This window comes from Loxodonta africana, chromosome 3 (assembly GCF_030014295.1).
Source record: "Loxodonta africana isolate mLoxAfr1 chromosome 3, mLoxAfr1.hap2, whole genome shotgun sequence".
Taxonomy (NCBI): Eukaryota; Metazoa; Chordata; class Mammalia; order Proboscidea; family Elephantidae; genus Loxodonta; species Loxodonta africana.
In genome coordinates, this window is record NC_087344.1 from 166,426,308 (window position 1) to 166,569,036 (window position 142,729).

At 49.9% G+C, this 142,729-nt stretch overlaps 2 protein-coding genes and 1 pseudogene across 4 annotated transcripts; all 3 read right to left on the minus strand.

Annotated features, from left to right (window-relative positions):
* Positions 1 to 15,627: 15,627 nt before the first annotated feature.
* On the minus strand, positions 15,628 to 40,601 carry KCNC4 (potassium voltage-gated channel subfamily C member 4). 3 transcript variants are annotated; one of them, XM_003409563.4, is made up of 4 exons: positions 39,368 to 40,601; positions 25,285 to 26,221; positions 23,038 to 23,241; positions 15,628 to 15,809 (listed from the first exon to the last, which is right to left on the minus strand). In XM_003409563.4, the coding sequence occupies exons 1-4, from the start codon at positions 40,043 to 40,045 to the stop codon at positions 15,748 to 15,750; spliced, it is 1,881 nt and encodes a 626-aa protein (XP_003409611.2). In that variant the 5' UTR covers positions 40,046 to 40,601; the 3' UTR covers positions 15,628 to 15,747. The 3 variants fall into 3 exon arrangements, with proteins under 3 accessions (XP_003409611.2, XP_010587861.2, XP_010587860.3); XM_010589559.3 differs by having other exon boundaries at positions 15,693 to 15,871; XM_010589558.3 differs by having other exon boundaries at positions 15,693 to 20,552.
* Positions 40,602 to 53,310: 12,709 nt separating this feature from the next.
* LOC135230780 (uncharacterized) lies at positions 53,311 to 55,703 on the minus strand (annotated as a pseudogene).
* A 1,311-nt stretch (positions 55,704 to 57,014) lies between these two features.
* Positions 57,015 to 108,367, minus strand: SLC6A17 (solute carrier family 6 member 17). Its single transcript, XM_064282427.1, has 12 exons — positions 108,249 to 108,367; positions 86,815 to 87,187; positions 81,040 to 81,197; positions 78,835 to 78,961; positions 77,901 to 78,082; positions 76,148 to 76,258; positions 63,802 to 64,043; positions 63,337 to 63,529; positions 61,329 to 61,521; positions 60,372 to 60,531; positions 58,092 to 58,254; positions 57,015 to 57,397 (listed from the first exon to the last, which is right to left on the minus strand). The coding sequence occupies exons 2-12, from the start codon at positions 87,098 to 87,100 to the stop codon at positions 57,029 to 57,031; spliced, it is 2,184 nt and encodes a 727-aa protein (XP_064138497.1). The 5' UTR covers positions 87,101 to 87,187; positions 108,249 to 108,367; the 3' UTR covers positions 57,015 to 57,028.
* Between the last annotated feature and the right edge of the window lie 34,362 nt (positions 108,368 to 142,729).

Genomic DNA, 142,729 nt, shown 5'->3' on the forward strand with positions numbered 1-142,729 from the left:
GATGAAGGGGACAAGGTAGCTTCTGAGGCCAGGATGGAATAAAGATTCTTTCCTGATCTGAGAAGGCTGGGGCTTCACAGGCTGCCAGATAATTTTTATGGATTGGGGATTTAGTAGCTGATGCCCTGGTAGCCTTCGGGGCCAGGTTAGTTTGAGGCAAGAGAAATCCCAGTCTAGCATTAGCTCAGCCACTGGACAAGTGAGGCAAAAAAAGCAGGAGCCTGGCTGGGACTGTTTTTATCCCCATGATCTGGATGGAGATAACGGTGGCTTTGATTTCTCTCGCCCTTTACATCTGGGAAGCTCAGAGTACCTTACTGGCAGGGTTGCGATGCTGGTCTCTAACTCCAGCAAGAGGCAGTTCAGACAAAGGCAGGTAAAGGTGGGACAGGAACAAGGAGGAACTCCCTAATTCTCCAAAACATCCCGCTCGATCCCCACCTCATTAATGTCAGAGAAAAGGAGCCTGATTTGCTTTACTTCTAGGTCTACCTGAAGACAAAATAAGCCCTTTTTTTTTAGGCTGGGACCAAAAGGAAGGGGAGAAGCAGTTTGGGGAGAGAGATTGCAGGATGGCTCTGTAATCAAGCCTTCTCTCTTAATGGTGTGTGCAGTGGGGGCAGGCCCGAGGGGTCTTAAATCAGCTTCTTCTGGCTGATTTGTTTCTAAGTGGCCAGTCTGGGAAGAAGGTAAACTCTAGGGTCCTATTTCCGCTTGGAGTTATGTAATCACCACATGCAGGACTAACCATCCTGTCAAAAAAGGAAAATTCAGATCTAATCTCCTTGGAGATAAGACTTCCCCTCCCTTCTGACACTTTTTGCCATGAACTGATCACCAGCTGGGACTTTGTGTGAATGCTTTCTGATGATAGGGAGTGGAGAAATGGGAACACTGAAGCCTACAGCAGCAGTGGGAACTGGGTTGGAACTTGGGGAATGGACCCAGACCTGCCAACTCTCAGCCCCATGCTTACGAATGGGCTCTACAAAATGTCAGGCATTTGGTTAAAGAGAAAACCCAATGTGATATCCAGCTGTGTCCCAAATATCAGATATGGGTTTAGTTGAGACCTGATTACTCTCCACCAGACCTAATTGGTCTGCCCCAGCCCCCTCATGCAGAGGCTGTGAAATGTGTATGTTCTTTCTCTCCTCTGGGTCAGCCCCAGCCCCCTCATGCAGAGGCTGTGAAATGTGTATGTTCTTTCTCTCCTCTGATTTAGGTTGCCTTGAAGGTCTTTTCCCTGGGTGGTACAAATGGTTAACATGCTTGGCTGCTAACCAAATGTCAGATGTTTGAGTGTACCCAGAGATGCCTCGGAAGAAAGACCTGGTGATCTACTGAAAAATCAGCCATTGAAAACCCTGTGGAGCACAGTTCATGGGGTCACCGTGAATTGGAATCAACTAGACAGCAAATGGATGGTTGGCACCTATTAAATTTGGAAGGGGTCCTAGAATTCATCCAGGACAGAAGAAAGAGAGGAAGGAAGGAAATCAGGCTTTATGAAATGTCAGTTACTGAACTAAGTAGTGTAGTAGGGACACAGTGATCTCATCTGAGCCTGGTAAGAACTAGCTAAGGTGAGAGGCATTGCCCCCAATTTTACAAATGACGAACTGCAGCTCAGCTGAGTTAAGCTGCTAAAGAGTGCACAGCTGGTGGCAGAAGCAAGGTTAGAACTCAAACCCACTGCCGTCAAGTCCATTCCAACTCACAAAGATCCTGTAGGACAGGGTAGAACTGCCCCATCAGATTTCCAAGGCTATCAATCTTTACGGAAGCAGACTACCACATCTTTCTCCAGCAGAGAGGGTGGTGGGTTTGAACTGCCCACCTTTTAATTAGCAGCTGAGCACTTCAACCACTGTGCCACCAGGGCTCGGTTAGAGCTTAGGCCCCCTAGTTCTGTCCACATTTAGTCTAAGTTGAGCTGACCTGGACTCTGAAGGTATCGGTGATGGGGCAAAAGCCCCAAAGTGAGAAGGACTCTTGGCCAAACTTAAAAACAGCCACCAGGGACCACCTAGCTCCAGTCACCTTCACAGCCTGACCCCTAGACCAGCAGTTCTTCAGTTTTTGGGTGGCAGTACAAACACCTCGGAGAATCTGATGAAAGCTTTGGCTCCTTCTTCCAGAAAACTCACACACATGTACATTCAATCTTGCCTGAGACTTCAGGGGCCCAGGAGTGGTGGTTCAGTGGTGAAATTCTTGCCTTCTATGCAGGAGAGCGGGGTTTGATTTCTGGCTGATGTACCTCACGCAAAGCCACCACCCGTCTGTCAGTGGGGCCTTGCCTGCTGCTATGATGCTGAAGAGATTTCAGCGGAGCTTCCAGGCTAAGAAGAACTACAAGGAAAGGCCTGACGATCTACTTCCGAAAATCAACCATTGAAAACTCCGTGGATCCCAATGGTCCCATTGGCAATAGATCATGGGGATGGCACAGGACTGGGCAGCAGTTGGTTCTGTTGTACATTGTGCATGGGGTCACCATGAGTCGACCCTGAGAGTCAGCAAATTCTTGTTGAAGCTCAGCAGTCTCCATGGGGGGCTCCGTGAGGAAAGAGAGCATGGGTTTGGGAGAGTAGAGGAAGGTAGAAACGAAGTTCCATGGGAGGGGAGGGAAAGAAGAAAAGAGGTAGAGTTGCTGGAGGTCAGAGACAGGAGCCCGCACGTGGCAGAGCCTCCAGTGACCCTGGCACCTCCCAAGGTGATGTTTGCTCACCTCAGGTGAAGTCCTCAAAAAGGGTGGTGGAGTTCAGAGGAGCTGGGAGGCAGGTTCCCCCAGGCCAGTCCTGACCCAGCCCGGAACTGGGTTTTATTTTAATAAGCGAAGGGTATTCAGTTACACAGCTCAGGGATTCCTGAAATCTCCATTCGGAAAGTGGATTAAGATCCTTTCCCCTAAAACCAGCAGCATCCATAGTTAGAATAAAAACCCAGAGTGGTCTTGGTCTCAAAGTAACCTAAATCTTTTACTTGCCAAGGATGGGGTGGCGCCAGGCTAACCCAGCCACCCAGCCGACCTGTTAAAAATAATGATTATGTAAAGAAAGCTCCCCAGAAAAAGAACCCTGACTAATCCATGCTGAACTGGAAAAAACGCTGCCTGTCCTGACCTACCTCTGAGGGGAAATGATCCGGTTCTTCCTTGAATTGCTCCCCCGTTCTGTTCATTCACGTGCTTGCTCAGCAGACACCCAAACAGAGCCTATTGGGTTTGCCCAGCTGTTCTATTTCCAGCCTGTTCAGTTCATCTCAGGCCCCACAGCCTCTGCCTGCAAGGGGACCTGGTCCCTCCTCCCTCCCCTCCTCCTTCCCTCCCCTTCCCCTCCCATCCCCCTTCCCCTCCCCCATATCTGTCTTCCACTCTTCCCCCTCCCTCCTCCTTTCCTTTCTTCCCCCTCCCTCCTCCCTTCCTTTCTTCCTCCTCCCTTCCTTTCTTCCCCCTCCCTCCTCCCTTCCTTTCTTCCCCCTCCTCTCCTTGTCTTCTCTGCCTTCTCTTTCTTCTCCCTTCTGTTGCCCCCCGCCCCCCCCCCCGCCTTTTTCCTCTTCCTCTGAGATACCCCCTCCATCTCTGTCTCCTGCACGTCTCACCTCACTGCCTCCTTGGCTCCCATTCCACGGCTCATGGGTGTGTGTGTGGCAAAGACTTGGTAGCAGCTCCCTACCCCTGGACCTTGGGGATAGAAAAGGATGGAAGGTGGTGGCCTAGGGAGCAGTTTCGTGAGCTTCTCTCTCACTCCTCACAGCTTTGGGAAGCAAGCCCGCAGGCATTACTACTTCCAGGTTACCCTAGGGAAATGGCCACACCAGTGAGTCACCTCAAGAGCATTAATGCCCTAGGCCCTGCCTCAAGCTGGACATGGCCTCCATCCCACAGACAGTGGCCCTAGCATGGGATTTCTGGAAGAGTTTCTAGTGCTTTCTGTTGAGGAAGTCAGGCCTGCCACTCCACCCCCACTCCCCTACTCCCCACCCCAGACTGTTCTCTAATTATAAATGCTGAGGGACACCTATTCAGCACCATTCACCTGCCTGGGTCTGGTTAGCTGTTTCCTGTACTCACCACCTCCATTCACTCCTCTCAGCAAAACCTGCAGGAGATGTATTCTTACCCTCATTTCATGGACGAGGAACCATGCTCAGAGAGGTTAAGTTATTTGCCCCAAATCCCACAGCTCATAAACAGTGAAGCCAGCGGCAGCCAGGGTGGCAGCCAGAAAGCTAACTAGATGTGGGCAGTCATGGTGCGGGTGCTAGGGACCCAGCTCTGCCGATGGCTATACCTGGCCGGAGAAGGAGTGGTCAGGAAAACAGGAGTCAGTGTATTCGGGTCAAAATCGGACTGTGAGATTTGCTGTCTTTGAGATCTGTCAAATTACTCTCCGTGCCTTGCTTTCCTCATCTGTAAAATGGGAGTTATAAAAAGAGCCCTTACCTTCTGGGGTTTTTCTGAGGATTAATCCACCACGTAGAGGGCTTAGTGTTTGATCCATTGTTTGTACTTGGCTATTATTATTTCCAGAGTTAACCGCTCTTTGCCTTCCACACATTTTTTTGTTTAATCTTCCTACCACCCTTGGACAAGGACAGGGAAGGTTTTACTCCCATTTCACAGAGGTGGAACCTGAAGTGCAGCGACACTAAGGGACTGGCTTAAGCACCAATGGAAACAGCCCACATATGCAGCAGGGATTTTGCCCCAGAGCACAAACCCGAATGACCAGACTAGTACCTGGTGAGCTGGGGAGGGCAGGAGGCTCAGAAAAGAACTTTTTTTTTTTTTTTTAAATTTTACTGTGCTTTAATTTTTTTTTTTAGGTGAAAGTTTACAGCTCAGGTTGGTTTCTTATTCAAAGTTTTATACCCATAATATTTTGTGACATTGGTTGCAATCCCTACAATGTAACAGCCCTCTCCCCCTTGCCACCTCAGGTTCCCTGTATCCATTTGTCCAGTTTCTGTCCCTTCCTGCCTTCTGGTCTTGCCTTTGGGCAGGAGTTGCCCATTTGATCTCGTAACTAGGCACAGTCCTCACATGTGTTATGGTTATTGTTTGTTTTATAGGCCTGTCTAATCTTTGTCTATGGAGACCTGCTGGTGCAGTGGGTAAGCATTCAGCTGCTAATCAAAAGGTCAGCAGTTGGAATCCACCATTCGTTCCTTGGAAAACCTATGGGGCAGTTCTACTCTGTCCTATAGGATCACCATGAGTCAGAATCCACTTGCCGGCAACTGGTTTGCTTTTTCGGTTTAATCTTTGAAAAGCGGGCTTCGAGAGTGGTTTCAGTTCTGAGTTAGCAGAGTGTCCGGCGGCCATAGTCTCAGGGTTTCCTCAAGTTTCTATCAGACCAGTAAGTCTGATCTTTTTTGTGAATTTGAATTTTGTTCTACATTTTTCTCCTGCTCTGTCTGGGATTCTCTGTGTGATCCCTGTCAGAGCAGTTGTTGGTTGTAACTGGGCAGTATCTAGTTCTTCTGGGCTCAGGCTGGCGGAGGCTCTGGTTCATGTGGTCCTTTAGTCCTTTGGGCTGATATTTTCCTTGTGTCTTTGGTTTTCTTCATTCTCCTTTGCTCTGGAGAGGATGGGACCAATAGATGTATCACAGATGGCCACCTGCCAGCTTTTAAGATTCCAGATGCTACTCACCAAAGTAGGATGTAGAACATTTTCCATATGAACTGTGTTATGCCAATTGATCTAAACATCCCCCAAGACTATGGTCCCCAGCCCTCAGCCCCAGCAACTCAGTCAATCAAGGTGTTTGGATGTGTCTAGAAAACTTTATGACTTTGCCTTGGTCAAGTTGTCCTGACTTCCCCTATATCGTGTGTGGTCTTTCCCTTCACCAAAGATGACACTTGTCTACTATCTAGTTAGTGATTTCCCCTCTCCTTCCCTCCCTTGTAACCATCAAAGAATTTTTTTTTCTGTGTGTAAACCTTTTCTAGAATTCTTATAATAATGGTATCATGCAATATTTGTCCTTTTGTGATTGACTTATTTCACACAGCGTAATGTCCTACAGATTCATCCATGTTGTGAGATGTTCCATGGATTCATCTTTGTTCTTTACTGTTGCATAATATTCCATTGTGTGTATGTACCATAATTTTTTTAATCCATTCATCTGTTGATGGACATTTAGGTTGTTTCCGTCTTTTTGCTGTTGTGAATAGTGCTGCAATGAACATGGGTATGTATATGTTTATTCATGCGATGGCCCTTATTTCTCTAGGATATATTCCTAGAAGTAGAATTGCTGGATCACAGAGTATTTCTATTTCTAGCTTTTTAAGGAGGCACATCGTATTGTTTTCCATAGTGGTTGTACCATTTTACATTCCCGCCAGCAGCACATAAGAGTTCCAGTCCCCACAACCTCTCCAACATTTGTTATTTTCTTGATCAGTGCCAGTATTGTGGGGTGAGATGGTATCTCATTGTGGTTTTGATTTGCATTTCTCTAATGGCTAATAATCGTGAACATTTCCTCATGTCTGTTAGCCACCTGAATGTCTTTTTTGGTGAAGTGTCTGTTCATAACCTTTGCCCATTTTTTAACTGAATTATTTGTCTTCTTGTTGTTGAGGTGCAGAAAAGAATATTGTTATTGAAAACAGATAAGAAGAAAATGGAGAAGAAGGAAAAGAAAAAACCAGCACACGAGCCTTTCCTGGTTGCTCTGAGTGAACTCTGAAGCAAATCTGCTGCCACTAACACCAGGAAAGAAATATCCCAGCTGGTTGGGGAGCTGGGAAGATGGGGGTGGCTGTGGATGGGAGCACTGATGGCACAGGGATAGGGTGGGGTGAGAAGTAGGGGGATTATGGCTGCCGCACAGTGATGGGGGTCGTAGAGTGAGAGGTCCAGCACCCTAGGGAATCGTTTTGGACAAATTCTGAGACCCAGATACATTGGCTGGAATGACAGTGAACCACAGAAGTCAGCAGTGGGCAGCCAACTGATCACTATCCATTCATTCCTTCATTCATTTGTTCTCTACTGAGCTTCTGATCACTAAACAGAGGCTGGAGATAAAAGTAGTAATAAGTGAAGCAACCGTAAATGCATAAACAAGCAACAAACAATCACTGTGTCAAGTGCTATAACGGAAGGGCGTACAAGACCCTGTGAGCACACAAAGGAAGAACAGAGGAATTCCATCTGGAAGAGTCCAGGAAAGGTTCTCGAAAGAGGTGCCAGCTGAATGGGCCTTGAGGGATGAGTAAGAGGTTGCCAGACAGAGGCTTTAATACTGGAATGTGAGATGGGAGGGCAAAAGAGAAAGTGAAGCCTCTTCCAGACAGAGGCAATTCCTGCTGCATTTCATTTCTAAAAATTTCCCATTTGTGCTCTATTTTCTTTTTTGTTAATCAGAGCCAGACCAGAATTCCTTGTATGACCCTGGCCTCTAATTGGAGCCACACAAGGAAGCTCCTGCTTTCTTCCTCCTTTGGTTAAAAGAAAAAAAAAATTATCCACCTTTGGAACCCATTGTCGTTAAGTTGACTCCAACTCATAGTGACACTATAACAGAGTAGAACTGCCTCACAGGCTTTCTAAGGAGCGGCTGGTAGATTCGAACTGCAGGCCTTTTGATTAGCAGCCATAGGGTCACTATGAGTTGGAATCGACTCGATGGCACATAACAACAATCCTTGGGAAAAAGAGTGTTTCCTACAACAAGAAAAAAAAAAAATTAGCTACCGTGCTTGGAGGTCTCTAATGCTAGGATTTCCTGTAACAGAGAACAAGCCCTCACTCCATAAGTTGAGAAAAGTTCTAACAATTCTATCTCCTGGGAAATAAAATATACAGGGATTCCAATTCATGCTAAAATGTGAATGACTGATGTAAAACAATTTCTTATGCATAGAATAGAAAAAGTCACCTCTTCTGAGATTTCCTGGGTGAATGGGGCAGAAGGACACTGAAAATATGTGTGTAGGTCTAGGTGGCAGCAAAGAGTTGGTAGTAAGAGCTCCCTGGCAGTGATGAGAAAGAGCCCAGGAAGAGAGATGGAGGGTACAAGAGACCAACTTCTCAGTTCTCTCCAGGGCACTCCGGCTTGTCACACACAGTCCATCACTGAGGGAGAGTAGTAACATTGGAGCCTTCTTACCTGCCTCCGACTCTCACCACCCTGCCCCCAGGCTCTCTGGGAGCTGGCTGGCATCTCTAGCAGGGGCGTGAGAGAATGATGTCCCTAATCAACTTGCCAGGAGTACAAACAGAACTGTACCCTCAGCAGAGGAAGAAGTCCTGGGGCTTGAGGCTGGTTGGAGCTGGAGTGTTGGGAAGGGGTCTGGTTCTGGCTACTGATCCATGGTTCATGGCTGCCTGGTGCACTGAGAGGACAGCACAGACTAGCCCCCCAGGCTGACTGACAGTAGCCTAGAGAGAGTTAAGGACCCAGGAGCAGCTTTTTTGCAGTGACAGTGGTTGTGGTTGTGGTGGCATTGGCACTGATGGCACTCCATAGCAACTCAGGAGCCACCACCCCAGGGAGGGTGATCACCATGGCAACAACTCCTCTGGGAACAGCCCTTTTGGGCCTCCCAGCCTCCTGGGCTGGCCCTCTGATCTTCCCTAGGGGTGGCTGGCCCAGGCTGGGCTGCAAGGAGCAGCAGACGCCTCCTCTCTGAGCCTCACCTCTGGGGCCAAGGGCTGAGGACAAGGACGAGAGTCTGTCTGTTTTTGTTTACTTGCTCTGAGTATTTGGTTACTGATATTGAATTTGAAGTTAATTGTCCTTGGACTTGGGCCTAAATACAAGGAATTGAAGGGAGGGGCGTTCCAGGGGGACTCTCTAGGGCTATCAGGAATGGAGGTGTGCTGCAGGGTAAGGGATCCCCGGGCTTTGGTCCCTGCAGAGGTCTCCTTAGGGGCTGTCCCACGCCGGGGGTCGGGGGAGCCGAGGTCTGTGAGCAGAGGAGAATTCAGGATGCCATTGGTGTCAGTGGCTGTAGGATCAGAAGCCTCAGCGTTCAGGAAAGTACGGGGTGGCGGGGGGAGGGCTGGCTTGGTGTTGAGGTCCACGCTGCTCAAGCTTCTTCGCCTTTTCCCAATCCCCAACCCCACTTGCATCCCCCTTTCTCCTACCTGTCTTCACTACCCCCTTCATCCGGCCCTCTTCTTCCTCTTCTGTACTATTCCTTATTTCTTCTTTTTCCATCACTTTCTTCATTCATCTCACAAACATTTCTCGAAGCCCCTACTGTGCACAGAGCCCTGAGCTAGGCCCTCAGAGGGGAGCCAGGGTGAATCATCACCTTGAGTAGCTTGCAGTGGGGGAGGGGGACCCTTACAAGTACCAGACAATACCAGGCAGAAAATGGGTAACTTCCTAAAGGAACGCTTCTTTCAGTCTCTCTCGCTTCCAGCCTTCCTCATTATTCTGACAGTTTCTCAGGCAGGAAATGCATAATGTAAAGAGAAGAGCTTTCAGATTTTTTTCCCCAAGGACTCCCAGGAATGCCCTCGAAGTGAGGTGCAAAGCCAGCTGGAGGCGGCTTGGGACGGTTAAGAGAGGACAGAGTTCAGCAGCTACCCCATCCAGGCCCATTTCTTGCTCATTCATTCATCCACAAAATATTTATGGAGACCCTAGCACTGTGCTGCCCTAGGAACTTACCTTTGAGTCAGGGAGGCAGGCAATAACAAGTAAAGAAATATATAATAACAAAGAGTGCTAACTATCACAAAGAAAAGGATGCACTGGCTGATGGAAAATAACAGCGGCTGGAGGATGAGGCCAGGCCTGAGGGTTGAGAATTCAGTCAAGTGAAGGAGTGGGGAGTAGGATGAGGGTGGGGTAAAATCATCCCTTGGAGGGAAGCTTATGTGCAAAAACACTGAAGGTGAAAGAGGTGTCATGGGAACTCCATTGGTATCCAACAGCCCTCAGCATATGCTTGCTGACCACTGCCCTTCCCAGGGATTGATTCCTGGAGAAGCTGACAAACACAGGGGCCTGAGACCTATAGCTCCGCGGGGAAAGAAGGGAAAGGCTTCCAGCACTACCCTCAAAAGGCCACTGACCCTCGACCAGGAGCCACAGCACTCCTCCTGGTTCCTTCTTCTCAGCCTGTGATGCTTTGGTCAGGCCCCTGAGGTTGTCCAGGGGAGAGACAAGTTCCCTAGCAGCCTTACATGGCTTCTAGAAAATGCATGCTGTTGGGGTCATGTGTGTGGTCACCACAGCCCAAGGTGACTGAGCCAGCTCAGGTGCCACCTGCTGTGTGGGTACCAGAGTGTACACACACAAGGGCTCGGAGCTGGGAAATGAAGGGACATGCTCACTGCAGTCATGCCTTAGGGTCCCAAGGAGGGCGAGAGCTGGATACACACAGTCAGTCGAAGCCCAGGGCCTCACTGCACCTCTCCAGACTAGAGATACCACATATGCCGGTCTCTGCCCCAGAGCACACCCCATGGAAGAAGGAATTCCTGTTGTGTTGTGGTTGTGTGCCATCGAGTCCAGTTGATTCCATTCCGACTCATAGTGACCCCGTGTGACAGAGTGGAGCTGCCCCCGTACAGCTTTCTAGGCTATAATCATTACAGGAGCAGATCACCAGGTCTTTTCTCCTGAAGAGCCACTGGGTGGGTTCTAACCGACAGTCTTTCAGTTAGCGTGGTGCCCTTACTTAGTTGAACCACCAGGGCTCCTAGGGAATTCCTAGAGTTAGAGAATTTGAGGACAATGATGCTGGGGAAAGAGCTCATCTCTGAGCCCTGTTCAGAAGACCTGGCTTCTGAGCCGGCTCCACCTCTAACTAGCCGTGTGGCCCCAAGTTTGAGCCAGAAAGACTTAGAAATGGAGGAGATCTCCTAGTTCAACCTTCCACACTGAGCAGAAATTCTTCCTACAAGCGCCCCAGCCCATGACCATCCTGTATCTCTCCTAACACTTCCAGGATGGGACGGAAGCTTCACTGCTCCATAGTGTAGCCTGCTCCTCCCTGGTAGTTTTGCTAGAAAGTTTAGTTTTCAGAAGGCCTGGAAAGACCCCACCAGACAGTGGTACCTCTAGGGAGGAGAGTGGCAGTGAGGGGAGCCTGACCAGGGCTTTCCTTGTCGATTTGGCAGGGGATGCTTTCTAATACCTTGTGCTAAATTTGTAATATCAAGGAAAACAACAAAAAAGTAAGGCTTTTCTTTATTCAAACACAGCTTGCCTTTCCAAAATTTCCACCCATTCCACCTAGTCTTAGCTCTGCTCTCTGGAATCAGATGTCTTTCAAATATCTGAAGGTGGGGATCACATTTTCACCAAGTCTGCTTGAGGCTCAACTGTTCCTCCTGTAACCTGATTTCCAGACCAGTCCCCATCCCAGCCACCCCCTTGGACGTGACCCCCTTCTGCGTATCGGAGCATAAAACTCCACAGGGATCACAGAGGGAGGAACCAATCACTTCGTGAGCTGGTGCTGGTGCTGGCTGTCTTGGAGTTGATTCTCACTCATGGTGACCCGATGTCGACAGAGTAGAAGTGCTCCACAGGGTTTTCAAGGCTGTGACCTTTCAGAAGTACGTTGCCAGGCCTGTCTTCTGAGCTGCCTCTAGGTGGGGTCAAACCTCCAATCTTTCTGCTAGTACTCAAGCACTTCACTGTTTTTTGCCATTCACCTCCTGTGACTTAATTGATGAACCTGAGAAGAGATTCCTCCAGTTTTTATGTGTGTGTGTGGTGGGGAGGGCAGGATTAAATCATGTACTTCCCCAAGCCTTGGTTTTTTGAATCAACTGAGATTAAAGAAATGGGAAAACACAAATCCCTGCACTGGGGTTATTACTTACAAGCTCCATGCAGTTTAGATAGCGGCGAAGTGCTGGGCAGGAGCCTTGGTGACACAATGGTTAAGTGCTTGGCTGCTAACTGAAAGGCTGGTGGTTCGAAACAGGACAAAGACCTGGCAATCTGCTCCCAGAAAGATTACTGCCTAGAAAACCCCATGGGGCAGTTCTACTCGATGTGAGTAGAAATCAACTTAATGGCGCTTCACAAGCATTGAGTTTGTGAATCAGTTGCTTAGGTTCCAATCCCAGCTTTGCCACTCATTGGCTGTGTGACCTAACAGTTCTGTGCTACAGTTTTCTCCTCTGTAAAACAGCGATAAAACCAAACCAAAAAAACCAAACCCACTGCCATCGAGTCGATCCCGACTCATAGCAACCCTATAGGACAGGGTAGAACTTCCCCATAGTTTCCAAGGAGTGCCTGGTGGATTCAAACTGCCAACTTTTTGGTTAGCAGCCATAGCACTTAACCACTACGCCACCAGGGTAATGATAGTACCAATGCTTTTTTATGAGCATTAAACGTATTACCTAGCACTCAATAACTGTTAGCTGGTTGTGTTGTCTCCAGTCTTACTCCTTCACAAGTAGACAAAGGCTTCCCTGAAATGGGGCTAATTCATGGTGCCTATTTATAAGTGAGAACATCAAACCAAACTGGTCATCTGCCATCAGGGTAGTTTTTCCCAGTATGTGTAAATAACTGGTTATGTGCTAGGCACTGTGCAGAGGGCTTTACAGCCATTGCCCAACAGCTCAATCAGGTAGATACTATTATGACTCCTATTTTACAGGCGAGGAAATACAGGCTCAGAGAGGTTAAACAACTTGCTCAAGGTCACAAAACTAGAAAGCGATGGAGCAGGAACTCAAACCCAGGTCCGACTCCAAAAGTCAGTCTCCATTACCACAGGATCCTGTTCTCCGAACCAGCTCCTTCATTTGGGCTCAACTCCAGGCTCAGGGACTAGAGGAGACCAGAGTATTTTCCTCTTTGACAGCTCTGCCTGCTGTTTCCTTAAGGTGGGGGAGGAGCGGCAGACTCAGGCTTCTCTCCCTAAACTCTCCTCCTCTTGCACACTGCCCCCTCCTCCTCCAGGAATCTGAAGGTGTCACTGGGGACCCCAGCTAGACCCCCTTAGGTCCCCTCAGGAACGCCTCCCCTCCGGGCATCTGGTACCCCTGAGCTGCGTGCTAGGTTCTCAGCCCAACCATGAAATGGTTCCACATTGATTGGCCAAAAAAAAAAAAAAACAGCCATTTGGACTTGGGCCCTGGTGCATAATATCATTATGGAGCCCGCAGTGCATCCTGCCCCATTATTGCCGGGCCAAGCTTGGCTGCAAATGGCTTTCTTCTGTCTGGGGGGGGTGGGGCCCCGAAGCCCCTATTGCCCTCCCTGGCTGGAGGAGAGATTTTATCATTAATTGACAACTGGCTGCCTGCCACAGCCTTGCCTTGCTGGCTCAGGTTTCAAGTCCAGATTTTTGTTCTTGCTTCAGGAATAGGCTTCCCCCTTGCTTCTTCCCTCCCCTCCGCCCTGCCCTCCTCACCCTGCTGCTCCTAGCTGTTCCAGACAGCTCCCCGAGTGTGCTTTTGTCTTTTCTTGGTGTGACTGGACGTGGAGATCACAAGTATCTGAGAAGACAAGTCTCAGACCTACAGGAAAAGGATGGGAGGCGACTAGCATTTATCTTGCAGCTAATGTTTATCACGTGTGCTGGCCTTGGGGCCAGGCTCTTTAGGCTGTCTCTAAATAGATGCTATCATCATCTCCATCTACAGACAAGGAAACTGAGGTTAGGCGAGTTGCCCCAAATTACCCATCTGGTGGAGCCCTGGTGGCACAGGGGTTAAGAGCTTGGCTGCTAACCAAAAGGTTGGCAGTTTGAATCTATCAGCTGTTCCTTGGAAGCCCTATGAGGCAGTTCTACTCTGTTCTCTAGGGTTGCTAAGAGTTGCAATCGACTCAACGGCACTGGCTTTTTTGGTTTTGGACCCAGCTAGTAAGTGGTAGATCAAGGCTCTGAACTCAGGCCTGGGTGACTCTAAGTTTACGCCTGGGGACAGGCAAGAGTAAGGAGACAAATATGCACCTAGGACTGGCTACATAATTTGCAGAGCCCAGTGCAAAACGGAAACGCAGGACCCCTTGTTCAAAATTAAGGATTTCAAGACAGCAACAGTTAAGCACTAAACCAAGCACGGGAGCCCTTCTAAGTGACTGTGCAGGTGGCAGGCCTGTGAAGCTGGCCTGCCCGTAGCCTATGTGAGCGTGAGGGATAACCATAGTGAGGTGTTGCCCATATCTGACTGTGACTTCCCACCACCCCTATCCTTTCAGCCCCAGGATTTGTTTATTCCCCATCCCTCCTAAGTGATCCTCGGTCCTCAGTGCATCGGCCACCCATCCAGCCACTGCCACAGCTTTGGCATCCCCAGGGCCTTGGCCCACATAGAACTGGTGCAGTTTCAGGGAGGGGGGCTGCGCAGATGAGCAGGAATAAGGTGGAATTCCTTAAACAAAGAACAGTCTTTTCTCCCATGGTACGGCGGGGGGTCAGGTGGCAGCAATAGAGTATGGGCACATTGCCTGGGAGTTGGGGGCCTGGATCATAGTCAGTTTGTGTGACCTCTGGCAAATCCCTTTCCCTCTCTGAGCAGCAGTCTCTTTAGCTCTCAGATGCAGGAGCTGGGCTGTGTCAGTGGTTCTGGGTGGGGTGGGGGTGCTCAGGACTACGCCGCACTGTTATGACTGTGTTGTGTTCCTCAGGTGTTGGGGTGGAGGCCCAGGGATGTCCTCACAGATACAGAGCCAGAAAGGAGACACAGAGGCAGTCACTCACACAGCAGGAGCGGCCAGACAGCTCCAGATGTCTTTATTGGGGCTTGAGTACAGCATGACAATCAGAGGCGTGCGGACAGGGCAGGGGACCCAGCCTGGGCATTGCCTCAGACACACACAAGGGGACAGCTTAGAAAAGGGCTGACCAACACCAGGGATGGGCAGGGACAACAGGGTGGGGTGGGGAGAGGGGCTGAGGGAGAGGCAGAGGCCAAGGCTGAAGGGGTCGCCCAGCCTCTGCTATTGCACGCATCCTCTGGCCACTGGCCAGGAAGTACAGTATTGCAACTGGTCTCCTCTCACCCGAGGCTTCCCCTTCTCAGACCCCTGAGCCAGACGGGCAGACAGACCCCATCCCTGCCCGTCTGCCCAGCAGCATCTTTGAAAACAAATGGACGAAGGAGACGGAACAAAAAATAAAAAATAAGACAATGCCCCCCAGTCAAGGACACAGGTAGGGGTGGAAAGAGGAGTGCAGGAGGCTGCAGAGCCCCTGAAAGTCCCCCACAACTGGTACATGGGGTGGGAGGTAGAACCCAATCTGGGGTGGGGAGCTAGTGAAGCACTGACCCTGGGGTGGGGTGGGGGGCAGTATGGCCTTCAACTAGCCATCTGCGGACAGGGGAAACACACCCAACAGGGAAGTCTAGCCTGGGACCACCCAGATGGACTGGTGGCCCTGGTACACATTTCCTGGGACATTTCAGACATGTTTTCAGCAGAATCAATAAGAAATTTGTGAAAGGGGACGGGATGGGAGTTTGGGGGTGGGAGATGGGCTTGGGGAGACACAGCCTAACAAAGAAGACAGACCACCAACAGCACGTGCACTACACACGAGAATACAGTATGTATGAATATAGATACTATATGTGCATATATATCTCTTCAATGTACAGTAGAACAGAACATCAGACCCAGATGGCTCCAGGCCCCGAGGGTTGCATGAGAGGTTTCCCATCAGTCCTGTGCAAACAAGGATATCTGAGTCTTTCCCAGCGAAAGATTCTTGCCTGGTTTCCAGATTTTCCCTAAGCCTTTGGCTTTCTGTCTGTCTGCCTGTCTCTCTTGCGTTGGTGCAGCTTTAAGAGAGGGTGAGAACTTCAGCCTGGGCATAGTTGGACGAGAGGGCGTCTTGGCAGGTCTCTGTGTTTAAAGAGCACAGGTGTGAGACACTGGGACGCACGCTTTCGGCTCAACATTGCCTTCTGAGGGGCAAGGAGTTCAGCAAAAGAAAGGGAGAAACAAAGAGTGAGATGTTAGAAGGAAGCCAGCTGCTGACCCACAGGATGTGGGCTAAGGAACAGGCCAGAAGCAGAGCTAGAAGGCATGGAGAACCCAAGACTAAGAGGCCAGGAAGAGCAGGGATGAGTCAGAGAATGGAGTGAGCCCTTTCGGCACCCCTCTGCTGACCCAGTTATGGGCTAAGTTGATTCATGGGTGATGTTACAGCTTGTCTCCCTATGTGCTCACGTAATAGACTCCAGGAACCACTAGCCTCAGATCTTCAAAGCTCCAATGCAGTGAGGCAAGGGGTCACAGCTCTGCAGCCTGGCATGGAGGCAGTGAGGAAGGGTCCTGCCCAACCTGAGCTCCCCACCAAATAGCTCCACCTGCCATCACCACCCCAGGCTATTCCATTGTCTAGGGGCCCCAAGAAGGCCCCTAAGTATACTACCATGCCATGCCTGGTCCACAGTCTGAAGGAACAGAGAGCACAAAGGCTCAGGTGAATGCTGAAGGGGAAGGTAAGGGAGGATGAATGTGCCCTTCTCAGGAGAGAAGGCCAGAAAACAGCATCTTGTTGAGAAACTCAACCCCTCAGGAAGCCCTAACTGCATCCCATCCTCAGCCTGGAATGTCAGTGGCTTGGGTCTTCCCTTCTCCCACTTTCCCAGTGGGAACACAAGTAGAGGCAGGTAGGGGAGCTGCTGACCCAGCTGCAGAGCTGGGTCAATAGCGCGGGTGGAGGTGGAGCCCCCTCTAGGTCAGCGCTGGGACAACCCCTGCAGCTATTAGGTTTTGTGGTCACAGGCCAGCCCTCCTGCAAAGGTGGGGTCAGCTTCAGCAACCAGACTTACAACTTCCATCCTGGGCTGCCCAGCCATGCTAAAGAGCCTCCATCACTTTACTAGGGAAAGGGTGTTCCCATCTTGGAGTGACCCTGTTTCCATCTCAGGAGGCCCTGTGCCCCGTCTTAGACTGCCCCTTGGTCCACTTGTATTCCAGGCCTCTGAGTATAATCCTAGAGAAAACCACAGAAGCCCAAGGCTGTTTACAGCTCCATTTCTGGGGGCAAGTAGAGAGCTGTGGTCTTGCCCTGTACTCCCTGCCCCAAACTTTCTACATAACTTCAGCAATACCCAGATACTCACTTAGGCCCAACTCATAGTAGCCTCTGGTCCTCCCTGTGAGCAACTGGGTCCTAAGACACACTGGTGAGAATGCCTGGGTTACCAAGGGGTCTTGGGTGGGCATGGTGCGAGACAGAAGGAGAGTCAAGGCAACCTTGTGAAGTGGTCGGGGGAGCTGGGGAGCAGATTAGCCTGTTGAGATAGTAGCCTTAGGTTGCCTTCTCCAGGGGCTTCCATGGGCTTTCCATCCTCAGGGGCCTCTGAGAGTTGGGGAGAGGCCTTCCCAGGAGTCTCGTTCTGGAATTTGTCTATTTGACTGGCCAGGGGTGAGAGCCAGGGATACCAGAGAGTGATACTATCTGGCCAGGGCAGAGAAGGCCCTCCTCTCCCAGGACGCTCTACGAAATAATGGCCCCATGAGGTGCATCCCTCAACTTCCACCCAGCCAGGGCTCTAGACCACAGGGCACCTTCCCCTCTGGTTCTACCTGGGCCGACAGAAGTGGCATCGGCTAAGGTTGTCAGTAGTTCTACGAGGGCTGCTTCCAAGCTCTACAGGAAGGCACTGAGCATCTTGTTGAGAAACCCAACTCTGCAGTGAGCTCTTACTGGCATCCCATGTTCACCTGGGATGTCAGAGGCCTGTGTCTTCCGTTCCCCCTACTTTCCCAGTGGGAACACAGGCAGGGAAGCTGCTGTCCTAGCTGCAGAACTGGGTCAAAAGTACAGGTGGGAGGTCGGCTTTAGGACAACCCCTGCAGCTATTAGGTTCTGTGGTCCAGGACCAGCTTCCTGTAAAGGTAGGGGAAGGCTTCTAACTGAAGTAGTGGGTGTATGGGTGTAGGTCCAAGTCCAGATCCAAGGAAAAGCAAACTGTACTCTCAGACTATGGATGGGAGGATAGGCCTTCTCCCAAAAAGAGCAACCCCACACCTGGGTGAGCCTGAGGCCATGCAAGCAGTCTCCTCTTCAGGTGAAACTTGGTTTATAGTAGGGGCTGTCCTTTCCCAGGACAGATCCACATTGTTCTTCCCCAGGTCCCCGGAAGGCCCAGAGGTCCTGAGAGGTGGCTGGGGGCAGGCAAGCCTGCTCTACTCTCCCTTAGCTGGGTCCTGTCTCTCCCCTTACAGAGCCAGAGAGCCAGGAGGCAAGTGTGGGGTCCATCTCCCTAAGGCACTAGGGCTCCAGCCTGGCACCACGGCACCACACTGCCCGGGGACATCTGTGCCCACCATAGGGGTGCTGTGAGCATGCCCGTCCCTGTAGGAGGGACGGGAGGGAAGAAGGCGGTGGGTGCCGTGGAAACTTGGGCTCCTGACAACTTGAGGGCTGCCACAGAAATAGTTGCCTCAGTTCCCTGAGCCAGACAGGCAAGTCAGAAGAGAAAACAGCAGTGGTACCAGCGCTAAACTGGACACCTAGCTCATCACGTCCCCATCCAGTCTGGAGCCCTGGTGCCAGGGAGCCTTGTGGGGGCAGGACTGGACCTGTCCTCATGAAGAAGAAGGAGCTGGGCTCTGAGACTCAGCTGTGAGGGGAGAGAGTACCTGGTCATCTCCATCCTGCTCCACAGGGCTTTCTTGTCCCTTAAAGGGATATCTCCTCTTCTGAAGGGCAATCGCACAGATGTCCCTATATCCTCTCTTCTCAACTCTTAGGGGGCACTTTATCCTGACAGCAAGTGGGAAGCAGGCCCCACAGACTGGAGTGGAGCTGGAGCATCCCAGGACCTGCCTTCAACAGACCTATCTGGAAGGAATCTTCTCGTGTGTGCCATAGGCTGAGAGAGGTGCTGCAATGGGGATGCTCCCAGCAGAGGCTTTGCACCACCCCCACCATGAAATAATCTGATCTTTCCTTCCCTTCCACCTTTTCGGGTAGCCCCCAGATTCCCCAGCCTCCTGCTGAGTCTCCAAGTGCAGTCTTGCCATGCCTGTCTTTGCCCACCCTGGAAGGAGCGGATATGGCCCTTACTTAGTCATTCCCTCTACAAAGTTGCATAATCTGACTCTAAAAATTGCCAGGCGCATGGCTCTGCTGTCAAGTCTAATTCCCATCAGGTGAAACAGGAAATGTCCTGGCCGAGGAGTTCCTAGGGTTGAGGAGACCTGTGACAGCCTTGCTCGGTGCCACTGCTCAGGGAGGGGGCTACACGTGGCTGGCCAGCCCAGGCCTAGCTACAGGCTCCCTGGGAGTCGCCAGGGGCTATGCAGGAGTAGGTGGGGGCAGGATGGCTCTGTCTCCGTGCTTTCCCTCAGCTGCCCCTGACCAAGGTGTACTCCTGCTCACTGGTGACTCACAAACCTGTTGTGCTCCCGGGCTCGTTAGGTAAATGAATACACTTAATTATAGAAATTAGATGAGTCTCTGGTTCTGGCAGGAATATAGAGCGCTGAAGCTGGGTGGGAGCTGCAGGTGACTCAGAGGCAGGGCTGGGAGTTTGTGGGGGGGTGGCAGAGAGAAGAAAAACTGTCGCGGAAGCAAAGGAAGCAGCGTGGAGAGAGATGCCGCAGCTCCGCAGCTCGGACTGGCGCGCAGATGAATGCCGGGCTCTGCCACTGGGTGTCACCCGCTGGATCTGGGCAGGGCCCCTGGAAAGCAGAGTATTCCTGTGCCTTGGGAGCCCCGCCCAGAGCTTGAGTCAATCCTGGGGCCCCAACTCTAGGGATCTTTGCTGGCACCTCAGGCCAGAGCAGCAAAGCACCAAGCCTCTTCTCCCAGCACCGCCCGTGGACACTACCGGTCTAAGGCGCTGCTCCTCAGAGCAGTCAGGGACTCTGGCCCCTTTCGCACCAGCAAACGATGCCCCATGTGACAGCCTTGTTCCTTGCTGGTGTGGGATGGACAGACAGACAGACAGAGTCATTCAACGGCAGGCTCTTCAGTTGCCGGTTAAAAGCCACGAGGAATGGAAACGCATTTGCTGTGATTATAAATATTAACACGGGCATGGCTCCCCAGCAAGGCCGACTGACCCCAGGTGCACATGTGGACCACCTTGTAAAAGTCTGGCCAGTGTGGTTCACTCTGGTGGGACCCCTAGAGGAAGGCAGGGCCCAGAGAGACTGATCCTGGGTGAGCTGGTACCTATGGCTCAGGAAGGGGGTGGGTAGGTTGGGGTAGATGCCCTGGGAGAAATCTCCCATCGCTCTTGAGTTCAGGGCTGAACGTTCTGGGGAGCTGGATAGTGTGGAGGAGAGGCCCAGGGGCCTGAATCCTCCTCCATCCTCATCAGCTCCCTTCACTCAAGTCTGTGGGCAGTGCTGAGCCCAAGGAGGGATGCGAGCTGGGAGGCAGGCTGGGGAGGGCATGAGAGTGCCCATGTGTGAGTTTGTGCCCAGGAAGACGAGGAGAGGGAGGATGCAGCTAGGGGGCAGTGTGCCCAGGTGGTGGGCTGGGGAGGGGATGGAAGGGGTGGGAAAGCGGGAGCTTTCTTGGAGGGTAGGGCGAGCTGTATCGAGACGCCAGCGGAGACAGCCCCAGACTGGTTCCAGCTGCTCCGGCTATGTTGTTTAGACTCCGGGACTTTTCACAGCCTTGGTGAAGAAAAGGCACATGGGTCAGGGGGGCATGGCTCCTCACCAGAGTGGGTCCAAAGGATCTGCGTTCCAGGGGACCCTGCAGGGCAGGTGCCCCAGGCTGGAGTGGAGGGGTCTAGCTCTCCTGAGGAAGGTTCTCTGACTCTCCCTGGCCTCTGCATTTACTGGGTTCTGGAGGATAGATTTCAGGGCCCCTATACCCTTTTTTTATACCCAGGTGACCTTTGCCTTGTCCTTGCCCCTAAGTAAGTTCCCCTCCAGCTGCTCCACAGCCCAGCTGCACAAAGACCCCACAGCCTCCAGCACCTGTCTTCCTCGACCCTAGGTAGCCCTAATTAGCATCTGGCACCTTCTTCCCAGAGAGTCCCACCCTAACATATGGTGGCTACAGGCTAAGACTGGGTCTGGGCTAGAGGAGGCCTCAGTCACTCCTGGTCCTAAATGCAGCCTGAGTGCAGAGAAGGGCGGCATGGTGTGGCGTGGGGAAAGTTGCCGAGTACGCACTGGGAGTTTGGCGATGCTAATTGCTACACTTGCTTAGCAGGGCCTGTTTCCCAGCAACCCACCTGTTCCCTCTCGAAGGTCACTCTAATTGGCTGAGCTACATGCTTGTTGCCAAGAAGCACTGTAGAGGCATCTTGAAAATAGAGCAGCCGGGCCCCATGGGCACCCCAGAGAGAGCTGGTTGGGGGGACACAGGCACCTCTGCCCCATGCATGAAGCCCTCTTACCCAGGTGTGACCCGTCCTCAATAACACATGGTCCCTCTGCCACCTTGCACCCTCACAGCCTCTTCCGTACCTCTCTACCTCCACTGAGCCCCTCACAGCACACGGAAGGCAGGGATGCTCAGCACTCAAGCTCTGTTTGCTCAAGTGCCTGCATGGGGGATGCCCCCGCCCACATCCTAGGCCCTCCACACTTAGCATGTTCCAGCCACAGCAAGGCTCTGGGTCTGCATGAGCACACAGTGGAAGCCACTAAGTGTTAGGGTAGGAGGTGGGAGAGAAGGGCACATTGGAGTCCAAGGATGGGACAGAGGCCAGGGGTTACCAGGCGATCCAGGCGAAGACAGGCTAGGGTTCAAGAGGTCTGATCACACTCCACCTGCAGCCATTTAGCTAGGGCCTCTGGGCCATCTCTTCCCAGGTGCCAGACCACTCTTCCTGCTTCTCCCACCCAATAGAACATGTCCAGCAAAGCAGGATACACGCCTCTCAGGGCCTGGGGATCCAGTGGGAACAGCGGCGTTGAGGGGACCATGGAAAGTGCCTGGGAACGCGCCCTGGGAAGCCGCATGGGCTGAGCAGGAGAAGGAACACCCTTAGTGGGGAGAGGGGAACAGAGGCACCCAAGGCTATTCCTGCACCAGCCACTGCCCCTGTCTCCCTCAACCCAGTCTTGTTCTGGGGATTGAGGCATCCCAACCAGCTTCGGTAAGGGGATCTGCCTGAAACATGGCTGGTTTAGAAGTGGCCAGAGAACCCAGAGAAAAGACTGTTTTGAAGAGAGATGGGGTTTGTCCTGGAACCAGGCAAGATGTTTAGGGAAGTCAGGTCACAAGGACAAGGCAACAAAAACAAAAAGATGATTGTAAACTGGGCAGAAGGAGCTCCTAGTCTTGAGACCCCTGGTTCTCCACCAACACGGGCCCTCAGCCATCCTTAAGGACTTCTGCCTTACTTTTTCAGGTCAGGAATCTCTAGCTCCAACTTCTGCTCTGCCCCTGCCATTGGCTTGGAGCCTGGTGATGGAATTTCGGCTTCCCCTGACAGGCAGAGAATGGGCTGCTCTCTTTAACTCCCCAAATCCTACACTACTCAGATGGGACCCGCTCTCCTTGGCCACCGTCTGGCTCTGCCTCAAGAGGACAGCCATATTCCAGGTGCCTGCAGAGCTGGGCCAGCCCATCCTGGCCTCCAGGACCCCCTTTGCAGGATGGGAGGATGTGGGGCCTGTGGAATTTCCGTGTGCCAGGCTGCCCTGAAGACCTCGCACAAGCAGCATCTCTTCGTTACACTGACACCCAAACACTGTTTAAACTTCCTGGGACTACTTGCTGGGGAAAGTCTTAGTTGTGTTTGTGGGAGGCCTAGGGAGGGGATGGTAGTGACCCTGTTGAGTTAGGCTTGGAAGTTGCAACACAAACCAGAGGGAGAAAATGCCAAGGAAGGCGATAAAAATGGAAGTGAGGGGTGGGGGCTCCTGAGCTAGTATCCCCCCATCCTCTAGACCTGCCTTCCAGAGCTCTTCCCATGGGGCATCTGAGGGGAGGGGAGCTGTGTACCTTTTGGGGATGCTGAGGGCCTTTCTGATCCTGGGAGATCAGGGTGCCGGACCTAAAAGGGAGGGTGCATCCAAGGCAGAGGGGATGGTGGCCATGGTCTCAGGGGAGGAGGGGACCTCAAGCTCTGTGGGGAAGGCTGGGGAGACTGATCCCACAAATGGGGGCTCGCCACCTGCCCAGCCCAGGGAGCCATACCTTTCCGGACACTGCCATCAGCACAGGCATAGTCCCCAGCGCTGAGCAGGAAGCAGGCAGCTGCCTTCTTGTTTCTGTCCCGGGTGCCGGAGCGACGCAGGGCCCGGCGTTCCTCGGGGGTGGGGGCAGAGGCCAGGGGCTGGGTGAGGCCAGCTCCCTCCTCATCTGACAGCACCGCGTTAGCGTCGCCGTTCTGCTTGGAGTCTGATGGAGCAGACAGAAAGGAGGCTGGTGAGGGGCTGTCTGGGCCTTCTCACGGGCCACTTGGGGTCTCTCATCCCAACCCAAGGAACGGGGCTTGTACTGATGTGGGAGGGAGTGTTACTGAGCCAGGGAGGAGGCCTACTCCTGGGAGAAGGATGCTATCCTTGGTCTGAAGGCTGGCTTCCCTCCCAGCCCTGGCCTAGGGTCTTTCCTGGGGGATAGGGCCACAGTCCAGATGTCCTCTAGCAGAGATCTCACCAAATGTGCTTGCTGAGGGCTGCCCCGTGAGATAAGCCCAAGGCAAGCTGTAAAAATGCTTCCTCCTTGGGCCTGGCTCAGGCTGACATTTGGATGAGTTTGCATTCCCTCGGAGAATGCCTGGCTTGTTGTGTGTGTGGAGGGGGCGGGGGCGGGTGGGGGAACTGCCAGCGTTGAGCCTATACAGTAGCTTCCCTGGCTCCCTCTCCCTGGACAACCTGAAGGCAGTTAGTCTCATTCCCCAGGCATCTGGGCCAGAGTCCAGCACCGGAAGGACTTAGAGCCCTCTGCTCTTGGGGCCCACCTATATCTGGAAGGACGCAGTGAAGAAAAGGCTCTGATTTCTATTAGTGCCAGCGCCTTGTCTGTCAGGCAGCAGCACAGGTGAAGCTGGGCCCTTCAGTCTGGAGTTTGGGGGGCGGTGCTGCTCCGTCTGAAGACATTGGCCAGTTAAGGCCAGGCTAAGGGCATGGATGACACGGCCACAGTGAAGTATACATTGATCAAGTGCATGAACTTGATAACTGACGTTAAGATTCCCTTGGAGCCCCAAATGGGCCTCAGAGTACAGCTGAAATGCCCTGGGGCACTGGGCTAGGGGACAGGAATTCAGGGATGGGAAAGGGGGTACCATTTTGGTGGAGGAAAGAGGGGAGCCTGGCGGGGGTGGTCCTCTATCGGGGTCTTTGGAAGACCTAGGCCTTTCAATGACCCCAACATGTACAATGGGCACGTGCCAGTGGGCCACATGAGAGTGTCCTGGATTAGGCACCTCCCCCTGAGGACTAGTCCAACTTCACCCCCCCAGCTCAGGAGCTCCACCCCCAGGTCCCCGTGGCCTGCACCCAAGGCTCCCACACCAGGAATCCAGCCTCCCTTGGGAGCCCCTTCCATACCTAAGACGCAGAGTGCCTTTCCCACTCTCCAACCTAACTCTGTCTTGCTGTGGGTAAAACTGGTTTCCTATCTCCATCTCCTGACTCAGGTGGAGGCTTTTTTCAGATGACCTTTCCCATTCGTTAAGGGCAAGATCAGACCCTTCCCTTCCAGGACACAGATGCCACTTTCTCCCATCTTCTGTCCCCTCCTAACACTCTCTGGGCTACTCCCTCCTCGGTTCTCTCCCATCTCATGTCAACCTCCAGCCCAGGACTCCAATCTAGTTTGTGCTGAACAGAAGGCAGCCTCCCACTGCTGTTACGTTACCACATTTATTAGGCCAAGAGACACTAGACTCCAGCGTTTGGGAAGAAGTGATTCATGTGTTGATGCACCTTGGAAGAACAGCTGCCCTGTTCTCCAGCTAATAATGACAGTGCCTGACATTTGTAAAGGGGTTGTAACTTCTCAAAGCACTTTCACGTCTGTCACTCAGTTGGGTTTCATTAAAGTTTTGGGGGTAGGGCATTGACACCCATTTCCATTTTCCAGGTGACTAAACTATGCTCAGAGAAGGCAGGTGACTGGCCTCGGGGCACAAAGCACAGTGGCCAAGATGGGATTAGAAACCAGGGCTTCTAGACTACAGTCCCATGTATTGTCTATCACAGCCTAAAATTGGTGAGCTACTCACTGCAGTGATCCCGATGTTCAGGAAGCTAGCAGAGAACCAGAGAATAGAGAAACCCAGCCTCAATACTTTGCCTGCCTAAAAGGCAGGTCTTATACTTAGGGAAGCCCAGAGCAGTAAAAGCACAACCCCAAATTCCAAGGGCTGAAGGTCATCTGAGGACTTCCTCAGCCACTGGAGGGGAGGGGGCTTTCCTATCCAGCTCCCAGTCTCACCTGCCCGTTTCCTCTCCACCATACCCTCTTCCCGGGCAGGGGGGCTGGTATCACTGTAGGTGCTGTCCCGGGGCGAGGTCTCCTCTGACTTGCAGTAAATGGGTGACTCGAGCTGGGGTGGCCGTGGCACGTGCTTCTTCCGTTTCTTGGGCAGCTTCTGCTTGGCCATGGCCAGAGAGTAGTACATGCCAAAGTTGTTGACAATCACGGGCACCGGCATGGCAATGGTGAGCACGCCAGCCAGTGCACACAGAGCCCCCACGAGCATACCCGACCATGTCTTGGGGTACATGTCCCCGTAGCCCAGCGTCGTCATGGTGACCACGGCCCACCAGAAGCCAATGGGGATGTTCTTGAAATCGGTGTGGTCGTTGCCCCTTGGGTCGGAGGGCCTGGCGCCGATGCGCTCTGCGTAGTAGATCATGGTGGCGAAGATGAGCACGCCCAGGGCCAGGAAAATGATGAGCAGAAGGAACTCATTGGTGCTGGCGCGCAGCGTGTGGCCCAGCACGCGCAGCCCCACAAAGTGGCGCGTGAGCTTGAAAATGCGCAAGATACGCACAAAGCGCACCACCCGCAGGAAGCCCAGCACATCGCGGGCTGCCTTGGACGACAGGCCGCTCAGCCCCACCTCCAAGTAGAAGGGCAGGATGGCCACAAAGTCGATTATGTTGAGCAGGTTCTTGACGAAGTCCAGCGTGTCGGGGCAGCACACGATGCGCACCAGGAACTCCAGTGTGAACCAGAGCACGCACACCCCCTCGATGTAGGTCAGAATGGGCTCTGTCTCCACCTCCCGCCGGAAGCGCACGCTGGTGGTGTTCCCCACACGGTGGATTTCCGTCACGTTGCGGTCGATGTTGAAGGCCTCGTGGGTCTCCAAGCAGAAGGTGGTAATGGAGACCAGAATGAAGAAGAGCGAGGCAAAGGCCACCACCTGTGGACGGGGGAGGAGTAAAGGCGGTAGCTGTCAGACCAGCCTTGGAGCAGCTGCGGACAAGGGCCTCCGCTTGGGGGAGGGAGGGAATGGGTCACCAGACAGTCCTTCAGAAGGTGAGAGGCGGGGTTAACGTCCAGAGTAAGAAACTGAGGGGCAAAGGAGAGGGAAGGAGCCCAGGGCTAGAATACTCTGGCCAGGGGTCACACAGCCTGGTTCTTGATGCTGGCCCTGCCACTCCACCCGGTAAATGATGCACTCTGTGCTTGTTTGCTCACTATAAAATGGGGAGTGTGCTAGTACCCACCTTGTAGTGTTATTGTTGGATTAAATGAGCATCTACACAGCAAGTGCCTGGCACACAATTAAGTGCTCAATATATGGTAGCTGTTATGGATACTACGGAGTCCAAATGGTTAAGTGCTTGGCTGTTAACTCAAAGGTTGATGGTTAAATCCATCCAGAGATGCCTCTGAAGAAAGGGCTGGCAATCTACTTCCAAAAGATCACTGCTATTGCAAACCCTATGGAGGTGGAATTCCCTCCTCAGAGGGTCTTTATCCCAACTGCTTGGCTGCTTTAAGGCAATGCGTCCCAATCTTTTTCACCATCATGGTGCACAGAAGAGGAGAGAGGCTGCTCTTGGCTGGAAGCACTGGTCAGGGAACTAGAGCTTCCCAGCGCTGCCTACCATAGCTCTGTCCACCTCCAACCCATTCGTGCTTTAAAACTTCTCAAACTGTAATGGGAATATAAATCGTCTGGAAATTTTATTAGAACGTTATTCTGAGTCAGGTGGTCTAAGGCAGGGCCTGAGAGTCTGCATTTCTAACAAGCTGTCAGGTTAGGCTGTTGGTCCACAAACTACCTGAGGAGTAACAAGGCTTTAAGGTGGTTCTCAAAGTGAGGCCCTGGACTGGCAGCATCAGCAGCATCTGGCAACTGGCTGAAAACTGTTGACATTGAGTCAGTTCTGACTCATGGAGACCCCACATGTGTCAGAGTAAAACTGGGCTCCATGGGGTTTTCAGTGGCTGATTTTTTTGTAAGTAGATCACCAGGTCTTTCTTCCAAAGTACCTCTGGGTGGACTCAAACCTCCAACCTTTCAGTTAGCAGCCTAGCCTGTTAACTGTTTGCACTACCCAGGGACTCCAACTCGTCTTGGGCCCCACCCAAACCTACTAAATAAGAAACTCTGGGGGTGGGGTCCAGTGATCTGTTTAACAAACCTTCCAGGTAATTCTGATGCACCCTAAAATTTGAAGTCCACTGCTTTAAGGGATGTGCACAGACCCAGGGGTATGACTGGGCCTCTTTCTGCCAGCTGAGCCTATCTATTATCCACAGCTCCAGCCATGACCTACCCCCTCAGGACACAAGTCCCAGCCCTGTTCTCCCGCCTCACCCCAAGATGTCCCCGATGACTGCCCCGAACAGTGAGAAGTCTCTGAAGGAAGATAACACACACCATGACAGGAAATAGGGTGGTCTGCCCAGAATAACCAGCTTCCATTTCCTGGGACACTGAGCTCCAAAGAAAAATAAACTGCACCCATCGGTTCAGAGAGTGGCAGCGCCTGATGCCGACAGCTGCTGGAATCTCAGCTGGAATGATGACAGCAGTGCTCAGCAGAGGAAGCGCGGGGTTTAAGTGTCCAATCATTATGAATGGAGATGAAATGTGTGTGTAATAACAGCAATTACGGAGCCTTCATCTGTTATTCCTGCAATGCCATTCACCGCTGTCAGGGTGTGCTCCCACACCCCGCGCTACAGCTTGTCCTGCTTGGTGGGTGGGGTGGGCTTCCTCCCTGAGCAGAGGACTTAGCCCTGAGGGAGGTCTGTGGCTCCACGACAATTTGGCAACCCCCATGCCTGCCCCACCCTGATTTCTACCTGGCTGTGGCCTTACTATGAGTCGGAATCGACTCGAAGGCACTGGGGTTTGGTGGCCTTACCCTGGCCAGCGAGGAGCCAGGCCTCCCTCTCAGAGATGCTTTTTTCACTAGGAATCTGCACCAGGAGGGGGAGGGCACGCCTTGCTTTTATTACTGCACACCACCAATGGAGACTAGAGAGGGACCTGGGGAAAACTAAGCCAGCAGCAGCACCTCCAGGGCTTCTGCAGCAGGAGCCAGTCTGAGGAGGGAACTTCGGGAATGAGTATTCATTAGCTGTCTAGTCTGAGCCTGGCACTGTTAGGCACTCTGTATGCTCCACCTCCTTCAATCTTCCCAGCAGCCCTGTGAAGGAGATCTCATCATCCCATTTTATAGAGGAACTGAAGATCACAGAGGTTAGGTACTTGCCTAAGGTCACACAGACTGGAAGGGGTGGAAACCAAATTTGAACTCCCAACTGTCTAACTTCAGAGGTTGGTTATACCTTGTCATTATGTCACACTGTCTTCACCATCTCCCCAAATCAGTTGCCAGTGAGTTGATTCCAACTCACAGCGATCCCATGTGTGTCAGACTAGAACTGCACTCCACAGGGTTTTCGATGGCTGATTTTTGGGAAGTAGATTGCCAGGCCTTTCTTCCAAAATGCCTGAGTAGACTTGAACTGTCAACCTCTCAGTTAGCAGCTGGGCATGGGCAGGGTCAATTCATAGGTCCAGGAAAGCATTCTTTGAATTATCGATGCTGCTCCCAGAGAGTTCCATGACGCCTGTTATTTCACCCTAAGGGATGTGTACTTTTGGCTAGGACGGACCTCCACCACACACTAAGACTGATCCCATTTATACTTCAGCATGGACGGGTTGATGAGAAATGGCATGGAAGGAGGTTGGGGTAGGAGAGAGGACCACAGAACACTTTCCCACCTTACAACTTTGCCTGGAGGTTCTCCTGCCTCCTTCTGCCCCATGAAGGTAAATTTCAAGTTCCTCTTCCAGCCACATAGTCCATCCTTTGAGAAATGGGCTGCCCAGACAATAGTCTGATGTGGGCATTAGACAAATGGCTCCAGCCTGTGGGCTCTCCACAGCCAGCCAGAGATGAGTTGGTGAAGGTGCCTGCCTGGTGGTGATGCTGAGGCTCCAGAGACCTGGAACCAACCACCTGCCCTTCCCCCTCCCCCAAAGCAGAGGCAACTGTGGGAGTTGGGGTCAGGGGTGGGGACAGCATATCCTAGCTCCGCCAGGAAGCATGAGAAGTGGGAGTCTTTTCTCCAAAGAAAAGTTAGCCAGGAGAGTTGGTCCACCTGGGAGCCTGAGCACGAGGGTAATTAGTGATTTGGATAAACAAGTTCAGGAAGAGCTGCCCAAGGGGCTGAGCACAGGGCAAAGTCAGGCGGGGTGGGGGGAGGCCAGCCTTGGCCACTCTGTGAAGGGCCAAGGAGCAGGCCTCAGTGCCTTCCTCAGCTGCCACCCCCCTACCCCAAGGTCGTTCTGCAGCAGGCAAGACAGCCCCCATTCAGGTACAGAGGTATAAACCACCCCTCCTGACTCCTGCAGCATTCACTCACTTTTGCTTTCTTTTTTAAAAACAGAACTGTCCATTTGTTTACTTCTCCCCCTCTCCGCCCACCTTTCAGAAAATGAAGGCAGGTAAAGGGTAGCCAAGTGTGCCCATCTGTCTGGGGAAATGGAGGCACGAGAAGCAGATGACTTGCTCAGGATCAAACTGCATTCAGGCCTCCTATCTCAGCTCCAAGCTCTTTCCCCCAACTCTTCTGACCAAACTAGTGGGGAGAACCCACTACTCCTTTGACAAAACCTTGGTGGGCCTCAGTCTCCCCTGAGATGCCTCCAGGCCTGGGCGGCAGGTACAGGGAGGCCCCAGGAAGCCCTCACTCTCTGAGGAGACAGAGCCAGGTACCTGGGTTCTGGCGTGTTGCCTCAAGTGGGTCCCGAAGTTACCAGTTCCCCTTCAGGGCCCAAATTCTTCCTTTTCCCCCTAAGTTATTCCCCAAATTGAATTATTTTGAGTGGATGACTCTGCTTGCAATCATGTCTTTCACCTGGTCTTCCCTTGGGGGCAGGGATACTGCTTTCTTTCTCACAGCTCCACTGACCTGGGGCCTCCCTGGACAGAAAGAAGCCTGGGGAGGAGGCGGCTGCAGCAACTCGTCTCTGCTTAGAGGTCAACTCCTCAAGCTTGACTCTCAGTTCAGACCCCACCGGGCCATCCTATAGAGCTGGCAGTGGGCATCTGAGCCTCCCACCCACTGGTCCCTGTACTCCCAGACACGGGGCTACTGGGCCTCATGAATCCGAGATTGAGGAGCAAAACAGCACTAAGGAGCTCAGGGCTAGACTGCCAGGGGACAGACTGCCTAGGGTCCTCATCCTGGCCCTACCACTCAGCCCGGTAAATGGCACTCTGTGCCTGTTAGCTCACTATAAAATGGGGATAGTACTAGTACCCACCTTGTAGTGTTACTGTAGAATTAAAAAGCACCTACATGCCAAGTGCCTGGCACACAATTAAGTGCCCAATAAATGGTAGCTCTTACTGATATGACGGAGCCCCTGGGTGGCACGAATGGTTAAGTGCTCAGCTGCTAACTGAAAGGTTGATGGTTCAAATCTACTCAGAGGTGCCTCAGAAGAAAGGCCTGGCCATCTAATTCCAAAAGATCACAGCCACTGAAAACCCAGTGGAACGCAATTCTACTCTTGACACACATGGCGGGGTCACCATGAGTTGGAATCAACTCAATACCAACTGATACTGACATAACAGAGTTGAGGTGGCATGAGGAGCCCCCGTGGATCCCTGTGTGCAGCTTCTGAGGTAAGTTGGATCTGGAGCCAAGAATATCACAGAATCTTGACTTTTTAGAATTGAAAGACGCCTGAGGGGGTCATCCAGTTCCACTCCCCTTCTGCTGTTTTACAGATGAAGAAACCGAGGCTCAGCGAGAAGTGACTAGCCCTGGCTCCCACGGCTAAGCTGTGAGGGCCGAAGTGGTCAGTTTTCCACTGCATGAGGACACGCATCATGGATTCTGCCATTAGTCAAAATTGCCCAAGCAGAAAACTACTTGTGTGAACTGGCTCTGCTGGTAGCAGCTCCTCTCCTGCCTGCTGGGAGGATGCAGGAGGATCTCTACCCTGGCCTGGGGGGGCCCTACCTCTGTGCAGGAGAGTGCCTCTCCTCAGCCTCCTGCTATGTCCTGCTGGGCTCTGGCTCTTTTTCGGCTACAAAAGAGTGCTTGCTGAAAAAAAAAATGTGTTTGGCTTAATTTTAGGGTTTGAGAGCCTTTCTAGAATAGTCTTACCGTAGCTGACCCACCCATTCCCAGAGGCCTAGATGTTTCAGCTGTTGACCAGCCTCCTCCACCAACCCTGCCCTAAGGCTGTCTTTGGTGGAAGTGTGAGACTTACTCTAAGACCTTAGGTAAGTTCTGAGCCTTAAAACCAAACCCTGGTGGCGTAGTGGTTAAGTGCTAAGGGTCAGCAGTTCGAATCCGCCAGGCACTCCTTGCAAACTCTGTGGGGCAGTTCTACTCTGTCCTATAGAGTCGCTATGAGTCGGAATCGACTCGACGGCACTGGGTTTGGTTTTTTGGGTTTTGAGCCTTAAAAAAGACCCGTTGCCGTTGAGTCGATTCCAATTCATAGTGACTCTACAGGACAGAGGAGAACTGCCCCATATGGTTTCCAAGGAGCGCCTGGTGAATTCAAACTGCAGACCTTTTGGTTAGCGGCCATAGCTCTTAACCACTACACCACCAGGGTTTCCCTCTGAGACTTAGGATCCTCATTCATAAGTCAAGGACTGAGCACCTAGTATGTGTCAGGCACAGTGCTGGGTGCTGGGGAACAGCAGGAAACAAAGAGACAAACATCCTTGCCCCTCGGACCTTACATTCTAGTGGGGATGGGGGGGGCGGGGACTGTCAACAAACAAACAAGTGAAATACAGAGTACGTCAGACAATATAAGCATTAGGGGGAAAACGAGGAAAAGGCGATAAGGGGTATGAGGGTGGGGGAGCATTTCAAACAGGGTGATCAAGCAAGGCCTCAATGACAAGGTGGCATCTCAGCAGAGACCTGAAGGGAGCAAGCCACATGAGGACCCAGGAGCATGTGAGAGGCCGAGGGAACAGACAGTGCAAAGGTCCTGAGGCCAGAGCATGCTTGGTGTGTTAGTAGGGTTGTTCTGAGGATTAAATGAAATCGTATTTATAAAATTCAGCACAGAGCCTATAGTGTCTCAGGACTTTGGCATGTGCCCGGTGAAGGGGAGAGGTGACAGACACCAGTTATTGGGAACTGACTTTTCAATAAGGGGAGTGCCTTGGGGTGGAGGAGCCAAGAGGAAAAAAGGCTAGGAGGACAGATGGACAGATAAACATAAGGAGACTCAGGCACAGGCATAAAAGCCCAACCTACATTAAGGATGGTGTGTAGGAGAAAGGAAAGGTGAGCGCACAGACAAAGACAATTGCAGAAGAAGAGCCGTGAGGATGGGGTGAGCCTTCCAGGGACGCAAGATCCCAGTGCCCAGACACTAGTGCTGGAAAGTGAGTAAGTGGGGGCAGCTGTGGGGAAGAAGAGCTAGGAAAGGCAAGGGATTCTGTCAGGGAAGGCATTTCTCAGCTGTTCCTGAGCTCCTGGAGGACAGCCTGTACTGAGAGGCCCAGATCCCAGCTCAGGGACACCCTCCCTGGGCTTCCCTAGGAGCAGAACCTGACCCTGGCCCCTCCCACCCTGAGCCAGGACCCTCTGGTTCCAGTGTCCAGAGCCAGCCCCTACCTATGCCTATCGATGCCCGTCCACTAGGAGCCTCTCAAAGCTGTTGGGCTGCCCAGAGCAGATGGGTCTCGGCCCCAGAAGGAATTAAGCCCAGTCAAGATCACTGGCCGAGAACTTGCTACTGTCTCACCAAATGCAGTTCCTGGTTATTGCCTAGCCATGGCCCATGTGGCCCCATCTCTGCTCGGGCTGGTCCCCTAGCCACGCAATTCCCCCCTTCCCTAACTCGGCATGGTTCAGCTCTACCCACATTGAAGGTTTATTTATTTATTTATAACGTGTCTCCTTCCCAACATTATTTAAGGGAGTTCAATCATTATCATCCTGCCAGGCCCACCCAGCTCATCTTCTATTTCCTTGCTGAAGACTCTCTATCAAAAAACCCAAACCCACTGCCATCGAGTCGATTCTGATTCATAGCGACCCCACAGGACAGAGAAGAATTGCCCCATAGGGCTTCCAAAGCTGTACATCTTTACGGACACAGGCTGTCACATCTTTCTCCCAAGGAGCGGCTGGTGGGTTCAAACTGCTGACCTTTCGGTTAGTACCCGAGCATTTTAACCACTGCTCCACCAGGGCTCCTTATACACCCCCCAAACCCCATCTGACAAAGAGCTGGGGTTTATTACTCTCACTTTCTATTCAACTTATTATTTTTTTTTTTTTTACAACTACCATGGCTCCTCTCATGATTCGTCTTGTTTTATTGTTACCGTTTCTTGTCAGCTATTTCCCCAACCGCCACCTACTCCACCTAACCTGACATTTTTTAGTCTTTGTATTTCCAGAAACCAGCATAGTACCTGTACACAGTGCTCGATAAATGTTTGCTGCATTTCAGAATGCCTACTTCCTCTCCCAGTCCCGGGGAGCGTGCCACTAGGAAAGACTGTTAGCCCCACTGACTAGGGCTAGAGATGACAAAGGTGTGCTCAGGAATAGCGCCAAGCATTGGGCCTCCAGGGGCAGTGGTGGTTCTGTGGTAGAATTCTCTCACTCTGTGCAGGAGGCCCAGCTCTGGTTTCTGGGCAGTGCACAGCCAGCACTGTTTGTCAGTGGAGGCTCGCATGTTACTCTGATGCAGAAGTTTTCAGCGGAGCTTCCAAACTAAGATGCTAGGAAGAAAGGACCGGTGATTTACTTCCTAAAATCAGCCAGTGAAAACCCTGTGGATCACAATGATCTGATCTTGTTGTGCATGGTGTCACCATGAGTCAAGGGCTGACTCAACAGTAGCTAACGACAACAACCTGGGCCTTCAGAAGTCGGCTGCTCTCCAGGGGGGCCAAACTCACTGCCTGATTGGTACCCCTGTCAGGGGCCAGACAACCACCCCTCCAGCCTGAAGAAAACCCCAGCAGGGAGCTGGGCCGGAGGTCATGGCAGGCTGGCTGTGCCCAAGGAGCAAGGATGGCACGAGTGCCCCGGCGCCCAGCATCCCAGGCCAACACTGTCCTGGGTGGAGGTGAGGGGCCCAGGGGCTCCGCATTCCCAAGGCCCATCTGCTTGACTCTGCTCTTGCCTACTCTTGCCCCCGCTTTCCAAAATAGCCCAGGTTTATTTTATTCTCCCCTTACTCCACACCCCACTCCAAATGATGACAAACAGAAACACCTCATCATCGAGAGACAAGATGTTCAGAGGCAAATGTTGGTCTGTTCAGAATGAGACAGGAAAACACAAAATAAACCCAGGAGGAAGCTAGAAGTTTGCCTCAGGGCACGGTCTGCAGGAGGCCTGCAGCCCTCAGCCTGGCACCCCTCCTGCTCCTCAGGAGGCCCAGGGGTTACCCTGGGACATCTGCCCTCCTGGGGACTGGGCAGGCAGGCCAGGGCACCAAACCTCCTGGGCTTAGGTTCCCGCCTCACCCTAGCCCAGATGGCAGAGGCTCAGTGAGCCCTGGGCCTCATTCCGAAGCTAGATATGGCCACAGCTGACTGGTCCCGAGGCTTCACAAGTCCCAGACAACGTCAGGTCCGGAGAAAAGAGGGTGGAGGCCTTCAGAAGGGGGCAGGTAGGAACAAGGCTCTGAATTTCTTTTCTAGAAGGCCTTGGTTTCATTCCTCTGCTTGTACCAGTGGAAACCAGGCCTCTACTCCTAACCAAGTCTCCTTTTTTTTCCTAAGAAAGTCCCATCATGAGAAAAAAAAGAGAGTGAAAACTCAGGCTTGAGCAATTCTAGGGAGTAAAAAGACCCGAGCTTAAGTCTATAGGGGAAAGAAATAAAGGAAGGGCAGGGAGGAGAGCAGAGAAGAGAAACATCTCCGCTTGTCCCTCACGCTGTCTGCTGAGAGGTGTCCTGCGTGCCCTCCTGTAGCCAAAGGCTCTCTCCAGTCAGAAGGCACAGGAGGCTGCTGAGGCATAGTCTTGGATTCATGAGACCTGGGTTTGAATCTTAGTCTACCGTCAGTTGTGTGACCTTGAGCAAGCCCCTCTGCGCCTCAGTTTCCTCTTCTGTAAATTGACGTTAGTAATCCTTGGGTCACATGGGCCAAACGAGGTATTAGGAGAAGGCACAGGTCATAGCTCCTGACACACTGTGGGTGCTTAACAGATGTTAAAGCTAGCTCTAGCTGCATTCCTGGAGCAATGGGGATCCTATGGGCTACTTCAGAAGGGAAACATCGTGACGAAACTCAATCCAGGAACTCACTCGGTATGACTATCATCTGTATAGGGCCACTAACTGAGATAAAGCCAGCCCAGCCCGAGACCTCTGGAGACTGGGGGCGAGGGAGGGTGTCCCAGGTCCCCATTCACCAGGCCCTCCTGTCTGCCCTCAGAAAAGGAGGAAAGCATGATTTTACAGCTGTAGACACTGCCCAAGGCCTTCCTCAAGCTGTGAAGCCTCTCTGGCAGCTGGTGAGGCTCTTATTTTGCCTGGGATGGTGAGCAGCGGGCAGGTGGGAACAGGGCCAGCCTGCCCCAGGTCAGGCCACAGCAACAGAACCACAGCAACAGCTGCCCATGGGCCAGCCACAGAGAAGGCAGCAGGAGCCAGCACCCTAGGCCGGTAGGTAGCCTGTCTTAACGGGAATGGCACCGTGGGCCAGGCTGGTAGCTAGGCAACAGTCTCCCATAATCAGCTCAGTTCACTTGCCGTGTATGTCTGTTTTGCTCCTGTCATAACGCACTTCTCAAATGACTGGGCTGCCGTGTGAGAACAGAAGCCTCGGGGCAGAGCGCTATCTTCTGCCCTTATTCGCCCTCGGCAAGCACCCCCAGCCCACCACTCTGCAGCCTGGCTGTTCTGGGCTGCAGGCTCTTTCCAGGGAGGCAGTGGCTGAGGGAGGAGGTATGGGAAGGAAGGCTGCACACATACCTAGGGCAACAGGGCTGGGGTAGGGAAGAGCAGTGGACTAAGCGGAAAGAGGGGGGTTTGGCCCAGAAGCCCCTGCACAACCCTGTACCCTCGGGCCTAGAGGCATAAGAGAATAAGTTCCCTTTGGATGTCCCCATCTGCCCCTGGGTCTCCTGATGTCATCCATAGAAGGAACAGAACCTGAGAACACCTCCCAGGCCAGAGTAAGAAACGAGCCACCTCTTCACTTTGAAAACAGCCTAGTTTAGTGGAAAGAACATGTAATCCGAAGAACAAGGGCTTGGGAGTCAAGGAACCCTGGTTTTGATTCACAGCCCAGCCACTGTCAAGCTGTGTGATCTTGGGCAAGTTGTTTACCCTCGCGTAGCCTCAGTTTCCTAAACTGTTAAATGGGAGTAATACCTCCCTTTTAAGCTTAACGGAGATAACGCCCTCTCTTAAGTTCCCTGGGACGCTCAGAGATTAATGTAAACTACATACCAAAGTACCTGCACTAGGTGCTCAATAAATAGCAATTATCAATTACTTTTTAAAACTTACGTACTCTCCCACGAACAGGCAGCCAGCCAGAGGGCTTGCCTTTACCTGTGTTCCTTAGCATCTGCCACGCCCTCTTTTGGCACATATGCCGGCCAAGGCTCCACCCAGCTATTCACATCAGTATTAAGAGCCAGAAGGTTGGAAACTAGGGGTGGCTTGCTGGCTTTGCTACTAGTTAAGTGTCTCTGGCAAGATACTTAACTCCTCTGGATCTTGGTTCCCGCTGAAATGGGAAGAATTAATCCTGCCTTGCTCCCAACTTCAGACCTCAACTGGAATGCCCTGGCTGATGTGATTCCACGTCAAAAAGGAAAAGTACCTCGGGCTCCAAGAAGCCCTGGTGGTGTGAGTTAAGCATTTGGCTGCTAACTGAGAGGCTGGCAATTTGAACCTAACCTGTACCTCTGCAGAAGACCTGGCGATCTGCTCCAGTAAAGGCTACAGCCTAGAAAACTGTATGGAGCAGTTCTGCTCTGTCACATGGGGTCACTAAGAGTTGAAAAATCAACTCAGTGGCACCTAATAACAATAACATCTTGGGGTCCTGGAGGGCTCCAAGGGGGCAGACAAGGCTCTGAGCTTACTCACAGAGGCCCCTGGCTGGGCCACTCTGCGGTGAGTTGAGGAGAAAATAAACTCATTAATGATACAGTAGTGCCCTAGAACCCCAGAGAAAAGAATCCGAGCAGGTGAAAAGCCCCCCGAGATCCCAGAAGGCTCAGAAGTAACGTCTGGCTCCTCTAACCACCTGGTCTCACTTCTGCCTCCCTGGCTTGTCCTCTTTTCCCCATCTCTACCAAAGTAAATACGTCTTCTCCTCCTGCTAGCTTTCAAAGAGGCGAGATGATGTGTGGTTGTCTTTCTCTTCTGGTGCAGCCAACCAAGAGCCGACACCAGCAGGGTTAGCCTACTGCATGTGAAGTCCATCCATGGCACTCAACAGCAGACCCAGGCCAGGGACATTACTGTGCCCTCACCTTCTGAGCTGGTGTCAGGCTTGTAGGGAAAGAAATGAAGGCAGCTGACTCTGGTTTCACGCTTAACCATGAATAACGTCCTTGGCCTTCCAGTGGTTGCTCTGTGGTACCTGCAGCCCCAATCTGGAAGGCCACAGCCCCTGACACCTCCCTTCTCTGCCAAGGTAGATGTCTGCCCTGGTCTAGCATGCATACCCACCTGGCCCCTCCTTGCAATCCTATCCCCCAATCTCCTCCCCTCCCCTGGGTGGGGAAGTGGAACTTTTCCTGCCATGACTGGGTTGAGGCTCAGCACATGAGATGCTGAGGAAGGAAGGTGGCAGGGCTCTGAGACTCATTAACATGACAACTTGGGACCCTGTCCACAGCAGGAAGCAGTCAAGATCCAACAATTCATGTTGCTCTTTCCTATCTCCCAGACCGACCTCAGTGGGCCTCAGGATGCTGGTCATAAGATCAGATGACAGCCTGCAGGGCTTTCTTTCCAGTCGACAGCAACTTTTTTTTGTGTTGTTGTTGCTGTTGTTGTTTTGGGTGAAACCATCCTTTGGGTTTTTTTTAGCTGCCCAATTATAAAGGGTAGAATGAGTGTCTCTCCCACCACACCTTTATATGAGACGATTAAGGGAGCCTAGATTGATGGGGGGGTGCTGGTGGGAAGGGACAAGATCTTGCCTAAATCAGCCTGTTCCCCCTAGCCCCATACACCCATTTCAATCAGTAACCTGAACCAGGCTTTGTGGGGAACCAATTTGTGCTGTAGCAGTAAGAAACAAGTGGTACCAAATCTGGTATCATCACCAGCAGCCTGTGGCTCGCCACTAGCTGTGGGTGCTGGAAGGACCCAGAACACGAGGCCCATCCAGTCTCTCTCTCACTCCAGCTGAGGCCAGGTCATGCGAGGTGCGCTCCCTGCCAGTTGTGTCCCTTGGGGACATGACATGGGGCAGGCATCTTGACTCAGTGCCTGTGAAGAAGGGCCTCTCCTAAACCTGGGTGATAGGCCTGAAGTCGAAGATGCTGGAAGCCTGCATCCCCTCTTCTAAAACCAACAGTTCCTACCACAGTGAGCTGCTGCTGGAAGGATTTAAATGAAGTGACCTGTATGGAAACATCTAGCACAATGCCTGCCACAGAGCAGGTGCTCAGCGCACTCGAGTTTTCTTCTAAATTCTGTGATCCTAGCAGAAGGCCTTATCCCAGCTCCCCAAAACCCCGGCCCTGTGGGGTGGGGGGCAGCTGGAGATGGTGGCCTGTGCAGACCAGAGACCAGAGAAGGGGTTGGAAGAGCTGAACTAAGGGCACCCCACTCTCTGGAAGGGTATGCCATGAAAAAGACAGCTGGGATTATATCCAAGTAGTAAGTGTGCAATCTCCTGATGAAGCGTGCTGGGAGAGGATGGGAGTGTGTAATTCCCCAGAGGGCCCATGTAAACCGAAAAAACCTAAGCACAGAGGAATTGGGAGAAAGGAAGGATGAGGGAACATTACATCGCCTGGGTAAGGTAAGTCACAGCCTTAGCTCCCCCTCTGTCTTGTCCCTACCCACCACCGCCAAGGCCCCTCGCAGACCTGAGATCCTGCCACTCACCCTGGCCGCCCGAGAGGAGTAAGGATCCTCGAAAAGCGCCCACATGCGGGGCTGCCAGCCGCGGCAGCCCCCCAGCCCGGCGCCGGGGCCCGCGCCGCCTTCATGGGGGCCCAGGCGCTGCAGGGCTAGCTCCCGCTCATCGTCGCCGGCCTCGTCGCTGGGCCCCGCGCCGCCAGCGCCTCCGTCCGGGCTCTCGAAGATGTCGAGCGCCTCCTCGGCGTCCCGGTGCTGCCGGTAGGTCATCCAACAGCAGGGCTCCACGTCGGTCTCGTCGATGCCCCAAAAGGTGAGCTCCTCCTCGAAGAGCGGCCCGCAAACGTCCGCCGGGCAGTGCAGCTTGCCGGTGCGGTAGTAGTTGAGCACGTAGGCGAAGACGCCTGGGTGCCGGTCGAAGAAGAACTCGCAGCCGCCGCCGCCGCTGCCGCCGCTGCTGCCAGCACCGCCGCCATCAGACTCGGTCCGGCCCCCGCCGTCGGGATCAGCCAGCCAGGCGAGGCGGGTGCCGGGTAGGGTGCGCAGGGTGCTGCGGTAGGTCTCATGTCGCGTGCCGCCCACGTTGATGATGATCTTCTCCGACGCCTCGCCCTTGGCCATCTCCTCCTTCAGACATGTTTTGGACGGCGGCTTGTTCCCCGACTTGCGCCCGCGGTAGGAGGAGACACACACCGAGCTGATCATAAGAAGCGCTGCGGGGCTCCGGCTTGGGGCTGCCGCTGCCCTCCAAACACCCTTCCCGAGGAGGCAGCGTCAGACGGGGGAGGGGGAGGAGACGAGGAGTAGGCAGGAGGTGGCTGCGGCCCCTCTGCGGCGTGGCCCTGCCTCCCCGCCGGGGCGCGGAGCCGGAGGAGTTGGGTTTCTTGGGCGCACAGGTGGTTGAGGTTTGGGGAGGCAGCGCCGAGAAGGAGACAGGAAGGGGAGAGGTGAGCCGAGGACCCAAGTGAGAGGCCTGGGGAAGCAGGGGCCGGGACACACGCTCCCCAGAGAGGACAGGGCACGCAGATGCTTGGGGCCGGGCCACGCCCCCCCTACCCCCGAAAAGACAGGGAAGCGCACAGTCCAAGCGCACTGCGAGGGGCCGGGACGCGCGCGCGCTCACATTCACACGGGCCACCCTCCGGTTCCCAGACCGCACCGAGCTCCGGGAGCTGCCGGCTTCCCCGCAGCGGCTGCAGCGCAGCAGCAACAAGTCTTCCGAGCGTTTGCCGGGGCCGGGGCCGGGGCGACGCTCTCACCGCAGCCGGAGCTCCGCGGGCCCGGGCTGCGTGCGGTCAACACGAGGCGGCGGCGGCCGCATGTGGCCTCTTCCCCCCATTCATAAATCCAGCGCTGGGCACGGATGGCGGGCGGGGCTGAGCCGAGCGCTGCGGGCGGGCGAATGGGGGCTGCGCAGGGTGAGGCGGTGGCGACGGCAGGAAAACAAGCGCGCCCGCAGGAGCGAGCCTCGGGTCCAGCGTCCGCGGCACGGCAGCGGCTGGCAGCGGGACTGGGCTGGGCGCAACGCTGCGGGGGCCGCGCTGGGGCGGGGGGGCCTCAGACGGGGCGTCCTGCGTGGCGCGGAGCGAGGGGGCGGGGCCCCTCCGGGCAGCTCGGCTCTTGGCACTGGCGAAGGAGTCCCCCGGGCGGCGGCGACTGACCGGCCAAGGACACCTGCAGGCTTCCCGGGCCGCGCCGAGCGGGAGCCTCAGCGCAGCGCCCCGGCGCCGGGCTCCTGCGATCTGGCGCCGCTGAGAGCCACGCCATCTACGCGTCTGCCCATCTCCGGGCGGGGAGGTGGCCTAGGGAAGGGGGTGCCTGGGCGGCGGTTGGCGGGGGCTCGGGGGGCTCCGGGTCTCACTCCCGCGATGGCTGCGGCCGCCACGCTCCAGTGGCGCCTTTTCCTCCTGGCTCCGCCTCGCCCGGATGCGCCCTCCTCGGGGCGGGGTCGGTGGGGCGCGGCGCGGGGCAGGCCCGTTGCGCTGCAGGGCCCCGGCGGCGGAGCTCAGCTTGCCTCCGCCGATCCGAGCCAAGCTGAGGCGCGTAACCCCCTCGTCGCCAGGGCCCAGCCCAGCGCGCGGCTCCTGCGCGCCTCCGCTACCATCCCCTTCCGCCCCCCTCGGCCCAGCTCCCGCCCTCCCCGAGCCCGCAGCTCCTCCCACTGCAGCCCGTTGACACCGGAGCGCTCTCGACCCCTGACCTCTAACCTCGGCCTACCCTCCGCCAGCCTCACCAGTCTACGTCCATCGTCCCCCCCCCCCCCCCCCCGCCAAGCTGGTTGTGTTGTTGCGGTTTCACTGCAGCTGACTAGAGGCCTGGAAACTAAGCGAGTGGGGAGACGGCGTCGTCAAGGAGCGGCTGCCCCCTCCTGCCCCAGACACCATATTGGGGCCTCCTGACCACCCCGCCCCCATCCTGTGCCTTGAGGCCCAAGCAGGGGCCAAAATGTCTGTGGCCTTGATGTTACTGCCTCGGTCACGGCCACCGAGTCCCCCGCCGGATGGATGGGGGATAGGGCGGCCTTGGGCAGATAAGCGACTCCTCGCCTGGGTGAAATGAAACCGGAACCCTGAGGGGGCGGGGTGATGAGTGGCCCTGAAAGATCATTCTATTAAAGCCCTTGCTCATTGCTGCCCTGGGGGGGCAATGGAAGGTGACTGCCTCGTGACTCCTGCTTTTACTATTGTTTCCCTCATTGCAATTTGACTTTGCCAGAGGCATGCCTCATCTCCCCTCACCGACCCTGAGCTCCTCAAGACTGCGCTGTGCTTTTTCATCTTGATAGCTCCTACAGTGCCTGCCTCAGAGAACCTATTTGCTGAGTGATTGAGAAGTTGCCATACCCAAAACATTAGGCACCAATCGGACTTTTCTGGCACTATCCCAAGAGCCATTTCCAGATTCATTTGTTTTTGTTTTTAAATCCAGAACCGCTTTTGCATCTTTAATCCCCAGTTTTTCTAGTTGAAGGCAGTCTCCATGACTGGGTGATGTAAGGAGGATTTTAAGGCAGAAATCCAAGGTGGGTGACACATCTGCCCTGGACACCTGTGTACCATCCACTTGCCAGATCAGGCAGTAGCAAGGTATCCTGGGAAAAACAAGACAAGAGCCTGGGTGTGCTCTGAGGAAAACTTAAAAGCCTAGTGCAGATGGAAAGGATTCTTACAAGGAAAAGTCACTCATGAAGTCAGAAAACCAAAACGACAATGAGCTTTGATGGTCTGTACTCATTTTTACTCATATGCAGGGAAGGTGGGGACCATCCTGGATGGTAATCAGAAACACACATTTGCTGGCACCCCTTTGGTGCCCAGTTCCCTTACCCCCCAGGCTTGAGGTTTACATTTCAGACTTTAGCTGACTCTGAGTTTGCTACAGCAAAAAAGAAATACCCCAAATGCGACTGGGCAGAGAAGACCCAGGAGTGGCCAGGAGCTGGACTTAGGAAGGAAGAACCACAGAGAGGATATTCAAAAATTGACCTTTAAAGCCCTGTTTGGACTGTGTTCTGGCAAGCTCTCTTAGGGTCCCTCCTCTTCTTTCCATTCCTCCAACTTGCCAATTCAGCCACTCCTCAAACTGGGAGAAAGGGGAGAGGTTCATGGGGATGGAGTGAGAGAGGGGAAAAGACCAGCGCAGTATCCTACACCTAATGCATTTATTTATTCAATAAGTATTTCTTAAGTCCCTACTATGTGCCAGAAACTGTTCCCACCTCACTTCCCCTCCCCCTCCAATAAATCTCTCCTCTCATGGGGCTTCCGTTCTGCAGTGTTTGTGGACGAAGGTGATGAGCACCTGAAGAGATACGCGGAGGGAGAAAGGTGGCAAGGGAGAAGGAGACCTGGAAGGGAGGACGGAAGACTGGGGTGGGCTAGGAAAAGACAAGGAAAGCAGAGAGTCCAGCCTGGGAGAGGCAGCCGAGTGAAGGTGAGCTGGGTGGGAGGTCACCTGACTCAAGCACTGACGCCCTCCTGGACATGCAAGCCTAGCCTCAGGCCAGAGGCCTACAGAGAAGGCCTTACCAGTTGCTTCAGGTTTTATTCTAGAGCCCTGGGCTAGCCTGGACTTTTCTGGGGGAGTCAGCGTGCTGTGTTGCCATCATGTGGCTTGTCTCCATTAGTTCTCTGTGCCTGAGGTCATGATACTCCCCCAAAGCACAGAACCCACGAAAGAGAGCCCCCTGCCCAGCCTGCTTTATGACAGCCACTGTGGATGGGTGGGTGCTGCCCCCTGGTGGCTTTAGGAGACCCTGGTTCTGGCCCGCCCCCTCAGTTCAAAAAACCCCAAATAAATACAGTTGCTGTCAAGTCTATTCTGACTCATAGTGACCCTATAGGGCAAAGTAGAACTGCCCCCATACAGTTTCCAAGTCTGTAATCCTTACAGAAGCAGATTGCCACATGTTTCTCCCACGAAGCGGCTGGTGGGTTTGAACTGCCAACTTTTGGTTAGCAGCTAAGCAGTTAACCACTGCTCCACCAGGGCTGCGATGACCAAAAAACAGAAGTAAACCAGTTGCCATCAGTGGATTCCAACTCATGGCAGCCTCATGTGTTGCACAGTAGAACTGCACTCCACAGGGTTTTCAAGGCTATGACCTTTAGGAAACAGATCGCCAGGCCTTTCTTCTGAGGTGCCTCCGAGTGGGTTCTAACTGCCAGCCTTTCAGTTAGCAGTTAAGCACTTAAGAGTCTGCACCACCTCTGGACTTCTGGCTGTGATTAAAAGCCCGATGCCATTGAGTTGATTCTGACTCATAGCAACCCTGTAGGACAGAGTAGAACTGCCCCATAGGGTTTCCAAGGAACAGCCGGTGGATTCGAACTGCCAGTCTTTTGGTTAGCAGCTGAATGCTTAACCACTACGCCACCAGGGCTGTGATAGTGGAGAGAAAAAGGGACTAGTAAGTCTGGTCTAGGAGCCCCTTGGTGGTACAAACAGTTAATACTCCTGTCTGCTAACCGGAAAGAGGTTCAAGTCCACCCAGAGGTACCTCAGAAGAAAAGCCTGGTGATCTACTTCTGAAAAATCAGCCACTGAAAACCCTATGGAACCCAGTTCTACTCTGGCACATATGGGATTGCCATGAGTTGAAATCGGCTTGACAGCAACCGGTTATTTATTTTTTTAAGCCTGGTTTTGGCCTGGGGTGGCACCAATTCTGGGCTTCCTATTAATTCTAGGACCTCAGGTATCTCCCCCAGCCTAATGCTCCCATCTTGGGACTCTGCCTGTTCTTCATTCCTCTAAGACCTTGATAACGGATAGGCTTAAGCAAGACCATGAAGCAGCCACAGTTGGAAATTCCTAATTCGCCAATCTTCTTGTTCCCATTATCATCTTTTCTCCACCTTCTACCTCGTGGAAACCCTGGTGGCGTAGTGCTTAAGGGCTACAGCTGTTAACCCAAAGGTCAGCAGTTTGAATCCACCAGGCGCTCCTTGGAAACTATATACGGCAGCTCTACTCTGTCCTATAGGGTTGCAATGAGTCGGAATCGACTCGATGGCAACGGGTTTCTACCTCGAGGTACCCTGGTTTCTTCTGGCTGTCAGGGAAGAGCATCTGTCTAGGAGCCAGTTCACATGAAGATGTCAGCCATGGTGGGTTTTCTCCCCGGCAATAGAATAGGAAGAGAGGGCAATGTTTGATCCCAGAGTGACAGATGGGGGCCGTCAAGCACTTGTAGCCTTTCTGTTATTGTTGTTAGTGGCTGTCGAGTCCACTCCAACTTATGGTGACATCATGTACAACAGAACAAAATGTTGTCTAGTCCTGTACCATCTTCACATATGCTTCAATCCATTGTTGTGAGCACTCTGTATTTTGAGTGCCTTCCAACCTAGAGGGCTTATCTTTCAGCACTATTTCAGACAATATTCTGTTGTGACCCAACAAATTTTCACTGGCTAGTTTTCTAAAGTGGGTCACCAGACCTTTCTTCCTAGTCCATGTTAGTCTGGAGACTCTGCTGAAAGAGTCCTGCCTACCACGGGTGAGACTAGTGATATCTGAAATACCAGTGACATAGCTTCTAGCATCATAGCAATACAACAAGAAGCATAGTACAATAGATGGTCGGGTAGTGGGTAGCTGTCTTAGCTGTCTAGTGCTGTTATAGCTGAAATACCATAAGTAGATGGCTTTTACAAAGAGAAATTTATCCTCTCACAGTTTAGGGGACTAGAAGTTTGAATTCAGGGTACCAGCTCCAGGGGAAAGCTTTCTCTGTCTGTCAGCTCTGGGGAAGGGCCTAATCATCAAGGTCCCTATCATTCCCATAGTGTTGGAGCTTCTCAGTGCAGGGATCCTGGGTCCAATGGACGCATTCTGCTCCTGACTCTTTTTTCTTGGTGGCATCAAGTGCCCAGAAACCTTGGTGGCATAGTGGTTAAGTGCTACAGCTGCTAACCAAGAGGTCGGCAGTTCGAATCTGCCAGGTACTCCTTGGAAACTCTATCAGGCAGTTCTACTCTGTCCTATAGGGTCACTATGAGTCGGAATCAACTCGACGGCAGTGGGTTTGGTTTGGTTTTGGATAAAGTCCCCATCTCTCTGCTTGCTTCTCTCTCCTTTTACCTCTTGTGGATCAGGGCTGTGACCTCAGCAAGGGTGTTGCATCTCACCCTAGTTTTCTTTAACAAAGCCTAATCTTGCCTTCCCTTTTGGTTTTTCATCTCCAGCTCTTTGCACATGTCATTATAATACTTTGTCTTCTTGAGACGCCCTTTGAAATCTTCTGTTCCGTTATTTTACTTCATCAATTCTTCCTTTCGCTTTAGCTGCTCGACGAGAGCGAGCAAGTTTCAGAGTCTCCTCTGACATCCATCTTGGTCTTTTCTTTCTTTCCTGTCTTTTCAATGACCTCTTGCTTTCTTCATGTATGATGTCCTTGACGTCCTTTCACAACTCATCTGGTCTTCGGTCACTAGTGTTCAATGCATCAAATCTATTCTTCAGATGGTCTCTAAATTCAGGTGGGATATACTCAAGGTCATATTTTGGCTCTCGTGGACTTGCTCTGATTTTCTTCAGTTTCAGCTTGAACTTGCATATGAGCAATTGATGGTCTGTTCCATAGTCGGCCCCTGGCCTTGTTCTGACTGATGATATTGAGCTTTTCCATCGTCTCTTTCCACAGATGTAGTCAATTTGATTTCTGTGTGTTCCATCTGGCAAGGTCCATGTGTTTAGTCGCCGTTTATGTTGGTGAAAGAAGATATTTGCAATGAAGAAGTCGTTGGTCTTGAAAAATTCTATCATTCGATCTCTGGCATTGTTTCTAAGGAAGACCAAAGAAGAACTGATGCCTTTGAATTGTGGTGTTGGTGAAGAATATTGAATATACCATGGACTGCCAAAAGAACGAACAAATCTGTCCTAGAAGTACAACCAGAATGCTCCTTAGAAGCAAGAATGGCGAGACTGCGTCTTACATACTTTGGACGTGTTGTCAGGCGGGATCAGTCCCTGGAGAAGGACATCATGCTTGGCAAGGTACAGGGTCAGCAGAAAAGAGGAAGACACTCAACGAGGTGGATTGACACAGTGGCTGCAACAAGCATAACAAGGACTGTAAGGATGGCGCAGGACCAGGCAGTGTATCGTTCTGTTGTGCATAGGGTCGCTATGAGTCGGAACTGACTCGATGGCGCCTAACAACAACAACAATCTTGCCTTATTAACCCCAGGCAGAGATTAGGATTTACAACACATAGGAAAATTATATCAGATCTCAAAATGGAGGACAACCACACAATACTCAGAATTCTGGCCTAACCAAGTTGACACATATTTTGGGGGGACACAATTCAATCTATGACAGTAGTATTTCCTTAAAAAAAAAAAAAAGGTTCTGAGTAGATTCTGATTCATGGCAACCTCAAGTGTGATGGAGTAGAGCTGTTCCATGGAGCTTACTTGGCTGTAAACTTTACAGAAGCAGATCACCAGGCCTTTCTTCTGTGGTACTGCCGGACTTAGGCTAGTAGTTAAGCACCAACCATCTGCACCACCCAGGGACTGGCTCTTGAGAACCGAGAACTGAGGCTGACCCTGCCAGTGAGATGCTCAAGAGTCTTCAATCAAAGCCATTTACCTCCCTCCTTCCTCCACCAGGGGCTTTGTGTGGGGCTCAGCTTTATTGTCTTAGAAGAAGTACAACCAGAATGGAGTAGCTGGAGCCATCTAATCTGCTGGAGCCATCTAACCTCCTCTCTGCCTTCCTACCTTGGGCCCGACTTGTTTTGTGGGGCTCCAGGCCTGGGAGCAGGCCCCCATGGCTGCCAAGGCAAGGTCCCATCCCCACTGATACTCAGGTCTGCTTTTGCCATTCCAACTCCCGCCAGGTCCAGGCCAAGGAGCTGACATCCTTTCCCAGCATACCCTGCTCCCTCCCAGCCTTGTAAATTGAATTGCTTTATCAGACATCATCTTTGGATGGAGGGTGATGGTGCCTTTCTCTTCATGGAGGGCAGAGAGGAGGGAGGATGAGATAAAGCTGGAAGCCTCCAGTTTGCTTATCAGCTCATTTTATCCTGCCTTCCTCCACCCCACCCTCACCCCCAGGCAGCCTGCAGAGACTTGCAGGTCCCAAATCAAATGCTGATAGCCTTCCTTGGAGGGATATGGGGAGGGCTCAGCCTTAGAGGACAGCCGGTGAAGATCCGGCCTAGTGGAGGTCAGCTAAAATGGCTCTGCCCACAGTTGTAAGCAAGGTTGGGTTGCTGTGAAAATCCCAGTGAAAGTGTATGTGGAGTTCTGGACAGCTCCAAAACAGCCTCTGATGGCCCAGCTCTTAGAGGGAAGGAACCAGAAGGGTATAAACCATAGCTCGGGCCAAGTCAGGGCTCAGGGTCTCATAAATCATGGACTTGAAGTCATAGGGCCAGAAGGGACCTGGGTGCCAGCTCACAGGTCCACTCCCTTTGAGGGGTTTCAAGCCGCTCCCTAGAGCAGCGGTGAACTGTGGGAGACTGAGTTGGGATGGGGTTGGCCAAGGGCAGGTAATAATGTGGGGACCCAAGTGGCCTCCTCATGGGAGCAACCACAGGCTAGAGTCCTTCTCTGTCAAGGCTGCTGGGCTGGGGAACCAGCTTGGGTCCAGAGCGCCTGTCCCTCCCATTCATCCCACATGGTACTCAGGGCCCAGCTGGCAAGACTCCTTGGCACTCAGTATTTCTCCATCTAGAAAAGTACAGATTCCTTCCACCTGGGCTAAATTCCAGAGAAACTGGTTCATTTCATTAGAGTGTGTAGTTAATTAGTCCTGATGAGCCCGGTTCCCTCCAGCAAAGTCCTGGGGAAAGGGTAAGCAGCTGTCTGGAGAGGCAGACCAAACTCTGGACCATCTTGGATGCTCATGAAGCCCAGAGATCCTTCTCTGCCTGGGCCTGCCCTGGGCAGAATGGAGAGACCCAGCCAGTTCTGACAGGGAGCCAGAGGGCAGACCTTCACTAAGTCTTTTTGCTTAGCAACTGGCACTGTGCCTGGCACGGAGTAATCTTAGTAATGGTTTTCTTGTTGTTGAGTGACAGAATCTTCTCCCCATCTCCTAGCCTTCTTACCTAAGACAATGTAAGTAGAGCAGTGTGCCTGGCACCCAGTGGGTCGCCAGAGAGTGGGATGTTTGAGTCAGATTGTGAGTCCCTCTGCAAGGGAGGGACCCGTCTGATCCTTCTTTGCATATTCCTAGTGCTCAGCACAATTCTAGCCACACAGGAGACTGAACTCATACTTGATGCGTGGAATTACTGAGGTGAGTGGGATGAGGGTTGGAGACGTCCCGTCAGTACCTTGCTGTGTAGTAGAGGGAACACTGGATCGGGAGTAAAAAAACAAGCTTTGGCCCAAATTTTCCCACTGCCAGGTTATGGGAATTCTGAGTAGGTCTCTTCCCCGCTTTAGGCCTCATATTCCTCAATTGTTATATGAGGAGATTGGACCAGATAATCTCTGAGGTTCATGTTCTGGCTACTATCACTGTAAAACAAATGACCCCCAAAATTTAGTGGTGTAAATACAACCATTTTATTTTGCTCATGATTTTGTGGGTCAGGAAGTAAGGAAGGGCTTGGTTGGACAGTTCTTATTTAGGATCTTTCTCATGCAGCTCCAGTCAGATGTCAGCTGCAGCTGTAGCCATCTGAAGCTCTGCTGAGCTGAACATTCAAGATGGCGCAGTCATATGGCTGCCAGTTGATGCTGGCTGTCGGCTGGGAGGCCAGCTGAAGCTCCAACCGAACACAGCCTCCCCAGCACAGCAGATTCAAGGTAGCTAGGCTTCTTACATGCCACAGATCTTATGTGGATATTGAGAAGGAGTATCCCAAGAATACTAGCTGGAAGTGGCGTGGCCTTTTCTAATTTAGCCACGGAAGTCATGTAGCTTCACTTCTACCATACACTATTTGTGGAAGGAGGTATTTGCTGACCCAGATTCAGGGGAGGGTATAGACTCCTCTTCTTGCTAGGAGAGGTGTTAAAGAATTTGGGGGCTTTTTTTAAACCACCACTTCCCTGCAGTCTGTGGAGTCCTTCAGTGCTGACGAAAGCTCTACAACTGGAGCCGGATAAGGGTGTGTGTCTAGCTGTGGGCGTTTAATGGAGGGAACACGACAGTGTGCAGGACTACCCTGGGTATCCCTTTTCCTAGAAATGGTGCCTTCTCTGCTCTCCTTCCTTGGTTTCTTTGGGGTGTAGGTCAAAACCATCCTTTTTTAATACCTCTGGGAGCCTGGCTCATTGCACAAGTGATGGGGCCTCCAGTATAAAGCAGTCCCCATGGGCTCACTCACCCAGGGTTGCAAGAAAGAAGGAATCTAATAGTCAATGAGCACCTATTGTATCCAGGATGGAATACAATCTTCCCTCTGCAGGGAAGATATTTATTGCCACTCCCCATTTACAGATCAGAAAATGGAGCTTCAGAGAGTTAAGTGCCTTGCCCAAGGTCACACAGTTGGTGACAGAGCCCTGACTCAAACCTATCTTATGCCATCTGTCCCTGGGCAAACACGAGGCAGAAGAAGCTGTCTCTCATGTCCTCCCACCAACCCTTCTCTTCTCCCTCCCTGGCTGCTTCTGCACCCTGGGCCCAAAACTAGCCCCTCACCTCCCCACCAGAACTTACCTGTGCTATGTCCCAATTCTGTGTCTCTGAGCTGGATATCGCCTCAGGAGAAAGCAGTTCCTACTTGGGTGCATATGGCTGACAATGAAGATCCCCAGGACTCTGGGACAGGCCCGTTACATGTGCAGCCACAAAATCTGTGACACCCCTTCCATGGCCAAGTGGGGTCTGTGCACACTCCCCTAAATTCTGGGCGAGCGCTGTGACCCAGAGAATGTGGTAGAAGTGACTGTCTCATTTTCTAGGCCCAGGTCTTTAGAAACCAGCAGCTTCCACCTCCTGTCTCCTGGAACATTCTCTCTGGGCACCCTGAGCTGTCATGGAAGAAGTCTTGGCCACCCAGATTACCTGTGCTGGAGAGGCCAGTTGTAGACACACTTGAGCCCAGCCTTCCCGCCATTCACCGACCTACCAGACATTTGAGTAAATGTAAATGAAGCTGTCTTGGGCCCTCCAGACCAGCTCGTCTGCCAGTTAACTGCCACTGAGTAACCTCAGTTGCCATGGAAGAGTTGCTCAGACAAGCCCTGCCTGAATTCCTCACCCATAAAACCGTGAGATATAATAAAACGGGTGTTTAAACCACTAAGTTTTGGGGTAACTTGCTACATAGCAACAGATAGCTGGAGCAACATGCATTGTCTCATTCAATCCATTAATTATCCCTATCTCATAGACTAGGAAATTTAAGCTGAGAGAGATTTAGTAAATTTCTCAAGGTCTCCCAGGAAGCACGAGGAGAAGCTGGCATCTGAACTTGGAAGTCTGACTGCAGAGCTCCCTTGCACCCATCCCCTTGCTATGCTGCCTTCTGACAGGCCTATGTGCCCCTTCTGGCAGGAGGGTTGGCATGAAACACTACCTTCAACCAGAGGATTGAATTTCTAGCTTGGGGACATGCCCATTGAAGAGAGATTTGGGGAAGATTTGGTGTCAGAGGGTGGGTTTTCTGCCAAACTCAGGGCAGCAGAGACTGATTTACCTATTTTTGTGTATCCATAGCTTGCATGGAGCCTGTCCATGGTGAGTACTTAATGTTTGTTCAATGAATAAACTAACCCACAAAGGAACAAGTGATGGAGGGGGAGAGGGTGAGACCACTAAGATCTGGAGACAAAGGTTTCCTGCCATCTGGTGGCTATTCCTGGAACAACACTTTCCGCTCTATGGCGGGAGAAGAAAATGGAAGGTTCCTTTGAGGAGACCTTAGCTGTGTGTGTTGAAGACTGAACAGCACCATTCAAGATTGGAGTGGGGTGGAATGGGGCTGAGACCACTTCCGAGAGCCAACCTTCTTGCCCCTTCCAATACCTGTGCTCTTTGAGGTGCTGTTCTTCAGAGGGCTGCATTCAGTATCTAGTTGCACCAAGTAGATTTGGACTCACGGTCAGTGGCGGCACTCACTAGGATTGGTGTCACCCAGTGCAGTAACTCGTGGTGTCCCACCCCACCCGCCTGGAGCCGGGGGTCAGCCCGTGAACCCCTCCGGGAAGGTGGAGAGGCCCGCACCCGGCCAAGCACCCTGCCACGCGGCCTGGCCCTCCAGACCCCGCCTCCCGCGGGTCCCCACAGCTCCTCCCCTCTTCCTCTTGGCCCAGTGGCGGGGTTGCCGCCTGGGCTCGCATACCCTGACTGACAGGTAACAGGGTGGGGGGAGAGTGACGAGTGACCACACTGGGTGACGAGTTACACCAACCCTAGTGATGCCACTGCCTTGGTGGCCCCTCCCTGGCACTGCCCACCACCACTACTGTGGACCCTGGGGGTCGTTTTGGTGTCACCCCTTCTGACGGTGTCAGGGGTAGTGTTGGCACCCCCACGCCCCTCTAGCGATGCCACTGCTCATGGTGGTCCCATGTTTCAGAGTTGACCTGCGCTTTAAATGGCTGATTTTTTGGAAGTATCACCAGGCCATTCTTCCTAGGCACTTCTGGGTGGACTGGAGCCTTCAACTTTTGGCTAGCAGCCTAGCATCAACTGTTTGGACCACCCAGGGACACCAAGCATTCAGAAGGACCCAAATCCAAGTACCAAGTACTTAGAACCGAATGGGAACCCTGGCAGCAAAGTGGTGAAGAGCTATGGCTGCTAACCGAAAGGTCCCCAGTTTGAATCCACCAGGCGCTCCTTGGAAGCTCTATGGGGCAGTTCTACTCTGTCTTACAGGGTTGCTGTGAGTCGGAATCAACTCAACGGTAATGGGTTTGTTTTTGGTTTTTTGGAACCTAATAAAGTTCAACACAAGGGTGTGCATTTTCCTGTTAGCTGCCATGGAGTTGGCGCCCAACTCGTGGCAACCCCACACACAATGGAAGGAAACACTGCTTGGTCCTGGGCCATTCCTGTGATGGGCTGGGGATTTGACCATTGTGATCCATAGGGTTTTCATTGGTTAATTTTCAGAAGTAAATCACCAGGTCTTTCTTCCCAGTCTGTCTTAGTCTGGAAGCTCTGCTGAAACCTGTTCAGCATCATAGCAGCACACAAGCCTCTACTGACAGCCAGCTACATCAGCCTCCACATGAGGTACATTGGCTGAGAATTGAACCTGGATCTCCCGCATGCAAGGCAAGAATTCCACCACTGAACTACCAGTGCCTCACGTGTATTGCTGATACCTGGAACTCCTAAGAAAACATATACTTGTCCCCTTCCTGCTTTCCCCCAACTCTTCACCCATCCAACCAACACCCACAACTCCCACACACCACCCTGTCTAGCCCACTCCATTCTAACCTTTTACCCCAAAACTTCCCTCAGGATCCTGGGCTTCCCTCATTTCCTTTCTTGGATCCCAGGGGCAGGTAAGAAAGGCAATGGGAGTTTGGTAAGAACAGACACTTTATTGTACATCAATAGAGAAGGAGGGGTGCTGAGGGATGACAATTCCATGTCCCCTCCCTTGGGCTGGGCGGTCCTGGCCCAGGACTGACCAGCCATGGGACACATGGACTTGAATGGGTCTGAACTTGTGCCAGAACTGGAAGTAACTGCCTGGTGAGTGCGCTTGGGTCTGTACAAAGCAGCGCTTTGGATTGGTAGAGACGCTGAATCCCCCTCCCCAGCCTGTCATTAGGCCCCAGTGAAGAAGCAGCAGACCCCACATTTCAGGGCCTGGTGGAAGGACCCAGGGATGCTCAGGAAGTTGGGGTGCATTCCAACCTGTCAGCCTCTCTTCCACAGTGGGGTGTACTGTGGCGGGGGAGGGTACGCCTGTGAGGAAGGGCAGCCTCACGCTCTGTAATACTGCAGGCCTGTACGGGGCCCGGGGCCGTGCAGCTTCTGGCCTCCAGTCTCACTGCTTATGGCAGCTGGCTCAGGGGGCTTCTTCTGGTAAAAGCAGCAGCAGCCCTGACAAAGTTATTGCTGGAGGATAGAAGCCATTGTGACTTGGCATCGATGTGTGCAGCCCACCTGTCTACCCTCCCACCCCCATGTGGGCCTCGGCTTCACATTGCCTCAGTAGAGAGGGAAGAATGCTCCCTGAGCAAGAAGCTGGTGATTGGGGCCAGAGGGCGGGATAAAGGGGACTCCTTCAGAGGGGCCCCGGCCTGCCCCCACCTCCAGGAAGCCCAGCTTCAGAGGGCACTTCACTGTGTCCTCTGGTGAGTGCTTCATCCACAGCACGAAAGCCTGAGCGGATGGACCCTGTGCAGGGATTTGGGGGCTTGCCCCTCTCTGGCCACCTTCTGTTCCTCCAGAGATTCTGGGGCTGGATCTTCCCTCGTCAGGGGGGCCACCTGCCCCTAAACCCCTCTGGCCTCGCCCCACTGTGGGCTCCCCAGCTCCAGTGGAGTGAGCAGAGGTGTGTCTGAAGCACAGTGAAAGGGCCAGCTGTTCTCTTCTGAACACTGTCAGGATTGTCTCAAGGACAAATGCAGGGACAGAGGCCCTGTCACCCGTGCTTTTCCCCCAGGTAAAGAGCATGTGATTCCAGTGGGAACAGCAAGAGGCTGATGGAGAAATAAATTCGGGGGATTTTTTTTCCCCCGAGGCCCCTCTGTCCCTGTTGCCGGCAAGCCCAGTGGTATGAAGGCAACGAGCTGCCAGGAAGAATCACACTCAGGCTTTCTGCAGGCCCCACCCTGAGGCCCAGCGTGCTAGAGCTGAGAGGAGGAGAAGGAGGCAGATGAGGGCAGTGTGGGCTTCAGGAACGTGGTGAACACTGGGAATCACAAATCAGCACCCAACACACACCCACACCCATGGATGCACACGTCACACATATACACATGCACACAACGAGCTCTGGGCCCCACAACTAACACGACACATAGCCGGAACAGGGCCAGCGGACAGCAAAAGGCAACGAGCACTACTAAGCCCACGGAAACCAAGCGAGAAGCCCAAGCTTAGCCCCTCTTCCCGCAGGCTGGCCCAGACACACGCTACAAAATTAAAAATATATCAAATATACAATGAAAATAGATCTGTACAGCACTGAGGATGAAAATAGTCCACCAGCCACGGTATAATATTGGGTTTGTCATTTAACAGCATTTACACCCACATGTACAGATTGAATATACAATAGAAATAGAATATATAGAAGAGTATATATAGTAGGGTGTCTCTCCTGGGGCCTCACTTTTCCTGTTGCTAATTCTGCTTGGGTTTAGGCATGGGGCCAGGTAGGAGGTGTTGTCAGGTGAGGCGGCCTATGGCGGGACGTTGTGCCCCAAATCTCATCTTTCTGGGGAGATGTGGGCCTTCCTCTCCCCTTGGGATGAAAGGGGGAGAAGTGGGGGAGGGGTGAGTAAGGGAGTTGGTGGTGGGGGTAGGTAGAAGAGAAGCTGGGCAAGGGGGAATTATGGGACCAAAGGGAGAATAGGGAACCCTGGGCCTAGTCTGTCCTTCCCAGAGCTGAGAGCAGTTATAGCCACAGGCAAGAGTAACTTGGGACCCTCCATGAAGGTGGGTCTGCTCCTTGTGGCCTGCTCCTACCCTGCCAACCACAGCTCTCAAAGATGGAGGCTTACTGTCCCAACGAATCTTCCAATTTTTTTCCTTCCTTTCTTCCTTCTTTCCACCCTTCCTCCCACCCACCCATCCATCTACCCCTCCATCCTTCCATTTACCTTTCCACCCATCTACCCACCCATTCATCCTTCCTTCCTTCCTTCCATCCATCCATCCATCCATCCATCCATCCATCCATCCATCCACCCACCCACCCACCCACCCACCCATCCATCCATCCATCCATCCATCCATCCATCCATCCATCCGTCAGGTCTGAATCCTCCCAGCCTGCAAATCCGAGGGTAGTCGCTCCGTCCGTGGAGGCCCTGTAGATGAGGGTAGGTGCGGATGCTGCCATTGGCCCGCACTCTCCTGGGGGTACCCTCAAGACAGAGGCTCTGCCCTTCCCCTCAGCAGCCTCCAGCGTCCATAGTGCTGCCTACGGGGAGGCTTGGGCAACGTTTCCAAAGTGTCTACACAATGAATGCATACTGGGTGGCTGTGCTTGTGCAACAGGGAGACGGGGTGGTGGCCCAAAGAGGCAGTGAAGTTACCTGTCTCTCCTCAGGCATGAGGCTTCCTGGGTGTGAGCCCCTGAACTCCAGGAAGCTCTGATCCAGGGGAGAAGCTGCCATTAGAGAGAAAATCCAGCCCCAGGTGAGGAGAGAGGGAGTGTGCTTCACAATTGTGCTCCAAACCATCAAAACTGTGCTGTGAACCTTCTAATTTTGCTCTGGAAACCTCTCCTTGCACTGTCCCCTTCTCTCCTGGGTGAAGAGGCAGAGGCCATCAACCTGGGCTTCAGGCTGGCTGGGGGAGGAGGGGCAGGGAGACAGTTAAGCTCTAATGGAGGTGGGGAAGGTGCTGGGCCAGTCATTGCGGGAACACATCCCACCCACCCCAGGCTCAGGCAAAGGACACCCAAAGATACCAACCTGGAGCCCAGAGTTGAGGAGCCCCCTCACCCTTGCTGCTGCCAAGGCTTGTGCACAGGCCAGAGGGCAGCGTCCTGCCTCATAGAACAGAGCCTTGGGGCTTCTGCAGAATGCTGTCGCAAGGCTGAGCCTGAGTCCTGGCACTCCTGTTCCCACCCAGCCTTACATCAGGCAGACTCTCAAACCCAGGAGCAGCCTGTCTGGGCTGGGCAGGGTGGGGAGGCCTGCTTCCATGGCAGACTGAGCCATAGACACCCACCCACCTCTTCACACCACCACCTGGAAGTTCAGGGGGACCCCTAAGATCTAAGAACTACAGGTGGCAGGTTGCAGGGAGAGAGGGAGCGTGGGGTGACCTCTAAAGTGGCCACTTGGAATTTTTCCTGACAGGGAGTCAGGCCTTCTTGATTGTTCCTGTTATACAGCTGCAATTTGATGAGAGGATCTCAGAGGGTAGAGGGGTTGAGGGCTGGACCGAGGGGGCACAGCTGCTCCTAGCTCCCTCCTCAGGTCTAGGACTGGGTGGGGCTGTGGCAGGGCGAAACCCTCTCTCCCTAGGCAGAGGGCCTGGCCTGGGCTTGGTAGAAGAGGCCAGGCCAGGACAAGTGGGCAGGTTGGGCGTAGGGGGAGTGGTGGGCAGGGTGGGGACAGTGGTCACAGCTCCGACTCAGGGGTGCCGGCCAGGAGGTAGCCACTCCCATAGCGTCCGTTGGGGTTCCCGCTGGTCTCCAGGGGTGACGTGCTGCCTGGCCCCAGATAGGAGCGGTGAGTGGGCATGGGGGAGGGCGCCTCACTGGGCATCTTGCTGAGGATGAAGCGGGTCTCGTCGTTCTCTTCCAGGTTGGAAATGTCCTTCATCATGCGACCCTTCTTGTAGGACACAGAGAGGGTGTTGGAGCCATCGGAGAGTAGGTGGAAGTGCCTCAGGACAAACACCACAGGGATGGGCAGGGTCGCCACAACGATGAGGGTGATCAGAAGGGCCATGGCCCAGTTTGGGAAATACAGGTAGCGCTCAGCAGCCTGGGGGTGGGTGGGAGACACGCAGGGTTGAGGGCTGCTGCCAGTCCTCCAGGACCTCCAGGATAGCCTCTTCCAGTCCTTGCCCACTGCCTTCCTATTCCCCACCCCGCCATCCTGGCCAGGCACCAGCAGAAATGGGGGGCAGCAGGGGTTGCTCCTTGAATTAGCTGGCCACCTCAGTCAAGAGCCTGAACCTCTCTGGGTCTCGGTTTCTATACCTGTAAAAATGGATGCATAATTCCACTCCACAGACATGGAGAGAGAATATGGGATGGAAAGACTAATCAAGTGTGTTAGCCTTTCTGAGCCTCAGTTTCCCCATGTGTACTACAGTAAAACTTGGGAAGGCCAGGACTGGTGTAAGGCTGAAACCTGTCAGACAAGGAAAACTCAAATACTTTTCACTAAACCAAGCGATAGAAAAGTAGTAAGACTGCACCCTGTCAAAGGCAGAAAACTAGCAAGGCCCAGAAAAACCAGGCCATCCCGTTGAGTTTCGGCTCTCACAGGTTTCACTGTATAAGGATAATACTATCTTCCTCTTTGCATTATGTTGAAGGTTACAGATGAGGTGAGCAAAGCACCTGGCAGTACCTGGCACATAGTAGGTGCACTATAAAGGTTTATTCCTATGGCTTGTTGCAGTAAGGCCTGGGAAAAAATGTCCCTGAGGTTTTGGGGGCTCACCCCTTACCTCCTCCTTGACCCAGGCGCTGTAGCCAGGTGGTGTGACCCCCAGCTGGATGATGCTGGCAGTGGTGAGCACAGCCATGCACAGTGGAGACACGAACTTCCACATATAGAAATAGAAGCGGTAGGGCCGGAAGCCCAGCATCTCCGTCAGCTCCTGCATGAACCTGCCAGGTACAGGAGAAGACCCAGCAATCGGCAAACCCACTGCATCGCCTCCTCCCTCCCTTCCCCAACAGACAGCTCCTCCAAGAAGCCTTCACTGACCAGGCCCTCCTTTCTGGCCTCTTCCTTTTTCAAGGTGCCCACAAATGCTCATGGTATATTATTCTGTGGCCAGCTGGTGTCTGGGAAGATTGCTGTCATCTCTAACCTCCTCTCTGACTCCATCATGTCCCTCCCAGGGATATGATATAGCTGATCAGACACACCTGGGGCAGGCAGGCGGCACTAAAGGGGCTTCTATGTTCACCATGGGAATCCCTGGGTGGCGCAAATGGTTTAAGTGCTCAGCTGCTAACTGAAAGATTGGAAGTTCAAGTCCACCCAGAGGCACCTCGAAAGAAAGACCTGGCAATCTACTTCTAAAAAGTCAAAAACCTGTTGCTGTCGAGTCGATCCTGACTCATAGCCACCCTATAGGACAGAGTAGAACTGCCCCATAGGGTTTCCAAGGAGCAGCTAGTGGGTTCAAACTGCCAACCGTTTGGTTAGTTAACCACCGCGCCACCAGGGCTCCTCAAAAAAATCGGCCATTGAAAACTCTATGGAGCGTAGTTCTACTCTGACACACAAGGGGTGGCCATGAATTGAAATCCACTTCACTGCAACTGGATGTTCACTATGAACTCAGACCCCCACCCCGCTCACTGTCATGGCTTCAAAGAAGTCCATGGAGCTAGACTCCCCCTGTTGGGGAAGAGGGAGAAATGCACTTCCCTAGTGTCCAAAGGCAGAAGTCAGCCCTGGCTCAGGGTTTTTTAAACACAGGGTCTGTGGATAGAATTCCAGGAGGTGGGCAATTAAAAAAAAAAACTTTACTTCACTAATTCTTAGATGAAATCTAGACCTTCTTTCTATAAGTGTAAGCAGCAAATCACAGTAGTGTTAACAGTACTGACTTTGTCACCAATAGATTACATCAGATATTTTCATATCACATAACAGTTGCTTGAAGTCACCTAGAAGCATCACTTATACTCATCACCACTTTGAAATCACAGTTGTTATTAGACCCACTGCTAAATCCTGTCATTTAATGCCTGAAAAGTAAAGCGCACACACATTGCTATCTCACAAATTTTAAACAGTGTTTTGTTACTTTTCAATATAATTAGTTTCCTACATAATCCTATATATTTTACTTTATGCATTTAAAAATAATATTCTGAAGCGGAGTCCAGGGGCTTCACTGCCAAAGGAGTCCATGACATAAAAAAAAGAGTAAGAGCCCCTTCTAGCAAGATGCCCCCAGCCTGGCTCACAGGGGGAGGTGGAAACCGTGGCGTGTCCCTTTTTGTATCACTCCCTGTCCCGTCCTAGGGAGCAGAGAGCTGTGAGAGAGCCCCGATTCTAAGACCCAGTCCAGGCATCAGGAGGGAGTGAGAACTGAGTGGGTCATTGGTGGTCCCGGCCTTGCTGAGGGCAAGGACGGCACAGCCACCGCCATGGCTGAGTGAGTGGGAAGGACCAAGTCCTGGGGCTTCCTGGGGACACAGATGTGTTCTTAACTGAGGAACGAGGCTGGGAGCTGACAGTGAGTGTAGGTCTGCCCTAGGCCCTGGCCGTGACCCAAGCCTTTCTTATTGCTGAGTCCTCCTTCCTCGCCCAACCTCAAACTTAGGAACTGCATCTGCACTGCATCTCACGCCCTTATCCAGAGAACCTTATGACTGTGAATCAGGCTGCTGAAGTCCACAAGCACCCTGACGGCAGGGACCCCTCGTATACCCGCAAAGTGCTTAACAAACTGACAGAACCCTGAAGATGAGTTGCTGCGCAAAAAGCAGCTACGGTGATTCAAGGCAGTTTAGGATAATGCCAAAACACTGAACCTGAACCCAGGAGACTTGGGTTCTCATCCGACTCTCCTCTCACCAACCGTGTGGCCTGGGACCAACTCATGTCCTCTCTCTCTGAGCCTTAGTTTTCCTAAGTGAGCTGACATTCTGATTCTACACTCTCCTGCCCCAATCACAAGCAGCCCTGGGAACAGAGGATTCCCCAGAGTTGTGGTGAGACAGAGCCTCCCTCCTGTCCCTCAGGTCCCCCAAGTCCCCCTTACTTCTTGGTTCCATAGATCCAGGCCACAGCGACGTTCTCTAGGATGACGATGACTGTGAGCGGCAGGGTGGCTGAATAGTCATCAAACATGGTGACAAAGTAGTTTCCGGAGCGCTGGACGAACAACAGCCCCGCGAAGAAGGCAAAGACACAGCAGCCCACTACAGAGAGCCGGGAGGCCAGTGTCAGGGCATAGGCGCAGGGTTGGCAGGGCCCAGGGGTCTTGGGGGCACCCAGGTCCCTCCCATTCCACCCTCACTCCTCTGGGCCTGCAGCCCGCCCTCCTGCAGGCCTCGGCCTGTAAGAGGGGCCCAAATGCCAAGGTTCTGAGCTCCTCCTCTACTGGATACGAGCATCTTGAGAGAGGCATGGTGTCTTCTCCCTTCTCCCATGCCCCCTGCCCCTGGCACTGTGCCTGGTCCTAAACAGGAGCTCCACTTAATTGCTGGGATTTAGTTTAAAAGATTAGTCTGACTGTTCGCAGAGTCTTTTCCTTCACCTTAGTTTCCCATTGGAGAACAGGATACTCCCTTCTGAGGATAATGGTAAGAGGTCGCCCTATGGAGCCCAGATCAACTCGGAAGGTGGGGGACCATGGACACAGCCTAGGACTGGGAGCAACAGAGCTGCAACAGGGTGCAAGGCTGAAGGAGGGCACCCCTTCCCAATATGACTCAGCAGGCCCTTGGGGGAAGGGGCAAATGAGCCCTAGGAAGAGGCCCATCTCCCAGCTCTGGTGTGGCCAGACTCCCCAACAGCCCCTCCCTCTCCTCCTGGCGTGAGCTCTTCTCTGGGAGGCAAAGCCGGGCTGTGTCCCAGGACTGGAGGTGAGCCTGCTGGCTATGGGCCCACAAATGACCCAGTCAGCCCCCAATCTTTCAGAAGTCAGAGCCAGAATCTGACCGCTGGCCACGAGGGCAGCCCCCAGGGCCAGGCGGGGGCCGCAGGGAGGAGTTACCTGTGAACATTTCCTTGGGCACCTTGAAGGTGTCAATGATGGGCGTGGTGATGCCTGCCATGGTCCCGATCATGCTGCCCAGGCCCAGGTTGATAAGCATCAGGAAGAACATGACGGACCAGAATGGGGAGGCGGGAAAGTGCGTCATGGCCTCGGTGAAGGCGATGAAGGCCAGGCCTGTGCCCTGCACAGACTGAGGGGTGGGAGGGGCAGGGTCTGAGGGAGGGCCAGACCCAGCCCCACTCTGGGGAGCCCTCTCTCACGGGGATCCCCACCCCCACCTAAATCCTGTTGTTGTTTCAGGCCAGTGGGTCTCAAAGTTCAGGGGGCATCAGAATCCCCCGAGGAGAGTATAAAACACCAATTCAGGAGTTCACCCGTGGCACCTGCCATCTACGATTTGGACAAGGACCCCAGGTGACTCAGATGAAGATTTCCACGATTAGAAACATGCCCAGCTCTAGACTCTCCCTCTCTAAGAAGCCTTCCCCGATTGCCCCAGCCTCAACTGAGCTCTGAGCTCTGGACCTAACGCAGTGGTTCTCAGCCTGGACCACCCAACGGAATCCATGGGAGCCTTTAAAAACGCTGATGCCTGGGTCTCACCCTGGGAACAATGATTTTATGGGTCTGGGGTGAAGCCTGGGCAGCAGGGTTTATAAAGCCCCCAAGTGATTCCAATGGGCAGCCAAGGCTGAGCACCACAGCTTTGATGCTTGGGCCCTTGCTCACCGGGAAATCTGCCAAGCACGTCTCGTGGATACCGCTTATCTGTTGTCATGCAATGTTGGGTGACTGTGAGAGAATGCCTAACCCCAACTGTGTGGGTGTGTAATTCTTGTCATTTGGAGGCTCTTGGGATTGTGTTGTATGATAAATCTGCTATAATCTTCATTCTCTTCAGGGACCAGGCCGTAGCCCGTGAGAAGGGAGGAAAGGTCTCATGGAAGGGGAGGTTCTTTATGCTGCCAGGGACCTGGGGAAAGACACCAGGCAGGGGCCCCCCAGATGGGGCCCTTTGCACTTGACTGCACGGGAGGACCTCAGGGGCCCAGGGTGCAGCCTCCTTAGTGTCACACTGCCAGTCGGGCAGAGCTGGACTTTTAACGTGGAGGTCAGGGCTCAGGAAGGGTCACCTTCCCTGGTCCCGTGAAGAAGGGGCAGAGTTGGCCTGACTGAGGGGAGCTGGCTCTGCCCTTGCCTGACTCTGCCCCATGTGAGCCATGGCTCTGGACTGGGTACCAACCAGGTTCCAGGGACCCTGGGGACTTGTCTGTCTCCTGTTACCCTTTCTACCAGAGTAGTCATTTTGGAAGTTGCAATCTGTGCAAATGGGAACAGAAAGAAGGTGTCCAAACTTCGGTCTGAGCATTAATGGGGGGGAAACACCCCCTCCCCTGCCATGCCCTGACCTGGGGGTTAAGGGTCATTGTGGCAGTGGGAGTCAGAGTGGGAACAGCTGTGGGAGGGGCAAAAGCATGGGCTCTGGACCAGTCTACTAGGATTTGAACGCTGACTCCCCACTTACTAGCTGTGTGACCTTGAGCAAGCCCCCCAACTTACAGGTTATTCATCTGTAAAATGAGGGACAATATCAGTACTCAAGTCATAGGGTAGTTGTGAGGGTCAAATGAAGTAGAGAGCAAAGGGCAACACCAATTTCAACTCTTATTTTATGCACACTGTCTACGAGGCACTGTTTTAAGTATTCCACACGGCAGTGACCAGTACACAGGAAACATTCAATATGTGTGAAAGTTCTCCTGCACAGTTACTTGTGATTTCTTGTGTGTCTGCCTTGCCTCCTCATCTAGACTCAAGCCTGCCTAAGGGCAGGGGCTTTGGCTGAACTGTTTTCTCTGTCTCTTGCTGGGAACATAGAAGGTCCTCACATATTAAGTAAGTGAATGACTCCCAGTCAGTTTTCTAAGGCCTATGTCCAAGCCCCAGCCACCTGTGGCCTGTCTCTGGATTCCACACTCTCACATCCGCCTGCCTGTCCCCGCACCTTGTCCAGCTCGTCCTCCAGAAGGCAGGGATCGAGGCCCAGGGCTGAGAACTGATCTTCCTTCACAGTCATGATGACATTGTACATCTCTGTGTAGTCCTTGGTGGTCAGGTGGGAGAAGTTGACGTGGGGTGGGATGAGGTCCCGGCTCAGGACGTTGGTGTTGAGGTACCCCAGGATTTTCTCAGCATTTCTATAGTATGGGGGGGAGAGGGTGAGGTAAGAAGTCAGGGGTGGGGTGGCAAGATCCTGGAGGCACCTCTCCGATACCTAGGACCCTCACAAGCCATCAATAGAGACATCTCTGAACTTGTCCCTGTGGCCTAGGACTGGGGACAGAGAGAGCTTCTCTGATCCCCATGCCCCAAACTGGTATGGGGAGACCTCCCTCCAACCACAGCCCAGCTGCCCACTCCTAGGTAAGATGGACAGACACAAGGAAGGCTAGTAGGAAATGCCACCTACTCGACCACACACTTCTCATTCATGATGTTGGCCTTGAAGCCCAGCACAGCAAACACAACGAGGGTGGCCAGCACTGAGGTGAAGAAGTTGATGAAGGACACCAGGGCGGCGTCAAAGTGGCAGTTGTTGTCCTGCTTGTTGTAGCTGGAGAAAGCGATGACACCACCAAAGCCCAGCCCCAGGGCAAAGAATACCTGTGTGGCTGCCTCCCGCCACACCTGGGGGTCCAGCATCTTGTCCAGCTGAGGAAAAGGACCATGGCAGGAGGAAGAAAAGGGACACAGAGATGAGAGTTTTATCTATGTGTAATGGGGTTCCTTCCACACCCATTTCCTCAGCCTCAAGCAAGTTCAGAGGCAGCCTGACATGGTGATAAGCAAGCTGTTGCTGTGTGACCTTGGGCAATTCTCCTAACTCCTCCGAATCTCAGCTTCCCCGTCTGTGAAACATGGGTAACAATAACATCAAGTTTCAAGGACTGTTGTGAGGTCTAAATAAAACAAAATAAATGATAAGTGCTTACATCGTGTCTTAGTTTCTCAGGGCTGCTATAACAGGACTACCACAAATGGGTGGCTTTAAAGACAGAAATTTATCAGGAGGCTAGAAGTCCAAATTCAGGACACCAGCTCTAAGGGAAGGCCCTCTCTCTCTCTGTGCCAGCTCTGGGGGAGGATCCTTGTCTCTTTCAGCTTCTGTAGCCCTGGTGTTCCTTAGTTCCACGGAGAGCTTTGCCTGACATCAACCCCCCCCCCAATTTGTACTCACTTTTCATAATAAGTAAACCCTATTTCCAAATGGGTTACATCCACAGGTATAGGAGTCAGAATTGTAACACATATTTTGGGGGGGGACAACTCAATCCATAACACATAGTTAAGTTCTCAGTTAATTTTCACTGTTATCATTGTCTTACCATGAAGGATCATACTAAGGTATATTGCCAGGGCCATCACATACGGTTGTACAGTGCCTAGCCAGAGAAGGAAGTGAGGAGATAAGCCGGGGAGAACAAATGGACATGATGAGGATAAACAGCTCCTTGGAGATGCTAGCCTTGGAATGAGCAGATGAAGCCAGGGCAGTACCAGGAGAAGGCCATGAAATCAATGACCCGAAACAGGTGGCTTTTTTATTTGTTGTCTTGTTTTTGTTTGTAATGGTGTGACTCGGCCATATTTAAAAGCTGATGGAGGGGAGGGATCCAGAGGAAGGGGGATTGTCTTCCATAAGGAGACCCTTGGCTGCTCATTTTGAAAGCAGGAAGGAGGGCAGCATGGGGCAGCTGCAGGCGGGTTGGGACAGTTGATTCCTGAGTCTGAGGGAGTTCTATTTAGTGGCTTCTGTTTTCTCTATAAAGCAGGAGGCAAAATCATCTGCTGGGTATGGGATGTGCTGGGAGGGGAGGCCAGAAGGTTCAGACTTGTGGAAAAGGTTCAAAATGGTCACTGGAGAGCAAGAGGACCAGAGAAATGGCGTAGGGCTATCCAGCACTGTTGAGGGCTGTTTTTAAAAAATAAGATGAAATGTTATCTACTTTCCAAAAATAAAACAGCCCCGCGCCATTGCTCACGGCAGCACTTTTTGTCAGCTAAAAGGTGGAAACAACCGATATCCATCAACAAATGAATGGATAAACAAAACATGCTATATACACACAGTGGAATATTATTCAACCATAAAGAGAAAGGAAGTTCTGATGCATGCCACAACATGGAGGAACCTTGAAACCACTATGCGGAGCAAAATACGTCAGTCGCAAAAGGACAGACGCCATATCATCCACCCCACTTCAGTGAAATAAGCAAATATATAGAAACCAAAGATTATTAATGGTTGCCAGGCGTGAGAGCAAGGTGGAAAGGGAGAGGCTTTTGTTTGAGAAGCACTGAGTTTATGTTAATGGCGGTGGAATATTCTGGAAAAGGATAGTGATAACAGTGGCACAAATGAATTATAAACATGGAAGCTGTTGTATTAGGGAATGTTTTGGTCAGTATATTTTCACCACACACACACACAAATGATATGGGCCCACATTCTCTTATTTAAAAGCCCTGGGGCCAGAGGGGTTTCGGATATCAGGATTCACAGAAATTATTTTAGAAAGGTAGTATGGTACATATGCCACATAATTATATAACACCCCCAGCAGGGCCTGGGGCAGCACCCTGTAACCCAACACATTAGCATTTCTGCGCCAGAATGTAGGAAAGTTCACACACACCAAGTGAATCAATCAGGACTATAAATAGCCTCACATCTGTTCAGGTCATTTTGCTGCCAACTGAGTCCTGGGGAGAAAAACCCAAACTTTTGTGTTCCAGGGCTATTTGGATTTTGGCATTGTGGATAAGGAAATAGGGGTGTATGCAGGCTCCTAATAGAAATTTGGGGATGATACTAAAGAAGAAAATAATCATAGTCCTACTGGGGAAAAAAAAAAAAAAAAAACGCTGCCATTGAGTCAATTGTGACTCATAGCAACCCTATAGGACAGAGTAGAACTGCCCCTTAGGGTTTCCAAGGAGTGGCTGGTGGATTCAAACTGCCAGCCTTTTGAGTAGCAGCCAAGCTTTTAACCACTGTATCTCCAGGGATCCTGACCCTGCTGGAAGAGGAAGTCTGTAACTTCAGTCTCCAGGGGGCAGTGGTGGGTGAGTTACATGATTATCCCAGAAGGCTCCAGAAATGGGTGAGAGATTACTTATGCCTAGAAGGCACAATGGCATTCACTGGTGTTCAGGGATGTCAATCATGAAGTTCTACCAGTCAGCTGAAACCTGGGCATCTCCTTCAGGATAGAAACCGGGACCCAGTGGGAAGACTCTTGGCAGTTTGTTGAGTTCCAACTAGGATGACGAAGTGCAAGATTTTTGGAAGGGGGGCAGGTTGAGATGGACACAGCTCTAATCGTGTTCCTCACGTGTTGAAAAATCTTTGATGGCTCCCCACTGTCTGCTGGGGGAAAAAAACTAACCCCCTTAGTGGCCTACAAGGCCCAGTCTTTTTCAACTCTTCTGTGTTCCGAATGGAGTCGCTGGTAGGTGCAAACAGTTAACACGCTTGGCTGCTAACGAAAGGTTGGAGGTTCGACTCCACCCAGACACATATTGGAAAAATGGTCTGGTGATCTACTTTCAAAAAATCAGCCATTGAAAACCCTATGGAGGACAGTTCTACTCTGATGCCCGTGGGGTCACCATGGGTCGGAATCGACTGAAGGGCAACTGGTTATGTTCTGAACACTCTAAATGCAGTGAACTTATTACACTTCTAAAGCTTCACAGCGTTTTATAGCTCTAACCTTTACCTAAGCTATTCCCTCAGCCTGGGATTCCCTTCCTCCTACTCACTTCCTGGTGAACTCCCATTTATTTCTCAAAACCACACATAAATATCACCTCCTCTTTAAACCTTCTCTTGACTGCTATGGGCAGTCACTTCCTCCTTGGGCTCTCACATCTCTTGTCAATACCCCTATTACAGGTTTATGTGATGTCTTCCTTTCAATACTCTGTGCTTCTAGGAGTGCGACCCATCTCTTGTTCTTGTTCATCTTTGTATGAACAGTGCCTGCCACAAGGAAGAGAAGAAAGAGTGGGGAGCAAGAAAGAGACAGACAGAAAAAGGTTAAACTGCCTCCTCGAGAGTGTGAGCAAAGTGAGCAAGGCCAGAGAAGAAAGAGTCTGTGAAATTGTACCAGCCTTTTTGGGCTAAGATGTGGTTTCCTAGGACAAGAAGATCCTTAGGACTTTAAACTTTACCTTCTAAAACAAGGCTGTTTAAGGATGGTTTTATTTATTTATTTTTCTTTCCTTTTCCCTTCCTTCCTTCCTCTATTTCTTCTTATAAATATTTCCCGTTTTGATCTACATCAGTCATTTCTAAAGTTTTTACAGAAAGACCTGGATCATCTGTGAGACTCCAACACTTGCCATCATCAGGATTCTCACCACTTCCTAAACCTAAAACTAGGATATGGATAAATTCCCAGGCCCAGTCACTGTCAGGGCCAAATTTCACAAATGAAGGCAGCCAACCCGGGAAGACGCCACAATCCCAAACAGCACAAACAGAGTTGGCCCTGCAGCTTGGGGCACTTCTCCGAGGAGAGGGCCTCTGACAAGTCCCTTACATGTGGTAATTTTGTAAGGGAATGAAAATTCTTATTTTTTCGTTTTGTTTGTTAAGATTTTATCTACTTGTTGCTCTTTTTCTTTTTTTTAGAAGTATGGAACATTTATTATGAAAAGTACAAAAGTAGAGAGGACAGTGTTATGACCCCCCACGTACCCACCACCCAGCTTCAACAATTGACAGCACATGGCCCGTCTTGTTTCCATTCTCCCCACTCCTAGATTATACTGAAGCAGACTGACAAATCCGTATCTGATATCGATAAGGGCCCTGGGAAAGCACCTGAGGGTGCCAAGGCTTGATGGGCCTTTGAGGAGACAAGAGCCCTAGATGAGTGGTCCCTGAGCGCTTGGAGGGGCACTCTTGCCAATGGAGAAGATGACCACAGATGACCTAAGCTGATCTGGGGGGTAAACTGAGTCAGGCACCTTCAGTACAGGACCTGGGGTGATGGAGTATGATCTCAACAAGGTCCTGATCATGGGGTCCACCAAGGATGAACTCATGGCCAGACCTCAGGAAGCCCAATACCCCTTCTAGAAGACCAATGGGAAACCAGCTTTCCCCACCAAAGATATGGCTTGCATTCTCCCTGGGGTACCTGCTCTGATACAAAGTGATGACAGCTTCCTGCCATTTCCTTGGCACAATGACTGAGTCACTTCCTCACGCAAGGGAAAGAGGTGTTTCACTGTGTCTGACTCACGGGCATGAAGATGCCTTTTGAATCAACAAGTAGCAGCCGAGACCTAGCTGCACTGCACTGTGTGACAGGAGCTCACGCGCTTGCTTCCCAGCCTGCTGCAGCACCAGTCGGTGTGAGAGCCAGACGGGCCACGAGACACCAGATGGCACTGCAGCGCTGGGCTCCCACTGCCCCAGAACACTCTCACCTTCACCAGGGACTAGGATAATAACAGCGAATGCCCAGCATGTGCGCTCCATTCGCCATGAACAGTCCCACGTGCTCTCCTGACAAGCCTGCGAGGGAGCTACCACTGTGTGCCCCAACCTGCAGCTGAGGAAACTGAGGCCCTGAGAGGTCAAGGAACTTGTCTACCCAGTACTGAGTGATGATGAGCCGGGTTCTGAACCGGATCATCTGATTCCACCACCACCCACACTGCCTCTGGTAACAAGGCTGGGCTGCCTTCATCACCCTGCTTGCTCTAATTGTGGGGTCAGGAAGTTTCACCACTAATCTCCACACCTGGGCCTTTAGAGCTTACAGAGACCCCGCTTCTCTTTTCTAACAGTTAACGCACACCCTTGATCCTGTGGCCACTATGGCCCATAGGGCAGGACCATTTGATAGTCTAGACCCCAGAGGTGACCAAGTGGAAGGCAGGTGTCCAAAGCCACTGCACAGCTCAGGTTGTGCTGCACCCACCCCCAGAAGATTGGTAAAAGAGCTGAGAGGCCAGGTTGTTGGAAGGGACATCTGTGTAGAAGATAGGTAGGCGGTTAGCTAGGTGGGTAGGTAGGTAGGTAGGTAGGTGGGTAGATATAAAGACAAGAATGTTGTTGTTATATTGTTAGTTGCCATCAAGTTGATCCCAACTCATAATGACCCACGCGTGCAGAGAATAACTGCTCCATAGGGTTTTCATGGCTCTGACCTTCCAGGCACTCCTGGGTGGGTTCGAACAGCCAACCTTTTGGCCAGTAGTGAAGTGTTTTAACTGTTTGCACCATGCAGGGACTTGAAATCTAAATCTAGATATCCCTCCCCCTTTTCTTCCTACTGTCCATGGAGCTCAGCGCGCTCCTGGTGCCACCACCACCCTTGCCCCAGCCTCAACACTTTCTCAGAGTGCTGAGCTGGGAACCCCCAGATTCTAGCAAGCTGTCTCCCTCTGCCCTTGCCCCCTCTTAGCCTTGCCCCTACAGTCTGCATAAGGGACCACCAGGCCTGAGCCCTCATGTCCCAGGTCCCTGTCTAGTCCAGTCCAGACACTGCTGGGTCACCCCTCTTCATCTGTACTTCATTCCCAGATGGCTGGGTCTGTCCCCTACTCGGACTCAGGCCTCCACGCCCCCCTCCCCACAACTCTTTGCACCCTGCTAACAGGAGCCCTGATGGCATAATGGTTAAGAGTTCAGCTTCTAACCAAAAGGTCAGCAGTTCAATCCACCAGCCGCTCCTTGGAAACCCTACGGAGCAGTTCTACTCTGTCCTACAGGGTCACTATGAGTCGGAATCAGCTCGACAGCCACAGGTTTGGTTTTCTGGTTTTATAACAATGCTGGCAAAGTTCACCTTCCACTCCTGACCCCTAGCTTCCCCTCAGCAGTGCCCCTGCCCACTCATTCCCCCGATCTCTTACAGAACTATTTCACACTAGCTCCTCCTCAAACTTCCAACCCCACCTTCGCCATTCTTACTCCCAGCTGATGACCTTGCTTCCTACTTCACCGAGAAAAATGATGCAATGAGAAGAGAACCCCACAGACCATCCTTGCCACAGCTTCTCCTCTACCGGCGTCTGTGCCCATGGACTTGACCTCCTGAGACTCTGGGGAACCGTCAGTGCTCCTCGCTAGGACCAACTCCCCCACTTAGATGCTGAATTCTTTTGTTGATTTAAGGACTTTGGTCCCCTCCTCTCGTAAATCATCAACTTCCCCCTCTTTTGTGGATTATTATTTTTTGAAGTGTACAATTCAACGGTTTTTAGCATATTCTCAGAGCACATTTTCATCACCCCAAAAAGAAACCTCATCACCATTAACAGTCACTTCACATCTATCCCCCAACCTCTCCTCAGCCCTAAGCAACCACTAATCTTTCTGTCTCTGTGGATTTGCCTCTTCTGGACATTTTATATAAATGGAATCATACAATATGTGGTGTTTTGTGACTTGTTTCTTTCACTCAATATAATGTTTGCAAAGTTCATCCACGTTGCAGCAGGTATCAGGCCTTTATTCCTTGTTATGTCTGAATAGTATTGCATTGTATGGCTATCGAACTAACTAAAACCACCAACTGCTCTAACCGGTTGCAGTCAAGTAGACTCCAACTCATGGCTACCCTATAGGACAGAGTAGAACTGCCTCACAGGGTTTCCAAGGAGCAGCTGGTAGACTCGAACTGCCGGCCTTTTGGTTAGCATTTGTAGCTCTTAACCACTGCGCCACCCATATTTTTTTCATTCATCGGTTGGCATTTGATTGTTTCTCTTTTTTGGCTATTATGAACAATGCTGCTATAAACATTCATTAGAGTTATTTTCAATCTTTTGTTATCAAAACAAATGCTTGTGTGGGAGTACAAGTGTAGGATAAATACCTAGGAGTGGAATTGCTGGGCTGAAGGACATGAACAGTTATAATTTTGATAAACATTCCCTGAAAGTTTTGGTGGTTAGAAAAATCCATCATAATCCGCCATTTTATGTTGACCAAATCACTTGGTTAATTGCCTGGTACCCCAGGCTGACCTGGGTTTTTAACTGGATGGAAAGAAAGTAATCAGGAGGGAAACTACCCAAGAAGTTCACTAGCTATCAACATGAGTTACTGGTCCATCGAAGGTGCTAGTGGGTCACCATGTTATCCTGGTCACATTGTATTCATCATATCCAGTAGCTGTCTGCTTGAAGACATGAACCAAAAGTCCAAGTCCTATGGCCTGGATTATTTCTGACGCTGGAAGACTTTCTAGGAGGTAGAACCTTTCAGGTCATTCAGTATAATTCAGGAGAGACTCGGCCCCTCCTGGATAGGTTCTGAGATGCCCTGGCCAAAAATCTACTTGCACTTTGCCAGGGCTGCCAAATGGCACAACCCCTGGGAAGCCATTCACATTGTAGTCTATGAATGGAGCAGTGCACAGCCTGGACAACTGTGTGCAGTGATCCTGGCTCTCTATAACACCATTCTAGGGCAAGAACTTGAAATGGCTCCCCACAAAAAAACAAACCTGTTGCCATCAAGTCAATTTCAACTCATAGCAACCCTATAAAACAGAGAACTGCCCCATATGGTTTCTAAGGAGCGGCTGGTGGACTCGACCTTTTGGTTAGCAGCCATAGCTCGCCATAGCTCTTAACCACTGGGCCACCTCATTTCACCCCAATCCTGTACTGAAACAGTCATAGCTCTGCACTAGTAGTGTGTATAGACTGTCAGGCAATTTTTGAGTGAGTCCGCCCTCAAAGCAGATGACTTGGAGGGGTTTGTAATTTGGAGCCTCACCCCAGCCATCACCACTGACTAGCCTTACCTGCCTTGAGCAAATTGGCACAGGCTGTGAAGGGCCCTTGCTGGAGCAGTTTAGCTTCTGAGGCCCTCTTGGACTCCTCTTTCTGCTCAACACATACCTCCATGGGGAGCTGCCCCCATGGAGCTGGTCAGTGGCAAGGTCTCAAGATGGGCCCCCAGGCTCTACTCAGACCTGAAACTTCCAAGGCTTGGTTGGGCCAGAGGCTGCACCATGCTGGTCATTGGTGACTTGGCTCCTCTAGGGCCCTCCAGGTTTGATCTTTAAAACTTCACCTCATGAAGACTCCGACCTCTACAAATGCTCAGGTAGAATCATTCTGTGTTTCCTGAACATCCAAGAACAATTTTGGAAAGGAGCGCCCCCTGTTGTTCAAAGGGCGTATCGATCATTTTGTATCTGATTTGCCACAGGGTCGCTGTGAGTCCATATCGACTCAGGGCAACAGGTTTGGTTTTTGGTTGATTGGCAAAAATTGATGTCTGACAAATGTGGGGCAACTAAGACTCTCATATACAAAAGGGGGGAGCGTTAGTAAGTACGACCACTTTGGAGAGCAATTTGGCCAACGTCTAGTGAAATTGAAGCTACGCATACCCTTTGACATAGCAGTTCCGCCCCTACATATATGCCTAGAGAAGCGCGTGCACGTGAACACCTGTGCAAGAATGATTGCGGCGCATTATTAGCAATAGTGAAAAAAGTGGAAATAAAGGATCATCAACTAAAACATGGATACATACATTTTAGTTTAGTCCTTCAATGGAATACGAGATGCACTACAGCTATGCATACTAGTATGGGAAGTCCCAAAACAGTGCTGAGCAAAACTAGAAGCAAATCGCAGAAGGATACGTATAATGTGATGCCATTTACATAAAGTTTAAAAGGATGAGCAAATGCTGTACATTGCTTATGCACGCCCATATATGAACAAGTTTTTTTTTTCTTTTACTGTGCTTTAAGTGCAAGTTTACAATTCAAGTCAGTTTCTCAAACAAAAACTTTTACACACATTGTAATGTGACCCTAGTTGTTTTCCCTTACAACGTGACAGCACACTCCTCTCCACTCTGTTGATTCATAATTTTAAGGAGAAAAACAAACAAAGCCAGTTGCTTGCCAGTTGACCTGACTCATGGCGACCCCACATGTGTGGGTAGAGCTGTGCTCCACAAGGTTTTCGATGGCTGGTTTTTCAGAAGTAGATCACCAAGCCTTTCTTCTGAGGTGCCCCTGGGTGGACTGTACTGCAAGTTTTAATGCCTTAGCAGGACAAACCCCAAATTCAGCATAGTGCTTATCTTTGGGGAGGGAAGGCAATGAGATCAGGGAGGGCTACACAGGCACTTAAACCGTACCTGTAATATTTTATTTCCTAAGGATATTGGTGGAAACCCTGGTGGCATAGTGGTTAAGTGCTATAGCTGCTAACCAAAAGGCTGGCAGTTTGAATCCACCAGGTGCTCCTTGGAAACTCTCTGGGGCAGTTCTACTCTGTCCTGCAGGGCTGCTATGAGTCGGAATCGACTCAAAGGCAACATTTTTTTTGTTTTTTTAAGGATATCGGTTGTATTATTACCTTTGTTTTTACAGCCTGAAATATCTTTTTCAAAACTAAAAAGAAGTTTTAAAGAGTGTTTGAATCAAGTGGGGAGCAATGCTGTGTATGCTGGGACCAGAAGCCAATCCCAGCAAATCTGTCCCATTTCCTCCTGGAGTTCCATGACCCGGACTCAATACCACCAAGGAGCCCATCTGGAGACCTTTGTGAATCTCCACACTTACGGACGAAACCAGAGCATATAAACTCCTCATAAAGTGAATAACTGAAAAACTCAAGCGAACACATTCAACTGATTATGAAATCTAGAAATATAGTTGAAGCCATTCATAAAAACAGTTGGCTTCCTTTTCACGGCCATTTTCCCCCCAAAGAAACCAGGCTTGTATTTTTTTCTTCTTAACAACCGGGCCAGTCACATAGCCAGGGATTCACATTCATGCCTGAGGAAATTCACTAAGTGCTTCATCAAGGGGGCCTTTGTGGCTGTTCCCGCAGAAAGCTCTGATGTTATATCCAAGAAAGCCTGGGGTCGGTGTACGGACCGTCTGGTGACCGGAGAGTCTGTGCCACCCCGCCCCCCACCACAAACATCACAGCAGCAGAGCAGGGGAGAAGGGAGGGAATGGGGGTTTTAAGCCCCAGTGGAGCTATACTCTTTTTTTTTCCCCCTTTTTTAATTTTTATTGTGCTTTAAGTGAAAGTTTACAAATCAAGTCAGTCTCTCATATAAAAATCTATATACACCTTGCTATATACTCCCAGTTGCTCTCCCTCTAATGAGAGAGCACTCCTTCTCTCCACCCTCTAATTCCATGTCCATTCAGCCAGCTTCTGTCCCCCTCTGCCCTCTCATCTCCCCTCCAGACAGGAGCTGCGCACATAGTCTCATGTGTCTACTTGCTCCAAGAAGCTCACTCCTCACCAGTATCACTTTCTTTCTATAGTCCAGTCCAATTCCTGTCTGAAGAGTTGGCTTCGGGAATGGTTCCTGTCTTGGGTTAACAGAAGGTCTGGGGACCATGACCTCCGGGGTCCTTCTAGTCTCAGTCAAACCATTAAGTCTGGTCTTTTTACAAGAATTTGGGGTCTGCATCCCACTGCTCTACTGCTCCCTCAGGGGTTCTCTGTTGTGTTCCCTGTCAGGGCAGTCATCGGTTGTAGCCGGGCACCATCTAGTTCTTCCGGTCTCAGGCTAATGTAGTCTCTGGTTTATGTGGCCCTTTCTGTCTCTTGGGCTCATAATTACCTTGTGTCTTTGGTGTTTTTCATTCTCCTTTGCTCCAGGTGGGTTGAGACCCATTGATGCATCTTAAATGGCCACTTGCTAGTGTTTAAGACCCCATACTGGAGCTATACTCTTCTCCCAGTGTCATCTGGTATGAAATTTCTGTGTGTTTGCATGCGTGCATGGGTGGGTGTGTGTGTGTGTGTCCGTGAGTACGTGTGCAAGATGGTACCACTGAGCAGTGGGGGCCAATGTGAGGGCCTCGAGCTGGCCTGGCCCAGCACTGACCTAAGACCAGGGACTGGTGTCTCCCTAGGCCCCTGCTGGTTGCTTATTGATCAGCTGGCATGTTGGAGGTGGACTTTCCAGCCTGGCCCGCCGAGGTGACTCAGGTACATTGCTTGGAGCACCTTGAAAGGCATGCCAGTCTGCATTTGAAATTCTCTTATTCCTCAATGGACTGGCTCATGCCAGCTGGGTCCAGTGGTCTGGGGGGTCACAGAGAGGCAAGGCCACATGTTGGAGCAAGACCACCTTTAGGAAACCTGGATATTCATCTCAAGACACCTGTGCCTCAGCTGCAAGCTCTGGATGGGACTGTGACCTAGCTCTGTCCCCCTCCCTGGACTACTGAGAGAGTTAAATGAGAGGAGATGCGAAAGGCCTTGAAAAGGATGAAATCACTCTCCATGTAATTTATTATCTTTAATAAAATAGTAACCTCGTTCCCCCGATTTGGGTCTGAACTGGGGTTCCCAGGGGAGCTCTTGTCTCTTAGGCATCTTCTCTCCGTTTCTGCTGTGATGGATCCACCCAAGGAAGCCCCCCACTTCTCTCTCCCCACTACCCCAGCCACACTGACTTCCCACCCTTGCCTTATAGGCCCAGGGCTTCCCACCTCCACGCTCTTGCCCAGCTGGCTCCCTTTAATTGCAATGGCCTAGTGCAATCCTACCTGTTCCCTAAGGCTCATCTTAGATGTCACCTCCTCCCTGAAGCTTTTTCTGATTTCACCCAAATTGATGCATTGTCCCTCTCCTTGGATCCTTGAGGGCAGGGCATCCCTCTGAGACCTGATACGATGCCCAACACAAGGTACCACTGCTCAGTGTGCATTAAACTGCGTGCAGTTGACCAGGCCCAGGGGAGCGGTCATTGTCTCCCGGCATGCGGGAGCCCAGACTCTTACCTTGGGAGTGAACATGTGAAGGATGCCATCGACAGCCCCTCGCAGCAGTAGCCCCCGGACCAGGAAGCAGGCCAGTACCACGTAGGGGAAGAGGGAGCTAAAATACATCACCTGCAGAGAGGACAGGGACTCATAGAGGGCAGAGCCCCTCCTCCATCCACAGCTGAGGCACACGAGCCTCCTCTGAAGGCAGCACAAGGCAGAGCCCTAACGCTCCTGGGCATGAGGCCAAACCACCGCACGCCTGGCTTTGAGCAGAGGGGGAGGCAGGATCAGGACCAAGCTGGAGTCCGCATGGGCTGTACCTGGGCTTGTTTTCTCCCTTCAAGCGCTGGCAGGGCCAGGCCAGGCATCCCCCCCACACTCCAGGGCCACCAAGAGCCAAGAGAGCCCTTTGTTCTCCCCTCTTCATTTTTCCATGCTTCATGTCTGCTCTTCTCTCCCTGCCTCCAGCGGACCCCCTAAGCATCTCCCTGTCCTCAGAACTCCTTTGACACAAGATCTGTGGGAGGTTCGATAGGTAGGTCCCAAGCAAAAAACATCAGGAGAAGGTCCTAGCTTCCTGTGTGCTCTTTTTCAGCAGGGACCATGTGCATCTTTTGCATATTTCCATATCCCCATGTGCCTGGTGGAAGAGCCTCACACAAAGGACAGGCTCACAAAATGTCTGCTGAGGTGAAACAAAGTAACAGGAGAGCTGCTGGGGCAGGATGGTGGAGAGGTTAAGAGCCTGTATATCTGGAGCTAGACTATCTGAGCTCTGATCCTGGCTCTACCATTTACTAACCATGTGACCTGGGCTAATTACTTAACCTCAATGTGCCTCTATTTCCTCACCTACAAAATGGGTATAATGATTCCTAACTCATAAGGCTGTTATAGACCATATGCATTCATACATGTGGCAGTGCCTAATAAGTGCCATGAAGTGTCAGCTGCTATTCGGGACTTTGGAGAGGGAAGAGGCCGGTGCCTGGGACCACTCTACCTTTCTGGGTAACTTAGCTTCATTCCTCCTCAAGTCTGGTTAAGGACCCTGGAGGCTCAGACAGACGGCCAGGGTTCTAGTTTCAGCTCTGAGACTGACTGGCTGTGTGACCTTAGGCAGGTTGCTGTCCCTCTCTGGGCCTCAGTTCCCTCATCTGTAAAATGAATGCATAGGACTACAGGATCTCAAACATTCTTTCCAGCCCTAGCAATTGATGAATAGTGATATGTGACAAATAAGAAGGGCCCCTACTTAAAAGAGGGCTGAGCTGATGGAAAAGGGTGTATGGGGCGTGGCTGGTCTGCACTCTCAGAGACTGGTACAGAGCAGCCCTCCAAACCCCCTTCATGCACAGCACCCACCTGCCCAAGGAGCCCTTCAGTTGTAGCCATGATGAGCTGCTGGTTTTTACCCAAAATTGCTCACAGCAGACTTTTCTAGGGCTTTTGTTTGGGAACCTTGAAGGACCAGGATCTAGATGGATATCCCTGGGCCAATGCTTCTAGTTTTCCTTCTCTTTAATGCCTTCAGAGTAGGCCTGAGGTTCCTGAGTGCGGAGGCAGCTGGCGGGCAGGGCAGTGATGTCCCCGCATCGCCACTCCTGATGGGCCGTCCACGGGGAACAACGCTGCGACAGTGATGTTCCCACCCCCTCCTCTGTCATCACCCTGAGCCACTCCAGAGCCGGAGCCCACCCTAAGGACCCCGCACGGGGCCACCCAGGATTCTTAGCCCTCTCTTTGGGTCTGGGTGCCCCCCACTCACCTTCCCTGAGGACTGGATGCCCTTGACGACGGCCATGCCCACAAGGCTCCAGGCCACGAGGAGGCAGAGGGTCATCTTCCAGTTGAGGCCCCCGCTCTCCGAGATGGAGTTGGAGATGTCCAAGGCCTCCCGGTACCAGAAGTAGGTGGTGGCTGAGCTCTTTTCACACTCAGCCTCCACCACTGAAATGCAGCAAAGACCACAGGGCCTCAGTGGCCGAGATCTGTGGGGTCACCTCCTCTGCTGGACCGCCACCAGGGCAGCAAGAGGGTGACAAGATGGCTGACGGTGGACAGCAGGGAGGGGCTGTGCTTGTTCTGGGTTAGCCAGGATCTGGCAGAACCTGAAGACTCCCGAATCCTAGTGGGGCCTGGGAGGTGTCAGGACACACTGACCTGGCTGAATTCCCACCCAGGCCCCCCTCCAGCCCACCTCCACCCGTGGAGGGCAGGAAGGGTTAGGATGAACCGGCCTAACGTTGTTTGGGAAAGGTCCCAATCTGGGACCTGGGGATCTGGATTCTCATCCCAGACCTTTGGTTAAATGGGTGGTGTGACTATGCGAAAGTCACCCTGGGCCTCAGTTTTCCCATCTGTGAGGTGGGATAATAATCCAGCCTTTATAGGACAGGCAGGCAGATTAGATTGTTCCGGGTTAGGATGGCGTTAGAGTTACACAGCACAGATGATAACAGTTAAATGCAAATCACTCATTATTTTACTCAATGTCCATAAGAATTCTGTTGGGATAGGCCAGTAAGAGATCATCCTCACTGGGGAAGAGGAAAGGAGGTTCAGAAACATTAACTGACTTATCCAGGGTGGCACAGCAAGTCAGTGAACTCCCAAATCTGTGCCCTAAATCTCTTATACTCCTTCAGGGGACAGAGCTGGCTGGGATCCCCAACGGGGTCCCTCATGGGTCTCATACTTGCCTGCCACGGTCCCATTCCTGACAACGGGACATTCGCTCCAGGGCAGTGGGTACTGGAAGGACTTGAAGAAATAGAAGATGCTCCACCCGATGATCACATTGTAATACAGCCCGACAAAGAGGCAGACCTGAGGGCAGCGGCCAGTGGGTGGGTGAGGAGGCTGCAGGCGGCACCATCTCCCTCCAAAGCTCAGGGCACAGGACCCAACTGCACAGAACCCAGCTGCACGGCCTCCAAGAAGGAAGCTGAGACAAGTCGTGGGCAGCTGAGGGCCTCCCCCCAACACTCCACTCATCTGGTATCCAGGGAACCCACAGGAACTTTCAGATATTAACATTTTCTCCTTTAAGCAACAAACTCTTAACGATGCTAATCCTTTCCTCTTTGAAATTCTTCCCAAATGCTGGAAGCTCTTCCCCAGCTTTCCTGATGACTCAGGATTGCAATTACAGAGAGCCCCCAAGGCTATGGGGGCCTGTACAGCTTTTTGCCCCGGAACAAACAGCCTCAGACTGCAGTGTTTTTGAGGCTTTCTGGATGCTTCTCATTGGTTTCCTATGTCCTCGCTTCTCTCTGGATACTACTCTCTCTTTGCCGCGGTCAGCAGCCTGCCTCTAGAAAGATAACCGTTCTCATTTCTTGCTTCTAAGCTGCTGTAGGCCTGGAAACACAATATCTAACCTTAGTAGGATTTCTTTAAAATAGGCGGGCATGGACTCTGACTGAGGGTGCCAGGGGTTTCTTTGAAAGCAATGCTTTTCCTGTGCAGCGATGTGCTACACCCACTTCGGGCATTGAGAGGTCCCTCCTTCCTATCTCCAGGGGCCTGGCTATATTATGCATCACTGGGATTGCTTGTGAGTGCAAGAGCTGAAGGCCATTTGCTTTAGCAATTTGACCTGAGCCCCTGTGTACAGGGGCAGATGCTCATATGGCAAACCTTATGGGGACTATAGGGGGAGAAGCCACAACCTTTACCTGGGCATGTTCAGTCTAAGGAGAAGATCACACACACACTCCTGCGTATACACGCAGCAGCCTCAGCAGAGGGCTGGATTTGGCTGTGTTGTAGTACCTGGGTGGTGCAGACAGTTAACACACTGGGCTGCTAACCAGAAGACTGGCACTTTGAGTCTAGCCAGAGGCTCCTCGGAAGAAAGACCTGGCACTCTGCTTCCGAAATAGCAGCCATTGGAATCCCCTATGGAGCACAGTTCTGCTCTGACACACTTGGGGTCACCATGATTTGGAGCTGACTCAGTGGCAACTGGTGCTGTTTACACCCGTGCAGAGGTGATGCCCTGGGTCACACAGACCCTCTTTTGCTCTCCGCCTGCTGCCAGGCCTGAGAATTACCAGCCCCTTGCAGAAGAGATTTCCAAGTGTGAGCATGGGTGTCTGCAGGCTCTGCCCGTAAGGGATGCTTGGTTGCCTCACCTACAGCTCTGAGGAGGGCCTCATCTGCAGCCTCCTTGGAAGGGCCAGGACCTTCACAGAGTCCCCCACCTAAGGCCAGTAGGGTCACCCTGTCTCCCATTGTTCCAAAGCTTCACCTGTCCTGGGTTGGCCACAGGGTTCCTGCCTGAGCCTTCTCTCACTCTGCTCACTTGCACAGCAAAATGGTGAGGAGACCTTGAGGCCCAGTACTAAATCGTCTCTTCCTGCTCCACCCACTTACCCAGTTAAAATGCATTTTAACCACGGAAAGAGGAAGAGCCTCCCCTCACAGGTAGCTGGCCGGCTGATCAGGAGATGGTGGTATCTCAGATGGCCCACAGGCCCGCAGAGAACTCTGCTTGACATGTCTCAGGTAGCCCCTCATGAATAAGTCCCAGCTTTTTCTGCCTAGCACCAATATCAAATATGACGTCCTGTTTTTTAAAAAAACCTGTTGCTGTCGAGTCCACTCTGACTCACAGTGACCCTATAGGACAGAGCAGAACTACCCCATGAAGTTTCCGAGGAGCGCCTGGTAGATTTGAACTGCCGACCTTTTGGTTAGCGGCTGTACCTCTTAACCACTACACCACCAGGGTTGGCAGGAAATATGGTGACTGTGGTCCTGGGATACTAGTTGAGGGTCTCCCTCCCTGCCCTTGACCCAGCCCAGGGCCCCGGTCTGTAAACGGTGACCTCCTCCCAGGTATCCAAGAGCAGCCCCTTTGCCTCTCACTTAGCCGGCCCCCAGCAGCCCCCTCAACTCACTATGCAGCTGGAGAAGCCGATGCCCCCCAGGCGGGGGCACACATAGTGCCACACACCGATGCTCCCGCGGCGGATCCTCTGGCCCACAGCCAGCTCTAGGAAGAACAGGGGCATCCCGATAACGATCAGCAGCACCAGGTAGGGCACCAGGTAGGCACCTATGGGGAGAGAGGAGGGGTGCTGGAGAGTAGGCAGGCACACAGCAGCGTGAGGGAGAAGGGGTGTGGCGCATCCTGTATCTCGGCTACATCGCTGACATCCTCAAACCGCTCCAGTCCTTGTGCTCCTTTGTGAATGGCCTGGCTCATTCCTGTCACCCAGGGGCAGATTATCCAATAGGCAAGGTAAGCACAGTGCTTACCTTGCTTACCAGATCATGTGTAGTGACCAATTTCACATTTTTCACCACATCGAAGATTCTGTTTCTAGGTATGGTTGGCATCTGTCTCTCTCCCAACCCCACAGCACCTTCCTCTTTTCAAATTTACATTCCCTGATGAGGTGGATGACTCCATAAGCAAGGTAAGCACGGGCTTACTTGTGCTTACTTACCAATCTGTAGTGAATAATTTCACTACAGATGACCTGGTAAGCAAGGTAAGCACCCTGCTTACCTTACCTAATGGACAATCACTGCTCCTGGTGTGACCCACTACACACTGGCCCATGCAGCCCTCCTCCCCGCAATTCCCTTGACCTGAAACACTAAAGGAGGAATCCATGTGTGGTCGGTGCCTCGCTCTCAAAACGCTAGACTCAAAGACGGACAGACACAACACACATCGAACTGCCTCTCTGGAATCCACATGCAAGTCACACGCAGACAGACACAGTCACCTCATGATGTGGACACCTGATTACACCCCTCCTGCCCACAAACAGCTGACCCAGAGGGAGGGCCCTGCTTGCTTGTCCCCCTCCCCCACACCCAGACACATGGCACAACTTCCCTGAGGAACCAGATGCTGACACAGCAGATTTGGCAGCTCCGGGGAAGCAGACCTTCCTTGGAAGCCCTCCAGGGAGGAGGATCTGACCTGGATGGCCATTAATCTACAGCTAATTAGGAGGAATGGGAGAGAAATTAGCAGCTCAGGAAAGCATAGCCGGGAGGATCATAAAGAGGAGAATGGATCTCACTAAAGATTCCAGATGATAAATTAATCTCGCTGTCCTGGGCCTCACTGCAGACACAATCTCAATTTCAAGTGACAGGGCATTCAGCAGGAGAATTAAAACAACGTCTGGACACAGATGAGTGCCTCCGCTGAGAGCCGGGCCAACAACAACCTAGTCCTATTAGCAGCGCTGGCAGCACAGCCTGCCTGTCTGCCAAACAGTGTCAGGCCAGCCCAGTCACCAGGCCCCAGACTGGTCACCCAGCGCCCCAGACCAAGCCTCACAAGTGGAGTCTCCAGGAGACCACCAGACACATTGCTCCTCCTCCCATAACATAACCTCCCTTGTGCTCCTCAAACGTGTGCCCAATCTGCCAATGAACCGTGGGGATTAGGCAAGCCCGGACACAAGCCTGGGCACTTGTCAACAGTCAGCTGTTCATTGAGGTCTACAGAAGGCACAGACACTACTACAGAACAGCAGGACCCTCAGATTCACACAAGCAGTCGGCGCGTGTGCATACACACACACACAGAGGCACACAACACACACACAGACACACACACAGGCACATATACAGATCCCCCCCACACACACACACACATGACCCACAAAGCACATACGGGCTGAGGGTCACAGAAAAGGAGGGGTTGGGGTCCAATGGAGCTAATCAGAAAAGGCTTCTCAGGGAAGCGAACCACCAAACCTAAGTACAAGAGCATCTAACCCATTAAACACACACATGGACACAGTCCATCTAAATTCAACTCGTCACCAGCAAATAGCCTCATCATAGTGCCCATCGGAGGGAGGGTCTGAATGACCACACCCTTAGACTCCTGGTCTGTCTAGCTCAGTCTCTTATCCTGGGCATGGGGACATGGAAGAGGACAGATGTGATTTGCTGCAGGAGGCAAAGAGATACGGCCTTGCTAATTTTGTATTTTGCCCTCGTGTCCTTGGACAGGCCATGATGTGTAGGGAGATGGGTGTTGGGTATCAGCGGAACAGGCTGGTATCCTCTATGGGTGCTTCTCTCCTCTCCCCAAACGAACAGAGCAAGAGTCCAGGTGAGTGCCGTCCAAAGAGCCACCCTGTAGCAAAGACCAGAAGTCGACCTCCTGCCATCAGGCCCTGTGTGCCCCAGCCAGGCCCAGGGCACTGACGTGGCTGCAGGCCTCTCTGCCATGCCAGGGTCCAGCTAACCAGAGAGCTCTGGGGGCCGCCATCTGGGTGAGCAGAATCCTTGTTTAATCAGAGGTACTCTCATATTAACCCTTGTTGAAATCATTTGGCGACACAACTTGGGGAGCCAAGTGAATTTCCATTGATGTTTCAGTGGCCCGCAGGAGCCTCAGGTCATCAGTTTGAACAGGTAGGAGCACTGCTCAGGGGTTCAGGAAATCAGGCAGAATATGACTACAAAGGGATGGGTTCCGAATCTCTGAGGTCCCTGATCTCTAATAGTCTGTGTCTCCGTCTACACTCCGAGCCTCTGGCAAACCCTAGGGTTATTCCTGGGGTTTAGAAGCCGACCTTGATCTCAGCTTGTTTAGATACATATTGAGAAGGAGTTAAGATCCAGACCGTGGAATCTGACCTTTTGGGCTTGAATCCCGGCTCTGCCACTTACTAGCTGTGTGACTTTGGCCAAATTACTTGACCTCTCTGTGCTGCTGTGCTCTCACGGTATAAAGAGGATGAAAATATGAGGTGGCTGATATGTGACCATTTTTGGCTTACAAAAACAGCCACTTCATATGGCTCAAGCCTACACCCACTGCACAGGGTTGTCGCAAAGATTAAATGAGTTACTTACCCATAGTGATCACTCGTTAAACACATGTGCTTCCTCATAAAAATACACAGGGGAAAAAAAAAAAAGGAAACTAAGAGGATGCAAAATAAAGAAACCGTCAGCATCTGGGAGAGCGCAGTGGAGCTGCAGGGTTTAGATCCAGAACTAAGCTTTGCTGTTGAACCTGGGAAGAATTTGTTTTGAAAAGGAGGAGAGTGTTCCTGAATGGAGCTGCGTCTTGGGGAGAGCCTACATGGGGAGACACTCACAGAGCAGGTAAAGGAGGGAGACCAGTTAAAATGGCTCTAAACTATCGAGCATCAGCTCTCGGAACAAACAGCTGCCTCCTTCTTGTGATAATTCACCTCCTTCCAAAAAATACTCAAGACAACTTACTATAAAACCCATAAATTATTGGATGGTTAAAGGCAGAGATAAAAGAGGGATTCAAGGAACCCGAGAGGATGGAGGAATGCCGGCAGGAATAGGGTATGGTCACTCAGAACCCTGCAGCTGATGGCACTGCCCCTCTGGCATTGGCCCTTGGTGGCTGGTGCCATGGAGACTGTCCGGTGACGCTGTGGCTGGCAGACGTTGGCAAGAACACTGCCCTGGCGGGAGGTGTGTGTGGTGTGGAGAAGGACTCTGTGATTCAGCACTAAGTGCAGACAGAACTGATCACCTAAGCCAGAAAGGGCAGCGTAAGAGGTTCCCAGCTGAAGTCCCAAATGCCAGGTGTTATTCAAAGTCATCTTGGGTGCCTCCAAGCTATTCCTAACATCTCACAGGGCATAAAGGAGGCCACGCACTTATACGCATATGTTTGCTTTGGGCTGGACTGGCAACCTTCTCAGTGACCAGGCCATGCTGCGCACAACAAAAGTTCTGATTGGCAGTTACTTATTGAAAGGAAAAAAAAAAAAAAACAGCATGTGGTGAATATACTATTCCATGGTGGAAAGATGGAAGTCTCTGGCCTAATTCAATGGCAAAGACATCAAGACAGCATTCTCACCCCCTGTCATTCAATAGAAACTAGAAAGGAAGAGAAGTCCCCCGGCCAGAATTTGCTGTCAAACTAGGAAGAAAGAATATGAATGATGCTGCATCTTTGGGGAGAGCCTACATGGAGAGAGACCCACAGAGCAAGGAAAGAAGGAGACCTAGTAAAATGCCTGCAAAGCTGGAATGTGGGAATCCCAGGGCACAGGGACTCAGGAGCCAGAAGCTCTCTGCTGACTAAGGTCACCTTTTCAGGACCAGAGGTCTAAACTTGGAAACATTGCTTTCATCCTGTTGGGTTTCTCTTTATTTTATACCCGTTTTCCCCTGGTTTCAGAGCAAGCTGCCTTTGGGAAATTTCAGCCTGCCTTTGAGTTGCTGCGGGGACACGTCCTGGGTGTGTCTACCCACTCTGAGGGCTGGAAGTGCTGGCAGGGATTTGACACCAGAAGCAGGATCCCTGAGGTGGATTAAATAAGGAGGGCAGGGTAAGGCCCCTCTTACTTAGAAGCCAGTAGGTATGGTGGTTAAAGGCTCAGGTTCTGGGGCAAGGCTGTCAGGTATGAACCTGACTTTGTCACTAGCTGTGTGACCTTGAGCAAGTTACCTAATCTCTCTGTGCCTCAATTTTGCAGTCTCTAAGGTAAGGATAATGAGAACTCTTTTCTCATAGGGTTGTTGGGAGGATTCAGTGAGTTAGTATTTGGTTGAACCATCTGAAATTGGTTCTTGGGTTGTTCAAAACTGCTCAAATGTCAGCAGTATTTAGTTTAACCTGCAGGGTAAAGGACCTAGTAAGGAAGTAAGAAAGCCTTTGTCCTTGGCTCTGGAGAAGTAACCCTTGGAGTAATCGAGGTGCCTCAGTCTGGAACTTCCAGGCCACACCTGAGGATTTGTGCTGGCAAGTAGGGACTGACCAGACCAGAAGAGACTTACCTGGGAGGCTGACATGAAATAGCCTGAGGAGGCATGATTTGACCCATCATGCAGGACTGGCCAACTAAAGCCTAGAACACGAAGACTCAGAGAGCTTCCTGGTTGGTGAAGGGAGAGTGATGTGCCCTCTCTGAGACATGGCAAGTCCGCACTGGAAACCTTCCCAGACCTCACCTGTGCATCTCTTTCTTAGCACGATTCTGATTTACTTCTTTTTACTACAAAAAACTGGTAGTCGTAAGTACAATATTTTCCATGAGTTCTGTGAGTTGTTCCAGCAAATTAACAAACCCAAAGACAGTGCCTCGTCACTTACAAGGTCTGCTCTAGCCCCCATGACTAGAAACAGAGAAAAAGAGTGCTGTGTTGGCAGCTGGTGTCAGAAATGATGGAGAAATGGAAAAGCGGGGATATGACCGATCTCTGCCTTCTGGGAACTGGTTTTATGCTGATTTTCATCCATGAAGCTACTGCTGTGAACTTAATATCCATGAAGTGTTTAGAACAGTGCCAGTCACCTAGCAAGCTTTCAATATTAGTGGCCAACATTTGCCCTTTACTGTGTGTCAGGTACTGTGGGAAGCATTTCACATGTAAAGTTACTTAATCCTCCCAACTATCTGTGAGGCAGGAACTGCTACTACCCCATTTTACAGGTGAGGCACAGAGAGGTTAAGTAACTGGTACAAGGTCCCAGAGCTGACTGGCTGGGATAGGATTTGAACCCAGGCAGTTTGGGGCCAGAGCCCACATCCTTATCATCATGCTGTGCAGCCTCTGGAGAGCTACTAGCCATCATCACAGCTATTTCTGGGGAGTCTTACTCTGGAGTTCTGAACACCAACCTACAAGGGCCCCAGTTCTGCCTCAGCACTGGATGTTCCTTTGCAGCCCTCAGCCCCCCTTTTGCTGCCTCTTACCTCCTCCGTTTTTCTGGCACAGATAGGGGAACCTCCAGATGTTGCCAAGGCCCACCGAGAAGCCAATCTGGGCGAGGATATACTGCAGCTTGCTGTTCCAGGCGGGCCGGTCCTCTGTGTCCAGCTCCTCCTCTGCTGCCTTCTGCTTGCCACCTGCCTCGCCAGCCACATTCAGGACGCTCTCCTTGTAGTCCACTGGCTCCTCAAGGGCCAGCAAGTCGGCCACCGACTCTGTGACATGCTCGCTGCTGTGCTCACGCTGGGTCACCTTGCTGTTCTTCGGCATGGGTGCCACCTGGGCCACACAGCCCTGCTCCCGAGCACACAGAGAAGGTGGGGCTCAGCTGTTGTCAGCTGCTTCTCATCCAGGGACCTGTGGACCCAGGTGAAGAGGAGAGAATGAGCTGGCCGCACCAGGGAGGTGAGGAGCCCAAGCGGACACAACCCAGATCAACTCCCTGTCACGCACTTTGAGGCTGGCAGCGACCCAGGTGAATTTCAGGCTACTTTTTTTTTTTTTTTTCATTACAGGTCGAGCTTGCCTTCCCTCCCATCGGGGCGAGGAGCTGAGGAGCTCAAGATCTACAAACTCAGTGTTCCCACAGGCCTTACCTAAGCATCATTAGAAAGGTAAACCTAATGGCACAAAACCATACACCAAACCCAAATCAGGAGTGATTTATTACTGATATTTTTCTCTTTCATTACTACACGTCCTAGAGGGTTAAACCCCCTTTGGAGATAGGTGGAGCTCGGGGCATTTTTAGGGCAGTGAAACTCTTCTGTATGATGCTGTAATGGTGGACACATGACATTATGCATTTGTCAAAATCCATAGGACTGTACAAACCGAAGAGTGAACCCTAATGTGAACACTGGTCCAATCCACAACTGATCATAGGGATGATGCAGGACCAGGCAGCGTTTCTTTCCACTGTGCATGGCGCCATGAGTCGTCAACAACAACGTGAACTACAGGCTTTGGTTAGTGATAATGCATCCACATTGGTTCATTAGTTGTAACCAATATACCACACCGGTGTGAGATAGTAACAGGAGACACAGTGTGCAGGGGAGTAGGAAGTAAGTGGGAACTCTCTGTACTTTCTGTACAATTTTTCTATGCCCGAAAAAAATAAAGTCTATTTAAAAAAATCTCTTTGGAGGCCTCACAGCCTTTCCCTCCCAGGTGAGCCAAGGTTGTAGCCAAGAGCCAGCCCTCCCTCTTGTGTTCTATGTAGCCAAAACCACCTTAGGTTACCCAGCCAGTTGTGGACTCAGAGAAGCCAGCGTCTGCCTCCTCTAGGGTCTTTCTATTTGAAATGCAGTCCATGGACCAGTAGCAGGAGCAGGTTGGGAATACAGAATCTCGGGCCTAGTCTAGACCTACTAAATCACACTTCGCATTTTTATAGGATCCCCAGATGAGTCAAAGGCACGTACATTGACGGCTGCAAAGAAAGGCCCTGGAACCCTCAGCTGGGGGCCCCTGGACGTCAGCTCTCTTCATTCCCATATGGCTCTTCATTCCCTAGGCAAGAGTGTGAGTTGAGCAGCCTCAGCTAAGCATTCTGGCACCAGAGCCCGAGAGCTGTTTGCTCAGTGCCAACAACACCTGGGTCATTGTTCAGCACTGACATTATCTGAAGGCCACTGCAGCCAAGAGCTGGTTCTCCATTCTCCGGCGACAGTTTTACAGCAGATAATGTCTCCACAACGTGAACAGGGACAGGGGGCGGGGAGTGCAAACCCTCTCCTGCTGTCTCCAGCCCTCATTTGTCTTTCGTGCTTTCTCTTGAAGAAATCAAGCAGGAAGAAAACGAGTCCTTTGAAGAATCCCAACATTCTGCTGTATTTCAAAGCACCTCCTCATTAGGAGGTTGGAGGATTTAAAATTAAACACATGCACATCCCAGCCTGCACTGCCCTACATCTTTCTAGGGATGTAAATTACCCAGCTCCATAATTACTTTATTAAGGGAACAAACTGCCTCCGGAAGGCCTGCTCCCTGTTTGTTCTCCTGGACGTACCACCTGAATGGCACATGTGAGCTCGCTGCTCAGGGGACGGTGCTGCTCCCCTTCCTGCTGGGCTCTGGCCCACCCTCCTGGCTGAGTCCAGCAAAGAGCTGGCCTTCCAGGGGAACTGGCCCACCAGATCCTGCTCCACACAGAATGAGGCTGGGAGGCCTGGTAGACAGGGACAGCTGTCCACGCTGTCTGTGGAGTTAGTCAGCCCACCCCAGCCCAGGCCTTGGACCACATCAATGTGTGAGACCCCACCTGTCCTCCTGCCAACGGGGACAGTGAGTTTTTAGTGGACAGTCAGAGTCTTGGGCTTTGGAGTGACTGGGGCAGACTCAGCCTGCCTAAGAGACCTCAGAATGTCCTATCTGTTGGGACTCACTTCCCAGCCAGTCACCCCCTGCTGGCTTGGGTCGGGCACAAGGAATTGGAGGGCTGCTGCACCACCGTCTCCTAGAGAGGAAGTTGTTTGCAAAGGCGGCTGAGCCTGGTGGCTCCGGCACTTACTGGAGTACCTGGCTGACACAAACGGTTAAGCGCTCTGACTATTAATGAAAGGTTCGTGCTTCGAGTCCATCCAGTGGTGCCTCAGGAGAAAGGCCTGGCCATCTGCTCCTGAAAGGTCACAGCCTTGAAAACGCTAGGAGCATAATTCCACTCTGACGCACATGGGGTCACCCTGAGTGGGAACTGACTGGAAGGCAACTGGAACACTGGAACTGCCACTTACTAGCAAGTTCCTTAATCTCTCTTTCCTCCCGTGTTAAATAGGGATAAGAGCATCTACCTTTTAGGGGTATTGTGAGGCTTAAAAAACCAAACCAAAGCAAACCCACTGCTGTCTAGTCGATCCTGACTCAGAGCGACCCTATAGGACAGAGTAGAACTGCCCCATAGTGTTTCCAGGGAGCAGCTGGTAGATTCAAACTGCCGTCCTTTTGGTTGGCAGTCAAACACCTAACCACTTCGCCACCAGGGCTCCGTGGGGATTCAGGAAGTTATTCAACACATACAAAGGAATATTATTCAGCCATAAAATGAAGTGAAACACTGACACATGCTATAACATAGATGCACCTCAAAAACATTACGCTAAGTAAAAGAAGCCAGACACAGAAAGTCATATATTGTATAATTTCTTGTATAGGCTGTATCCAGAACAAGCAAATCCACAGAGACAGAAAAGCAGACTGGTGGCTACTGGCGGAGCAGGGAGGGAGGGATGGGAAGTAATTGCTTAGTGGGTACAGCGTGTTTTTCTGGATGGACGAAAAAGCTGCGAAACTAGGGAGGTGGTGATGGCACGACACTGTGAACACACCAAATGCCACTCGATTGTACACTTCACAAGGGCTCATTGTATGTTATGTGGATTTCACGCTGAGAAATTTTTTTTTAATTCTACTTTACATGAAGGTTTACAGAACCAGCTTCTCATTAAATAGTTAGTATACATTTTTTATACATATTGTTTTATGACACTGGCTAACAACCCTACGACATGTCAACACTCTCCCTTCTCGACCTTGGGTTCCCTATTACCAGCTTTCCTGTCCCCTCCTGCCTTCTAGCCCCTACTCTGGGCTGGTGTGCCCCTTTGGTCTCATTCTGTTTTAGGGGCCTGTCTAACCTTTGGCTGAAGGGTGAACCTTAGGAGTGACTTCATTACTGTGCTAAAAGGTTGTCCAGGGGTCGTACTCTCGGGGCTTCTCCAGTCTCTGTCAGGCCAGTAAGTCTGGTCCTTTTTTGTGAGTTAGAATTTTGTTCTACATTTTTCTCCAGCTCTGTCTGGGACCCTCTATTGTGATCCCTGTCAGGAAGTCAGTGGTGGCAGCCGGGCACCATCTAGTTGTGCTGGACTCAGTCTGGTGGAAGCTGTGGTAGCTGTGGTCCATCAGCCCTTCAATAAATTTTTAAGTTTAGAAAAATAAGTTATTAAATGCAAAGTGTTTAGAATAGTGCTAGCACATAGTAGGTGTCCAACCCATGTGAATGGCTCTGCGTGGCTCCTAGATCATAAACTGGGAGGGTGCCAGCCAGGGAGGGCAGTCTGGGGCCAGCTGGCCTGCCTGCAGTGGGCTGGGACTGGAGCCCCCTCCCAGCAGCACTGCAGGGAGCAGAGCTCACGACAACACCCCACCTTGTCGGCTGTGTGCACAGGAGGCCCACCTGGAGGAGGCAGCCTCTCATCTCCCAGCCTTCGTCCTCAGTGTCCTGTGTCCTGATCTCCGCCTCTGTGCTTTGTCTCTCTTTTGGCCCCTCCTGCCCTGCATTTCTGTGGTTGGGGAAGGGGAGAGGCGTGGCCCTGGGTCAGTTGAACACCCCATTGTGTCCTGGAGGGTGCCCCAAGGTGGAACTTCAGCCCTCAGCCTCCCCTGGGGCCACTGCATTGCCCATGCTATACAATGTGAATGGTGCCCCTAGGAATTAGACGATGGGGGGTTCGCGGCCTTGCCCAGGATGCCAGAATGAGGGCCCCTGCTCAGCATGCTGGTCCCTGTTGTTAGGGTGCTCAAATGGAGGAAAACTAAGGCACATGCAATGGCTGCTTGTCTAGGCCCTCATCCTCCCCTACAGCTTTTCATCAAGAGTATTTATTAAAAACAAGAGCTGTGGAGAAGGGCCCGGCTAGCCCTGGAGGCTGCAGTCACCTGGGCACCTCCGCTCCGCTCAGCGCCTCTCCCCCGCTATTCCACCTGCAATGGGATTTGATCAGGACAATCTGCTGTGCATTAGGTATGATTTACTAATGATCACGCCACAACTGGTGCAAGCCAAGGGGCAATCCTGGGAGTGGGCAAACTTTATCTTGATGCCGACTGACTGGAGCACATGCTTCCCAATAACCAGCCTGGTGAGTGGCAGCTCTGGTCACTAACACCAGAAAGGGCTGGGGCAGAAATCATTGTGAACCTGGAGGACTCAGGACAAAACTAGCACATGCTGGTAAAGCCAGAGAAGGGTACCCACAGCAGTGTCACTGCCACCACAGGACATCAACTCAGTACAAGCAGCTTCCTTCTTCCCAAGACTCCACGGACGTGCCATGAGCAGCCTGCACTGCAGGGTGGGGGCCCAGGGACCCCCATGCCATCAGGTTTGCAGGATGCAAAATGCTGATGCCAACTTGCAAGCTGAGGCCCTGGGCTGGGCTGCAATCAGACCTGGGGGTGCTAGAGCCTTCTGTGCCCACTGAATATGCTCAGGTGACAGCAGAATCAGACTCTGAATTTAAGCACTTGCAGGACCTTAGCAATTGCCTGGTACAATATCCCCATTTTATCTATGAGGAAACTGAGCCTGCAGATCCTTAGTAATTGCCTGATTCAATGTCCCCATTTTATATATGAGGAAACTGAGGCCCAGAGAGAGGAAGTGAATTGACCAAAACCACTCAGGTACTCCTGACACCCTGGCGAGAGACTCACCTGGGGAGGCCCACCTACACGGTCAGACTGAAAGAAGGCAGTCAGGTATGGTGGTAGAGGGCATGGGCTTTGAAGTCACACAGGCCTGGTTGGCAGGTGCCCAGTTCTTTCATCTATTCATTCACTCACATTTACATTTACCGAGTGCCGCTTGTGTGCCAGGCTCTGTTCTAGCTGCAAGGGATATAGCAATGAGACAAATAAACAAAATGTCTCCTTTTGTGGAGTTTACATTTCTAGTGGAGGGGCCAGATATTAAAGAAATAAACTAATATATAATAGAAGGGCCAATGGAGACCCACGCTATAAAGAAATACAGCACAGGGCCCGGGGTGGAGCAAGCTGGTGGGCTGCTATTTTATGCAGGGGCCGGGGAAGTGTCAGGAAAGGCGTCTCTTAGGAGGTGACATTTGAGCGGAGGCCTGAATGACAGAAGGGGGTGGCCCACACAGAGACATGTGGAAGAGGATGGCCAAGGGAACAGCAGACACGAAGCTCCTGCAAGGGAAGCAGCCCTTGAATTCCAGAACAGCCAAGTGGCCAGAGTGGCCAGGACAGAATGAGCAAGGTGGCAGCGGTGAGAGGTGTGGTCGGGAGGCAGGAGGGCAGGCCACGTGGGCTGGCCAGGCCGCTGTCAGGACTTTGGCTGGACTCTGAGCCAGACAGGTGGCCATTGCAGGACTTGTCCATGTGTTAGTTGTACGTTCTTGGATGAACCCATTCCCCTAAGCCACTGCAAAAAAAAAAAAAACTCATTGCCGTTGAGTCAATTCCAACTCATAGGGACCCTACAGGATAGAGTAGAACTGCCTCACTGAGTTCCCTAGGCTGCCAATCTTTATAGAAGCAGACTGCCACATCTTACTCCCACGGAGCGGGTGGCGGGTTCAAACTGCCGACCTTTCAGTTAGCAACCGAGCACTTAACCACTGGGCCACCAGGGCTCCTTCGCTCTTGGATAAGCCACTTTAATGACACAGCTTCAGTCTCCTCACGGGTAAAAGGGTCCACCTCCCGGGAAGGGCTGATGTGAGGATGAAATGAGTTGATACATGTGACGTGCCTAGCACAGAGCCTGGCACACAATAAGGACCCAAATGTTAGCTGCTTGGAAGACTTACGTTACCTTTATACATTTAAAAATAGTAAGTCCCCATGTTTATGTTTGGTCATATAAAGCCCCTGTTCCTCCTCAGGAAGGGCCAAAGTGAGTGTGCATGACGGGGAGGAGGTGGAGGGTAGAAAGCAGCATTTTGCAACACCACCACTTTGGAAATTTCTGCTTGTGTTAGCAAGAACTGTCACCACCCTGAGGCTGCTGCGGCAGCACCCTACAAAGTCCAGCACTGCTCACTGCACCCCAGTGTCAACAGAAGCCAGGAGAAGGCCATTCAGCTCCAGGTCTTGGGTGCAAAAGATCAGCAATATCATTATTAACAAAAAACAATGCCTCCTATTAAAAGTTTAGCAATACAATTATTAATAAAAACAACAGCTTATATTTGTAATGATTTGAAACCCTTTAATACATTTTTTACCCACTTTACTGGTACATCTGGGATGGTGATACTGCTCAGGAGTCAGATGCCCTGGGTTCAAATCCCAGCTTCACTGTTTACCAACTGCCTGGCCTGGGCAAATTTCTCAGCCACACTGAGTTTCAGTTTCCTCATCTGTAAAAGGAGAGTAATAGTTCCTACCTCATAATGAGAGCCCTGGGTGGTGCAAACAGTTAAGCTCTTGACTACTAACTCGCAGGTTGGCAGTTTGAACTCACCTAGAGGTGCCTCAGAAGCCAGGCCCGGTGATCTGCTTCCAAAAGGTCGCAGCCTTGAAAACTCTATGGAACACAGTCTACTCCACACATATGGGGTTGCCATGAGTCAGAATCAAGTTAACGGCAACTAACAGCAATACCACCACCTCATAATGTTGTGAGCACATAAGCTGTATGGGTGTGAGAAAGGTGCCCAGCACCCAGGAAGTACTCACAAATGTTGCCTCTTCTGTGACCTCATTTGAATCACGCCATAGCCCAGGGGAGTGAGCTGGGCAGGAGCCATCAGCCCATGTTACAGATGGGAACACTGAGACCTGGGGGTGCAGTGCCTGGCTCCCGTTACGTAGCTGTCAGGTCTCCTGATGCCTCTGCTCCCTCCACTCTCCAGGCTGAAAGTTTCTTTAAAGGGGAGGTGGCAGCAACAACTTGGTACAACCCTTCTCCCCGTCCCTATTCCCTGAAGCCTGGAGTCCACGTGTTGGCAATAGTTCAGCTCTCAGGCCAGGGCATGGGAACCCAATGTGTACCCAGCCAATACCCCGAATCATTACCTAGGAAGAGTTCCAGGGTCAGAGAAGCACCCAGAGAGGGGTGGATTCCTCCCTCCCTTGCCTTTGCACGCTGTGGAGCCAGCATGATCCTGGGGTCCAGCTGGGTGCTGGTCCTGGTCAACCACCAACCAAGAGTGCAGGCTGGCACCATTGCCTTAACCTCTGTGGGCCTCAGTTTCCCTATGCGTAAAATGGGTTGGTCTGGATGATCTCTTGGGCCCCTTTCAACTCTGGCATATGTCCAGGTAGTGGCCCTCCAGGTTCTGTGGCCTGTCTGTCCTGCCACCGTCCATCAGTTGAGAACTCATGAGGACTGTTGTAGGAATTCATTGACAGCCAGCCTTACTGTACTCTAACTATTCCCCTGTAGTAGCTGGGGTGAGTTGTAAAGTTGCTCTCATAGGCAACACATCAGATGATTAAGTTCCCCAGTACTCTCTGCATGGAATGCCTCAATTACTTAAAGCACAATTCAGAGTGGGCTCGCGCGCCGAGAAAGCCCTCCGTGCCAGATCTGTCACTTAGCAACTAATGCAGCTTACAGCTCAGAATAGCACACTGGACAGAAACAGGACTGAGCGAGTGAACCGTGAATTTTCTTAAAAGGAGAAAAAAAAAGTGTGATTAGGAGGTAGACAATCAAAAATATCTCCCGCCAGAGGGCTGATGGCGCCACAACAATTTTTTAAGCTGGGCACTCTGCAGTTAGCTCAAGGGGGCGAGGACAGCTGCTTTCATTCTGTAACCAGGGCCAACCCCTCCACCTCACAAGCAGCCCTGAGAGGAAGATGAGTCCTTCTGGAACGCTGAAGTCAGCCCCTCTGAGCATCTGCTTCCTGAGGTTGGGGCGTTTCTTGCTCAGGAAGATTGTACCAGGCAACTCAAGGGACAAACTGGAATCATTTACTATTTTCCAAGTCAGACTCCCCAGGGGAGCTGAGTGGAGAGGCCGCCATCTTTGGGAAGCAGACAGCCAAGGTGACTACAGGCTCCACGGTGCCTTGCTTCACCGAGCCCCAGGGCGCGTGCCTCACTTGGCTACCACTGGGTCTCATGGCTCTGGGAAGCATGCTGTGACCAGGCATGTTCTTAAATAGAAGCCTGTGCAACGTGGAAATCCCAAAGAGCCCCAAGAAGAAGAATTTAGCCGGAGAAAGGCCAGCTCCCCGGGTCTCAAAGCCAAGGTCCAATTCAAGAGTAACGGTTATGGGAAGGGACCGTGGTCGGGGTCCCTGTCCCTCAGAGGATACTTGACAGCTTCCTAATTTCCATGTGACAAGTGGTCACAGCCCAAACAGTTCTTCCAATTTCCTCAGAGCTTTCACTGGGCCCAGAACAGGTCAGACTGCTATCAGAGACACAAATTGTCCTCCAAATTACTTTTAGTTGTTTTAGTGAAACCACTGACTGTCACCTGTGGCACACTGCTTCTGACAGGCTCTGGCCTTGACTTGGCAGTTGCTCTCCTTGGATTTTCTTGCCCAGGACACACAGGAGCCCAAGCAGCATTCCTGACCTCTCTCTTTCACCCCACATTCAAGCGTCACAAAGTCCTATCAGCATGTTCAGCTCTGTTCTCTTTCCCATCCCCTCCTGCTCCCACTCTCTGTCTAGACTACTGCAGCAGCTCTCAGCTCATCATTTCTCTAGACCATTCTCACCTTGCCTTCAGAGGCATTTTCTTAAAATATCACGTCGCTCCACTTCCCCTACTAAAGAGAGCCCATTGCCCTTTCCAAGCATTGGAGGCTCTTCCACTGGGTTCCTCTGCCCTTCCCCCAGCCTTCATTTCAACTTTTCCTTCACTCCCCGCCCCCCAACTCACCACTCCCTCTGCATAAGTCCCCCCCCCCACCCCCGTCTCTGCCTCCTGAAAGCCTTCTAGTCTTTCAAGGTCTAGGTCAAGGTCTACTGCCTTGCCCCTGTGACACCTTCCGTGATTCTCTAAGAATTAATGTTTCTTTCCTCTCCCCATCTCAGCACACTCCTTGTCATACTATTTTCCACTTTTGCCATCTGGCTTTCTGGCATAACTAGTTATTAACACACCTGGTTCGTTTTCTAAACAGGAAGTTCCTTGACAGCAAGAACCAAGGAGTGTTCAGCTTTGTGCCCACCCTTCACTGGCCCCTGCCCAGTCAGCGTCTAGAACACACAGGTTATTCTATGAATTTTTATGAACTGAAGGTGGCACTTACAGATGTTGTGGGATCCCTCCGTCCCCACCCTCTGAAAACAACTTGCTTCCTATGTTGAAATCCTCACCCCTGCCTTTGCCTTTGAAATAAAGCAGCAGGGGTGGAAAGCTACCAGATCTAACTAAAGACACATTTAAGCCCACTAGATGCCTTCATGCCCTAGCCAGGGGCCTAATGGAGTACAGACCTACAGCACATGTGAGGAGGACCCAGGACTTGGAAACCAGTTTTCAAGTCCTTATTCATTTGTAAAGTAGGGAACATGGCTTACCCACCAACTGCATCTGGTTACCACATGGATAGGAGAAAAATAAACAACAGCTTATTGAGAAGTTAAATAAACAGAATGGAATGGTAGTTTTCTGACTCCATTTCACAGATTTGCTGGGTTTGTATTTTGTAGTCCCGTGCATATCTCAATTCACACCATCTTTGCTTCTGAAAGGCCAAATTCTGCTGTCTTACTATTAAATATGCTCAATAAATATGACATAAATGTACTGAATGAATGAAATTGGTTCCAGTGGTTAAGAGATCAGCAGCTAACCCAAAAGGTCAGCAGATCGAATCTGCCAGCTGCTCCTTGGAAACCCTACGAGGCAGTTCTACTCTGTCCTTCCTGTAGGGTCACTATGAGTCCGAATCGACTCTACAGCAATGGGTTTGGTTTTTGGGGGTTTGGTTAATGTCTTTTTCCGGCTTCAAAATGTTCTCATTTTCTGACGGAACATCCTGCCCCAAGGAGACCCAATCCAAGCGATATATTGAAAGCCAAGCTGGACTAAGAAGCCTGACCCTCATTCATTGACTTTATGCCTCTTATAAAGGAGCCAGTATTTGTGCCTCACTCTCCTTACTTTGTGGACAAGATCCTCCCCACCTCAGAGAAATAAACTTTGGATGGGACACAGTCTTGGAACAGAGCATTCCATGAGACTGGTAGGACCACTCCAAACAACAAATCAGGCAAGGGAGGCAAACGGGATCTTCTGCAGGCCCCGACTCACCTTCCTGTTGCATTTGCTGAGCGTGTGCTCTGCAGTTGATATTTTGTTTGCTTAGTCAAGAGGGAAGGGAAACAGGAAAAGGGGCAGATGGTCCAGAGAGGGAGGAACTGGCGCTGGGAAATGTGAGAGGGCTGATAGAAAATATGGTAAAACTGAACCAAAAATAGAAATTTTTGGTTCAGTTTTACCATTTCATGTGACAGGGAGAATGCACGCTAAGAGGTGTATAAGCAAGAGCGGCATCACGGCAGCCCCACAGAGGCATTCTCCCTTTTTACTAGAATTTAGGTACTGAGAGATCTACTGGGGGAATGTCTAAAAAGAGAATGGATATAATAATAATCATGGTGGCAACAACAGCACATAGACAATACTTTTTGAGTATCTGCACTGTAGCAGCCACTGTGCTGAGCACCTTACATCCGTTAACTCCTCTAACCCCAGCAATAAAAACAGGAAGTAGGTACCGCTCTTCTCATTTTACAAATGAAGAAATGGAGAGGTCACTTGACCAACAGCCATTTTGAGATGCCACAGATCACATACCATGTCCTGATTTTAAGATGTTACAATGTGCAATATATGCATCTTGGAATCAATGAAATAAGGTAACTGGTCCATGGCCACACAGTCAAAAAATGGAGCCCCCTGATATGCACCAGCATGGGCTGTGAGGCCCTGATTCTGAACCCGATATTATCTAGAGTAATCGGAATTTGAATCCTGCTCTGCCACTTACTACCTCCGTGCCTTTGGGAAAGTGCATAGCATCTCCTGAGTTCCAGTTTCTGGATCTGAAGAGACAGGGATGAAGGTTCCTGCCTCACCGGGTTTTCAAGAAGATAAAATGAGATAATACAGGTGTTGTGCTCAACTCTGGCCAGGCCCACAAGGGGCACTCCATTAACCAGTGCCAGCTGGCCCTTCATACGAGAACGTGGGGGAAATGGGCTCAACCAGGAATCACCCACCGTCCCACAATGCCCTGCAGCTGATATGGGGCAAGCAGACTGCACCTGAGGACACAGCGGCCAGTGCAGGTACAGGTGTCTGTACTTCAGCTGACTTCCCACTTCCCTTTGTACTGGAAAGAGAATGCAACCCAGAGACTCCTATAAACTAGTTACTGCTGAAATAAATTCCTCTCTTTATTTCCCCCTCCCTCTCTCCCTCCTTCCTCTCCTTTTCATCCCTCAACAAATATTTTTTGAACATCAACCATGTGCCAGGCCCTGTTCTGGTACAGCAGAGAACAGAACAAACAAAATTCCTGCCCTATGGGATTTATATTCTAGTACCAGAAGTCCTTGGGTGGTGCCAACGGTTAAACACTCGACTACTAAGCAAAGGGTTGGCGGTTTCAATCTACCCAAAGGTGCCTTAGAAGAAAGCCCTGATCATCTAATTCCAAAAGGTCACAGTCTTTGAAAACCCTATGTACCACAGTTCTACTCTGGCACACATGGGATCGCCATGAGTTGGAATTGACTCGATAGCAACAGGTTTTGTTTTTTTTTTTTACAGATGGACAAACAAAAACCAGACGAATATATAATCTATAGTATATATATAGATATAGGTTATATCTGGAGTACTGGTGGTGTAGTGGTTAAGAGCTACAGCTGCTAACCAAAAAGTCGACAGTTCGAATCCACCAGCTGCTTCTTGGAGACCCTATGAGGGAGTTCTACTCTGTCCTATAGGATCGCTATGAGTTAGAATTGACCCAACAGCAACAGGAGATACTGTATCTATAGTATATATAAATATATCAAATAAATACATAATCTAAATATTATATACCAAAAACCCATTGCCATTGAGTCGATTCTGACTTGCAGCTACCCTACAGGACAGAGTAGAATTGCCCCATAGAGTTTCCAAGGAGTGCCTGGTAAAGTCGAACTGCCAATCTTTTGGTTAGCAGCCATAGCACTTAACCACGACGCCACCAAGGTTTCCCTAAATATTATATACGTATATAATATCTAGATTATATATTTATATATAGACAGATTTACGGGGGATAGAGCGTGGCAGAGGATGCCGTACCGTACAGGAGGGTTGGGAAGGGCACTCTAATAATGTAACACTTAATGAAAGACCTGAGTAGAGTGTGAGAATGAGCCATGTGGATATCCTAGGAAAGCAATCAGGGCAGAAGGGACCGAAAGTGCAAAGGCCCTGAGGCAGGTCCAGCATGCTTGGTGAGTACAAGGAACAGAAAGAAGAGCATCCTGAGCAAGGCAAGAATGGGAGGCGCTGAGGCAGAAAGGGCTTCATAGACCATTGAAAGGAGCTTGAGTTTTTTCCGAGGCTAAAGGAAAGCTGTTGCAAGTCTTAGAGCAGGAGGGTGACGTGACCTGGTTGTTTCAAAAGGGATTGCTGGCTGCCTGTGGGACAGTGAGTGGGAAAGCAGGGAGGATAGGTAAGAGATGACGGTGACCTAGGCTAGGCTGACGGGTGAGGTTTAGGTTTTGAAGGGAGAGGGAAACAGAGGCCCCTGGGTGCTGATGGGCACATGAGTTCCCAGACATGTAAGGGGCTGATATGACTTTCCCAATTTGAAAAAAAAAAAAAAAAAATTCAGATATGAAAATAAAAAGTCCAGAAACAATGAGTGAAGGCCTCACTCCCTTCTTTCCTCATTCGTGGGGGGCCCACAGTGGTGACAGATGAGGCCTCAGAGCATCTGCCCAAACCCTCTGGCCTGAATTTTCTTAAAGCCACTATTTTCTCTCGTCTTGGAGAGAGGCAGAAGGATCCAAGGGTGTCCAATTACCTCAGTTACCCAACAGAATACTGAAGAGCACTTGAAGCAACAGTGATCAGAAACCCTTAATTACAATCCTGACATGACATCCCTTTCCTTGCTAGCCTTCAGTGCAGCTTTGTGGAGGGGCAGGAAGAAAAGCTCTCCTATCAGAACCAAGACTTAGGGCAGCTGAGATCAAACGGAAGGAGCAAACATTTTGGGGAAACTACTACGTGCTGGGTATTTATATATGTTATTATTTATCCTCCCAACAACTTGGGATAAAGTCTAATTCTCATTTTACAGATGAGGAAACCTAGGAAAAGAGAAGATAATTATCAGGTACGAGATTATCCAACCATTAAGTGGGAGAGTAGGGTTCAAACTCATCTACCAAACAGTAGCTCATATTCTTTCCCATATACTAGTGCTTTCCAATCTTTTTCATGTCATGACAAGCAGAGAAAATCATATTGGTATGATACATCGGGGCAAATAGCGGAGGCTCCATCATCCCAGGCCACTCCAGGCTACTCCAAGGGATGAGAGCATCATGATTTCTGAGCCACATAGTACCCATCTGTGACACTGGTTAGGAAGTTCTGCAGTGTACCATGCTGCCTTCTCAAATGATATGCCCAAAACTCATTCTGCAAGTTAACAGTGAAAGAAACCCTTTCTCCATTTCTCCCTGACGACAGGACCTTCCCACTTGGCCAGATATTTTCCCAGAGCTAATGACATTACGCAATTTTAAGGACTGATGCCTTTGAATTACGGTGTTGGCGAGGAATACTGAATGTACAATGGACTGCCAGAAGAATGAATAAGTCTGTCTTGGAAGAAGTACAGCCAGAGTGCTCCTTGGAAGCGAGGATGGTGAGACTTCATTTCACGTATTTTGGACATGTTATCAGGAGGAACCAGTCCCTGGAGAAGGACATCATTCTTGGTAAAGTAGAGGGTCAGCAAAAAAAAAAAAAAGGAAGACAATGAGATGGACTGACACAGTGGCTGCAACAATGGGCTCAAACATAGCAACGGCTGTGAGGATGGCGCAAGACCAGGCGGTTTTTCATGTTGTTGGACATAGGGTGGCTATGAGTCGGAACTGACTTGACAGCACCTAACAACAAGAACTGATCAAGGAGATTCCTTCCAGCTTTTCTAAAGGAGTCCCCAGGTTACTAGCAGGCAGATGGCCTCCACAGCGTGCCAGGACCGTGGACAGCGCCCAACAGGCCATTCTGGGAGCCAGTGCTGGGTTGCCAAGCACCAAAGCACGAGGTCACCTTTCTTTAGACCCCCAGGAATAGAAGGCCCGCATTTATCGTTACTGAATACACACCTGGCGGCATCTGCTGGAGTCACCCCCAGGTGACTGTTCACAGCTCTTGCAAAGTAGATTTACCAAACTGTACTCCTGCCCTGTGTACAGCTGGTGTGGGATTTAAAACCACAGGAGCCCAGGAGTCTTACAGTTAAAGAGAAAACGCAACCAGCAGAATTTTGGGGTGTGAATTAATGGATTCTATTTGCAACTGAAAGAATAGGTGGTAAATCAGTGATGCACAGAATCCTGCAGAAATTCTAATTAAACTAGTAATTAGAAACTATGGAGTACAGCAAGAGGCAACTTGTTTACCTTCAAATGAATTGCTGGGCAGGGTCTGGAAGGCAAGTGGCAGATCGGGGTGACAACTGCAGCTGACAAGATGACCTCTGGGCTTGGAGCTGGATTGGCTCCGCAGGCCCTACACTTGCCCCACCCCCACCTACAAGAGGCCACAAGAGCAATCAGGGCTTTAAGCCTCAACTCCCAAACTGGTGACTCGGGCTGCCTAAGACTCACCTGATCCAGAATTATTCTCTAAAAAAACACAACTTATTCTGAACATTTTATCTTTTCTTCTGAGCATGAGAAAAATTTAGTACAGAAATTCATATCACAACTGCACTTACATTCTCACATGTGAGTTTTTATCTGTATGCAGTGAAGATCTAACTACATTTTTTAAAATAACAGGACCATAGATTAACAACGTTTTAATTTTTTTTTTTAATTATAGGAGGGGAGGGGAGGATAAAGAGAGAATTATCAAATGACTATGGCTCCACAAAATGGCTGCCTATGAAGCAAGGGTTTCTGGGAAGTCCTCTTTTCCCGGCTAGGGGTAGGGGAGTATTAATGCTTCTATTCCAATCATTCATCATCACTGACTGGAACTTTCCACTGAGATCTCAGGTGGTTTGGAGATGGCAGGCAGGCTAGGAGAGCATGGGCCTGTTTCTCCTGGGATGGTGATTTCTCAGAGACAAGAAGAGACACCAGAGCAGAAGGAATCAGATGCCAGACTTCCCAGAACAGCCAAGGACGCAAATGGCAGAGCCCCAGGGGTGAGGAGAGTGGGCTCTCCACAGGGGCAGGACCAAGAAGGCAGCAGCAGGCCTCCAAGCAGGCCATGCCAACGGCTGCTGTAAATAACCTTGGAGCGTTAGCAGTGTTGCTCTGGGGTCTGGGTCCTCATCGGAAACTGCTGCAAATCCCTGGCACACACTCTCTAGCAGAGAAACCTGACACACCACAGCGCCCATCAGCCACTGGCTGTCCTTGGTTCTGCAGACACAGAGATGCTCAGGGCAACATCCAACCTGCCTCTAACTTCTCCCTCCTGCTCCAAGCACCAACCCTCTGACTTGGACGAACCTTAAGGGAATGAGGTTGGGGCAGCAGAGGTGAGGAAGAAAAAGGACAGGGACAGGACAATAAAGCACCAAGATGTAGCCGGCGGTCTTTTTCTAGATTCCAGCCTACCTGGAACCATATACTGTATTCTCCAAACCTTGCAAGTTTGGTTATGTTCGCCCTTTACTGATTTCCCATTGGTAGACGCCCATTTCTCCCTTTCTCAGAACGCTAGTTTAAAGAACTGGGCCCACAGGTTCAGGAACCTCATTTGCGTAGTGCCTAAGTTGCCAGTAAACATTTATTAAGAACTTATTAAGGAGGCATATCATGTAGCGGCTAAGGGCATGAATTTTGGAATCTGACAGACCTGAGTTCACAATTCTCAGATTGCCTCTCACCACCTGCGTGACCTCGAGCCAACTGTTTAACCTCTCTGAGCCTCAAATTCCACATCTGTAAGCTGCAGATAGCAATATCTGTCCCCTGGGGTTGAAGGGCAGATTAAGCGAGATGGTGTGTAAATAAAGCACTTTAGCACAGTGCAGAAGCCTCAATAAAAATGGGATATTATCGCTGCATGCCAAGTGCAGTGTGAGCTGCTGGAATCTAGAACTGCACCCACCCTGCCGAAAAACACTGGAAGTAGGAATTCCCCCACAGAACACCATCCCACCTGAGTTCAGGTGGACCCGTGGGACTGTACTTCTGACCTCTGGCAGCCAGGAAACTGGTCAGGGGAGGCTGGTGTAAGACAGCCCTGTGGAGGCTGAGATGACAGGGCTTTCTGCCATTCTGGGGGCAGAAGAGTTTGGCTATGAGCACTTCTTGCAGCCCAGTCTGGGAGCAGGTGATAACTCAGACCTGACTCTAAGAGGAAAAGCCCACAACCATCTCCCGTGTAAATTACTCTTGTGCTTATCTTAGCAGCTTTATAGGGATTAATGATGAACTGTACTGCTGCGGCAAACTCGGACAAGAGAGGAGCAGGGGGACAGGAGGGTGCACAGGCAGAGGGAGCCTGATTCTCAGGAATCCTCTTTTCTCTCTCCATTATCCTTGGAATTTGCTCCCAGATCCAGTGGGGAGGGCACTGATTCCAGGGTGAATGCACACCTTACGCGCATGCGCGCACGCACACACACACTTTTTTTTTTTTTTAATGTTTCATCAGCTTTAATCATAATTGCCAAAAACTGGAAATAACCCAAATGCCCTTCAATTGGTGAGATAAAAAATATGTGCTTCATCCATACAACAGAAGAGTACTCAGCAATAAAAAAGTAATGAAACACTCAACAGTATGATGAATCTCAAATATATTATGCTAAGTGAAAGAGACTCAGAAGGTTTCTAATAACCTGATTCCATTTATACGACATTGTAGAAAAGGCAAAACTATAGGGCGGGGAACAGAGCATGGTTGTCACAGATTAGTGATGGGAGGAGGCTGACTGCAAAGCGGAAGCAGGGAGGGCAAGTTTGGGGGTAATGGAACCATTCTGTATCTTGATCATAGCGGTGGTTACATGACTACATGCATTTGTCAATATGCACGGAACTGTAAAAAAAAAAGTGAATTTCACTGCATATAAATTTAAAAATTAATTAGAAATTAATTTGCTCTTAAGCTATTACTAGGAAGGTAGTATAAAGGAAGAAAGGGCGATATCACCATTCTAATGCTGGCGGTGGGCCACTTAAACCATTTTGTTCTGAATGCCATCTTTCCGAGGAATAGACAAAATGGGAGGTTTCAGGTAAGAGTGTCTAGGATGTTAAGAGTGATCCTCAGCTTATGCTACGTATGGAACTTGCTTCTAATGACCAACTTTGGACAATATAAAATGGCAGCATTGGGCCCCATCTAACTTCATGGTGGGGAGGGTAATCACCTTGGCATCAGCCCAAAGCTGATTCTTCTGAGGCGGAGCTCAGGCATGCCTCCACTCTCCAACGTTTTTACCAATCCTGACACCAACCACTCCTTCCATGGCACTCTACTTCTCTGCTAGGTTTGACATTTCATTATACTGGCCACACAGAACTCACAGACCAAACTCACAATTATGAGGTTTATTAGGGAAGTAATAGGCCACAATTCAGGATCAGGGTCAACTTGGAAGTAACAGGAACAACTCAGGAGATAGGATACAGTTCGTCAATCAGGATAGTTTCCAATCTCTCAGTTTCTTCTCGGCCGGCCTCTGCTGCTGGCCCCACTCAGGTCTGAGAACGGCCTCTTTCTTGCTGTATTGGGGATCCCATTATTTCCTTCACTCTTGAGGTGCACACATCTTAGCTCAGCACCAAGTCTACACACATTACAGAAGGAAGGAGCAAGGACCTAGGATCCTTCAGGAAAGGCAGGAGAAGCCCACCTCCCTCTCCTCTCCAGGAAAGGCCAGCCTCTCTTCTTCTGGACAATTCTCTTGCAGCTTCCAAATTCACCATGGATAGGCCAGGTGGGAAGGGGAATGGCAAGACCTAATCAAAAGGCAGGGACCCCTGAAGGTCACCCAGCAGATACCACAGGTTGGGACCAAGCCATGATCATGAACAATCTCAACGAGTCAAGGCCTGTACTGAAGTCTTACCCTGGAGCCACTGCAGGCAGCCAAGGGCACCCAGCAGACCCAATACAGCCCTGTCCACCCACCCCAACCTGCAAATGGACCAGTTTTTACTCAGGCTTCCCCATTCGGGGTCTCTTACAGGAGACGGGAAGGTTAGAAATAGGTCAGTATAAAGCAGAGTCACTGGTCCTTCTTAATCACATGGGAAGCCCTGCCACCTTCATTTGTCTGCACAGCCCCTCTCACCCTCAGAAGCAAGGGCAGGGAGAGAAAGATCGCCTCTAGTTAAAAGGCCCATATGGAAAAGGGCAGAGAACTAACGTTTATTGAGCAATTGCTATGTGTCCAGCCCTGAGCTCAAAACAAGCTTGTGGAGAAGGTGCCGTAGGGATCTTTGTTTTACAACTGATGAGACCAAGGCTCTGGAGGTGAAGTGGCTTGGCCAAGGTCACCCCACTGGCACATGGCAATTCTTCTGACCACAATCACAGGGCCCTCAGCCTTCCCTCCAGCCCCACCCTCCTCGCCGCCACCACCAATCTGACTCTGCTCACCTTCCCAATGCACTCAGAGCTTGCTCAGGCCCTTTCCCCATGTGGTCTGAGCTCTAGGACCTCTGAGGACTTGCTCACCCTTGGTCAGTGGCCCCGAAACACCTGGGGTTCAGGCCATCCCTGCTCAGAGTCCTGCTAAGCAGCTCCGTTCAACTCACAAACAGCTGATACACGACTCTGCTTGTGACTCAGGCCAGACAAACTCACTCCAATCACAGCCGGTGGGCACGATTTGCCTTCTGCACTGAGTCACCCTCCAGCTGATCTTTAGGGATTCGCTGAAACTCAACCACCTACTTAGCCACAGCTGTTTCATTAGAGTACAAGCCAGCAGAGCAGCCGGAGCCTCCCATGGTCCCCATGGGCGGGCCACTGCCAAGGACACGGGATGTGACCTCAAAGCCCTTCCTGCCCAGGTGATGTGGCCACTTCACCAGGCCATGGAATGATGTACCAAAAAAAAAAAAAAAAAAATACAACCCAAACCCATTGCTGTCAAGTTGATTTCGATTCACAGTGACCCTACAGGACAGAGTAGAACAGCCCCATAGGGTTTCCAAGGGAGGCTGGTGGAATTGAACCTTTTAGTCAGCAGCAGAATGCTTAACCTGTGGACCACCAGGGCTACTGGGATAAAGTAAGCACAGCTTAATTGCTAATCCCAACATACTCTGACCTGGTTCTCCAGACATCAGTCAGTATGTCCAGCATTGCCAAACGGATAAGCCCTAACTAAAGTTCTGGTTGAATTTTTTTGAAGCCATTATGGGATTTTTAGTTCCTGGAAGTTCCTGTTAACAAGAACAGTGAGCTAGAATGAATTTACCCTTCTCTACGACACTCCCTCAACTCCCCCAGCTGAACCCCGTCTGTCTCATGTTCACAGTTGAACTGCCCCAAAGGTAGTTCTCGCTAGAAATTTCCTAGTCCGTTAAAATATTTCTCAAAGAAGGAAAGAGGAAAAGGATCAAATTACTAAAAACAACAACAACCACAACAAAACAACCCACTTGACAGTGACTGGGTTCTGTAAGGTTAGTGGCCTCAGGATTTCTGAACACTTGGAGCCCTGACAGGGCCGTTTGGGCTTTAAAAAGAAACATCAGTCTTCCTTCCAAGGCGGCGGAGTCCCTGGGGGAGCTGCCCTCTCCAGAGTGCTGCGAGCATCGCTTCAGAGCACTGGTGCGTACAGGTATAAACGTGATCCAAGAGGCCTCTGTCTCTCGGGACGGCGCCCCCTTCAGATCGACACCCCGCGCACGTTCCCCACCTCCACCATTCCAATCCCAGATGCGCTTCCCTAGTGGAAGAAGGGGTCCAGTTAGCTCGGAATTCAGCAAGGACCAGCCCCAGGACTAAGAATTAAATATTCATCCCGGTTGTGAGCGCTCTGCTTCTCCTGCCAATGTTATTGTCAAGGTCATGGGCCTGAGGCCGGGCGCCTGGGAATGGGGTCTCCAACCTTGCGGGAGCCTCCCCGCGGGAACTGCGCCCTGGGCGCGCAGCTCCGGTAAGAGGGACCGGCCGGGTCTCCTCCCCGATCCTCGCAGGGTTTGGCCTCTGCAGCCCTGCCCGACTACCTCCGGAGTTCTCGGGCCCTTCTAAGCCACGAAAACCAGGGCCCCGGGCCCAATCCTTGCTCAGAATCCCTACTGCGCGAGAGGAGCGCCGGCCCCAGGACCCGGACTCCGTCGCCAAGCAACGGTGGCTGGAGCTGCTGAAGAAGCCCTGGGCCCGCGCCGGGGTGGGACGATGTGGGGTAGCACCGTCTCGCATCTGGGTCTTTAGGCTTTCTTGGCTGGGGCGGGGCCGGCCGAGGCAAAGTTACAGTGGCTGGCCCGTTAAAGCCGGCCAGGGCGCGGCCGGCGACTTACCTGTCCCGCGTGGGCCGTCGCGAAGACTCAGCCCTTGCACTCGTACCGAACAGATGCAGTCTCCGACGAGTCTAGGGCACACAGATCGGCAGCTTCAGCTCCGCGACGACGGGCCCCGGCTGGGCTTTGGGGGCCCAGGAGCTGCGCGCCCGCGCACGCGACTCCGCAACCCCCTCGCTCCCTCCCACGCCGCGGGTCCGGGCCCGGCTCCCGCCCGCCGTGCGCTCAGGCCCCGGGGGAGCGGCCCGGGGACCCAGGTCCCGCGGCGGAGGGAGCACGTTGGGCTGCGAACGACGGGATCGAGTGCCGCCCTCCCCGCGCTCGGGCTGCGCCGGCTCTGCGGAGCGGAACGGAGCTGGGCGGAGCGCAGCGCGCACTGTTCCCTCGCTTTCCGAAAGGCCACCCTGGCGGCGGGGCGCCGTGACGCAGGCTTGACTCACGCGCGGGCCCGCGTCAATGCGAGACTCTGGGGCTGCGAGCGAGGCTCTAATGGCCGACGCAGACAGACAGGTGGGCGGGGAGCGAGAGAGGTGGGTGCCCTGAGAGCAGCCTCTTGAAGCCCCTGGGCCGGGAACCCAGACTCTGGAGCCCTTGCCAGGCCTCTCCTCTTGGAGGGGAATGAGGCCCCAATGGCAATCGCACTCCTGAGCCCTTGGCCTCACTTTCTTCACCTTTTCAGGCCCACCTCTTATGGTCCTTCTTCATGAACTCAATCCCAGCCAAAGGGGTTATACCTCCTGCCCTAGCCGTTTCTACCTCCACGCGTTTATTCACTCTGTGTTCCTCTCTTAGATTGCCTTTTCCACTCAACCTTCTGTCCATCCTACTATCCCTCAAGGCCATTCCCTGTGCAGGTCAAGTCTTCAGTACATCGCTCATCTATTGAACTACTCTATGCAAGGAAGATACATACGTCCTTGCCCTCTCTCCTATGGAAAACTGAAGAACTGCCTTACTTTTGATGGAAGCTCCCTCAGTTTTCTACTGAGGACATTTAAACCTGACCCCATCTGCACCTACATTTGCACCTGCCATGTCCTCCTTCCTCCCGAATCAGGGAGAGTCTCTTCTGCTGAGACCAGCCTCCATCTGTCCACCAACTCTCATGGCCTCACCCCTTCTTGGGAACCTCAACCACTATCAGGTATTCCAGTCTCTTCAACCTTTCCCTTTCTACTGGACTCTTCTTATTAGATTTAAAGCATTTTCAAATATCTTTATTTTAAAAAGTCACCTGGGTCTCATCCCCACAATCTCATTCTTTTCCACATTCTGCCTCAATTTCCTTACCCCCACACACTCCTTAACCCACTTCTGTTCCATCATGCTCTCAAGATGGCTCTCGCGAAGCACACCAATGACCTCTGTGTCACTAGATCCATAGCATAGTTTCCAGTCCTCATCTTACCTGACTTCTCTGTAATACTTGTCTTGGATGTCTTCATGCTAATCTCCCTTCCCTCTCCTTTTGAGACGCCATACTCCCTATTTTCCTCCTACCCTTCTGGCTACCCCTCACTTTCCCCTGCTGATCTTTAAATGCTGGACTTCCTCAGAGCCCTATCTGTTTCTCAGTCTGTACTTCTTTTTCTAGATCATGTCCTATGCCAATGACTCCCACCTTTACATCTCTATTCCAGACAGTCTTCTGAGCTCCATATACTCAACTTCCTACTCCATCTTTCCACTTGTCTCCCTCAGAGTCATCTCCAACACATGTGCAAGAAATGAAATCAACATCATTTGCCTCATCCTTGCTTCTCCTCGAGTGCTCTCTGGCTCCATGAATAGTTGATGCAGCCAGAAACCCAACAATCATCCTTAAGACCTTCCTCTTCCTTACTCCTTCATCTAATCTATTGCTAAATCCTGGAGATTTCACCTCCTAGATGCCTCTAGAATCTGGCCTCTTTAGTTCTGCTGCCACGACCCTGCACCAAACTATAATAATCGCTTACCTGGACTCTCACAGTAGCCTCCTAACTTCAACTCCATTGCCTCCTTTTCTCCACAAAGCAACCAGAGTGACCTTTTAGTACAAATACAATCACACTCTTCTGCTTGCAGAGTTGTAGGGCCTCCTGTTGTCATTTGAATGGACTCACATTTTTTGGCATGTCCTATAAGGTCCTTTCTTATCTCTGGCCTCATTTCACAGCACCCTCCCCATGACCTTCCCTGTAGCGTACTAACCACACGGACCTTTTCTCAGTTCTTCCAACTTGCCCTGTCTTTAGTGACTCGGGCCCTCAGCCCATATGCCCTCTTTGCCTGGAATCCTTTAAGTTCCTCTCCTCCCCTTTCCTCTGTTCTTACCCACTCACCCAACAAAGTTCAGCTCAAACCCCAGTTCTTCCAAGGTGCCTCTCCTGACCATGAAGAAGAATTAAATCAACCTCCTGGGTGGACATGTCTTCTACTTTGTAGCTCTTGCCACAATTGTAAGTCAGTCCTTAATGGTGTGACTGACTGCTTAGTGACAGTCTCCCTGGCTGCTGGGGAAGCTCCACAAGGGCAGAGAACATTTCTTGAATGAATGGATAAAACATGGTTAGAATATGTGTACAGGGCTCAGGAAAGAGGAGTTCTGGAGACACAGACTTGGAAACTATAAATATAAAGGGGGTAGTTGAAGCAGTAGGGAAAGGTGAGATCCTCCCGAGGAAGTATGTAGAAGACTGTCAAAAGGATAGAACCTCGGCACGAAGTGTTTACCTCTAAGGGACAGGAAGAGCAAGAAGAGTCAGGAAAACAGACAGAGAAGAGCATTCAAGAAATGAGAGAACAATGAGTGTGTCACAGAAGAGAGAATTTCAAAAAGGAAAAGGCAGTCTATAATGTCGAAATCTGAAGCAAAGATCATAAGGATAAAGTCTGGAGGTATCCTTGATGACAGCACTAATGGGGTGGTGGGTATGAAGCCATATCGAAGGCAATGAGATAGAAATGGGACATAAGGCTTCTGCCATGAAGTTTTCCTGAAAATCCAGCTCTCAATGACCATTCCTTCTCTGAGCATCTAGAGCAGTATGTCATATAGAAATATATGATAATTTTATAGTACAATATTATGAGGTAAGTACTATTAGTATCTCCATCTTAACTATTGTAGAAACTAAGGCTCAGCATGTAAGTAATCTGTCCAAGTTGTGTAGTGGGTCCAAAGTCCTTGCTTTCAATCTTGACATTCAGGGCACTATACTGTAAGTCCCTTTTCAAACATCTGTGACTTGCCTCTCAAATTACAGTGTGACTGCATAAAGGTCAGGGACCTTTTCTTTTCTTTTTATTGTGCTTTAAGTGAAAGTTCACAATTCAAGTCAGTTCCTCATACAAAATCTTATACACACATTTTTATGTGACCCTAGTTGCTCTCTCTACAATATGACAGCACACTCCTTCTCTCCACCCTGTATTTCCCGTGTCCATTCAACCAGTTCCTGTCCCCCTTGGCCCTCTCATCGTGCCTCCAGACAGAAGCTGCCCATATAGTCTCATGTGTCTACTTGAGCTAAGACACACACTCCTCATCAGTATCATTTTATGTCTTATATTCCAGTCTAATCTTTGTCTGAAGAGTTGGCTTCAGAAATAGGTTTAGTTTTGGGCTAAGAGAGAATCCGGGGACCATGACATCTAGGGTCCCTCCGGTCTCAGTCAGACCATTAAGTCTGGTCTTTTTACTAGAATTTAAGGTCTCCATCCCACTTTTCTCCTGCTCCATCAGGGATTCTCTGTTGTGTTCTCCATCAGGGCAGTCATTGGTGGTACCCGGATGCCATCTAGTTCTTCCAGCCTCAGGCTGGTGGAGTCTCTGGCTTATGTGGCCCTTTCTGTCTCTTGGGCTCGTATTTTCCTTGTGTCTTTGGTGTTCTGCATTCCTCTCCTTTGCTCCAGGTGGGTTGAGACCAACTGATGCATCTTAGATGTCCGCTTGCTAGCTTTTAATACCCCAGGCCCCACTTATGAAAGTGGGATGCAGAATGTTTTCATAATACACTGTTATGCCAGTTGACCTAGATCTCCCCTGAAACCATGGTCCCCAAGCCCCTGCCCCTGCTACTCCGTCCCTTGAAGTGTTTGGTTGTATTCAGGAAACTTCTTAGTTTTTGGTTTAGTCTAGTTGTGCTGACTTCCCTTGTATTGTACGTTGCCCTTTCCTTCACCTAAAATAATTCTTGTCTACTATCTAGTTAATGAATACCCCTCTCTCCCTCCGCACTCTCGTAACCATCAAAGAATGTTCTCTTCTGCACTTAAACCTTTTCTTGAGTTCTTATAATAGTGGTCTCATACAGTATTTGTCCTTTTTGCCACTGACTAATTTCACTCAGCATAATGCCTTCCAGATTCCTCCATGTTATGAGATGTTTCACGTATTCATCATTGTGTAGTGTTCCATTGTGCGAATATACCATAATTTGTTTATCCATTCATCTGTTAATGGGCACCTTGGCTATTTCCATGTTTTTGCTAAACAGTGCTGCAATGAACATGGGTATGCATCTATCTATTCGTGTGAGGGCTCTTAGTTGTCTAGGATATATTCCAAGGAGCAGGATTGCTGGATCATATGGTAGTTCTATTTCCAGCTTTTTCAGGAAGTGCCAAATGAATTTCCAAAGTGGTTGTACCATTTTACATTCCCACCAGCAGTGTGTAAGTGTTCTAGCCTCTTCAAAACCTCTCCAACATTTATTATTTTGTGTTTTTTGGATTAATGCCAGCCTTGTTGGGATGAGATGCTATCTCATTGTAGTTTTGATTTGCATTTCTCTAATGGCTATGGGAAACCTTGGTGGCGTAGTGGTTAAGTTCTACAGGTCTAACCGAAGGATTGGAAGTTCGAATCCACCAGGTACTCCTTGGAAACTCTATGGGGCAGTTCTACTCTGTCCTATAGGGTCGCTATGAGTCGGAATCAACTCGACAGCACTGGGTTTGGTTTTAGGTTTTGGAATGGCTAATGATCATGAGCATTTCCTCATGTATCTGTTAGCCGCTGAATATCTTCTTTGGTGAAGTACCTGTTCCTATCCTTTGCCCATTTTTTAACTGGGTTATCTGTCTTTTTGTGGTTGAGGTTTTGCAGTATCTTGTATATTTTCAAGATTAGACACTGATCAGATTTTTCATACCCAAATTTTTTTTCCCAGTCTGTAGGTTGTCTTTTTACTCTTTTGGTGAAGTGTTTGGATGAGTATAAGTGTTTGATTTTTAGCAACTCCCAGTTATCTAGTTTCTCTCTGGTGTTTGTGCAGGGACCTTTTCATATTCATCTCTGTATGCCTCACATACCCAACACAGCAACTTACACAAAGTAGGTGCTCAATCAAAGCCCATAGACTGGGCAGGTCTCTCAAATATGGCAGGTCCAACCCAATAATCTAATCCGTTCTTCTCAATATGGTCCCTGCTCAAAAGAGGAGTCACATTTGCTGGCTAACCTCTATCTCTAGCTCTCTCCTTTCCATCAGAGCCTACCTTCCTGGAAGAGAGACATTGAAACAATGCTCTTTATTCTCTCTCTCCACACGAACTTAAAGGGCACCATTCTCAGACATGTTGAGTAGTAATATGTAGTAGGAGGTGTTGGCTATGGATTTTATCCAGGACACATAGAAACAAATCAAGCTACAGTTTACCTAAGGCGTGTTTTGTGTTTCTGAGCATCTTAACCACACAGATGTTAAGATATGAACTTCTCTTTTTTCTGAATGACAAAATTATTAGAGTTTCCCCAGAGTGGATGTTTTAAAACATGCCCCCAATATTCTTTTACAATGCTCCCTTCAAAAAACGAGCTCTATATTTCGTTCCCCTGAATCTGGGCTCAGTGACTGCTTAAACAAGAGAAGTAATACTATGCATGTTTCTGGACCCAGGCCATACGAAAATGGTAGCCTCTATTATCCCTCTCTTGGGATGCTTGCTTTTAGAGCCCAACCACCATTCTGTGAGGAAGCACAAGCAGCCTGTGGAGAGGAACCGAGGCCCCCAGGTCCCAGCCCTGGCTGAGCTCCTGAGCATGAGCCTGCACCAACTTGCCAGCCATGTGAGTGAATCATCTTGGAAGCAGATCCTTCAGCCTCCAGACCAGACTCCCTGGCTGATGCTGTGTGGAGCAGAGACCAACTGCCTAGATGAACCCTTCCTGAATACCTGACCCACAGAAGCTATGGGAGAAAAAACATCATTGTTTAATCCATTAAACTTTGGGATAATTTGTTATACAGCAACAAATAACTGGAACAGCCAGTGTAATATTCAAATAAGTATGGACACAACAGGAAGGGCAGTGACCACTCATCCTCCACCTGCTACTCTCACACCTTTGAGAACTCGCTCACCTCTGACTGTTGTTGTTGTTGTTAGCTACCGTTGAGTCAGTTCCAACTCATAGTAACCCTATGTACAACAGAATGAAACACTGCCTGGTCCTGCACCATCCTCATAATCATTGTTATACTTAAGCCCATTGTTGCAGTCACTGTGTCAATCCATCTTGTTGAGGGTCTTCCTCTTTTTTGCTGACCTTCTACTCTACCAAGCATGATGTCCTTCTCCAGGGACTGATCACTCCTGATAACATGTTCCAAGTATGTGAGACGTAGTCTTCCCATCCTTGCTTCTTGGGAGCATTCTGGTCGTACTTCTTCCAAGACAGATTGTTTCATTCTTCTGGGAGTCCATGATATAGTCAATATTCTTCTCCAACACCACAATTCAAAGGTATCAATTCTTCTTTGGTCTTCCTTATTCATCATCCAGCTTTTATATGCATATGAGGCAATTGAAAACACCATGGCTTGGGTCACATGCACCTTAGTCTTCAAGTTAACATCTTTGCTTTTTTACACTTTAAAGAGGTCTTTTGCAGCAGATTTGCCCTATGCAATACATCACCTGATTTCTTGACTGCTGCTTCAATGGGCGTTATTATGGATCCAAGTAAAATGAAATCTTTGAACTTCAATCTTTTCTCTGTTTATCATGATGTTGCTTATTGGTCCAGTCGTGAAGATTTTTATTTTCTTTGTGTTGAGGTGTAATTCATACTGTGGCCGTGGTCTTCCATCTTCATCAGTAAGTGCTTCCAGTCCTCTTCACTTTCAGCAAGGAAGGTTGTGTCATCTGCTTATTGCAAGTTGTTAATGAGTCTTTCTCCAATCCTGATGCCCTGTTCTTCTTCGTATAGTCCAGCTTCTCGAATTATCTTTTGAGCATACAGATTAAATAGGTATGGTGAAAAGATACAACCCTAACACACACCTTTCCTAACTTTAAACCATGCAATATCCCCTTGTCCTGTTCAAACCACTGCCTCTTGATCTATGTACAGGCTCCTCATGACTACAATTAAGTATTCTGTAATTCCCATTCTTTGAAATATTATCCATAATTTGTTATGATCCACAGAGTTGAAGAATGCCTTAGCATAGTCAATAAAACACAGGTAAACATCTTTCTAATATTCTCTGGGTTCAGTAAGGATCCATCTGACATCAGCAATGATATCCTTGATTCCACATCCTCTTCTGAATCCGGCTTGAATTTCTAGCAGTTTCCTGTAAATATACTGCTGCAGCTGCTTTTGAATGACCTTCAAAAAATTTTCTTACGGTGTGATATTAATGATGTCATTTGATAATTTCCACATTTGGTGGGATCACGTTTCTTGGGAATAGGCATAAATATGGATCTCTTCCAGTCAGTTGGCCAGGTAGCTGTCTTCAATTTCTTGGCATAGACGAGTGAGCAGTTTCAGCACTGCATCCGTTTGTTGAAATATCTCAGTTGATATTCCGTCAATTCCTGGAGCCTTGTTTTTTGCTAATGCCTTCAGTGCAGCTTGGACTTCTTCCTTCAATACCGTTGGTTCATGATCATAAGCTACCTCCTGAAGTGGTTGAACGTGGACCAATTCTTTTTGGTATAGTGTCTCTGTGTATTCCTTCCATCTTCTTTTGATGCTTCCTGCGTCATTATTATTTTCCCCATACAATCCTTCAATATTGTTACGCAAGCCTTGAATTTTTTCTTTAGTTCTTTAAGTTTGAGAAATGCCAAGCATGTTCTTTCCTTTTGGTTTTCCATCTCCAGATCTTTGCACATGTCATTATAATACTTCACTTTGTCTTCTCAAGCTGCCCTTTGAAATCTTCTGTTCAACTCTTTTACTTCATCATTTCTTCTTTCACTTTAGCTACTCAATGTTCAACAGCAAGTTTCAGAGTCTCTTCTGACGTCCATATTGATCTTTTCTTTCTTTCCTGTCTTATTAATGACCTCCTACTTTCTTCATGTATGATGTCCTTGATGTCATTCCACAACTCATCAGGTCTTCGGTCATTAGTGTTCAACACGTCAAATCTGTTCTTGAGATAGTCTCTAAATTCAGGTGGGAAATACTCAAGGTTGTACTTTGGCTCTCGTGAACTTGTCCTAATTTTCTTCAATTTCAGCTTGAACTTGCATATGAGCAATTGATGGTCTGTTCTACAGTTGGCCCCTGGCTTTGTTCTGACTGATGATATGGAGCTTTTCCATCATCTCTTTCCACAGATATAGTCAGTTTGATTCCTGTGTATTCTATCTGGTGAGGTTCATGTGTATAGTCACCATTTATGTTGGTGAAAAAGGTATTTGCAATGAAGAACTCGTTGATTTAGCAAAATTCTATCCTGGGATCTCTAGCATCGTTTTTATTACCAAGGCCATATTTTCCAACTACCGATCCTTCTTCTTTGTTTCCAACTTTTGTTTTCCAATTGCCAGTAAGTATCAATGCATCCTGATTGCATGTTCAATCAATTTCAGACTGCGGAAGTTGGTAAAAATCTTCAATTTCTTCATCTTTGGCCCTAATGGTTGGTGTGTAAATTTGAATCATAGTCAGTTTGTTGTACTGTGGGGGCTTGTGTGTTGCTGTGATGCTGGAAGCTATGCCACTGGTATTCAAATACCAGTAGGGTCACTCATGGCAGACAGGTTTCAGCTGAGCTTCCAGACTAAGACAGACTAGGAAAGAAGGACCCGGCAGTCTACGTCTGAAAGGGATTAAACCCAACCAAAAAAAAAAAAAAAAAAAGGGTTAGCCAGTGAAAACCTTATGAATAGCAGCGGGACATTGTCTGATACAGTACCAGAAGATAAGCCCCTCAGGTTGCAAGGCTTTCAGAATACTACTGGGGAAAAGCTGCCTCCTCAAAGTAGAGTCGACCTTAATGATGTGGATGGAGTCAAGCTTTCAGGACCTTCATTTGCTAATGTGGCAGAACTCAAAATAAGAAGAAACAGCTGCAAACATCCATTAATAATCAGAACCTAGAATGTACAAAATATGAATCTAGGAAAATTGGAAATCATCAAAAATGAAATGGAACGCATAAACATCGATATCCTAGGCATTAGTGAGTGGAAATGGACTGGTATTGGCCGTTTTGAACTGAACAATCATATGGTCTACTATGCCAGGAATGAAAACTTGAAGAGGAACGCCATTGCACTCATTGTCAAAAAGAACATTTTAAGATCTATCCTGAAGTACAACGCTGACAGTGATAGAGAAATATCCATATACTTACAAGAAAGACCAGTGAATATAACTAAAATCCATCTCTGACTAGGAAGCAATAAATGGGGCCTTTTCCCATAGCCATCCAGAGTCCCTGGGTGGTGCAGACAGTGAACATGCTCACTTGGCTGCTAATTGAAAGGTTGGAGGTTCAAGTCCACCCAGAGATGTCTCAGAAAAAAGGCCTGGCAATCTATTGCTGAAAAATCAGTCACTGAAAACCCTATGGAGTGCGGTTTTACTCTGACGTGTACAGGGTCGCCATGAGTCAGAACTAACTCCGTGGGCACCTGGGATTTCTTCCTTATAGCCATCATAGGAACCTCATCTTCCCAGATTAATATGTTAGATCAGCAAAGAGGATGAGCAGAACCCACCCAATCAGTGTTCAAATCTAAAATACAACTGTTAAGAAAGGCCCCATCCACCATCGTTACTGTATAAATGCTATTTCTAGAACAAACTGCTAGGCTTATTGTAGTGTCTTGAAAAGTGGTGCGTTGAGGGACAGTTATCCTATTGATTGCTGCCTCCAAGTATAAAGCTAATCTCTCTGGGTATGTGGAATTTTACCTGAAGGAAGGGGCAAATTCCAGCGTAATTAATTCCCACTGAGAAGAGGAAATGGGAGCCTAGAGCCTGAGCTCCATCTTTCTTTAGCCCTAGCCCACATCCATGGCACTTTCACTTCCTCAATTCCGTTTCCTTGTCCCTGGCTGCCATCCCTAATAAATTGTGCATTCTCTTTTCTAAAGGTCCACTACTTGATCTCAACATTTACCAATCAGTTGGAGCTAGCGAAAGAAATGAAACTTATTTGCCTTCCTGGGTTAGGAAATAAGGAGACCTGAAGTCTCAGCTCTCAGAAGCAGGGATGGGCACTGCAGTGCCATGGAGTGGCACAGTGAGTGTGTGGATAAATACTTTGCCTCCAGAGTTCAGGTGCTGGGGTTCATGGTCCCACCCCATTATTACTAGCTCTCAGTGCCTGAGTGTCCTGGTCTACAGAATGGGAATAATAGTGTTGTATTAGATGACATTTTTTCATTTAACATGTTTATAAAAGCAACTTGGCACACAGGGAGTACTCAGTACATGTAAGCTGCTACTCTTACCGTTGTAACAATGATGATTATGATAATGAAGATGACAATGATGACAATAAAGTGAGGATCTGGGCCAGGAGCTTGGGAGGAGGTCTTTAGGCCAGAGTTCTTTGTCCTGGAATCCTGTGTAGATGGAAGAACTCTGAGCCCAAGGAAAGAGCTCTGCCTTGCAAACTAGGCTGTTCAGACATTCACCTGTCCAAATTTGAGCCACATTGTTAAAGGAGGAAGCGTTGAGAAACTGAAAGGAGAAGGGAATTTGTCCAGCCAGTGTCAGGACAGATTAGGCAACCCCTGCTCACCTGGCTCATCCAGTGCCAACCCTGAGAACGACAGCCCTTCCTACACAGCCCCAAGCCTGCCTGCTCCTGTCTAATGCAGTGGTCTAGTTTCAAATCCAACTAAGTAATATCTGGGAGACTCTACTCTGTGTCAGGCACTATGCTAGGCTCAGCTCATGGCAGAATTTGGAGGAAGGGTTTATATAATCAGTCAAGGACAACCTGGAAGGTATTAAAGTTGCAAAACAAATTTCCTCTGCATAGCTTTTGGAAGTGTGGTGGATCCTACAAGACCAGGGTCTTATAAAAGCCACAAAGAAGCCCTAGAAGTGAGAAGACACTGATGACCTTTACCCAGATATAAGAGAAAGCAAATGTTTCCTAAAGCAGTGAAAAAAGGGATTTCCTGTAAGTTGTGGGAATTTGTTACTACCAGACCTGTCTTACAAGAACTGCTAAAGGGTGTCCTTCAAATGGAAAGGAAGGAACACTAGACAACTATCTGACCCAGTATATGGGGAAGAAAACTTCAAAAATATAGGGGAGATCTCCAATAAAGGTAATGTCATGGGCAAATGAAGAGGCCTGTTACAGGGTATTTTTAGTGGCTAATTTAGTTATTATGTGCTACAATCTTCATATCATCAAATGTATAAGAAATAAGTACAAACTTGGCTTACCAGACACAGAATGTGTAATGATATGAAAAATGATACAATAACCGAGACAGAGGGAAGAGAGAATTAGGACTAGAATTTAAGAATGTTAATATTGTATGCTACTTGCTCTTTTATGTTAACTGTTGGTATCAAGATAAAATAGGTCATTGTAAATGTAGGGTCTCAACTGCAATTTTCATGATAACCACCGAGAAAATAAAAAGTATACACAGAAGGTACGAGGGAAGAAATCAAATATGTGCAACACAAGAAAGCAACTTAACACAAATTAACAATGAAATTCCAAGAAAGGCAGGACAAAGAAATTATAAGACACACAAGAATCAAGTAACAGAATGACAGAAGTAAATCCTTCCTTATCAATAATTACCTTAAATGTAAATGGATTAAATTTCCATGCAAAAGGATAAGGAAACATGACCCATCCTTATGTGGTCTACAAGAGACACATATTAGGCCTAAGGACACAAATAGACTGAAAGTGAAAGGATGGAAGAGAATATTCCATGCAAATAATAATCAAAGAGAGCAAGGATGGCCATACTGATATCAGACAAAATAGACTTTGGGTCAAAGAATATTATAAGAGATGAAGAAACCAAAACCAAACCCACTGCCATCGAGTCTATTCCGAGTCATACCAGCCCTATAGGACATAGTAGAATCGCCCCATGGGTTTCCAAGGCTGTAAATCTTCATGGCAACAGGCCACCACATTCTTTCTCCCACAGAGTGGCTGGTGGGTTCAAATTGCCAACCTATCAGTTAGCAACTGAGCACTTTAACCACTGTGCCACCAGGGCTCCTAAGAGATGAAGAAGGACATTATATATTGATAAAAGGAACAATCCATCAAGAAAATATAACAATCATTAATATATATGTAACTAACACTACGCCACCAGGGTTTCCACAATAATATTAAAACACTTCAATATACCAGGAGCCCTGGTGGTGCAGTGGTTAAGTGCTCGGCAGCTAACTGAAAGATTGGAGATTTGAACCCACCAGCTGCTCCTCAGGAGAAAGATGTGGCATTCTGTTCCTAAAGATTTATAGCCTTAGAAACCCTCTGGGGAAGTTCTACCCTGTCCTATAGGGTCACTATGAGTGGAAATCAACCCAGCAGCAGTGGGTTTTGGTTCAATACCACACTGTCAATACTAGACAGAACTTCCAGAAAGAAGTTCATTGAAGCATTATTCACAATAATAAAAAGGTGGAAACAATCTCAGTGCCCATCAACAGATGAATGGATAAACAAAATGTGGTGCATACATACAATGGAATACTACTCAGCCATAAAAAGAAATGAAGTCCAGATATGTGCTACAACATGGCTGAATCCCAAACATATTATGCTAAGTGAAATAAGTCAATCACAAAAGGACAAATACTGTATAACAGTACTTACGTGAAACGACAAGAATAGGTAATTATATAGAAACCAGTGGGGTGGGAGGAGGGAGGTAGAAAGAGAAACATCTGGGAAGTAGTGAGATTGTTTACAGTGATGGGAAAACTGGCATCAATTAAGTGTAGTAGTTACACAACTTGACCAATGTAACTGATATCATTGAACTGTACACCAGAGAAAGGGCAAAACGACAAATGTTGTGTTATATATAAGTCTACAGCAACCAAAAAAAAGAGGCTGCAATTGCTGGTACTATGTAGGTACAACCAAACACCTCATGGAATTAGTTCTTTAGTGCGAAGTATTAGAGTCATGGCTTTGTGGAAGACTGTCTGGTCAATGGGCCTAACATTGTTTTTAAAGTTTCTGTACTGGCCCCTAGTCCGGTAGGTAGTTCCTGGGCTCTTAAAATCTTTCAAGTGGCCATCCAAGATACAACAATTGGTCTCTGTTTCTCTGGAGCACCAGAAGAAGAAGATCCAGGAATCAGAAGAGGAACTGCACTGCAGGTCTAACGCCTACATTAACTACTGCTTCCTTTGTCATGAGACCAGAATAACCAGATAGTGCACCTCTACAGTTACTGAAGGTTTCGATCAAGGACTCAATAGATGAATCCTGATCAAAAGGGAGAAGAGTAGAACAGAATTTCAAATTCTTACGGAAGCCAGACTTCCTGGACCCATTGACACTGGAGGAATCCCCAAACCTATTGCCCTAAGAAAATCTTTATACCTTGAACTGAAGCTCTCCCCGAAGCCATCTTTAAACTAAACAACTACTTAGCTAATTAGTAAAAAAATATTTGCCGTGAACATTGCACTCCTTTAAAGAATTATTTATGTGAGATCAAATTAACAACAGTAACTCTAAAGCATAGATGAGAAGTTTAGGTGATGGTAAATTAAGTCAATGGTGGTAAAACAATATGGGTAGAGATAGCAGGGAAGGTGACACAACGTGAAGAACGTAACCAATGGCATTGAAATGCATTGTAGAAATTGTTAAATGGATGTATGTTATGCTGTGTATATTTCCACAAAAAATAACAAAAAAGGGACTTTATTAGCACCAAGGAGTTTGTATTCAGTTCAACTCTTGCTCTGGTAATTATGTTGCTAGAAGGAAATAGAACTCTGTATGTGTATGTATATATATACGTATGTATGTGTATACATGTATGTACATATATATCCATATACACACACATATATACATACATATATGTATACACACATAGGAGTCCCCGGGTGGTGCATATGGTTAATGTACCCTATGCTAACCAAAAGATTGGTGTTCTGAGTCCACCCAGAGGCACCTCGGAAGAAAGGCCTAGTGGTCTACTTCCAGGAAATCAGCTATTGAAAACCCCATGGAGCACAGTTCTGCTCTGACACACGGGGGTCACCATGCGTCCGAGTCAACAAGATGGAAACTGATTTTTTTATTTTAATGAATGTATCTATAGGGTTGCTATAGGGTCGCTATATGGTCGCTATGTGTCGGAATTGACTTAACGGCAATGGGTTTTTTTATACATGGGAGCCCTGGTGGCACAGTGATTAAGAGCTTGGCTGTTAACCAAAAGATCGGCGGTTCGAATCCACCAGTTACTCCTTGGAAACCCTGTGGGGCAGTTCTACTCTATCCTATACGGTCCCTATGAGTCAGAATCAACTCGACAGCAACAGGTTTAGTTTTTGGTTTTTATGTATATATGTATATGCATAAACACCCCAAACCCAGTGCATATATATATATTTTTGGGTCAAGTAAGAACCTTTGTAGAAACAGCACAGGCAAGTTCATTACCTTTTCCATTTCTATTTCAGGTTTCTTCTCAAATTCCATCATTCTCAGTTTCTTCAGAGTGAATTTTCAAAATCTGGCCATGTCACTTCCTACTTAAAACCCTTCCATGTAAAATGGTACAACCACTTTGGAAAATGTGGCACTTCCTCAAAAAGCTAGAAATAGAAATATCACATGGCCCAGCAATCCCACTCCTAGGTATATACCCTGAAGAAATAAAAGCTGTGACATGAATAGACATGCACACCCGTGTTCATTGCAGTATATTCACAGTAGCAAAAAGATGGAAACAACCTAAGTGCCCATCAACAGAAGAATGGATCCACAAACTGTGGTACATACAATGGAATACTATGCAATGCTAAAGAAACATCTCACAACATAGACGAATCTGGAGGATGTTATGCTGAGTGAAATAAGTCAATCACAAAAGGACAAATATTGTATGAGACCACTACTATAAAGCAACAACAAAAAGCTTACACACAGAAAAAAACAAAAAACATTCTTTGATGATTACTAGGGACGGGAGGGGGAAGGAGAGAAAATTACCAATTAGATAGAAGATAATATTGCAGGGAAAGGCAGTCCATAATATGGGGGAAGTCAGGACAACTTGACCAAAGCAAGAGAAGACACTGAAAGGAACGCAAGAGTAAAGGGCAACCATCATAATTACTATAGTTTAGACAATCCTGCAGCAACAGTATCAATAAACAGTTTATGAATGGTCAAATAGGTAGGTAGATATGCCAAGAGCTGTGGGAGAATGTAAGGAAACACACCCACTGGCAAATATAGGTTTGGTGGTAGATATTTCTACATACGTGACTGTAGGTGCAGCTCATATAGAGCACACAAGCAGTATGGTCAAGGAAACCTCTTAGATGTTACCAAACACGAAGCTCCTAGGCTAGATGACAAAGGACCATACACTTGGGGACATCTAACTCAACTGGCACAACATAATACATAAAGACAAAGTTCTTCTGTGTCCTACTCTGGTGAGTAGTGGCTGGGGTCTTAGAAGCTTGTAAGTGGCCATCTAAAGTATAACTATTGGTCTCTTCCCATCCAGAGCGAGGGAGAGTGAAGGAGATGAAAGACTCAAGGGAGCATTCATCCAAAAGGCTAATGGGCCACACAAACCACAGCCTACGTGACCCTGAGACCAGAAGAACTAGATGGTGCCCAGCTACTGTACCAACTGCTCTGACTGGGATCACAACAGACAGTCCTGGACAGAGCAGGAGAAAACTGTAGAACAAAAAATCAAATTCACCAAAAAGACCAGATTTGCTGGTCTGACAGAGACTGGAGGAACCCTGGAGACTATGGCCCTGAGACACTCTTCTGACCTGGAAATGAAGCCATTTCCGGAGACCACCTCCCAGCCAAACAATAGACAAGCATAAACAGTAACACCCAAGAGGAATGCATTCCTTAGAACAATCAATTCTATGAAATCAAAAGGGCATTATCTGCCCCAAAGCAAATATATGAGAAGGCAGGAAGGGGTAGAAAATCAGGATGAAAGAAAATGGGGCAACCAGGGCGGAAATGGGAAGAGCGCTGACACACTGTGGGGAACGAAACCAAGGTCATGAAACGCTTTATGTACAAACTATGGAATGGGAAACTAATTTGCTCTGTAGACTTTCACCTAAAGCATGATAAAAACAAACAAAAAAACTTTCCCAGCCTCCCCTTCACCCTCATGATGCCCTGGGTCTGGTGCACTGGGCCCGCCCACCTCCCCTGTCTTGCTCCTTGCCCCACCACCCAAATGGGCCATGCTGCCTGGCCAAAGCCCCCAAACACACCCAGCTCTTTCGAGCTTCTGCAACCTGGCACTTGGAGCTCCCTTTGCTTAGCAAAAACTCATCTTTATGTCTCAGCGCACCTTTAATTCCCTGACTCCCCCTACCCTTTTCCCAGAGAGTTGTCACTTCTCTGAGCTGTCATAACACCTTATGCTAATCACATTATAATTACAATTCCGTGTTCAGTTGGCGGTCTTTCTCCAGGTCAAGAGCTCACAGGGAAGGGAATGGAGGCGTGGTCAGTGCTACCCAGTACCTAGTCTGTGTACCATCACTTTTGACTAAGTGGGGGAAAAAAAAAAAAAAAAAGTGGAAGCCTGAATACAGTCACTCTCCAGGGAGGGCTGAGATGCTTACAGAATGGTTCTCTCTGGGTTATTCAGTTCAATGTTTTTATCACTCGCTTGAAATCATACAAGGTTGATCTATCAAAATGCAGGTTTTAAAAGCTGAGCAAGATAAATAATATGAATGCCAAAAGCAAAACGCACCAGTAAAGGCCAATGTTAGGTTTAAAAAGATCAATTGTATAAGTTCAGAATGGGGAAAAGTGGACATTTCAGCAGTTTATATGGAAAATACCCGGAGCTTATTTTGAGTTAAAAAAAAAATGAGGTGACAATGGGAAATGGCTGCTGAAACAGCTGACTTCATTTGAGCTGCACTGATAGAATAATAGCTTCCAAAACAAGGGATGAGTGGAACAAGTCCATCTAGCTTCCTGTCTGGAGTGAGAGGACTACTGTAAAGAAATATACCAAATGCAGGGATGAGCTTGTGAAGGAATTCACCATGTCCCAGACCACAGACCTAAGTCTGGATCCTAGCTGGGCCATTTGGAAGCTGTTGAGCCTAGGGGACAAGTGGGAGATAAAGCTGGAAGGCTAGTTTGATTCTGTAATGTGAAGACCTGACGTGTGAGGCTGAAATACTTCTACTTCAGCTCATAGGAAGAGAATAGGGAGCCACTGAAAGTTTCAGAGCGTGATAGTGACATCATGGGGATGACTCGCTGTCTAGGCTTAAATGCAAGGTGGCAACCTCAGAGCCTTTCGGAGGACCCTGCATCCCTGCTCCCTGAGAGGAGACCCTGATTTCTATTCCCAGGCCCTACCTCAGATCACCTTCGAGAAGGCCTCTTCATTCCTGACCTTGACTCCTCAGTCTGTAAAGTAGAAGTCTCACTGCAGCAATAGGGTCAGGGGAGGTGGGGTGGGAACGGGGAAGAATGTGAGGAGAGATGCAGCAAGGGGTCAGAGGCCCTGGAGGTCCAGGATGGGTCGGGGGGGGGGGGGCTCCAAATTCTGTTCCTGTGCCTGCTACCTCTCCTTCCGCTGTGATGCAGGCCAGCTTCAGAATCACTTTGCTCCTTATCTCCCCCTGGCAATGCGAGGGCAACAGGAGGGATGATGGAGGAGATGAATGGACAGCTCTACACAGGAACAAGAAGTACCACACGAATGTAGGTCAGAACCTATTGCCCAGACTCCAAAGGCAGCCCCAATTCTTTTCTTATTGGAACTCAGTGGCACAGAATGTTGTCCCCAGAGACTGACCATAGAGTACCTACGGAGCAGGTTAGGGGTGCCCCAAACTGAACACACCTGTGTATGAATATCCAGACTAAAAATCAAAACAGATCTTTGGAATGAATGATTCTCAGAGACCCTTTGCTTTACCGAAGGATTCACTTTTCTTTTTCTAAGGCAGGGTGATATATATGTATGTACTCAGATAAGCCTCAGGTTCTGATCTTGGCACTACCTTGCCAGGTGACCTTTGGCAAATCACTTAATATCTCTGAACTTCAGATTCTTTATCTATAAAATGAAAATAATAATCTATTTTCTAGCCTCATGGGGTCGTTACAAGGATTAAGCCAAAAACCAAACCAAACCAAACCCGTTGCCACTGAGTCAATTCCGACTCATAGAGATTCTATAGGACATAATAGAACTGCCCCATAGGGTTTCCAAAGAACTGCTGGTGGATTCAAACTGCAGACCTTTCTGGTAAGCAGCCGTAGCTCTTAACCACTGTGCCACCAGGGCTCCATGATAAGGATTAGATGAGATAAAACTCTGTGTAAACTCAAGGCAGTATTATCACTGTTGTTATTCAAACCAAAAAAAAAACAAACTAAACCTGTTGTCATCAGATGGATTCTGATAGCGACCCTATAGGACAGAGTAGAACTGCCCTACAGAGTTTCCAAGGAGCGCCTGGTGGATTTGAACTCCTGACCCTTTGGTTAGCAGTCGTAGCATTTAACTACCACGCCACCAGGGTTTCCATTAACTCACTGAATCAATAAATAGCCATTTTCCCTGGGGTTTTTTTAATATAATGTGCATTTCCTCCCCTACCCCCAAAGGCTGGAAGCATCATTTAAAAAATAATTTACAATGAAAAAAACTTTAACAAATAACAAGATAACTCAGTAATGCAGCTGGATGAAAATTAATATACAAAAAATCAATAGCCTTCAGATACACCACAACTAGTAAGAAGATAAAGAATACTAAGTGCTCTAGTTATAATAATAACAACAAAAAGAAAGAGAGATAATACTTAGGAAGAAGCTTAAAGATAATGTGTAAAATCTACATGAAGGAGGCTTTCAAAAGTTGCTGAGAGACCCAAAAACCATTTGAACATAAGAAAAGAAATAGTGTTTTCAGATTGGAAAACAAAACATAATAAAGATGTTAATTCTCTCTAAATTAATCTATAATTTTAACCCGACCCCAGTAAAAATAACAATTGTTTATTTTTTCTTTTTGGCTAGATAGGCTGATTTTAAGTTTCCTTTGGAAAAACGAAAACAAAGAAACAAGTAAGAATAGCCAAGAGAATTATGAAAAGTAAGAGTAATGGAATATGTGAAGAATTAACTCTGTGAGATAACAAAACATACTATAAAGCTACCACATTTAAAATGGTGTGGTCTTAGTCATGAAAAATACACGAGACAGAACAAAAAGTCCAAAAATAGACTGAATACAAACATGCACTTAGACTATGATAAAGATTATATTTCAAATTAGTGGGGAAAAGATGGATTTTTAACAAATGCTATTAGTTTGGCCACCTGAAAAAAAAAAAATTGAATCCTTACTAAATTCCTTACAGCAATATAAATTTTAGATGTTTCAAGATGAATAAATGTAAAAAAATAAGCCGTAGAAATGCATCTAAAGCAGCATTTAGAGGGCTATTTATTTAAATAGATACATTAGAAATCAGTGAACCAAGCAAATATCTCAAGAAGTTAGGCGAAAACTACAAAATAAACCCATAAAAGGAAGAAAATAATGAAGACAATGTAGAAATTAATAAAATAGGAAAGCAAACATACAACAGAGGATCCTCAAAGCCAGAAGTTTATCCTTTAAAAAGTCTAATAATTTTTTAAATGAAAATATATAAGTACTAAAAGAAAACATGAAAAAATTGTTATAACGTTGTGTCTTAGTCATCTAGTGATGCTATAACAGAAATACCACAAGTGGATGGCTTTATCAAAGAGAAATTTATTCCCTCACTGTCTAGTAAGCTACAAGTCCAAATTCAGGGCACCAGCTCCAGGGGAAGGCTTGCTGTCTGTCAGCTCTGGAGCAAGGTGCTTGTCATCAATCTTCCCTTAGTCTGGGAGCATCTCAGCGCAGGAGCCTCAGGTCCAAAGGACGCACTCTGCTCTCGGTGCTGCTTTCTTGGTGGTATGAGGTCCCCAGCTCTCTGCTTGCTTCCCTTTCCTTTGACCTCTTCAGAGATAAAAGGCGGTACAGGTCACACCCCAGGGAAACTCCCTTTACATTGGATCAGGGATGTGACCTGGTAATGGTGTTACAATCCCACCCTAATCCTATTAACATAAAATTACAATCACAAAATGGAGGACAACCACAGAATACTGGGAATCATGGCCTAACCAAATTGATACACACATTTTTGGGGGGACATGATTCAATCCATGACATGCTGGGTGGGGAAGATCTTCCCAAGTACGATATAATCACTGGCCCACCTTTCCCCTCATCCTGCTTTCTTGTTCTCCAAATCACTTGTCACCATCTGGCATTGGAAGCACTCAACTACTTATTTGCTGTCTGTCCCCCAACTAGATAAAAGCCGTCTCACCATGCCTAGAACCGTCTTCCATGTAGTTGGTGTTCAGAAACACTTGTTGAATGACTATTTAAGAAGGAGGGTATCTCTTTATAAAGAATACCTAATTTCAGTCAGAAAAAGATAGAAAAGGATAGGAATAGAAGTTCACATAAAATGAAATACAAGTGGCTCTTACACATATAAAAAGATGTTCCATTTCATTCCAGAATAGGAGAAATGCAAACTGAAAAGTGATGAGGTACCATTTTTTAATCTATCAGGTTGGAAAATAATTCAAAAAAAGAAAGATAACACATGCCGCTGACAGAAGAGCAATTAGGCCATAGAATCTCTGCAGAAGATAATTAGGCCATTATTATCAAAATTACAAAGACATTGACAATTAGGCCATATCTGTAAAAATTATGTAAGCAGATACTCATTTTGCACACGTGTGAAATGACATTTGTTTTAAGATGTTCCTTGCAGCAGTGTTTGTAATGGGAAAAGATGGAAACAATTTAAACGTCTATCAACAAGGGACTGTTTAAATAATTTATGGTAGGCCCATTCAATGAAATTCTTTGCAGCCGTTCAAATGAACAAAGTCTGTTCTCTGCGTTCAGATGTGGAAAAGTCTCCAAGCTACATTGTTAAACGAAAAATATGCAGAATCATATGTGGAGGGTATGACCATTTGTGTATGCTACAGAACTCACAGAGGCATAGAATATTTCCGGAACGACACATGGGAAACTGGTCACAGTGACTGCCTCCAGGGTGAGGAGCTGGGTGACTGGGGGAAGGGATGGGAGATTTATTTTTCATTGTATACCTTTTGAGTTTTATATCACTGGCCTGTACTACGGATATCCCATATATCTGCTTCTATATGCATATGGATCTTTGGAAAGAGAACACTTGAAACTGGCCACAGTGATTTGTTCTACAGTCAGGGGTGAGGGGAGTTTAAAAGCGTGGGGAGTCCCCGGGTGGTACAACAGTTAAGCCCTCAACTACTAACAGAAAGGTTGGTGATTCAAACTCACCCAGAGGTGCCTCAAAAGAAAGGCTTGGCAATCTGCTTCCCAAAGGGCACAGGCTTGAAAACCCTATGGAATGCAGTTCTACTCCACACACATGGGTTGTCATGAGTTGGAATCGATGGCAATCGGTTTTGTTTTTTCCTTTTTTGAGCGGGGGGAGGAGATGGAAGCTGGAGAACATGGAGAAGGGAAATTTCATACTGGACATACTTTTGTTCTGTTTGAAGTTTTCTTTGCCCGTGTGCATGTATTACCTGTTCATTAAAATAACAAAATGTATTTCTCCTTGCTCCTCTTAACTGGGCCTTTCTGTTGCTCTCTCCGTGACCCCTGCCTCCCACCACCTCGGTTCAGGCACACTCAGCCGCTGTGTATGGCAAAGCACTGGGGGAAGAGCATGGATTCTGGAATCAGACCCATCTGGGTTGTCATTCTGACTCTCGGCTTCCTCATCCTCATCTACTAAGTGGGAATAACAGCTGTAGCTATGTTACAGGGTGTGGTGAGGATGAAATGAGATAGCATATATAAAAAGAAAAAACCTGTTGCCATAGAGTAGATTCCGACTCATAGCAACCCTATAGGACAGGGTAGACGGAACTGCCTCTGTAGAGTTTCCAAGGAGCACCTGGTGGATTTGAACCACCAAACTTTTGCTTAGTAGTCGTAGCACTTAACCAGGGTTTCCAGCATATACAAAGTGAGTGCTTGATATATGCTAGTTAATTCGTTTTTCTGGAACATGACTATAACACGGCTGAAGGGCTGAGGGGCTGGACCCTTCCGAATCTTGTGCTCAGATGTACACACACCCTCCCTCTAGCAGCTACCCCCAGATTGTCTTTTAACGGAAGTGGCAAAGACTTTGAGTAACAACAGTATCTTCTAATATTTACTGAGAGCAGCAAGGGCATTCCTCCTGTTTGTGCATGGTGGAGGGTGAAGGAAAACCAAAAACCAAACCAGTAGTCGTCCAGACTCATGGCAAGCCACGTGTTTTCAGAGTAGAAGTGTTCCATTGGGTTTTCAAGTCTTTCTTCCAAGGTGCATCTAGGTGGATTCCATCTGGGAACTTTTCAGTTAGCAGCCAAGTGCTTGTTTGGCCAGGAGGGTGAAGGAGGGTGTCCTAAATTGCCCACACGCCCAACATCCTGGGGTCCCAAAACCAGCCTAGGAGGAAGCATTCAGTGTAAACAGAACCAGGGAGTTGTCCGAGGCGGGAGTGGAATGTGCAGGAAGATAATAGGAAAAGGAGGTGGGGGGCGGGGTGGGGGTTGGGGTGGGGTGGAGGTGGGGGAGGGGTGGGGCAGGGTGGGGTGGGGTGGAGGTGGGGGAGGGGTGGGGCAGGGTGGGGTGGGGGCGGGGTGGGGGTGAGGGTTGGGGTGGAGGTGGGGAGAAAATTAAATTGAAAACCTCCCTCGCCTCAGGGGCAGCCAGGAGGCTTGGGTACCAGAGTCAAATATAGACCATTTCCATAAAGGCACTAGCCGCTGCTTCTATAAATACCTTAGCCAGTTTTCCGGGGTTCTCATGTGACTTTGATGCCTACCTCTGCAGCGAGGATTCGTCGCCATGGTGACTGGGCCACGTGACCAGCCACTCTTCATGGCAGGTTGCACCGTCCTGGGGTGGGGGTGGGGTGGTGAGGGGGGCTGGGAGGGGAGGGCCAAGGGAGGGGGAGGGCTAAGGAGAGGGAGAACAGGGATCAGCAATGAATAAAGATAAAGTTTCCAGCCTTGGGGGAGACTGCAGAGCTCTGGCTTTACTGCCCGGATGCTCTGACGGAATTATTGATCTCCTGGGGTTGGCTGTCAGGGGAGGAACGTTTTTATTTGAGAGGCAGTAGGCATCCTTGCCTTTGAGTCAGAGAACCAAAGGTTCAGTGCTGGAAGGCACCTTAACAATCCTCTGGGCAACCACCCTCGTTGTACCGATGAAGAAAACAAAGCTCAGGAAGGTGGAGTGACTTGTCCAAGGTCACCTGGCAAGTAGGTTGCAAAATGAGGGCAAGAGCCAGGCTGTGTGTGTGACTGACTCCTCTCTGGACCATTAGAGCTCAGCTCTGGGCAGGGGGCAGTGTGGGCCACAGAGATGTGCCTGTGACTCTGCAAGCGGGACTTCAGGTGCCTTTGCTCCCAGGTTAGACCACCTGGCTGGAGTCATAGGTCCTTGAAGGGAGGTGAAGACAAAGCTCATTTAGTCTGGGCCAACGCTCGGCCTTGGCCCCTTGTCTGATAAATGTGGAGAGGGTGGCTTATAAATCAGGCAAAGTCCTCCAGTACCGAGTGAAGCCAGATGTCCTTGGTAATCTGCGGAAATCTCTTTTGGATCAGAATGCCCCAGCTCTGCCCCATCCGGCTGAATAGCTCCAACATCACCAAGTCCTGCACCCTTCCTTGCTCACTGCTGAGGATGAGATGAAGAAGCAGGAAAAGAACTTGCCCTGCTCTCACAGAGCTGCCGTGCTTAGGGACATACGGGCAAATAAGAGAAAGGAGCCAGGAGCCCTGGAGAGCAAAGGGTTGAGCGCTAGGCTGCTAAGCCAAATGTTGGAGGTTGGAAAGCACCCATGGGCTCCAAAGGAGACAGATCTGATGATCTGCTTCCATAAACCCTATGGGGCAGTTCTGCTCTGAGAAGAGAATCATATTAACCAACAAGCTGTGCTCTGGGGGAAGTTCTGGACGTGGGCAGGCAGGTGGACAGGGAGGAGCCATCTTGTGGGAAGGTCAGTGGTGGGACAGGACTGAGCATGCAGGGTCAGGCAAAAGTGGGTCTGACTGCCGTGGGTGAAGAGGAAATGCTGGCCAAGCCCTTGGGTCAGGATGCTTCAACTGCAGGGCTGGTTCATATTACCAATCACATGGGCTCAAGCAGCCAGCAGTGGAGGGTCCGGGGGTGGGAGAAGATGGATTCAGCGAAGATAAAGAAACACTTGCGTTGAAATATTTATTACTGAAGGAGACAGAGAACAAAAGCAGACATCATCGCCGGGCTGGAAGGCCTGCCCAGCTGTCAGCATCAGTTGGGGGCTCTGTTACCACCTGGCCTTGAGACAAATGTCCAGCAGGTTCCACGGGGGTTAAAATCACCTACTGGAGCCTGGTAGCAGCCAAAGTGATCCCAGGACAAGGCACTGTCATTCTTCACTAATGCAGCCTCAGTGGAGCTTCCAGGTGATGGCGTGAAGTTGAGGGCAGTGTCCCACCTGCCCCCACTCCACCATCTGTTAGTCAGCCAAGTAGACTAACCATAACACCCTCCGCCCCAGCTCAGGGTGAGGGCATTTACTCTGAAGTGGGAGGCTGTGCCCACCCATCTGAATGTCACATTTCCTCCGTGCTTCTCAACCAGCTGAGCACCCACGCTCTGAGTGCGTCTGTGTGTTTACCAAGTTGGGAAGTTGCTGGGGTCCAGAGGCAGACAACGCCCAACCTATTTCTATAAGCCCTTCCCCTAGCTCATGTTGTTGTCGGCTGCTCTTGAGTGGGCTCCTGACTCATGGTGACCCCGTGCACAATGGAACAGAAAACTGCCCTGTCCATAGCAGGAGGCATTGAGCGGAAGCCCAGATTCATCCAGGGTGGGCGCAGGAGTTGGCGTTCAGCACGATGGTACCGAGAGAGCTGGGCTCTGAGACAGACCTGAATCTGTGTCCTGACTCTGTCACTTACTTATGTGGTCCTGGGGATCTTATGTAGACTCTCTGAGCCTCAGCTGCTTAGCTGTAAAAGGGGATAATGTCACCTACCTTGAACAGTGGTTGTGAAAATTAGAGATACTGTTTACAAAGTGGCACACATAGAAAGTGATTTTCACAGTGGGTGCGTGAATAGATGCAACTCCTTGCGGGGTTCCTCAGTTTCTATATTCAACTGCCTCAGAATTCGTTTTGAATTTTCCCTTCTAGCATCTTCCTGTGTACCATCCCTTCTGCCTAGAAGGTCTTCCCACTTGTCTCCTCCCATCCAAAGCCTTTTTGTTCTTCAGAGTCCCATTGAAATGTCACCTCCTCCCTAAGACAGCACACCATACTGGGGAAGCCAGCACAACCTGTACAAGGCAAGGTCATGGAAGCTCCATAGACACATCCAGGCTCCCTGAGGGACCGAATTGCTGGGCTGAGGGCTGTGGGGACCGTGATCTCAGGGAATGTCTAGCTCAATTGGTGTAACATAGTTTATAAAGAATATGTTCTACATTCTACTTTGGTGAGTAGCGTCTGGGGTCTTAAAAGCCTGTGAGTGGCCATCTAGGATACTCCATTGGTCTCACACCTTTGGGAGCAAGGAAAAATGAAGAAAACTAAAGATACAGGGGAAAGATTAGTCCAAAGGACTAATGGACCACATCTGCCTCCATCAGACTGAATCCGGCACAACTAGATGGTACCCAGCTACCACCACTGACTGCTCTGACAGGGATCACGATGGAGGGTCCTGGACAGAGCTGGAGAAAAATGTAGAACAAAGAAAGACCAGACTTGCTGGCCTGACAGAGACTGGAGAAACCCTCAGTGTATGGACCCCGGACGCCCTTTCAGCTCAGTAATAGGGTCACTCCAGAAGTTCACCCTTGTACTTGTTGCGTGTGCGCTATTCAGAATCTTTACTGTTCTTTATCTTCTTCCCTGATTGATTACCTTCACTCTCTCCAACTGTAGTATAAGCCAGGGTGATGTGATAGAAAAAAGAAGTACCCTGGAGTCAGCTAGACATGGGCTTAAAGCCGGAGTTTACCGTTGACTAGTTGGGTGACCTTGTGCACATCCTTCATCTCTCCAAGTCTCAGTTTCCTCATCAAGAATTGCTGAGGGGTTAAGTTAAGTAACATGACATGTCGTAATGCACCTGTCTCATAACAAACAACATTACTACTCATACTTCCAGTTTCCTCCCAGTGCCTAGCACAGAGCTGACACATAGGTAATGAAAGCGCTAAGCCAGTAACCGGGTGCCTTGGAGCCAGTTCTGACTCGTGGCAACCCCACGTGTGCCAGAGTAGAACTGTGCTCCACTGAGTTTTCAATGGGTGATTTTCTGGAAAGTAGATCACCAGGCCTCTCTTCTGAGGTGCTGCTGAGTGGACTCAGACTTTCAACCTTTTGGTTAACGGTTTGCACCAGCACCATCCTGAGGGCTCCTCGTACATCCTTTTATTTTATTCCTTACAACAAGTTATTATCCCCATTTTGAAAAATCAAAACTTAAGTTTATTTATTTATTTACTTTCTTGCAGGAGAAACCTACTTTATTACTGATTTATTTCTGAAATAACCAGAAAATGTGCTAATCAAAGTGCTTTTTTTTCTCTCTCATACAAAAATTTATACACACATCGTTATGTGACCCTGGTTGGTCTCCCTGTGATATGACAGCACACTCCTCCTTTTCACCCTGTATTTCCTGTGTCCATTCAACCAGCTCCTATCCCTTTCTGTCTTATCTTGCCTCTGGATAGGAGCTGCCCATTTAGTCTCATGTATCTGCTTGAGCTAAGAAGCACACTCTTCACAAGTATCATTTAATGACTTATAGTCCAGTCTGATCTTTGTCTCAAGAGTTGGCTTCGGGAATGGTTTCAGTTCTGGGCTAACAGAGAGTCCGGGGGCCATAACTTCTGGGGTCTCTCCAGTCTTAGACCATTAAGTCTGGTCTTTTTACTAGAATTTGAGTTCTGCATCCCACTTTTCTCCTGCTCCATCAGGGACTCTCTGTTGTGTTACCTGTCAGGGCAGTCATTGCTGGTAGCCGGGCACCATCTAGTTCTTCCAGCCTCAGGCTGATGGCATCTCTGGTGTATGTGGCCCTTTTCTGTCTCAGGCTCATATTTTCCTTGTGTCTTTGGTGTTCTTCATTCTCCTTTGACAAAGCTTAATTTTAAAGAGGTTGAGAAACTTGCCCAATGCTACATAACCAAGCAGGAGAGCCAGGATTTGACCTCAGGTCTGTCTGATCCCAAGCCCCAGCTCTGAACTATGTGACGATTATGTTGGATGATTCCCCCTCTATTTCTCCTGTGAGATGGTTCAGGCAGGACTCACAAATTCCATTGTTCAGATGAAGAAGTAAGAGCTTGAGGATATTAAGTGACTTGCCCAAGGTCACAAGCCAGTTCGTGGCAGAGTCCGTTCTAGAACTCAAGGCTCCTGAACCCAGTGCTTCACTTTAGCTCTCTTGCTCCCTGCTGCCTGTGGCTAAGATTCTTGATCTGGAGATACTGGGACTCTGGGACGTTGGCCAGGAAGTTGGCCATCAGCCTAAACCTGGGCCCAGAAAGACTCCAACCATGGAGGAGTTTGCTTCGAAGAGAAAGGATGACTCCTGGCACAGAGAGTCGTTCCTATTTCTGCTCCAGACAAATGTGAGGCTGCTGCAGATTTCATGATAAATCTTTTTGCTAAAGATGATGCATCACTTTGGGCTGGTTATGCGCACAGAGTCTTTGGACATTATACAAGTCAATTACTAAGACCAGGTTTTCAGCACTGAGCAGAGATATTTTCATCGAGTGGTTGTAACTGAGCCAGAGCCTCCCAGGGACCCAGCTGGAAAGTTGTCCCACTTCGTGTTTAATGCCAGGGCTGACTGCAAAGTGGTGAGACCTGTCCCTGGAGCCCTGCGGGAAAAGTGTATCCCACTCTTATCGTGATGGCCTCCACTCTGTTTGCTCCTGAGGTCACTGCAAGGCTGCTGGCCAGCCAGGATTATTCTGCCCATTTTGGATCCCCCAGCATAACACGCCCTCACTTTCAGCCGCCTGGAGTTGGGGAAATAAGTTTCCAACCCAGGCCGAAGCTCAACTACAGAGCTATAAGCAGGGCCTTGCTTGCTCCAGTCCTGAGTCACAGAGGTACTTCCCCTAGACCCTGGCCACCTCCTTACCTGAACCCCAAATGCTTCCAGCTATCTCTCCTACCCCCAGAGCCTCTTGGGCATCACAACCTGCTGAGGCATCCTCTGGGAACTGCACTGGGCCAGCAGATTTGGCCTTTCCTCCACTCGCCCCCAAAATGAAAAGTATGTGGATGATCCTCCTGAACCCAGGGATTTTAAACCTAGTATATTTGTTGTTCCAAGAGCATCCTCCTTTGGCCTGGGTGTGGTTTTCAGGGTTTCGGAACTAAGGTTTGAGGTCCTGGCAAGAACAGGCCTGGGAGATGTGGGCTTCACCTGCTGGCTGGGTGCCTTTGGACAGGTTCTTAACCTCTCTGGGGCCAAACTTCCTCATCTGAAAATGAGGCAAATGGTTCTTTTTAGCTCCAGAATGCTAAGATTCATTCTGTGGAATTCCAAGAAAGCAGTTGGATGTGGCTGGAGCATAAGCTGCGGGGGCTGGGGTGGTAAGAAGAAGGGAGGAGAGAGTAAATGGAGAGGACAGGGGACTGAATCACAGAAGGCTTGAATGGCAGGCTAAGCACTTAGATTTTATTTTGAAGGTAATGGAGAACCATGGAAAAATATAAGTATTTAAATTTAAATTTTTGCCAGATTTAGCCAATAAAAATATGGGACATTCCGTCAAATTTGAATTTGAACTGGGCATCCTTATTTTAGCTGGCAACCCTGCGTGAGTGAAAAGCCTTCTGGACACTGAGTGAAGAATGTATTAGAAGGGACAAAACTGGAAGCAGGGAGACCATTGAGGAGGTTATTATTATATTCAAGGCAATAATTACAAAAGCTAATATTTATCGAACACTTGTTTTTTTGCCAGACACTGTCTTATGTACTTTATATGTATAAAATCTCGTAACAAGACTATGAAGTGTAGTATCTAATATCATTTTCATTTTACAGATGAGGAAACTGATGCACAGAGAGGTTAAGTAGTCTCCAGGTCACACAGCTAGTAAGGGGCAGAACTGGAATCTGAGTCAAAGCCCATGTACTTAATCACTGTGCAATACTGCCACCCTTGGGGAGCCATAAGAACCTGAACCCAGGCCTTACAGTGGGAATTGAGTGACAGTTGGACACTGTTTTAAAGCCCCAGCCCCTAGCGTGGGGTTTGGGATAGTGGGACAAGCAGAGAAGTGAGAAGAGAAGCTCAGAATTGGGTTGTTTCACAGAGACACGTTTTCAGATCGCTTGATACTTTTGAAAGCAGGAAGTGGGGCTGGTAAGAAAAAGAGCTAGCGTTTTCTAGCATCTGCCAAACACTGGGCGTGGTGGCTTCACGGCCATTATCCTGCTTACTCCCCTCCACTGCCTAGTGAGGTAGTACTGGACTTATCACATGGGTGAAAGGGAGACTTTGCAGGATTTTAAGCCAGAGGACAAGCTAGAGTAGGGTGAGGTGGGTGGCAAGGAGCCCAGTTAGGTGGCTACTGCATAAGCTAGGGCCAAGAAGATGGGCCCAGGGACAGTGGCCATGTCTATGGGGACACAGAGGGGGCAGTGATTCCCAGGGTGTTTAGGAGGCACGGTCAACAAAGTATGGTGGCTGATTGGAAGTGGGCGAGGATGAGGGAGAGGTGATGGAGGACATATGGGTTTCTGGCTTGGGATAGATGAGGGCGATGTTAACTAGAGAGAGATTTTGAGATGATGAGCATCATGGAGTTCTGGACTCCAAGTGTGGGGGGCTGGAGAGAATACGAGCTCAGTTCAAGACATGCTGTATTTATGAGGTACAAAAACTGAGACAAGCAAGGCCCAGAGAGGTTAAGTGAGTCTCCTAGAGTCACACAGCAGAGAGTAGGCATTATGGCAGAAACTAGAACTGAAATCTCTTGACTGTTTCTGGGGTACCTGGCACAGACAGAGCCCTGGTCTAGGCTCAAAGGTGGGAGGAGGATAGAGACACCCCAAAATACAAGGTGTGGTCAGCGTTTTAAAGCTTCTGTTTGATGCTGGCTCAGGCAGCCTAGCTGAGCTCTGAGGGCAAATCTCGTCCCTTCCACTCTGAAACAAAAGTTGAGGGCAGAGCTGGGCTGAGTTGGCTCTGGGCGCTGTGAACCAAGTACAGTCTTTCTGCAACAGTTTTTCTCTGTCTATAAAATGAGAACAATACCCACAGCCTAGTCATCTTGAGATAAATCAATGGGAAAGTGTTGAACTGTCCAAGTTGATCGTGTTATCATTCCACTCTTCAGCCTCTGCCGCACTCCCTGGACCTTTCCGTCCCCCGTGTTTCTCATACCCCCTCCCTCCCCACTTTCTTATATGCCCTCCCTTCTTTCTAGGCTGTTCCAGGGAAGTGTCTTCAGATAAGCAGTCTAGAGACAGACCTGCCCTGCACACATCTCAGCCTGTCTGGTTCTCTCCACCCACCTCCTGGTCCCCACTGCCCATTCTGTGTCCTGTCTCCCTTCTCACACCCTCCCCCCACCCCACCGTGTCCTTCCCTTCCCACACACCACACACCACACAGGACATCCCCATGCAGCCAGGACCAGTTCCCCTGGACTTCTCTCCAGGTGACCCTCTCAACTTCCCTGCCCGTTTCCCCAGCCAGACGCCCTCCGAGGGAGCCCCTTCCCACTGCTGCCTAGGGAGGCCTGAGCTGGGAGCAGGATGGCATGAGAGACTCAAGGGGGATGGGGAGGCTTCAGCCCTGATGGCCTGGAAATGTACAAAGCCCATCCCCAGGGACTGAAAGGGAGCCTGACGTCAAACCGAGGCTGAAAATACAGTCTGGAAAGTCACGCGGCACCGTGAAAAATGAGTCGCCCTCCCCAGTCAGAGATATCGGCAGCGGGGGAAGGGACATAAATCCTGGCAGCTTTTTACCTGTTTCCAAACGCCCTCTCCCCTCCACCCCTCCCCTCCACCCCTCCCCACCCTCAAAAGCCTCCAAAATATTTGCTGAGAAATCTCAGGGGTCCTTGACACTCCATTCAGGGAAGCCCTTGGCCAGGACACCTGCCCCTCCCCCCATCCCTGAGGGCAGCCAGTGCTTTGAGGAGGGGGGCAGTACTGTTCGGCCCCCGTTTCACATCCCTACACCTTCCCAGGGCATCTCTGGCCCAGCCACAGTATGGTGGGGGTACACTGTCCCAAACCACACCTGAAGGCCTAGAGAGTCAGGACTAACACCTCCTGTGAGGGCCAAGATCCCTGAGGGCACTAAGCTTCCCATCGTTGTCTCCACCCACTCACCACCACCAATACTTACCCATCACCCCTCTAATACAGGTGGAGTTCTGATGCGCTCTACTGCTAACCGAAAGGTTGGAGGTTCAGGTCCACCCAGAGGTGCCTCAAAAGAAAGGCCTGGTGATCTGCTTCTGAAGAATCAGCCACTGAAAACCTTATGGAGCACAGTTCTCTGACACACATGGGGTTGCCATCAGTCAGAGTCCACTCAACAGCAATTAGGTGGGTTATACAGGAGGCCTGAGGTCCAGAGCTGGTCCGTGGCCTAGTGTCTGCCCCACAGGCTGTCGGTAGCAGGAAGGGCCCCTGGAATGCTCTCTAGCATGTGGTGGTCAGAGACCAGACTGTCCACCAGCTGAGAGGCCCTGGCATCCCCCTTGGACTGGTGTGAAAGGAGCAGAGGAGTCTCAGCCCCCAAGGGCCTAGCCATAGGATCCAGGCTTCCTGGGACAGCCAGCAGGGGCCTTCGGGGCTAGACAATGTCAAAGCCAGATATCCCCACCCCAACCCCTGGCCTTGGCTCTCCATGAGTTCCATGAGTTCCCAAAAATTAAAGCAGTTCCAGGGAAAGTGATGGGGGCCCCCCAACTGTCCCGTAGAGTTTCCAAGGCTGTAAATCTTTATGGAAGCAGACTGCCACCTCTTTCTCCTATAGAACAACTAGTGGGTTCAAACCACCAACCTTTCGATTAGCAGCTGAGTGCTTTAACCACTGCACCATCAGGGCTCCTTAAATTCTCATCACCCTGGCGAGATGGAGTCAAAAGACAATTTAAGCTGTTTGAGAGGATAAAGAAAATTCAATTTGTCTCACACCTCAGTTTGAGAGTCTTACCTTCTCCACATCTTCCTATCATTGTGTTTTGTTCATGTTATTCCCTTTTCCTGGCCTGCCCTTCTAACCTCTCTTTTTAACACCCTGGCTCCAGTGTTATCCACATTTTCTAGATTGCCACTCTCCTGACCCCGCACCGTGACCCCTCCAGAGATAATGCTCTCTTCTCTGAGCTTCCGCATGATGGTCCCTGCTCACCCTGCATCTCAGTGTGTCACAGACTGCAGGGCACAGGTCATGCCTTGACCATCTCTGCAACCTCAGGACTGACAGAGGGCTTGGGTCATGTTCATGGAATCTAATCAAATACAGTTTGTTATCCTTTGAAAGACTCTAAACAGACAATCCAGGGCTGGAGCCCTGGGCTGGGAGGCAGAGGGGTTACCAGACTCCTCTTCTCTGGCTCTGGACCTCGGGGAAGCAGTTGTTACCATGTGAGTGTCTGGGAAGGACGATGGGACAGTCCTTCTTATCCAGATGGCCAAGGGTGGTTTAAGCCTCAGGACAGCTGAGACATTTGTGTGGAACCCTAAGTCACAGCACCTCCCTCCTCAGCTCAAAGTCCTGCTCCGACACCCCATCTTACTTAGGGTAAAAGCCGAATCTTTAGCATGACCCACAGTGCCCTACATGATACAGTCCCTGTTATCTCTCAACCAGTCTCAGGCTATACTCTGCCTCCTTCACAGTCCAGAATTAGCAGGCCTCCTGCTCTCCCCATAATAGCCTCACAGGTTCCCTGGCCACACATGCACACACACACCCACACACGGACATTCATGCACATGTGTGCATACACACACTCCCTGTCCCTCTTCCCTGCTTTATTTTTCCTCCTCATATTTATCACCAACTGATACCTATATATTTTACTTATTTGTGTGTTTATTATTTCTCTCTCCCACAAGAATGTAAGCTCAATGAGGGTAGAAATTTTTATCTGTTTTATGTTCATTCTTCTCCTAACTGATTCACATCCCTTTAATACCCTTTCACTTGACTTCTGAGATATAAAGTTAACCAATATTAACATATCTTACGTTAGTTGATAAGGGAATGAGAGGAAAAGAAAATATTTGCCTAATGGAGGTATATACATATATCAAAAACAAAAAACAAACCAATTGCCATGAGTTGCTTTAAACTTACGGTCACCCCATGTGTTTCAGAGTAGGACTGAGCTCCATAGCGTTCTCACTGGCTAATGTTTCGGAAATAGGTCACCAGGTTTTTCTTCTGAGGTGCCTCTAGGCAGATTCAAAGCTCCAATCTTTCTGTTAGCGGCCGAGCACTTAAATTTGTGCCACCTGGGACACACACACACATACACATGAAAATATATATACAAACATTTTTATATCAAAATAAGGAAAAAATACAGTCCTCATTTCTACAACTGGCCGTGTGGCCATACCTGGTATTTTTAACTACTTTCTTTCACTGCCTTGTCCAGGGTTCCTTTGTCCTTAGCAAGCACTTCAACTGGCTGTGGGTCCTTGCCTGGGTGGGTGCCTGGGCACACAGTAGGTTCTCAAGTAATATTTACTGAGTCGGTAAGGAAGAGGCTGGTCTACACATATCATAGGAAGTAGAGAAAAACCAGGAAGGAGCCAATCTACTTTGTGTAGACAGCCAGCATAGTAAACTGATTTTAAAAAGTTTTACTCCTAAGATAACTATGCAATTTACCACCT

Coding starts and splice junctions, on each gene's coding strand:
- KCNC4 (XM_010589558.3), bottom strand. CDS start 40,045: ATGATCAGCTCGGTGTGTGTCTCCTCCTACCGCGGGCGCAAGTCGGGG. Junction 26,222..39,367: donor ACTCCTCTCGGGCGGCCAGG/GTGAGTGGCAGG, acceptor CCCCGTCCACAG/GTGGTGGCCTTTGCCTCGCT. Junction 20,553..23,037: donor TGATGGCAGTGTCCGGAAAG/GTATGGCTCCCT, acceptor TTCTTCACCAAG/GCTGTGAAAAGTCCCGGAGT.
- SLC6A17 (XM_064282427.1), bottom strand. CDS start 87,100: ATGCCGAAGAACAGCAAGGTGACCCAGCGTGAGCACAGCAGCGAGCAT. Junction 63,530..63,801: donor AATGAGAAGTGTGTGGTCGA/GTAGGTGGCATT, acceptor CCCATACTATAG/AAATGCTGAGAAAATCCTGG. Junction 61,522..63,336: donor TGGAGGACGAGCTGGACAAG/GTGCGGGGACAG, acceptor CCCACCCCTCAG/TCTGTGCAGGGCACAGGCCT.